The 144,179-nt window shown below is 39.9% G+C and overlaps 2 protein-coding genes across 7 annotated transcripts; one reads left to right on the top strand and one right to left on the bottom strand.

Moving 5' to 3' along the window:
- Positions 1-19,892: 19,892 nt before the first annotated feature.
- Positions 19,893-67,362, bottom strand: DTL (denticleless E3 ubiquitin protein ligase homolog). 3 transcript variants are annotated; one of them, XM_069459437.1, is made up of 15 exons: positions 67,167-67,362; positions 58,732-58,857; positions 58,009-58,107; positions 56,554-56,615; positions 56,344-56,464; positions 50,796-50,861; positions 49,263-49,375; positions 47,873-47,946; positions 46,096-46,199; positions 45,713-45,817; positions 42,667-42,779; positions 36,385-36,474; positions 33,552-33,684; positions 23,850-24,682; positions 19,893-22,022 (listed from the first exon to the last, which is right to left on the bottom strand). In XM_069459437.1, the coding sequence occupies exons 1-15, from the start codon at positions 67,216-67,218 to the stop codon at positions 21,924-21,926; spliced, it is 2,190 nt and encodes a 729-aa protein (XP_069315538.1). In that variant the 5' UTR covers positions 67,219-67,362; the 3' UTR covers positions 19,893-21,923. The 3 variants fall into 3 exon arrangements, with proteins under 3 accessions (XP_069315538.1, XP_069315539.1, XP_069315540.1); XM_069459438.1 differs by lacking the exon at positions 58,732-58,857; XM_069459439.1 differs by lacking the exons at positions 46,096-46,199; positions 58,732-58,857.
- Positions 67,363-67,625: 263 nt separating this feature from the next.
- Positions 67,626-109,968, top strand: INTS7 (integrator complex subunit 7). 4 transcript variants are annotated; one of them, XM_069459290.1, is made up of 20 exons: positions 67,626-67,768; positions 72,580-72,709; positions 73,522-73,668; positions 75,776-75,913; positions 78,681-78,727; positions 79,411-79,610; positions 80,099-80,221; positions 83,747-83,864; positions 88,280-88,414; positions 89,911-90,008; positions 91,054-91,293; positions 93,361-93,498; positions 94,355-94,561; positions 97,596-97,790; positions 98,353-98,456; positions 99,547-99,615; positions 102,885-103,017; positions 105,041-105,139; positions 106,474-106,659; positions 109,278-109,968. In XM_069459290.1, exons 1-20 carry the CDS (start codon positions 67,675-67,677, stop codon positions 109,563-109,565), a joined length of 2,889 nt encoding a protein of 962 aa, XP_069315391.1. In that variant the 5' UTR covers positions 67,626-67,674; the 3' UTR covers positions 109,566-109,968. The 4 variants fall into 4 exon arrangements, with proteins under 4 accessions (XP_069315391.1, XP_069315393.1, XP_069315392.1 ...); XM_069459292.1 differs by having other exon boundaries at positions 105,101-105,139; XM_069459291.1 differs by having other exon boundaries at positions 102,885-102,975.
- Positions 109,969-144,179: the final 34,211 nt, after the last annotated feature.

Below are 144,179 nucleotides of genomic sequence, written 5' to 3' on the forward strand. Positions count from 1 at the left end.
AGCCAGCCCTACTTGTTCACAGGGCGGGGTCTTCCCACTTAACCCTGTTTCCCCAAAGTTTCATGATTAAGACCTGGAGCGAGGGGTGGGGCAGGGGCTTGGCGTGGGGGATGAGGCAGACCAGGCAACTCTGGGCTCAGGAAGGGCAGGGTGGAGCTGGGTGACTCAGTGGCAGGCGGGGGCAGATCCGAGGCGAGTGTCTCCCTGCACATCTGTGCCTGGGCCTGTGCAGGTGCCCTTTGGCAGCGGCAGGGCAAGCAAGGTGACCCATGGCTCGGTCTCTGGTGTTCCAGGCCCAAATCTCAGCATGGCTAGTCACGGTCTCTGCGGCCCTGGCAGAGTCAGTTAATTTTTCAGAGCTTCAGTTTCCCCTTTTGGAACATGGGACCAAAAAGCCGGGTGGGGGTGACAAATGAGAAAACACACTGAACATCGGTCCCCCCCACCTCCCTGTCCTGACGGGCCCTTGGTGTCAGCCAGAGCCTTAAGGGGCCCATGTCGGGCAGGGTCGAGTCACAACGTCAGGGATCCCTTTTGCCTTCCTGGGTTGCTTTCTCCATAAAACAATGTTAAAACTTATGTTTTATGACGGCCTTGGTATAAAGATGAATATAATCCAAGCTGGATTTATCTTATGCTTATAATTATTATACTCATTTTTCTTCTGGTTCTAAAAGAAATTATTTTTGTAGGCCCCTAAAGTTACCACGAGCTCTTAGTACTGCGCTTCCTGTGCCTAAGGGGTAAATCAGCTTGGTGTCAGGCCACGAGCCACTCCTGCAGGCCCCGGTCTTTTCCTTCTTCCTGTATCTCTGAGTCCTGTTGCAATCAAGGTGGTTTAGGCCAGTGAATTCACAAGACGAGGCCTTTTTCCCCTCAGTGAGAGTGTCTGTTGCACATGGCTAGGTCTGGCCATGCCACGTTTCTTTCTCTACCTGGGGGTATTTCCATGGTTATTTTGGTACATCTGCATTTCAGGATATAGCTGCTTTGGAGTGGAGGGATGTAGTGTAAACACCTAAATTATAAAGTCCTTGAAACTTTATTTGTTCATTCAACAAATATCTTTTTGAGTATCTACTAGATGCCAACCACTGTTATAGGAACGGGAGATACAGTGCAATAAACAAAAGACAAAGTCCCTGTTCTTGGGCAGCTTGCTTTCTAGTGGAGGGAGATAGATAGTAAACCCCAAACCGGTGGCAGGTGGTAAGTGCTAAAGCACGGCAAGCGGGGACGGGGGAAGGAGGAGGGTGGTGATAAGGTGGGAGTGGCATTTGCTGTTGTATTCGAGATGGTCTGGAAACATCTCTGTGATAAGGTGGTATTTGAGCAGAGCCCCAAATGACGTGAGCCATGTGGCTACCTGGGAGAAAAGCTTTCCAAGCAGAGGGAAAGGCAAGTGTAAAAAGCCCATGGCCAGAGAATCCTTGGTGTGCTTAAGGAGTGGCGCAGAGGCCCAAGGCTAGAACACGGATGGGGAGGAGGGGTGGCGATGAGGTCACACAGGTGGCCCAGTGCCAGGTCATGTGGGGCTTTGGAGGCTCTTTAGCTCATAGTCTGAATGTGATGAGAGGCCACTAGAGGAATTTGTTAGAGGAGCGACATGATAGGACTTAGCTCTTAACACGATCACTTTGGATGCTTGCTTGGCATAGACAGGGAGCGGCGAGTGCAGAAGCAGGGAAGCCAGTAGGGAGGCTGTAGTGGGTCCCCCGGGAGCATTTATAGGGCTTTGGACCAGAGGGCTAGCAGTAGTGGTGCTGAGAAGTGGTCAGACTGTGGATATGAAGGTAGAGCCAAGAGGATTGCTGGTATGTTAGACGTGAGGAACCAGAGAAAGAGAAAAGGCAAGGAAGACTCCAAGGTTTTGGACTGGACAACTAGAAGAATGGAATTGGCATTTACTGGGATGAGTTTAGGTTTACAGAGGACTCTAAGAGTTTGGCTGTGAACGAGTTAAGTTGGAGATGCTTCCAAGACAGGATTGTCCCAAATTGAGCTGCTGGCCAGGGCTTTGCAGCCTCACATGGACCAGTCTTTGCATGTGGGCTGTCCCCAGTGAGGGGGTGTAGCATTGAGCCAAGGAAGCTGCCCTCAGCTGATGGCATTGCCTAGAGAGGGACACGGCTGTGAGCCATCTATAGTCAACACTCCTGCATGCTGAGTGTCTTAGTCCCTGGGATAAATGCCCAAGAGTGCACTTACTGGGTCCTATGGTAATTGCATCTTTGATTAAAATTAAATTAAATTGCAATTTGATTAAAACCTGCCAAACTGTTTCCAGAATGGCTGTACCATTTTGCACTCCCAGCAGGAATGCATGGCTGGTCCAGTTTCTCCAAATCCTCACCAGCCCTTGATGTTGTCATTATCTTTTACTTCATGTGTAGTGCTATCTCATTATGGCTTTGATTTGTATTTATCCAGTGACTAATGATATTGAACATCTCTTCATGTGCTTATTCGCCGTCTATATATCCTCTTCAGTGAAAAGTCTATTCCTACCTTTTGCCCATTTTCTAATTTGATTGCTTTGTACTGTTGAGTTTTAAGAGTTCTTCATATACTTTAGATTTCGTTGGATATGTGCTTTGCAAATATTTTCCCCCAGTTGTAGCTTTTTACATCCTTTCCACAGGGTCTTTCACAGAGCAAGTTTTTAATTTTGATGAGGTCAAATTTTCCTTTTATGGATCATGCTTTTGGTGTCAAGTTTAAGAATTCTTTGATTAACCTCAGAGCTCAAAGATTTTTTTCTCCTCTGTTTTTTCTAAAAGTTGTATAACTTTACATTTTACATGTACATTGAGTTCATGGAATATGTCTTAATCCCAGTCCTAATAAACTCTTATGTCTTCCAGGGTGAGAAAGGTCCAATGTAATCAACTTGCCAGGAAATGGCAGGATCATCTCCTCAAAGGATGGATCTGTACTGGGGGATAAGTAAGAGCATCTGTTTCTGGTAGGTTGGATATTTGCAGCAGCAATAGCTGCACTAGTCTTTATGGGTGCACTGAAGTGACCAATGACAGAGTCTATCTGACATCAACTGGCTGAGTCATTCTGCTTGTCTGATGCCTGCAGGGCTTTAACCTGTGGTTCGAAGATCTTCACACTTTGTAACAGTGTCTTCATACACACATTCTCTCTCGGAACTTCTTGTCCCTGATGTTTAAATCTTTCGCCTTCCAGACCCCTGACCAACACAGCCAAGCCATACCTATGAATCTCTGTGTATTTTTTTTTTTTTTTATCTCATGCAATTTCTCTTTCATCATCAACGAATGGCAGCTGCATAGAAGCTCTACTGGGAAGATTTCCCTTCACTGTGTCTTTCAGGCTGCCCTGGAATGGGCTGTAATGTGGCACCAGCCCATTTGTGGCTTGACCCCTCCATGAACCAGCCTGGCTTTTCCTTCCTCTATCAGCTGATCACAAGGCACCACCCGTGTGGACACAGGCATGAGCTGAGAGGTGGTAGGTGACAAGGGTGTCTGGCAGCCACATTGCCCTTTCCAACCTGGCCTCAGAGTCAACACAGCTTCACGACCATAATCAACTGGTAGAAGCAGTTAGAATCTTTCTCAGATTAAAGGAAAATGGATTTAGACTCTATCTCTTGATGTGCAAATAGCGAGGTCACAACGTAGCAGAGTATGTGAGCTTGGAACTATCGGGCCATACTGGGAAAATACGACCTGTACAAGGACTCTCTACTCTGGCTGGTCAGAACTTGAATGACTCCGAGCCCTACATGAGCTCTAAGAATGTCAGGACCTACAGTCCCTCAGTAATTGTTCTCTCTCCAGCAGTCGTTCTTTGGCCTGGCCTTGTAGAGTTTCACCCTGTGCATGTACAGATTGGTCTTCAGCCAAAGCCTCATTTATTTTTTTAATATGACGCTCTTTCTGCATGTAGCTCCCTCCTCTTTGGCATTTTATCTAGCAAATTCTAGCTGACTTGGCTTCACCAAATTCCAGTCCATGACCCCTCAACTCAGCAAGACCCCCTGGGCTCTATCTGGAAATTGCCTCCACAACTGCGGGCTCACCTCGTTTCCTTCCTTTGGGGATCACAGTCCTGTACTGCCTTCTTGTCTGTGTCTGGAAATAGTTGTTTCATATCTTTGATCCAATTTTTTAGTTGTTTATGGTAAGAGAGTAATATCTGTATCAGTTACTCCTTCAAGCGTGGAAGCAGAGCTTGAATATATTTTGAAAATAAAGCCAACAGGATTTGATTATGAGTTGAATTTAAGTTGTGAGAAATACAGAGATGTCAAGAATGACTTGAAGTTTCTGGCCTGAAACTGGGAGGGTGGCACTGCCATTACCCGAGGTTTGATCGGATTTGGGGGGGATGAGGGGGTAATGGGGTAGATAAAATTGGAGGTTAGTTTTAATCATGTTACATTTGAGATGCCTCTTGAACACCCAAGTGGGGATGTCAACTTTTCAGTTGGATATACAAGTCGGGAGTTCAGGCTGGAGGTCAGGCTAGAAATATAAAATCAGGAATTATCTGTGTATAGATGGTATTTGAAGCCATGAGTCTTGATGAGATCACTAAGGAAGTGAGTATAAACAGAAAAGAGATAGAAAAGAGAAGGCCAAGGACTGAATGCCAGGGTGCACCAATATTAAAGATTGGGGGAGATGAAGGGGAACCTGGAGTTGTTTGTGCCAACTCCCCCCACCCAATTCTCCCTTATGCCCATGACTCTTCCCCCGCCTGTCTGCTCAGCCAGCCTGCCCTTGAAGTTTTCTTGCACCCATCTCTGCTGACCTGTTCTGGCCTGGGGCTGTCCAACTTTACACCTGACGGGTCAGTTCGAGAGCTGCTCTTGGACCTCAGAAACTTCTCGAGCCCATCCACGTCCTCAGGGTCTTCTGGCGTCATTTAAGTTTCATCTGGCTCCATCAGGACCGACTCTTCTGCCAAAGTATAGGGTGGGAATACAGCAAATGGCCCGTGACTTCCAGAGTGGGCAGTGCCTTGGCCAGAACCCCTTGCCAATCTGCGGTGGTAACTTTTCATGTCGAGAGCTTCAAAGAACAGGAAATACCAGATATCTCACTCTAGACCAAACAGTTTCTTTTGCCTCAGATTCTGTCCTGGACTACGTTGCCGTGTGGTTGCTCAGTAGTTGTCCTCCATGTTACTGACCTCAACAGATCGGTGTACATTCCAGAGAGCTCCAGTCTCCCCATAGTCATTCATTATTGACTGGACAGTGGTAACTAATATTAGCATCATTCATGCAGTCACACTACTAAGGACTGTAGAAGGATGTTTGTTGTGTGTTGTTTTGTTTTTGATAATGTGTTAAGGAACATTTGAGCTTTATGGTAAATAGTACCTGGCACAGTGCCTGACACATAGTGAACATTAAATATATTTTCTGATAAATGAATAGATGAATATGACAGACAGTAAATATTGGCTGCCTCTCTTGGTCTTTAAAAATGGGGATATTTCAGGCCGGGCGCGGTGGCTCACGCCTGTAATCCTAGCACTCTGGGAGGCCGAGGCGGGTGGATCGCTCGAGGTCAGGAGTTCAAGACCAGCCTGAGCAAGAGTGAGACCCCGTCTCTACTAAAAATAGAAAGAAATTATATGGAAAACTAAAATATATATATACAAAAAAAAATTAGCCGGGCATGGTGGCGCATGCCTGTAGTCCCAGCTACTCGGGAGGCTGAGGCAGTAGGATCGCCTGAGCCCAGGAGTCTGAGGTTGCTGTGAGCTAGACTGACGCCACGGCACTCACTCTAGCCCGGGCAACAGAGTGAGACTCCGTCTCAAAAAAAAAAAAAAAAAGGGGATATTTTAATCATGTGCTTTCTTCCATATATAAAGTTGATAATCCTCCTTCACCATTAAAAGACCATTCACTTTGTGTCATGTGGTGTGACTTGGACCCTAGTCCTAATTCTGCCTTTAATTGTCCATATGACCTCCAGTAAATGACTCATATTCTCTGTGCTGCTTTTTTTTTTTTCCTGTTTAATCTGTAAAAGAAGGTTGAACTCAGCATATGTTAAACTTCCTTTCAGGTCTGAACTTTTGAGATTATCCTGTGGTTCTGAGATAAGATCTCCTGTGTGCAAAGCTCACTCAACCACAAAGGAACCAAACCCGCCAGCCTTGTTCCATTAGCATTGTGCTAGCACTGAACGGACCTAGAGTAGATCAAGGCCTCCTTAAACACAGGTCTGTGGAGCCCCCAGGGTCCATCAGTGGGCTTCACAGCGTTTGCAAACTTGCAGCCCCTCCCCACATGCTAATAAGCAACATTTTGTATATAAGTGTTGCGTGACTTTTTCCGGGGCATGTGTCTCTAGATTTTAATGATTCTCAGACATGTGAGTGATCTCCAATAGTTAAGAAATCCTTGAGCTTTTCAGAGGACGAGTGTAGAAACATATATTCCCAATGCTATTGCATTTGATTTAATAAAGAAGTCTCAGTTGTAGCCACAGAAAACCAATGGAATTGGCAATAAATGTCTAAGCATGTTATGCTTTAGACAGTGATTTTGCCCACAGGTGAGTCTGAAACCTTCTTGATGGATGAACAAGAGAAAAGCATCAGAAGCTCCGACTGCGGGACAATAATCTTTAAGCTCAATGGAATTTTACCGATTGGGTTTATCGCAGAAAGGTATGTGTCAGAAAGTCCCTCCAGCGCAATGATGATCACTCCTGATGCAGTGAAGTCCAGATCGTCACAGAGATGGCCTGTGGCCATCAGTGGTTTAGGTCTCAGACTGGCACAGACCAGAGGGAGGCAGGTGAAGCAGGGGTGCCAACCGACAGAGGCAGAGACTTTGGTTCTGGTCACTGCTGTGCTGAAGTTCTTATGATGATTCAGCGCAAACCACTCAATCCTGGTGCATTCCAATTCCTCTCTTTTATAAGGGTGTTTAATATATAAGAAGAAAGAAGTTGAATTCCTAAGAAGAAATCCCAAAGAATTAATAGGACTTACTTTTTAAGAAAAAAGGGGGTTGATACATAGGAAATTAAGATATTAATGGGGACTCGCCTAGAGTCCAGCCTCGGGGGACCTGAATGGCTCTAAAGAAGATCGCAGGTTTAAGGCAACCAGACTTTCGTCTTTGGATCTATCTGTTCAGCAGAAACGAACCCAAAGGCTTGTGGCAGAGGTTCTCAGGGCCAGTCAGCTCGAGGTTCCAGAGCACTGTGCTCACGGGGTCACAAGTGTGACCTTCATGTATATGTGACAAGTAGTGTCACTCTGTGTCCACGTTAGACTGAGCCCTAGCTGTATCCAGGGGAGTCACACATGTGTATCACTGGGCACACATGGGGGCCTGGTGGCCAGGAGAGTGTGGGTGGCACCCCAGCCTTTGTAAGCCAGCTCAAAGCACACTCGAGCTCAAATGACACACCTTGACACCTCAGGTTTGGAGCAGAGTGTTTGTATGTGTTCTGCACGTCATCGTCATTTTATAATAATTTGAAAAGAACAAGTGAGCACGGAAAGAAAACAAGGGAACTTGTTTTCCTAAGGGAAACTGAGGCGGAGGCACTAGCCAGTTGGGATGAGCAGTGGGATTGACTGGGTGGGTCTCCTTCAGGAAGGAAGGACCCAGAACTCCCTGTCTTTACGGAAGCCACAGAGCTCATCTTCCTCACAGGGACAGCCTCTCTGGGCACCTTGGCCAGTGCCTGCAGGGCCAGTGAGCGCCGTTGTCAAATGTCAGACACACGGACCGCAGGGCTGGGCTTTGACCGCAGCTCCCAAAACAAGGTGCCAACCCCTACTTCTCACTGTCCCCTTGCGCCTGCGAGTGGCTGGCACTGCCTTGGGGGCCATTATTCAGCAGTCTGAATGCACCGAAGCAGGAAGCTGCCCTGACTCAGGAGCCCCGTCCCCTCCCGGGCTGGGTCCTGCAGGCCCCAGCTCTGCACTGCGGCGGGCGGCCCAGGTGGGGCGGTGTGGGGACATAGCCCGGCCTCTCACTCCTATCCTGGCAGGGCAGCAATCCAGGACAGCGCATGCTGTGACTGTCCCTGGGCTTTCCAGGTGTCTCTATGCCCCAGGGCTGCACAGCAGGGGCTCACCAGGGACACTCTCCTTGCCTCCTCCGCCCTTTCACACACACCCCTCCACCTTCCATCCTGAATGACAGCCTGGCCTGGCCTGTTCTCCAGGCCCCGTCCTGGTTCTCAGGATCAGAGCAGGCTGGGCTGCGCCGACTTCCTGTGGCTTCTCTACCGTTCCTGGGCACACCACCCCATAATACTGCCGGCTGGTCCTTTAGACTGTTCACCGGTCTCCAGCACGTTCTCTCGCCCTCCTCAGTGCTTAACACCTGCCTTGCAGCTTTCATGGCCGCTTCATCCCCTGCTGCCTGTTTTCCACCCTTCTGATACCCCGGTTTCACTATTTTTTAAAAACCACAATGACACTAAATTCTGCCCAACCTGTCACTTGCTGTGACAAATATACTTTGGCCACGGGCAGCAGAATGGCTCAGATTCTTACAACCCTGCTCTGATCACAAACTGTTTAACCTCTGTCGACCTTTCTGCCTCAGGTATTTCTCCCTCACCTGCGCACCCTTCCCGGAATCTCCTGCTTCCTCCGTATCCAGCCTGGCCCTCGGGTACCCACGGATCCTGCACGCGTCCGCTCTTCCCCGGGCCCTTCCCTGCCGACTTCCCACCTCGGGTCATCCCTACCGCAGTTTTCTTTGGCTCTGCTCCCAGATTGCTGAGCTCAGCTGCAGAGGGACAAGCTCTCTGTGGTGCTGGAGCCCTCGACAAACCACTCCATTGAAACCACACGTGTCTGACTTTCTCTCCCGCTATTTTCTCTTCAAGGTAGGGACCTTAGCACCAGAGCAATTATAAAAAGTTAAAACTTAGTGCACGCCTGGCACTTGTCTAGGCACTCTGCATATAGTAACTCATTTAGTCCTCCAGTGACAACAAAGAAAGTGCTGTTAGTACCTTTCCCATTTTTTGGTGAGGACACTGGGGCTCAGAGAGATTAAGTATTAATAACTTGCGTGAGGTCACAGCGTCAGCAGACGGCAGAGTCAAGGTTGGGGAGTCTGGGTGAGACACCGTGCTATGCCTCATCATGAGAACTCCGTGGAAGGTTTGTCGACTTTGATCAGAGCTCCTGCCGCAGTTCAGAGATCTTTTAAATCATCACTTCTTCCCTCTTAATAGGATGTATGTATATTTCAGTTCTGACTCTTTATAATTTCTGGTCAAATGAGATAAGCAAGCATCGCTTCAGAAGTCCCGGTGGGCATCCAGAGCTCAGGGCATCCTTCCTTTCTCTCCTTTCTTGTGTCTGACTGCGTCAGCTCCCGGACGACCTTGCCCCAGGACCTCACATGCCACAACTGCCCACGTTTACCTGGCTGCACTGGCCCAGGTCCCATTCTCTAGGGACGGAAGACATTGCGGTTCTCGTGATGGTTAAAGTCATTTCCATGTGAACTGGCCTTGGAGGCTGGGACTTAAATCCCTCCTCTGCCACTCACTACCTTCCATGGGCAAATGGTTTAGACTCAGAGGTTTAGTTTCTTTACCTGTAAAATTGGAATAATAATTATAATCCCCTTAGCAGGGTTGTGTTTATTAAAGAGCCTAGCACAGAGCCTGGCTTACAGCAGGCACTCTAAATATTAGATCTTTTTCCTTATTTTGTCCTAACATTCCTCCTTGTCATGCTCTGCAGATGACTTTCTTTTTGGGTGAATTCCCTCAGCTTCCCTTGTATCTCTATCAAAAATTTCTCATCCAGGCCGGGCGCGGTGGCTCACGCCTGTAATCCTAGCACTCTGGGAGGCTGAGATGGGCGGATCGTTTGAGCTCAGGAGTTCGAGACCAGCCTGAGCAAGAGCGAGACCCCATCTCTACTAAAAATAGAAAGAAATTATATGGACAGCTAAAAAATATATATAGAAAAAATTAGCCGGGCATGGTGGTGCATGCCTGTAGTCCCAGCTACTCGGGAGGCTGAGACAGGAGGATCGCTTGAGCTCAGGAGTTTGAGGTTGCTGTGAGCTAGGCTGACGCCACGGCACTCACTCTAGCCCGGGCAACAGAGTGAGACTCTGTCTCAAAAAAAAAAAAAAAAAAAAAATTTCTCATCCACAGTACAACCTTCTGAAAAACGAGTTAGCACTTTTAAGGCAATAGCCTTTGTCAGACCTGTTGTCACAGTAAGTCCACTTCTGGGAATCTATTATGAAGTGGATGGAAAGGCATGTATGTGTCTTCTATGCATAATATTCTATAACATAGTTATAACACATTATATATTTAAAATATCCTCTAAGATTCTGTATTCTGTGTTTGGTTTTGCTTTTATTTGAGACAGGATCTTGTTCTCTTACCCAGGCTGGAGTGCAGTGGTGCGGTAACAGCTCACTGCAGCCTTGAACTCCTGGGCTCAGGTGATCCTCCTGCCTCATCCTCCCAAGTAGCCGGGACTACAGGTGTGCACCATCATGCCCAGCTTTTTTTTTTTTTTTTTTTTTACTTTTTCTAGAGTCAGGGTCCCGCTGTTTTGCTCAGGCTGGTCTTACACTCCTGGCCTCAAGTGATCCTCCCATCTTGGCCTCTCAAAGTGCTGGGATGACAGGTGTGAGCCACCGTGTCCAGCCTATTCTTGTGTTTTCATACACACACAAAGATGTTTGTTGTGAAATCTTTATCCTAGAAAAAATGCAAAGCCTCTTTGTATCTTTGACCATTATTTTTCTTCCTTCCCTCCTGCTTCTGAGAAATAAGTAACCCTTTTCCTCCCTAGTTTCAACTAAAACCATTTTGTAAAATAACTTTTTAAAATTACAAAACTAGTATCTACTCCTTGTAGAAAATCTGGAAAAAAATCACTTGTGATTCCTACCGACTACCACTGCAGCACACATCAGCATATGTGTGCGTATAGAATTCATTTATAACTTTTAAAATAAAAGTAGATATTATACTTCTTATTTTGTAACTTATTTCCTATCTTTTAAAATCAGTACATTATTATTTCTAATAGCCACATGTTAATTTATTTAAACAACATCCTATGAATGTTGGAAACATTTAAGCTGCTTCTGTTTTTTTCAAGGTTACACATAGCACCGTGGTGACTGTGGCCGCATCTCTGGGCTGTCCCTACGTTACTCCTTGCCCACCTCTGTTCCTGATGCCATCCCTCCCGAGCCTCCGTTTCTGGGACCCTGAGTAAGACTTCTCCATCTTTCCCATAGCACAGCCCCGCCTTTGGCCAGCTCCTGCCCGCTGGCCGAGAAGCTTACAAACCCACTCCAGGCGAACCTATCCTTCCAAACCCTCCCCATTCTTCTGACCTGCCCTCTGGCCTCACAGGGAAAGCTGTCCTCCTGCTTAAGGCGAAGTCCCCAGTGCTCTGGCTCTCTTTCCTTTATCCCCACTTCCATGTCTTTAAAACTCCCCTCCTTCCCGCCTCCTTTCTCCTAGCCTGTGGACCACTTAATCTTCCCCAACCCCAAATCCTTTCCTGACCACAACCCTGTCCACTCCTCTCAGCGTCTGTCCTTCTCACTCTTCTCAGCCCCACGCTGTGGAAGCGTCAGTCACACTTGCTGTCTCCTGTTCTCCCTGACGCTGCCCCCGACTCCGATCTTACCTTCTAAATTGTCAGACGGGATTGACATTATTTGTTCTTCATCCTGCCTGGCTTGACTGTTTCACTCCCTGAAACTCTTTGTCCTGGACTTTCTCTCCCTGAGATGGCTCCTCAGTCACTTCCATGAGCTCTTCTTTCTCTGTCACCCCTAACTGCTGGCCTTTTTCTGCGCTAACGGTTCTTAGAGTGTGGTTCCCACACCAGAAGCGTCAGCGTGGCCTGGGAGCTTGTTAGAAAGGCACATTTGTAGCCCCACCTCAGACTTCTGGAATCAAAAACTAGTTGGGTGTTCGCTCAAGTTCAAGAGCCACTGTGCTACCTGGTCTCCCTAGACAGTCTCTTGTATAAATTCCACTGCAACTATTCTTTTCACATCGAATCCTCCTAAAAATTCTATCCACCCAAGACCACTGTCCTGAGCTCCAATGTTATACATACAACTGCCTAATGATCTATCCCACAGGTGTCTACAAGGGAAATAATCTCCCATAATCCGGCCATTTCTACTGCAGCTCATTTCCCTCAAATGACCGCCATCTACCCAGTAGCCGGTGCCAGCATCCTGGGATTCATTCCAGGTTCCTCTCTCATCTACCCATCTACGATGACCCCAGCTTGTGTCCCACCCTACTTGCCTTGCAGCCTCATTTCCCGCCATTCTTTATGTGTCCCCTCTGCTCCAGCCATCGAGGAAAACTAGGATTAGTGTCCCCCGGTTAGGTCACCCTTTCTCCTGTCCTCAAACCTTTGTTCATGCTATTTAGCTATTTCCCTTGCTAGACCGACTAGTCCTTCACTGATCCATCTGGAAAATTTTTTCTTCTCTAGGGCTCAGCTCGAAGTCGGCTTTTACATGCAAACTTGCCGGGTGGCCAGGCTCACTCTGATGTGCTCCCACAGCCCCCAGAGCATGTCTTCTCCAGGGCCCTTATCACTATGTTCTGTCCTGTGTTTGTCAGCCCTGTGGGTCTGGGGCCAACTTCAGGACAGGCCTAAGTGTTGTCTTTGTTTAGTGCAATGTCTGACACCTAGATGTTTAGCAAATAGCTGTTTAATAAAAGACTCCTTCTGTCTTGAAGAAACTCAGTTTTTCATTCACACCCATCTTTCTTCCCTGTCATTCTATCAAAGTAGCTCTTGAGGACAAAGATGTGCCAACTGCCCAATAATTTGGCCTTATTTAAGTTCTCATCTTCATCAACTTCTCTACAGCAATGAAGCACTCACTTTTCAAAACTTTTCTTCCCTGGGCTCCTGAGCTGACACTCTTTGAATGCTCTTTACTTTTTGGTTTGCACTTTTACTGGTTCCTTTTTAAAATTTTTTTTTAATTTTAAAATATTAAGGGCATACAGATGTTTTTGTTTCATGGATACCTTTTATTAATACAATGCTTAACTCGGGGCTCTTAGTATGCCCATCACCCAAATAATGTTCCTTGTACCCAACAGGTAAGTTTTACCTCCATCAAGGGGGCTGCCTTGATTTCCAATGACCTTTACAACTCTTTGTGCCCGTGTGTGCCCATTGATTAGCTGCCAATTATTGGAGAGTACATGTGATGTTTGTTTGTCCATTCCTGAGATACTCAAGTTGCAAACACTAAGGCGAGCGCTATGGTGAGCACAGAGGTGGGTGGTGGTGGTGATATGCTGGTAAACTAGCTCTCCAGGAAAGAAAAGGCCTGATTCGTAGCTTTTACTTATTTCCTGGGTGTAAATACTCTCACCATGACCCGTTCAGGCTACTAACATTTTAATGACAAGCTCACAAAGTTCCTGAATATTTATTTAGTAATTGGCTATTGTGAGTATAAGACAGCTCCAGCATAACACAGAAATGAATGAGACCAGTTGGATATCGAGCAGAGTACAGTCTCGTGGAGGAAATGTAGAAATAATTCCAAGACAAATATGATGAGCACTATTACAGTGTTTAAACAAGGCACTAACGATGAGGCTGAGTGGAAGGAAGCTTAATTAGGAAAATCTCTGAATAGTTCCTATGGGAATCATGGAGGGACGGAACTGCATCTTTAAAAATGAGGACTTCAAAGGTAGGCAAAGGTGGGAAAATTACTCCAGGGAGAGGAAACCTCTAGAACAAAGGCAGGATAGTAAAGTACTTAGGAGAATGGCTAAAGGATCAAGACCACTGGGATGTAAAAAATGTGGGATACCAGAATGGATTCTGCCACTGTATATATAGCTCTGTGACGCTGAGCAAATTGGTTAACTTCCCCAGGCCTGTTTCTTGAAAATAAGAATAATTTTCTAAGGCCCATGTCTGCCTTGATTTGATGGTTGACCTTGGGAAGAGAAAGAAAATACAGGAGTGGAGAAGGACAAAGGAAAAAAATCCATGTGACAAAGAGCTTTAAAAGGCCACCAACTGCTGCAGTGTGGGTCATGCTGCAGGACTCTCCCTCTGTCGGTCTTCCCTGCTGACTTCTGGATAAATCCCAGTTATGAAAATCCCAAACCCCATGTCTGAGCCATAGTATAGTCTGCTGAAGGCACAGTTCTTTTAAACTGAATGACTGTACACTGAATCCTGACAGCATATATAGAGGCAACTTGGTTCATCATTCTGCTTCCAGGGAACAGAGGATTCTCCTTTTTGCTTAAAAAGTACCACGGTCTCACAGGCTCCCCTACTAGTTTATTCCCTTTGAATAACTGTTATTATCGAGTCTACCTAGAACTCCTCCAAGCCCACCTCTTGCTTATCTTCTCTAGGGAACTATATATCTTCATGCCTTTTCAAAAAAAACCTTAAAAACATTGTGAATCATAAAATATATTCAGAAAAATATATAAAACATTCAAGTGAAAGATTGTAGAGCAAACACTCATATAACCACCAACCAGGGCACGAGGCAGAAACTTGCCACAACCTAGGAAATACTCCATGTGTTACTTCCCAGGCACAACCCTCCAGAGCAAACTATTGTTTTAATTTATGGTAATAATCACATTTGTTTTGCCTTTTATCACCTATGCATGTATCCCTCAATACTAGTCAGCATTGCCTGTCTTCTCTTAACACTTGATCTGAATGGAATCATACCGTATAGTCTTCTGTTTCTTGCTTCTTGTGCTCAATATTCTAACCATTCATTCACATTGTCTGTGCAGTTGGTTCATTCTTTTTCATCTCATTGTTATATAATAATGTTTTGTTGCAAATATCTCATAGTTTATCCATTCTACTGTGGATAAACTTTGGATTGTTTCCAGCCTTTGTCTAGTATAAACAATGTTGCTATGAACATCCTTATACATGTGTCCCAGCGCAGGTGAGCTTCTCTAGGGTACAAGGGTTGAATTTTCGGGTCATGTGTTTATCTTCATTCTCTGCTTTCATATTTCTGGGCAAGCCTTTCTCCACTTTTTCTTTTCTAAAGAATTTTAACTTCTTTGCTTTTGTTCCTGTTTTTCTAATTTTCACTTGTGTTTGTCAACCTTCTTGTGTTCCTATAACACATTATCAGCACTGATTCCTGCTTCTAACCTGTATATCCCCTTCCTCCTGTAGTTAAGAATGGTTTCCTCTCTCAAGGAATAATTTTTTTTTATATATTACTCAACCGGGAAATGTGTTTGGAACATTCTGAGAGTTCCAAATGGAAAGCACATATTTGACTGACAGAGGGCCAGGGGCAGGCCTCTTTCTGGGAGATATTATAAAGAACATGGAAATGAGGGTTGTGGGCTTTTGAGTCAGACTTATTCCACAAACCATCATTTGCTGGCTGTGTGTCCATGGGCAAGTTATTTAACTTCTTTATGTTTTAGTTTCCTTATAACAAATGTGGATAATTATGGCCACTTATAGGGCTATTGTATACATTAAATCAAACAATCTGTAACTTTGATTATGAGTTATAAATTTGGTCTTCAGGTAAGGAGAAGAGGAAAGCCAGGCAGCATTCAGCATGCCTTTGGGTTGGACAGTGAGGATACATACCATGAGTTTGTATCCAGTGTTTATACTGAGTCCGAACACTCTATCCACCCCTCTTTGTGGAGTGGCTGGCCAGGGTAGGCATGTGAGATGCTGCTTGTGGCTACAAAACAAACAGTGAAATGAATTGGCCCATTTGGGAATCAAACCCACAACCCTGGCTTCATGCACTACACAAATGAGTTCCGTGGCCAAAATGACATAAAAAAGGAGAAAATAAATGGGATTAGAAATGCTGTCGAAGTAAACAGGAAGGCAAGAGGACACCACAGGATAACTCAAATTAACAAGCTGCTCTACACTGCATCCTCCCTTTGTGCAACTTATCGTACAGAAGAGTTGGCTAGAACAGAAACCATTCCTAATCATGAAAGAAACCGCATTCCGATTGTCCTTATCCTGCAGGCTCTCCATGTACAACTCCAGTCTTTGTCACTTACATTTCTTGGTTTTAGGAGATAGTTTTTCAAACCCTGATACTTAATTAATAGATGAGCACTTCAAGGCAAATACCTCATTACCGAATTAGGGAGTTGAGAAGTGTTTATCACAATCACCCTCAAGTTATTAATGTTCATTTCCTTTTTTTTTTTTTGAGATGGTTTCTCATTATGTTGTCCAGGCTGGCCTTGAACCTCTGGGCTCAAGTAATACTCCTGCCTCGGCCTTCTGAGTAGCTGGGACTAAAGGCACGTGCCATTGCACCCAGCTATTAATGTTCACTTCGACTTATCTTCTAGTCCACCTCTTTGTGAAGACATTGCTTTTTGGACTTGAAGTCTCTTACTCCCTTAAAAAATTGTCTAAATCCAAGAAGACTTTTAGGGAAGCAGCATTTCCAACTTGACATTAATGGTTGGGCTGAATGTTGATCCGTTATAGAGACAACAATGTCCATTGGATTTTATTTTTTTTTAGTTCTTGAACCAGGAGTAAGTTACAGTTACATTTAATAAATCCTATTATGCTTCTTTTCAAATAATTCTTGGAAAATTGTGTTTGAGCATATTGCAGGGAAAAAGGTGAAGAGTGATTATCGAGTGATGTGGTATGACAATATTTGCTAACTCCATGTCAACACAGCAAGGCCAGATGGTTTACTTAGTTTTTTGTTTCAGTAACATTTATCATCTGGTAATATAAGGATAGAGGAAAGGGCTGATTTGTATAATTGCTTTTTGACCCTGACTTCAGAAGTGAACAAGGCTGTTAACAGGAAAAAAAAAAAAAAAAATAAGCCCTTAACATCTTCATTTGAATTGGTAACTTTGGCACAAATCCATGAAGGGGATCCAGGTACCAGGACTATCTGTTTGCAAAGGAGCAGATGCTAACTCCTAATAAGAGCATGCCACATTCTGTAAGTTCCCGTAAATTGGAAACCAGGGTCCCTAATAGCATTAGTGGCAGCATAAATTTGATGCTCACATGCCAACTGAAACTCCAATGTTGGGTTTGTCCAGCAAAATGTCAAGAAAATGTTCATGGCTGGAATTTCGGCACTGACATGACAATTTCAACAAGTATTAATGACATTAAAAAGAGGAGCCCAGGGAAAAAGCTCAAGTGAGAGCAATCTAGTGTCTACATAATACTCCTCCATCAAATGTTTGAGCCTTCTTTTGTAACCTACTACTAAGAGAGCAACATGGCCTGCTTTGAGCTTTACCTCTTATTTGCCTGCTCACTGGCCAGAGAGCTCGATAGCTCAAGTGATGAAGAGCTGGCTCTAAAGACTAGCAGCTGCAGCTTCCTCTCCAAAGGTGATCACGTCTTAAACAATGTAGCAGAGCTGGGGCAGCGGTCAGGAAATGGAAGGGTGGGCTTGGTGTGAGCTAAGGTTTTGGTTTGCTTAAGAGTCCAGGATACAGATTTACAGATTATATCCTCTTTAAACAGAGGCTGCAGTCCACATATGAAATAATCTCTGTAATTTTCACTTGTACCTACTGGGGCAAACTCTTAATCTCAAACACCTGGGGAGCTGGAGCTTTTTCCCCCCTCCACAGGCCTACTTGCTCCTTTTGAAAAGCGCTGGGACTGGGAGGCCCAGGCAATCTTTAAATTTAAAAGAGAAAAAAAAAAAAAAGCTTAGGTGATTCTGATTTAGTTCCTATACGTTTGTAAGACTGTAGCTACAGTGCAAAGGGGACAGGAATGAATTACTTAAACCTTTATATCCATTTATTAAATACAGATAACCTCTGCCTTCCACACCTTATGAGAATAATGTCTAACAGTAACTATTCAATAAACATTAGCTATTTTTTGCCAGGCACTGTCCTGAGAGCTTTACATGTAATAATCACATAATCCCATTTTACAGAGAGGAAACTGATTCACAGACAGGTTAAGTAACTTGCCCAAGGTCACACAGCTAGGGCTTGGATTCAAAGCTAGGCAGTTTGGCCCTGAGATCGTGTTTTCAACCATTGTTTATAACATTGTAAAAACTATAATAAAAAATATGTGTAAAAAGCATTTTACTTTGAGAAATTAAAGATGCTCTAAGCAGCAGCTGAATTAAGTTCCTGCGGGGAAGAGTCTGCAAGTGTTGTGAGCACTTGCTACATCATAGCTGCTCACAAACTTCACTCAAAGGACTTGAAAATCTGGTCTTTGCCAGTTTCTCTCCAAGACTGACTTCAGCCTATTGAAGTGCCATAGATAAAGTGACTCCTTTGACAACTGAAAATAAAGGGAAGAACTCTGCAGACCAGGTGCCTCACACAGGGCTTGCACCCAGGTGATGAGCAAGTAAATGCAGGCTGAATTGAATGCCTTCCAATCAAAGGCATTTTGAAATGTGTTATTCATAGTTCACAAAATGGCTTAAATACAAATTATTTAGAATGTCAAAACAGAAAGGGGCATGTGGCAAGTTAAGGAAATTAAAGAGAAATGGACTATAAATGGAATATTAAACCTTTTAAATTCAAAATAAAGAAGCTGGTTGTATATCCTAGAAATCCTCTTTCCTGGCTTAGCTGGAAAGTGGGAGAGACAAGCTTTTGGGATCAAACAAACCTATTCTTTAATAATATCTTTATGATGTGTATACTTGCTGCAGGCATATGTATCTGAACAAGCTGCTTATAATATGCTCAGGTGATTTTTTTTTAAAGGCTGAATTTCCCTTACATCATTCCTTAACTCCTACACTTTTTAGCATGCACTCAAATGTAGCTCAGAAATAAAACAGGTTTTTCTACCACTTTAGACAACAAAATGGTTACCTTACAATGAATTAGCCTTGTATTCCTGGCATCAGATCTAGTAAAGCATTAAACTTACCTCAAGTCCAACGTGTGTATTCAGCCTGCCTATAACTTCAGCCAATAACTGAAGAGCTGATGTATAATACAGGTTTTTCCATAATCGCCAAGAATTTAATGAGTAACTGGTTAATCTGTAATGTGGCATGATGCAAACTGAGGGCCAAGGATTCCCTGTGAAGCCCTATGTGAGAAGCAGTGAGGTCTACTGACCAGAGTTCATCTGGGCTCACATTCAGCCCTCTAAAGAGTTACAAAGCAGAAACCACCTGTGCTGAATTGCCATAAGGAGGAAATTAACTCAGTTTTTCTAGTACAACATTCTCACTCAGTTTCTTTTGTGACACACATTTGTAAAATGTTGCCCGCACTACCTAATTGTGGAACTGATTCTCTCTGTGAGACTACTTGGCCTTTGCTTTAAGAGCAGTGTGAAAGGAAGTCTGAACCTTTGGGACTAGGAAGAACAGACACAAGAGCAGCCGTGTGTCGGCGATGATAGGCTCTCAAAAAGCATCTGTTGAACCCACACGTGACTTATGTAAGAAAGTGGCCATAGGCTAATTTCAAGCTGGAGGCTAAAGCAACACACACACACACTTAAAAAAGTTGTCTCCAGTCATCCATTTTGCACAAAGTTTTAAAAATGCCTCCTCTACTGGGTGTCCCAAAAGTCTTAGTGTAGTTTTCAGCTATTAAGACTGACCCCACCCCAACCCTTCAACGCAGGGGTAGCCACACATGGTCTTGATTCATCAGTTAAAGGCATGGCCCAGATTAAAAGAGACATTTTAAAGGACTGGTCAACCTTCACAAAAGTAAATTAAGGTCCTGTGTTGAAACAGCCAAAAGGAAACTCTAATTTAGCATTGTAGCAATAATGCTTGGAATGTATTCAAATGGAAAAGTTTGGGCTGGAAACACTTGTTTAGAAAAAGAACCACATCACTCCAACCTCCTTCAACAAGTAATCCACCTTAAACATTCGAGGTCTAACCAAGCAAGATGTATTTCATTAAAACCTTAGGCTTCAACTCGATTATAACCTTGGGAATAAATAAACTTTATTCAATGAACAAACAGAAGGGATTAGGGAGTACTACTATAGTTCTGTTGTGTTGACTGCGTCTAGGTTAAGGCAAAAGCTCAGAAAAGGACATCAGATAAAGTAAAAGGCTTTATTCTTCAGGATCAGCTCAGAGTCTGACACCAACACAGGCAGGGATAATTATTATCTCATTACATGTGACCTGTGGCACCCATTTAAGGTACGGTAGACATGCTACAGCCAGTAGATGCTCGGCAGTTTCTGACAGCCTCATTTACCCCGACTTCACTCAGTAGTGCTGCCAGGTGTGCAAGGACACACACAAGATCATCTACTTTATTGATCCTTTTCGTGGATTTTTTTCCATACTGACTTTTAAAGCGAGAGGGATGGCATTATTTGCAGGTATTGGTCATAACACCTCCCCACGGCCCAACACTCAGCAAACACCAAATATAAGTAGATTTCTTAAATATTCGGTTAAGGCTATGGTGTGCTTGGTTGTGATCACAGCAATTGTATGGCTTTCCTTTATTTATTTTTCTCCCTGGATAAAACCACAGAGAACCCAAGCTTACTTGACCTATGCAGTTTTGGTTGTTACAGCTTAACTTGTAAGATCAAAGGAATTAAAGAGTTTTCATTACGGATACATTTAAAAATCATGACAAAAATAGAAATAGTCTTCACAGTCCCAGGGATATGATAGAACAAATCAAGTTCCGTGATTGCGGGACGGGGACTCTCTTCCAAGTACATAGAAAGTACATAAAGCTGCTTTCCATGAGGTTACAAAGGTGAAGAACATAAAACAATGGTTCATTTCAAGATCACTAATACATCAATTAAGGGGAGGGATGTTTAAAATATTTTGCACATTATTTAGACTCAGGCTGTACACTTTTTGTATTAAATATCTAGAGAAAATTCCATTACTTTTTGGCTCAGGGCTATACTAGAAGGCTATTGCTTTTGATGTATATGAAGAGAAAGCCAAGCTTTATTTTTCAGGTTCTGGACTTTCAGTTCAGAGCTATCTTCTTTTATAAAAATATTAGTAAGAAATCATTACACTTTTCTTAAAATCCGATGACTTGTTTTTAAAAATGTTACAGCACCTAGAGAACTGGGGACTGTACCTGAATTCAAACCCCAGTTTCAGTGTATGACTATTGATTTTATAAAACATCTTCTAGCAAATGGCAAAAATCGTAACCTCCCGTAGGAAGTGATGTTGGGTTGGCAACGTAGTGGATTGCTTGGTGAAAATATGGGGACCTTAAAGCTTATATGGGAGATATATGTGAGGGGAAGAAGATAAATACAGCTTTCTTTTGTTGTTCTCCTAGTTTCTCCAAAGAGTTGACATTTATCGCTGCATTTAAAATAAAGATGACTTTAACTCACACTGTATTTTAACACTGAACTGATATAAATGTACTTATCTGAACATCACATTTTTACACATATTTTAAAAAACCCCACAAAAATGTAGTGAAAAGATTATGTATTTCATATGAAATTATGCTTGTTTGAGGCAGAACAGAACCAGGAGTCTTCAGCAGTGGATTTCTTCAGCCGTCAGCCTTCATAGGTAGGCCTCCTGCTTTGGCTGGTAGATACTTTCCACTGAGCATAGAAAGTTTCAGGATAATTTATGTCTTATTTTTTGCCTCCATGAGGTGGGATGTCATTATTGTAGAGAAGATGCATAATTTAAAAAGTGAAGGCTATTTATTCAAAATGCTACAGAGTGACAAATTTACTTTATGGAATTTAAACAGCATTCATCCTTGGGAAGCTGTGTATACACTACGGTAGCAGCACCAGACTAGGCGCATTTCAGAGTTGAAAGGAGTTTCTTTAAAAATGAAAAGACGGCAGGTTTCTTAAAGACCAGACTTACAGAGTCATTCTGTTGTATTCTTCATCCTGTTTAAGTGGACCAAAGTTCAGTTAACTCACACTCAGATTAGAATCTACAATTCCGTTGAGTGTTCAGGACTACAGAAGTCATCTTGGGACTTTCTATGGAAGTATGTACAGATTTTCCTCATGGAGCTGGGTGTAATGGTGACCTAGAAGAAGAAAGTTTAGATTTCAGAGATCTCCTAAGATAAAGTTCGGCTGTTACCTCAGCAAGTTATTACTAAGGGGTACCTTAAGTTAGGTTGCCTAGAAATTTGATTAGTCAGCCAGCTTTCAGTCCTCAATATTTTAGCAGTAATGTCTCTTTGGCTGTTGTATGGTAAAAAATTTAATAGATGGTATGCAAGGAAGGAAGACAGAGTTTTCATGTGAATAGAAAATATTAACCAGTTAAGCCTCTTACTAGGAACCAGAGGTTATAATAATTACCATCCTCTTTGAAATAAATAAGTCAGCCTCCCCAATTTATAAACAAGATAGGTATTCAAGTAGTGGCTGCTACACTCTTCTGAAGGTCTATATTGTCATATAGATAAAGAAAAACAATTTTTAAAAACTTTAGCTTCAAAGAAATTAAGATCAGCACACTATTCCTATTTTTAAAGCTTTTAAGATTTGCATATTAGTGGAAATAATTTTTCATTGAAATTATTTTTCTGCTAACACAGTTGAGACCAGTCCCCCTGAAAAAAATAGGGATTTTGGTTAGGGGCAAACAACAGTCATAATTTTGAGAAAAGAAAGGAAAGAGTCCTTTTAGCTTTTTCTTCCTTTTTTTTTTTTTTAAATTTTCTGTAGCAAAGTCTTGGTTGGAGTTTGTGTACTAAATAGTCTTTAAAATATTTCTATTAATAGTCTTTTTCTAAAATTATGGGATAGGCCTTCGCAAGAGCAGGACTTGGGGAAATGAACACTTATTAAACTAGAACTGGCCTAAGGTTACCCCAGCCTCTCCCTGGTTAAAAGGGCAGACGTTGCTGATCATGATTCTCGATTGGATTTCATTCATCCTACCACCATCTCCATAACGCAGAACAAGGGCTACAGTGAAGTACAGTGGAAACGTCCTTAGCCCACCTCCCTTAACCTGTAAACAACAGAAGCTTCCTATTCCCTCTGACTGGTGTCCATAGCTCACCCAATGCTTACAGCTACTTCTGCCTCCACCATGGTAATGAGTCATATGCTTTTCAAGGTTCACAGACCTATTTCTGCCAGCAATATCTGTTATTGACATTATCTAATTTAAATATTATGTCAACCAATGAAATATGAGTCCTAAAAAAATAAGTGAAACTACACTGAATGTTTAAAAGAGTAGATTAGATATAGGTGCCAAAAACATTGGTGTGGGCAAGATGACTATAAAAGACTGGGGAGAAGTCATAAAAATCTAGAAGGATTCTGCATTTAAATTGTTTTGTAAGTCTCTAAGTTTTTCACTGTATTTTAAATAATCATAAAATGTAATTACAAACTGGAAATCTACTTCTGGATATTGGCAACTTTCCCATGAACAACAGCTTTATCTATAAAAAGAGGATGGCATACTGTCTAACAGGAGAGGGGAGATATTTTTGAATTTATATCCTAGAGCATGAAGAAGGCATCGGCAAATCAGGCAACAGGGCTGAGGAATATGGACCTTGGCAGGAGGGATTTTAATGGGAGTAAATAGGGTTGCCAGATAAAACAGAGCACGCCCAGTTACATTTGAATTTCAGACAAACAACAAATAATTTTTTTAGTATGAAAAACATTTAGTAAAAATATGTCCCATGCAAAATTTGTCCTGTATTTTTTATATGCTAAATTTGGCAACCCTAGGAATAAATAGATTTACTTTTTTTTTTTTTTAATAAAGCATTCTGTCTTGAGACGAGATCTGTGTCTGGCCCCCTTCAAGTTAGATACAGTATCTTCCCCCCAGCCCCCCTCAAGTTAGGAAATGTATCCTCCCTCTGCTGCCGACTTACCGGGCCTGGTGACGACTTTCCACTCTGTCTCCTGGAATTGGGTGTCTGGGAGGTTGGACTTCGTGGAGATGAATTTTCAGCCTTCCGTTTGGCTGCCATGGCCAACAACCAGTTTTTATTTTCTGGGGAGCTATTCTCTTTACCTACCACTTCGGACCCTTCTCCGCAAGGTCTCAGAGGAAGAGGTAGAGTTCCACAGCTTTCTGAAGTATAGGGACTGATAGGAGAAGGAGGCTCTGAGATACTTGTACTAGCTCCTTCAATCTTACTTGATTTGGTAGGACCTAGAGAGTCCTTACTAAGCTCTTCCTGGTTCCCAGCTAGGCAGCACAGATCCAAATGAAGATTTTCAACTTGGCCATCAAGCTCAGTCACACAGTTGCAACTCTTCACACACTTTTGTTTCACACTCTCTAGACAGCTTGAGTCTAGCCTCCTCTTTACTCTATTTCTAGACTCGGAGCAAGCCTCTGCTTGGGATGACTTCTGGCTCACAGGAATAAGGGCTTTTCTTGGAGACGCGATCTTGGTCTCAGAAGCAGGTGGAGTGATGGGTGGTGACGAGGACGGTGTTCGGGTCACCCAGTTTTTAATTGACATCTTGAAAGATGAGGGTGGCTTGGGAGAGACAGAGGAGACAGAGCCTCTTCTGCTGATGGGAGACCGGGCCTTGGCAGGAGGGGTTTTAATAGAGAATGTGGGAGTATTTGAAGGAAGAGGGAGGTCTCCAGCACACCCTGGAGTGCAAGCTGCGGATGATGGGGAAGAAATGGATGGACTGCTCTTTACCCTGGGGGCTTTGGCAGGAGTACTCTGGCTGCTCGTTACTGTTACTGAAAAAGAAGAGAGGATCGTGAAAATCAGAAGTGAAAACCATAGAAAGTGCCTAAATTCTCATCAAGGAAAATCACAGCTAACTTAATAATTCAAGGGCCAATTTGTAAGTACATTATATAAATCATTTGATTCCTACTACACCCTTTTAGCATTTTCCTTTCCCTTTCCTAACTGCCAGCCTCCCACTAGCCCACTGTAAAACATGTGCTTGTAAAAATCTAGAAAATACATAAAAATATAAAGATTTTAAGACACCCAGGTAGAGCACTTTTAGCATTTTTCTATATTTGTGCATGTGCTATGTATCATACACTTCAAATTTTTTCTACACAAAAATGAGACAACATATATACTATTTAGTAACCTTTTCTTAATCTCAAAAAACTTTTTATTGTATATATTTATGGGGCGCAATGTAATGTTTTGATATATGCATACATTGTGGAATGATTAAATCAAACTAATTAATATATCCATCACCTCACTTTTTTTTTTCTTTTTAAGGACACACCTAAGACAATACCTCACTTATTTTTTTGTGGTGAGAACATTTAAAGTCTACTCTTAGTAATTTTCAAGTACACAGTACTTTACTAACCGTAGTTGCCATTGCTGTACAACAGACCCCAGAACGAATCCCTCCTTTCTATTTGAAACTTTTTACCCTTTGACCGACATCTCCCCACCCCCACCCCCTTGCAATTCCACTCTCTGCTTTTATGAGTTCAACTTTTTAGATTCCACATATAAGTGAGATTATGCAGTATTTGTCTTTCTGTGTCTGGCCTATTTCTCTCAGCATAATGTCCTCCAGGTTCATGTTGTTGCAAATGATAGCATTTCCTTTTTAAAGCCAAATAGTATTCTACTGCGTATCACATACTTTTTATTCATCCATTGATAGATACTTAGGTTGATTCCATACCTTGTCTGTTGTGAATAATGCTGCAGTGAACATGGGAGTGGAGATATCTCTTCCACATACTACTACCATTTCTTTGGAAATATACCCCAGAGTGGAATTGCTGGGTCACATAGTGGTTCTATTTTTAATTTTTTGAGAAACCTCCATACTGTTTTCCATAACAGCTGTACTAACTTACATTCCCACCAACAGTGTACAGAGGGGTTCCCTTTTTTCCATATCCTTTCCAAAACATATTACCTTTTGCCTTTTTGATAAAAGCTATTCTGACAGGTGTGAGGTGATATGTCATTGTGGTTTTCATTTGCATTTCCTTGATTAGTGATGTTGAGCAGTTTTCATGTACCTGTTGGCCATCTATCTGTATGTCTTCTTGTGAGAAATGTCTATTTGGGTCCTTTGTCCATTTTTAATTAGGAATAATGTGCTTCTTAATATATTATGAACATTTCCCACATTAATTCAGATTTATATTATCATTTTTAATAGCTATAAAGTATTATTAGTATGTAAGTATAGTATTCCACAACATATTTATATAACAAACCCTCATTACAGTAAGACAGTTAGGCTGTTGATATTTCAGTTTTATAAGTGATGCTGCCATTAGCATAAGGGGTCTCAGACAGGAACACACAGGTCTAAAACTTACTACGTGAACAAGGCACAATCCTTCATTTCCTTGGACTCACAGTCTTTATCTGTTAAATGGAGATAGTTTTTTATCTCCACAAGAAATAATTCCACAATTTTAGTTCTCAAGTTTATCAGACATCACATGGCTCCCCACCTTATTTTACAAATGACTACTACTTTCCACAAGACAAAGAATGCCAAAGAACGTTCAGAATATCAATGCTTGCTCTCTGTAAAGCAAATCAAACTTAGTAGACAAGACTCTTCTCTATGAGTACTTGTCCCTTTGTTTATACAATAGCAAGTACTTCAGGCAAATTCTTATAAACTTCATGGTTCTTCCATCTCAGGCCCCTCCACCGACAATACTACATTTTCTCATTTTCCTTCTGAGCTTTCTAGATTTCTGAGACAGCGTTCCTGTCTTCAAATAACAAGAAAGGGCACTTATTTATTTCTCAGTCACAAAGTCTTTGAATTGTAACTCTGATATTTGCTTTAGTTTAATTATTAAATTGCATTTATATGCAACTAAATTTAGGATGGGCTGATATAAAAGTGCAATCTCTCTTTTAGCAGGAATAAAGATTTGCAAGTACTAACTTTAGTCAGTTAATTATTCTGTCCTTTTTACTGTGCTTTTCACTACTAAAGCAGTCTTGTCTTGAGACAGAGAAGTCCTACAAATTGGCTTCTGCCTAAACTTTTCTCATCAACCATGTTTAGAACCAGCCAAAGTGATACTGCTCCTTCAATAAAGATCATTATTGAAAACCCCATTTTGCCATATGTGCTATGGAAAGGACTCAGTAACAGGGACCTATCCATGGAGCCTCTGGTTTAAGTTCTCACACTCATGCTCTAGAGCTAGATAACAGTTATTTCAGGAGGAAACGAAGTTTTCATTTGCTGCACTCGTCAGTACAGGTCAACAGTCACCGCACATAGTCATTTTTTCCATTTAAGTGGGTTGAAGTGTACATTTAGGGCAGAAAGTCCTAAAATAGCACAGGTCTTACACTATGCTGATTCTAAGGCAGGAATAGTGGAGAGGGAAGAGCTGGGCCTGGGACAGATTGGGCATCTAGGTTTCTGATACTTGCATGGCACACATTGAAAGTATTTATGAAAGTTCTGCAGGAAATCTGTCTGATGTGTTGGAAAGTTGGGGCATTTCCTCTTCCTTCAGGATGTTATGCTGGAGGAGGGGGCAGACCATCGGGGTCAAAAAGATTTTGTTAACTTTGAAGATTAGCAAAACTTTGGGTCAAATTTAAATTTGTCTTTTAAACAGTAATTAGGTTATAAAAGTAGTGAAATTTCATGGTAAAAAAGTTCAAACAGTACAGAGAGGAAGAAGGTGAAAAGTAAAAATTCTTCTTTTCAATCTTCTGATTTCACTCTTATGTTCCTGTGCATTCCACAAACTTCTATGTACCTATGAGCACATACAAAGGTATAGGTATAGCATACCTTAAAAAAACCTAAAACACGAATGGATTATATTATATATAGGTACATGTTCTGCAACTTGCACTTGTATTTTTTTCTCTGTATCTTTTCATATAAGTCACACATAGATGCTCTGTATTCTTTTTAATAGCTGCACAGTATGCCATTATATTGGCCTATAAATTTAAATATGGCATGCCATGTAGTACTTCATCTGTTTAAGTGGATCAACGCTTCTTGATCCTATGATGGATGAAATCTGAAGATAGGGTAGCATAGACTGGGTTATTGCCCTAAAGACTTCCTGAAAGTCAGTTCCTATGAAGAATTAGAGAGAGTTTACTGATAATCAGTCAACTTGTAGCTTCTTTCTACACAAAGGTTTGCCATCTGGCCTCACCCTACCTTTTTAGTCTTATCACATGCTATGCTACTTTAGAACCCTGTTACAGGAGACCACTCATTGCTTCCTGAGCAAGCTGTGCACTGTCACATCTCTGTCTTTGTTCATGTGGTTTTCTTGCCAAGTCAGCCCCTTCTTTGCCAGGCAAAAATTCTTCTCATGTTTCAAGGCTCTGATGACAGTGTTAACTTCATTGTAAAGCGTTCACAAACTTCTTTCCTCTTCTCCAACAGAGCTTCCCTCTTCCAGAGGAAGTGGGTTCTCAGAGCCCTTTGTTTATACGCTAAGACAAATGTTTGTTTGTTAAATTTCATTACTGCTGAGAAGGATAAGGGTGAGGTTCTAGGAATCAGAAAATGGACTCTATAATTATCCTGCTGACTTGTGAGACTGCAGCAAGCACCTGAAATAGAACAGGTAAGGTTTCCTTCTCTTTAAGGTAAAGATAATCATCATTGTCACTCAGTAATGCCTAAACCAGAGGCTCTCAATCCTGGCTGCATAAAAGACTTACCTGGGGCTTTATAAAAATACAGGTGCTTGGCTTCCACCCCAGACCTACTGAATCACACACAAAGTTAAAAAGCTCCGCAAGTGGTTCTGATGCACAGCCACGATTGAGAACCATTGGCCTCAACAGTGCTATGGGATCTCTGGCTGAAACACAGTGAAAGAATAGTAAGTAACAGAGCAGGTACTGGCTAGGAAAAGTAGGGCAGAGGGAAAAGAGGCTGTGTCTTGGCACTTAAACACTTCCAGTTAATGCATTAAAAGGGCCGGAGAGAAGATATGCAGTCCAGGACAGCAATGAAGGGTTGCAGTGGCAATTAGAAGCTTGAGAAAGCAAAAGAAGATAATTTTCAAAGTAGCAATGTGGTTAGCAGCAGCCAATCTGTGGCTGGAAGCTGGCTTAGAGGATCGAATGGCCAGTGTGTCAACCTTTCGCACTCACATCAGGTTATTGCTCTGCCGTGCTCTTCAGAGTAACCCTAGCATTACCCAGAAATGGAGAAATCTAGGCATAACTCCCAATCTGGTCTCAACTTGAACTTTGCTTTGCTCTCTTAGGTTCTAACAGAGGCAGTGTATTTCCGAGCATGTGCTCTAGAATCAGACTGCAAGGGTTCGAACTCTGGTTCTACTACAACTCCACAGCTGTGTGATCTTAGACAAGTTTAACCTCCTTGACCTTCAGTTTTCAGTTATTTTGGGAATTAAATGAGATAATCCGCCCTAGCTATTTTGCAGAAATTGACAAGCTGATCCTAAAATTTGTATAAAAGAGACCCAGAATAGTCAAAACAATCTTGAAAAAGAAAAAGAAAATTGAAGTTCTCAGACTTCCAGATCTCAAAACCTACTACAAAGCTATAATAATCAAGGCAATGAAAAAAAAAATCAAGGCAATGCAGAACTAGTGTAAGGGCAGACATATAGATCAATGGAATAGAACTGAAAGTCCAGAAATAAACCCTCATATTTATTGTCCATTTATTTTTGGCAAAGGTGCTCAGACAATTCAATGGGATAAAGAATAGTCTCTTTATCCACATGTGAGAAATTAATTTGAATATCTACCTCACACCATACACAAAAATAAACTCAAAATGAGTAACAGACCTAAAACCAAAAAACCTCTAGAAGAAAACATGGGAGTAAATCTTTGTGACCTTGGGATAGGCAATGGTTTCCTTGATAGAACATAGAAAGCACAAATGACAAAAGAAAAAATAGATAAAGTAGACTTCCTCAAAATTATAGTTTTGTGTGTCAAGGGACACCATCAAGAAAGTAAAAAGACAACCCACAGAATAAGAGAAAATATTTGCAAATCATTATATGACAAAGCACTTATGTTCAGAATATATAAAGAATGCTTACAACTCAATAATATGAGACAAATAACCCAATTAAAATATGGGCAAAAGATTTGCATAGACATTTTACCAAAGAAAATACGTAAACAGTCAATAAGCACATGAAAATATGCTCAACATCACTGGCCATCAGGAAAATACAAATCAAACCACAATGGGATACCAATTCACACCCAATAGGATAGGTATAATGAAAAAGACAATAATAAGTCTTGGCAAGTATATGGAGAAATTGGAGCCCTCATTTTGGTGTTGAAAATACTCTAGAATTAGACTGTTAATGACTACACAACTCTAAATATAGTCGACCCTCTGTATCCTGAGTTCCATATCCTCAGTTCCACAACCATGGATTCAATCAATCACAAATGAAAAATATTAAAAAAAAAAAAAAAAGGGGGCAGGCACGGTGGCTCATGCTTGTAATCCTAGCACTTTGGGAGGCTGAGGCAGAAGGATTGCTTGAGGTCAGAAGAGGAGTTTGAGACCAGCCTGAGCAAGAGAGCAAGATCCCATCTCTACAAAAATAGAAAAATTAGCCAGGTGTGGTGGCATGTGCCTGTAGTCCCTGCTACTCGGGAGGCTGGGGCAGGAACATTCCTTGAGTCCACAAGTCTGAGGCTGCAGTGAGCTATGATGAAACCACTGCACTCTAGCTTGGGGAAACAGTGAGACCCTGTCTCAAAAAAACCCAAAACCAAAAATATTGTTGTGTCTGTATTGAACATGTACAGACTTTTTTTTTTGGTCATTATTCCCTAAACAATACAGCATAACAACTATTTACATAGCATTTACATTATATTAGGTATTATAAGTAAGCTAGAGATGATTTAAAGTATACAGAAGGATGTATACAGGTTATATGCAAATACTATGCCATTTTATATAAGGGACTTCAGCATCTGTGGATTTTGGCATCTGCAGGGGGGTCCTGGACCCACGGATATTGAGGGACAACTGTATACTAAAAACCACTGAACTGTATCTTGATATAACCAAAATCATGACCCTGGATGAGGAACATAGGCAGTGCACACGTTTGCTAATGATGAGAAACAGGAAAGACAGCTAAATTCTCATCTCACAAAGGAAAGAAGTCAATAGATAAAGCTGAAAACTGCAAAAAGTAAAGAAATAGAAATGTGCAATATTATTTAAAGGTACAGACATACATATCAAAGAATCAACTGAAAGATTTGAAAGTGGCTTCCTCTGGGAAGGGGAAACTGTAGGGCAGAGTGTCTGGCGACGGCTGTTTATCTTATTCACCCCCGTAGAACTAGTTGACTTATTAAACTGTAACACTAATAAAATAAAAATGGAAAATTTTGAAAGAAAGCAAAAAATAAAAAACAAATAAGGCAGTATCATCAAAGACTTTACAGAAAGTAGACTTAGAACAAAAGACCCCTCTGAAGTCTAGCTCTGCATCTTAGAAGCAACTAAATAAGTCTTTGGAAAGATGAGCATATATCCTCCCTGTCTCACTGTCAACCGCCACTTACCTTAGTCTTTGATGGCTAAAGTAAAATGAATCTTTAAGCTTAAACTTCAAACTTATGACTACATCTATTATAACGTGCTTGAAGATTTTTGCTCTTAGTTCACTGTTACTCTCTTGAACCCGATCCCCGTCAACTTGTGAAGATCCACATATACGATCTTTCCAATACTTTGGTTTCTCAGTTTCTTGACCTTCTACTACAATAACCTTGTCCCTTCATTCACCTAAGCCACTTATTCCTTTACCTTGTTATTGCCAATACCTGGAAGTCTTCCATTATCTTAATTTCAATTATCCCATTCTGTTCACCACCTACGTTCTCAGCACTGTTTAGCACTCCAATTCCAACAATCTTTTATTCCCAGGGGGCCCTCGATCCACTGATAGTACCACTTTTGCACTATCTCTCAGCTCCACTGTGTCCTCACTTCCCTCCTTACCTAAGTTAAATCCTACAGCCAATTATAATTATCCTCTTGCAAGCACCCTCAACTTCACTGCTCACTTCTTCACTTGCTTTGCTAAACCACAACCCTGGTTAAACCCAACTCTCTACCTAGAGTGTATCCATAACTTGCAAAGCAAACACACAACTATACTGAATGCTCACTTGCCTAATCCAAAGGTCAGTTTTTAGGCCTCATCTTATTATATTTGATATGCCAGAAATATCAGATCAAATTCATACCTCTCTTCTCCTTTATTTACTTGGCTTCCAGGACATAATGCTTCCCTACTTTTTCCTCTTACTTCTCTAGTTGTGCCTGCTTAATGGTATTTGTCGCCTCCCCAACCTCTAAACATTGGGGAGCCCCAAGTTTCAGACCCCAGACCTATTCTCTTTTCTATCTACTGCTACCTTCACCTATGTGATTTTGAATCAAATTTACAACCCTAGCCCTGAATTGCAGAATTAAACATCTAAATGCCTCCCTGACATCTCCATCTGGATGTCTAATAATCATGTCAAACAATATATCCAAATGGAACTCCAGCTGTTCCCTCCCAAACCTGCTTCTCCTGCAGGGATTCCTAAGTTAATGAAATGCCATCCTTCTAGATTCTCAAGCAAAAACTTTCAAATCATGATAACTCCATTTTATCCCCACAGCTGATCCCTCAGCATATTCTGTTGGTTTTATCTTATAAATAAATACAGAACTTGATGACTTCTTATCATATCTTCTGTTACTACTCCGTTCCAAGTCACCATCATCACTTCCTGGATTATTTCAATGGCTTTTAAAATTGGTGTCCTGCTTTTACCCTGATCCACTTACAATTTATTCTCAGCACAGGAGCAAGAATGATCAAGTTAAAAGTCAGATCATGATATTCTTCTGCTCAAAACCCTCCAGATCAAAAGGCAAAGTCCCAAAAGAACTTATTTTCTACTGCTATTCTCCTCCCTCTCCTTTGCCCGCTCTGGCCATAGGAGCTACAGGCATGTTGGCCTCCTTGAGGAACGGAAAATATGCCAGGCCTGCCCCTACTTGAGGGCCTCTGCATTTGCTATTTTGTCTGCTTATAAGATTCTTCTCCAAAATATTCACATGGCTTACCACTTCACGTTCTTTACTCAAATGTCATCTCTTTATCGAGGTCTCCTTGGCCATCTAATATAAAATTTCAACAGTACACTTTGCCATTCCCCCTTTCCTGTTTTCCTTTGTTCATAAGCACTTATTTTTATTTGACACAGTACATATTTTACTTCTTTATCTTGTTTATTGCTTCTCATACTAATATGTAAGCTCTATTTACATCTTTGGGATTTTTGATTCTTTTGTTCATTGCTGAATCTTCAGCAACTAAGAGCAGTGCCTACCACATACTGGTTGTTCAGGTAGTATTTGTTGAATGTATCCAGTACTATATTCCAATGTCTTATGTAGATAAACAGAGTAGTGCTCAGGAAATACTTATCAAAAAGAATGAATGCCAAGAAAATGGTACTTTTCTTTAAGCACATACCAAAACAAGATCAAGTCTAGTTTACCACTCTATACTGTAGGACTAAACTAGTCAAACCATAAAAAACTTAGAAAGTGCATGATATCCTTACCTAGGCCGGCTCTTGCTTCTTTTTTCTTCTGAGAGGCCCAACCCACTGTGGAAAGTTTATCTCCTGGTTTTTCCTCTATGCCTCTATTCAAGCGCCATATTTTTAGTGTATTATCATCAGAACAGGTAGCAATCTGAGGAGAGCCAGGAAGGGAGTTAAGAAATTTCAATCAAAGAATTACAACAAAGCAAAAAATAGATGTGTCTTAAGGGCTCGTGACTGGAGAATTATTTTTTTCTGATATAACAGGATACAGAAAATGATGTCTGAAAGATCATGTATTTTCATTCCTTGCTTTCAGGAATCATTCCAGAGTTCCAATGAAGGTGACTCTCTAGTTTCTTCCTTGCATACATTTTGCTGATATGTCATTTGATACCAGTAATTTCTTACCTAAAGTTCTACTATAAAACTAAGCTCATTTCATTTTGTTCTTTCAAGAAGTTAGGCAAGCCATTCTCTTTATCACCATCTATATAAATACAAAACATGTAATTAAGATATCTTTTTTACTTTCGTTCTGTTAAATGATCAGTATATATCACCAGCATTCAATTTCTACAACTATCTTCCGAATACCACATGTTCTGCTGCACTGCTAAAATCCTCTGCAAGATCAGTCTTAGACCATGACTCTAGTAGGTCGTGACAAGTAGAATGGAACCATTCCTTTTGAGATTCTTTTTCAGATAGGTAAAGGAGCAATCTGGGAAAACAACAAATTCACTAGGCTAAAAGGAGTTAAAAATAACCTTTGCCCCTTTAAAAATATCTGACCATTCCTGATCTTGGTCTCAAGCCTTTTATGGCAGAGAAAGTCCTGCTTGAAGAGCTTGTGGCAAATGGCCACTGGTACCAGAACTGTTCCCCAGCATTTGTTTATATAATTTCTCTATTTCAGTCACTAAAGAGAGAGAAAAAAGAATACACGTTCTCTTAAGTCTTGGCCCCCAAGAGACTGGCAGCTTTTTCCTTTCCTTACTGGGAGGCCAAAAGAAGATACACATATTTAACTGCTGAACATGAAATGCTTGGAATCCCATGGTCACGCTATAGTCTACTAATAGTTATTATTTACAGAGCACCTACTATGTTATCTGGTAATTTACATTATCTTATTTAATTCTAACAATATAAAAAGGATTGTACTCAAAATACTCCCATCTGAAAAATGGGGATAAAGTTATTTGCCCAAAGTCACCACAATTAAATGGTAGAGCTAGAATTTAAACCTAGCTTTCTCCTATTCCAAAAGTCAGACTTTTTAAAGAACAACAAGAAAAACCATATTCTACCTCCTTAATTCTAGGCTTGGGATAAAATTATTATTATTACTTTTTCTTTGAGACAGGGTCTCACAATGTCATCTATACTAGAGTGCAGTGGCATCATCATAGCTCACAACAGCCTTAAATTCCTGGGTTCAAGTGATCCTCCCACCTCAGCCTCCCAAGTAGCTGGGACTACAGGTACCCACCACTATGCCTGGCCCCTTTTTTTTTCTTTTAAATAGAGATGTGGTCTCCCTATTTTGCCCAGGCTTGGTGTCAAACTCTTGGCCTCAAGGGATCCTCCCACCTCAGTCTCCCAGAGTACAGGGATTAGAGGAATGAGCCATCATACCTGGCCTGGGACAAAGTTATTTTTAAGAGACTTCTAAAAAGGTGGTCACCAGATTAATATAGTTAAATAGGCCTGCCATTTTCTTTGAGTCTTTTCTTACAGGAAATAAGGATAATTAATATATGATAGTTGAAATGCATAGAGATAAGGATAATATATGATGGTTGAAAAAAGATAAATTAATTGAATATTAAAAATCATTTATCTTAGTAAGTTCCACAAAGAAACAATACTCCATGTTAAAAGCTGATATTTCAGTGGAAATTACAAGGAATCTCAGAGAGAAAAAAAGTAATTGGCATGTAATTATGGGTAATTAATCTTTTTTTTTTTTTTTTTAAATAAAAAGGTCTGCCATGAAGCTGACCACAGAAATGGTAACAGGGATATAAAAATAAAGAGAAATCCACAGCAGTACTGGAAGCTAGTAGGGATGCCATGAATAGACCAGACCATGAGAAGTTTCTGGAAGATAAAAAACAGATGGGAACAAGAGGCAACAAAACCTCAAAACGTCATACATGAAAGGGGAGTCCTCCATAGAAGTGAGATTTCCTGTAGAACCCAGAATAACCCAAAGACCAGAGGCAATGGGAGTTGGGAGAAAGAGTAAATAAAATTTAGGCCATTATTATATGAAATTCATGTTAGTTTGTTTATGTTTCTGGCCTTGCTATATTTTAGGGTTTCTTGTTTCTTTAAGTATCACATAGTATATTCACTATAAAAAAATTAAAAGGTGGGCATACTTTCTTCTTTCCAGAGTGTCTAAAACATTTCACACTTACTTCTTACATGGTTTGGCCATGGATAACATAACATGTTAAGACTTTACAGTAACCACTTTGTCAGCCATATCTGAAAACCCAAATTGGACTGTGAAGAGCATTCAAGATGTTACCTTTAATAAACCACATTGGTAATACTAGAAAATGAAAAAGACTAGTTTTCACCTGAGATTGTTTATTTAGGAAAGAAATGACTCTAGGGAACCAGAAATCCATCCTTATTCCTTACTGCATGATACCATTTCTCTACTGGTAGAGAAAAGCAGAGTATGTATGAGTAATGCTGATACAGATCCTTGATGGCCTCTAGATCTTTTAAATCTCTATTTAAACATAAACATCTACATTACTCAGACTAACCTTGGGCAAACCTACAAAACTGACCTACCTTTTAAGCCAACTATAGAGATTTATTTACAAACCTTTGTGAAGTCGGATGGACACCAGCATACAGACGTGACCTCTTGAGAATGACCCAGTAGCATAGTAGGAGGATGCCAGGGTGTGGAGACCTAGTCCAATCAAAAAGGAACAAGTCAGCAGAACAGCGTTAGGTCTCTCAGATAGAGACTTTGAATCTCCAGCATTGTGCCTTAAAGAGCTTTAGGGCTGTTACCAAAGGCCCCTAGGCTGGCCTAGTTATAGTTCAGAAAAAAGAGTTCCAATGGGCAATGAAGTTTTTCTGTCACTAATCTGAGAAAACACAATAAAAATAGCCAAAATAAGTAAATAAAATATGAGCTTGGACACCAGAACCATTCTTATTTCACCTAGAACTAGGCAGCTATACATATTTAAGACTGGCATTGTCCCTTACTCATTAGCTGGTAAATTTTCTGGAAGGATTAAGTTTAACGGCCAGATAGTAAACTTCAAGTGGACAACTTAGTCCTGCTTTTACTTAGCCTAGATATTTTCAGATCTCTAGTTAGCTACTTCCAGAAACACTAACTGTGAATTAACTGTGAATCCTGAAGCTATCTGAAACATGCTACCAGCTCTCTTGGGACAAGAACAGACTCTTACCTCCAAAAGAAGACTCGCTGACTCTTACCAAAATCCAAAGTTATATCCTTTCATTTTGAGTTGGATAACCTTCATTTTGAAGGAGTATAAGCTATATTTTACATGGTACTTTGGTATCCTTTGTGGGAAAAAATTTTTTCCTCCAAAAGTTTGGTAGTTTGCTTAAAGAAATTTTGAATTTTCAATTAAGTCTCACCACATTTTAGTATATTTTAATGCATGAAGAACGGTCACATTGTGCTGTGCTGCACAGGTGATTAAGAATTGTATTTTCCCACCTTTGGATGCCACCAGTAATATGCATTTGACAGCATCATACAGCTCATTGGAGAGCTGTCAATCCCTTTCACAGGCCATAGGAATTAATCAGCACAATAAGGAGTATAAACTCCCATAACTATTATTAGCACGTGTGTTTGAAAAGAACAAGGAGATTGGGGATGAGAGAAGTTATTCTCTTTTCATTTTCCTGAGGCTCTGAATCATGGCTCATTTGTATGAAGCAAGTGGAGGTGACTCTGGAAAGAATATTTGTGAGAATGACTAAGTAAACTTAATAGATTTCTCAGATTATAATTAAGAGATTTGCCACACTGATTCACAAGGTTATCCAACTCAATTATTACTACTCTTCTCTTGGGTTAAATGGCACACGTGCAATAATTTAAAAAGCAAAAGAAGACAAAGAGCAGAGTCTAATTTGCCCTGCTGAATTAACAGAAAAGGAAGCCTTATCCACATCTACAAAGATCTCACTTACTGCCTACTCCTACAATGCCACAGAGACAATATAACTCATTCTTTCGCAAGGTAACGTATTTTAGAAATGACCTTTAAGATAGTCTCTAACTGTCCCAGTAGTCACAGAAATTCTCCTTCCTCCTCCATTTGGACGACACCCCTCCAAATGGGATTTGGGATGGCGCCAGTCTATTAAGTTTCTCTTCAGTCAAGACCCAAACAGATAGAAGCAAGTTAAAAGGGGGAGGAAATCCTCATGTCCTTTTGAGCATCCCTGGTAAGAAGCCGTTATTCTCCATTGACCAGCTTGCTTGTTGCCCCTAGCTTTTCATTTCATGATATTGCCCCTTCCTCAGTTTCTGTATCATAACACCTAGGAGAACCTGAATGTATACACCAACAATTAAAATCAATTTCAAAAAAAAACCCCAAATACCAATAGAATGAAAGTACATTTTTGCATTTATCTAGAGGATCTCAGAGAAAAAAGAGATCCATCACAAAAACTTTTAACAATTTAATAAGTATTAATAACAATGATAATAAAAGCCAGCATCTGTTGATTGAATACCATAAGCCAGCCACTTTACAAATTATCAAAAGTGGGGAGAAGCTTCCTCAAAAAGTTAAACATAGAATTATATGACCCAACAATTCTACTCTTAGGTATATACCCCCAGGAGAATTGAAAACATATGTTAAAACAAGAACTTTTACACAAATGTTCATAGAAGCTTTATTCATAATGTCAAAAAATGGAAATAATTCAAATGTCCATCAACTGATGAATGGATAAACAAAATATGGTCTACTTATACAACGGAATATTATTCAGCCATAAAAGGAATGAAGTACCAATACATGCTACAATATGAATGAATCTTGATAGCATTATGCTAAGTGAAAGAAGTCAGACACAAAATGCCACATATTGTATGATTCCATTTATATGAAATGTCCAGAATAGGCAAATCCATAGAGACAGTAGGTTATAGCAGTTTTGGGGGGCAAGGAGGAATGGGAGAGTAATAGTTAAACTGAAGAGGATTTCTTTCTGGTGTGATAAATGTTTGGGAATTAGATAGTAGTGACAGTTGCATAACATTGTGATTATACTAAAAATCATTTAATTGTATACTTCATAAACACTTTTTTTTTTTTTTTTTAAGAGATGGGTCTGTGGGGAAATAGTCTCACTCTGGTGAGATCATAGCTTGCTGCAGCTCTTGACCTCCTGGGCTCCTCCATCCTCCCGAGTAGCTGGGACCACAGGCATGTGCCACCATACCCAGCTAATTTATTTTTTGTAGAGACACGGTCTCTCTATGCTGCCCAGGCTGGTCTTGAACTCCTGGGCTCAAACAATCCTCCTCCCAAAGTGCTAGGACTACAGGTGTGAGCCACTGCACCTGGCTGAAATGTATACGTTAAAATGACTAAAATGGTTAATTCTATCTCAATTTTTAAAAGTCGGGGAAAGGGCAAGTTGTGGTCTAAAATGAGAAACTAACATCTAACAAGTTTTTGTGAACTTTTATGTTTTGACAGTTTAGGACTATCCTAGGGTGTAGTACTTGGTGACTAATTCAAAGAAGATTAATTTCCTCCAATGAAACTCAGGTGGCTTTTAAATCCTTTATTTTTATTCAACTAAGTTTTTATTTATTACCATACTTCATTATTATAAAAACACTGTCATAATTACACGATTTCTGTTTTTAAAGCCTCCTTTCAAGTAGGAAGGAGACTATTAATTATAAGATACATTTATACCTATGCATTTTGGGGATGGTCAAACACAGAAGACTGTCCTGTCTTACATATTCTACTTTTTACAGAATAAAGACTTCAAGGCACAAGGAGTCACAAAGTTAAAATTCTCAGAACTAAATGGCTCTAACCATAAAGCATTTTACGTATTTCAACATGTGAAAAAGATCGGCACTTTTCCTCACAAAATCTCCTTACTCTGCCCAGCTGGAAACCAAGTCTAATCTTTATTTCTGCCATGAGATCATTTACACTTCCTAAAGTGTCAGGCTCAACGTTTCGCCAGTCAGCGGTAGAATGACTGTGCCAAATCAGTTTATTTATAACCACTTCAATACTATTTAGTGGCTATATCAGAAAACAGGGAAGAGGGGATGGGGTGGAGGTGGGACAATGGGTAGGAAATTAAAAAGAAAAAAATATAATATTAAATTTTTTTAAGTCTTGGGTATCAATATCAAAGTCTAAATATATTACATCTCCCCTTTGCTGGACAATAGTGAGGATTAAAAGGCCATTCTTTTCTGTCTTAAGATATAAAACTCTCTTCTTCTACTTTGTTTGCTTGTACTCATGGGCTTTTTAGCACAGAAAAAGTTGCAACACTTAAGAAGAGAATTCTGACTTTTTGAATACACAGCAGAGTTATATATAAGACGACCTGGATTCTCACCTTGCATGGAATTGCTATTAAATTATCAACCTTCCTTTTTTTTAATTGTGGAAAAGAGAAACTGAGCCACCTCACTAGGCAAATTCAATTTTAGGAGGTGCAAGCTTGCCAGGCTCTCAAATATCAGAGCCTGTACTCTGGGTTATGTGTGGACAGGCAGGAGAACATCACGTCTGAACCACGTCATTCAACACTGACATGTGACCCAGCCTAGGAATTCAAAAAGGTCACCCATGTATGTGGTGGCCACTGATTGGATGTCTGAAAATGGGTTAGAAACAACAGCCAAGTGTTTCCAAGTATCTTTAGTGTGTACCTTTATTTATTTATTTTTTTAGCATGTATCTTTAAAAGGAGGATGTATGCCCTTACCTTCACTCCCTGAAACAAAATTTTAAAAGGCCTTTGTGCTAGAGAAGAGGAACTTTTAAGAATTGGAAAACTAGGCCGGGCGCGGTGGCTCACGCCTGTAATCCTAGCACTCTGGGAGGCCGAGGTGGGCGGATCGTTTGAGCTCAGGAGTTCGAGACCAGCCTGAGCAAGAGCGAGACCCCATCTCTACTAAAAATAGAAAGAAATTATATGGACAGCTAAAAAAAAATATATATATATAGAAAAAATTAGCCGGGCATGGTGGTGCATGCCTGTAGTCCCAGCTACTCGGGAGGCTGAGACAGTAGGATCGCTTGAGCTCAGGAGTTTGAGGTTGCTGTGAGCTAGGCTGACGCCACGGCACTCACTCTAGCCTGGGCAACAGAGTGAGACTCTGTCTCAAAAAAAAAAAAAAAAAAAAAAAAAAAAGAATTGGAAAACTATACCCCCACCACAATATACATATAATTATATACATAATTATATATAATTTAAAAACTGATCTAAAATTATTTAAACAGAATGATTAATACATAGGTACTTATTTGCATAATTCTTTATTATTCTTTTTGGTATGTCTAAAATTTCAGGGTTTTTTGTTTTTACTTTAAGAAGAAAGAAACTTCCTTCTTTCTGCGGTAGGAATAAAATTCTCTAGTTAAGTTGGGAGCCCAAATAGACAAAGAAATGTAGGTAAGAGAGTGTGGGAAGAAGAAATAAAAAATAAAAAGATAGCAAAATAAGAAGCACAAGACCAAATTTGAAACTCAAAATTTAAAATATAAGACAGAAGCATTAGTGCTAGTGACACACATTGTTAAAGTTTAAAGCTAAAATAAGAAGAATCTTATAGGGAGGAAACTAGGTAAAAACTCTTATCACAAGATGAGGTCTCAAGTATATACTTTATAAGCAAATTTTCATTTAAAAAATACAATAAACAAAAGAAACGTGCTTGTAGGAAAAGGCAAGCCCAACACAAAAGCATCTTGGATAGAACAATATCTCCACCTTGTGACCCATTAGGATAGTGTTACTAAAAGCTTTTAATAAGGCAGTGTTGCGTTTTTGCATCTCTAGGTACCGAAATTACTTTTTCATACTTTCCTCAGGACTGGATGAAATAAAGCTGAAGAATTATGCTTCATATCGAACAAGGTCCACCCCGTCCCAAAACAACATTAACAGTATGACTTCCTAGAGGTTGGCAGGACTAAGAATGATAATAACTTTCTCTTGAAAAGGGATTTAATAATATCAAAACTATGGATCTATGAAGTTTTAGACTTTATGACTTTAAAACCCAAAATATGTATACTATACTGGTGACAGGTACATCAAAAGCCCTGACTTCAGCATCGTACAATTCATCCATGTAACAAAAAAGACTTGTACACCCTATTTTTCTATTGAAATAAAAAAATAAATTTTTTTTTAAAAACTCAAAATATGTGAACGCTGACCAGTTAATTCACCCATGTCAAAAACATTTATGAAGTTACAGGAAAATCTAGAAGATAACTAATTTTTAGCCACAGGTAAACAATGTCTTAATGATCTTTCTCTGAACTCCCAGAACATTTCTGTAATTAATTATTCAATCAAGAGAAATTTTTCAGTGATCAGTAAGTGCTACTTGTGTAACATTTCAGTTTTCTCCATTGGACTTCAAATGGACAGCTTTAAATTTCTCAGCTTATAGTTGTCACTGTAGAATTACTATTACTTAAAAAGCAAAACAATAATTTGTAAATTTGTGTAACAGTAATGGGAAATCTATAAAATAAAAAAATTATTAAATAATGCTATTAAATATATAAAACACTAATAAAGCAAGACAAAGGTTCTCACTACCCTTTTGACTTCTCAATTTCCTGATAATCTGTGAAACAAAGAATATGAATTGTCAATTTCCAACAAACTACAGCCATGAAAGTGTCACATAGTCTGTGACAGTGTGAGGTTTCAGCTATATTAAGAGCCAAAAGAAACATTCACTAAATATCTGATGTATGAAAAGTTAATAGTAAGTATGTATTTACATTAAACTTATCTCATATTAGAAGAAATATTTGCAAAAATATCTCTGTCTCACATTTGTAGAGGAAGTTTGGCAACTTACCTTCCAGATGTAGGCAGCTTCGTCACTTGAGCCACTGATTAAAAACTGGTCATCTGGACTAAGACTGGATTTTATGTAAAAGGTGGAGTTCTGGTGTCCATTGAAGATAGCCACTGCCAGAGGAAAAAACAAATTACTTGGTTCTTGGTATTTCCAGTGTTCAAATGAATACTGATAGCATGCACATTCTAACAAGTTTTATGACTACATTGCCTATTAAAGCAGATGGTTAAGATTTATTCACCAAATAAACGGGAACTGGATTTTGGTAGAAAAATAAAGAAAACCCTTGAAAGGGGCTTTGTATTAGATCTAATCTCATGAACTCAGTCTAAATATTTGGTATGGAAATGGCCATACCAAGAGAAAAAATTGTGATGAAAAACATTTTTAAAGGAAAAGGATATAGCCAATGTCCAATCTTATAGTAAAATGTCTTTATAAGATTCCTTTCTTCTCACCTCAGAGTAGAACTTTTTCCATTGTATAATATATTGCTCTTATTTCCCCTTAGACTTCAAGCCTCTCGAAACTAAATTTCATCTTACTCTTTCCTTACTAGACTTTATAGTGCTTTGAACAGAGTAGATCGCAAACATTTGTTCTATGAATAGGTAAAAATCAGTGAAAAGTATCATATGAATTCTGGTTAAAACTTACTAAAAGCTTATTTGGGATGTGGGAATCTTTTTAATCTAACGCTTTAAATAGGCTGATGGCAGAAGTAGCTAGTGAGGTAAACTACATGTTCGTATGTAAGACACTAGGTTTGGACTTCTCACTATCCATAGCAAAAGGGCAATTAACCCAATCTAGCACAACATGCTCTTGACAGGTTCTTCTATCCTAACGGGACCAAAACCTGAGGCCCCTGGCATAAGAACACTCCTAGGAAATACAAGAGAAAAATCTTTACTGGAGAATTTAAGATACATTTAGGCAGGAAAAAAAAAATCACACTCTTTTAACAGAGAGAGAGAGAGAGAGAGAGAGAGAGAGAGAGGTATTAGTAAGGGACTTAACAGCTTTTCATAAGTTCTCAAAGAAATCTATTCCTTGTTCTAGAATAAAATTGAAGAACTTTGTATTTATAGCTTTTAAGGAAAAAGCCACCATAGCAAATACTACCCATATCAGACATTTTTACTGTGAAAGTGAAGCAGGATATGAATCAATTCAGATATACGTATAATAAACCTGCTATGATAGATAAATCCTTCCAAAATCAACAAGTTCCTTTATTCTGAACACTGCTCCAAAACTGTAATTTTTTATATTCCTCAACTCTAAACTATGAATGAAAAAAATATACATCAAATTTCCCACGATACCTGTAAGTATTTATTGCCCTCTGCTGGTCTAAGGCAGGCTAGTATTAAGTACATTGTAACTGTTTCAAATCTTGCTAAAAATCCTTCTAAAACCTATCTACATTGGCTTTATTTTTATTTATTCATTTATGTAAAAAAACTTCTTTTAGAGATGGGATCTTGCTCTGTCACCCAGGCTGGACAACACTGGATAGCTCAGTGCAGCCTCCAACTCTGGAGCTCAAGTGATCCTCCCACCTCAACCTCCTGGGCAGCCTATATTGGCTTTAATTAGCTCAATTTAATCTTTCTTTCAAGCTCTTAAAGTGCCTGAGAATCATTCTTATGAACATCACTTGTATGGTATAATACTGTAAACGAAAAGTATGGTAGATCAAGTATTGACCCCAAGATTCTTTCTGAAGTTTTGAAAAAGACAAGTAATTACTGGATGTTACACACACATTTGGCTGTCATTCAATTTTTAAGGAACAAATCTATGTATCCATGTATCTACCTATGTATTTATCTATCTGAGCAAATCAAATTATTCTTAGGAGCATAGAAAAAGGTTACTAAATTATTAGCAAAGTGTTTGACGGCAGAGGGACAAACTAAACTCAAGGCCCCTTTCAGTGCCACACTCTAGCAAAAATTATATAGAAAGAGCTCTTGGACAATTGGTAATATAATCAGGATTAGGCTTTATCTTTTGAGGAAAGATTTTGAAAAGTCTATTTTATATCACTAACTAAATAAGTAGTTCTCCAAGTTCTGATTCCATTACGAAAAACAACAAGAGAAGTTATAAAACCTCTCCCCCTTTCCAAATACTCTTGCTCTTGTCTTGTTCAGAGAACACCAGATCTAATCCAAAGCATTGGAAATGTGATTGTGATACCATCATAGATATAAAGTCCGAGTAAGATTGTTGGGGCAATCTTTGGAAACTTCTGTAAGATTCCAGATAAAATGATCTGAGTTCGGTACTATTTTGAGATTTGTTTACCAGTACATCTTACTTTAGTGGGAACTGGGTAGCTCTAGGGATTGCTTATGGAATTCAAAGTATTTTTGACAGATCTGTAGCTGAGGAAAAACCAGACTACTAATATGTAGCTTGCTTATGTAATTGCTAATGTTGTTAAAAATAATGTAACCCACATAATCCTCTTAAAGCATGCAGTTGAGAAACATGTTTCTTTTTAAAAATATTTATTTATTAGTTTTAAGTATCAGATTACATTTTTATATTATTGAGGAAAAAAAAGGTAGAGTTGGGGAAAGCACCTAAAGAGATAAAATGGCCTCTGTCCAACATTACAGAGAAGGACGAGAGAGGCTGGAACTATTTTGGGTGTCTGAAAAATTCAACCCCCTAATTTTAACTGACAGCCCCCAAAGAAGACAAAAGTTGAGCAGAACAACTTTCTCTACCCTACAGCTTATTAAATAGAAAATTGAGGTAACTCTACATATAGGCCAAGGAGCATAATTTCAGGAGACTCACTATTAAAATAAAATTAAGTCATCATAAAGAGCAGGATTCTGTTTACTTATAAAATCATCACAAGGAATATACACTTATGACAATATCACATGAACTAATCAAAGACACCAAAGTTCTCATATGGCTTAATAGGTTTGGTTTAGATGAAAAAAACCCTTAAATTATCACTAACAAAAAAGCCCATATTAGTTTCCTGCTAAGAAAATTTGAATGACTAATATTTTACCTGGAGAAGTCTTCAATCCAGTCATATTGAACATGTAGATGTTGTCATCTGTGCAATTGGCAAATAAAGTAGAGCCAGTGGAATCCAAAATCAGACTTGAGTATCCTGGAAAAAAGGAAACTTTAGTTAGTATGCTCTGATGAAGGTGACGAGATCTGAAGATAGATTATTCCACAAGAAGAATCATCAGAATTCTGATCCCAAAATACATACAAACCAAAAATATTCTGAATTTTTATCTTTTGAATGTCAAAAAGATAAAACCACATATTAGAGTTTCTCTAGTCTATGTTGTTGAAAACCAGCCTAAGTTTTTTTGCTTTTAATTTTAACAAAAATGCACATTTCCCCCCAAAAGTCCTATAGTCTATGCAAAGGCTTACCTAGTTTTCGAGTGCTGCTACCTGGGTACAGGAAAGACTTGGCTGCTATGGGTTCTTGTCGATAAGCAGTATAATTCTTACGCAGATCCCATATTTTAATTATCCTAAAAACCAAGACAAAATACAGTTATTTTGTAGACTTTCTCCCAATCCCAAATAACTTCAATTATGACTTTTAATTTGCCTCCTCTGGTACACTAAGCAGGAACAGTGAGGACATCTCACTGGAAAACAAATTGAACTATCTTATACTATTGTCTCCAATGTCAGATTTATAATTCTGACAGAACGGAAACAGATGTGATTTGACCCAGTAATGGGTTACTGAAGTTTACTCCAAGGGAGCGGAAAAGGAAGATGAAGGTTGAGTGCTGATAGTCATTGTTTCATTGTTTTTAGAAAAAACACTTCCTAAGCCTTTAATATTCTGAATATATCCTTTGACATCATAAGTAGCAAGCTCTGTTCCTATGGTTATGTCTCTACACATAACTCCTTAAGTAATCTAGTCTAAACAATTTTCCTGTGAAATAAAGTATTTTTTCATTTCATCTATTGGTATAATTGTTTTAATCCTTTAGTTCTAGTTTGCAGGCAACTTGAAAACACAAGCTTGGTATCCTTGGAAACAAACAGAATAAGCTTTTGTAGCCATTCACAAACATAACTAATAACCTTTAAATAATTCTTCATTCTTGCCTGAGACTTTGGTTCACAGAAGGGTTTTAGCATCCAGAGGAGACAATGGAAATCCCAGTTTGGTAAACCATGATCTTTCTATTTATTTATTTATTTATTTATTTGAGACAGAGTCTCTCTCTGTTGCCCAGGCTAGAGTGAGTGCCGTGGCGTCAGCCTAGCTCACAGCAACCTCAAACTCCTGAGCTCAAGGGATCCTCCTGTCTCAGCCTCCCGAGTAGCTGGGACTACAGGCATGCGCCACCATGCCCGGCTAATTTTTTCTATATATATTTTTAGTTGTCCATATAATTTCTTTCTATTTTTAGTAGAGATGGGGTCTTGCTCTTGCTCAGGCTGGTCTCGAACTCCTGAGCTCAAACGATCCGCCCACCTCGGCCTCCCAGAGTGCTAGGAATACAGGCGTGAGCCACCACGCCAGCCACCATGATCTTTCAAATTAAAATTTTTAGAGGGAGGGATGTTAAGGAGATAAAATAAGAAGGGAACTTAAAAAGAAAGAGTCCTCATGTGCAAAGAGTTTATATTCTACAAAGCAACCAATCAATAAGCATCACAGACTTATTTGGAAGCCAAAAATTCAGACCAATCATAGATGGCAGGTATGCGAAAGTCATTAGGCCCTCCTATCATCAATCTAGCTGTATTACTCCCAGAAATGACAATTACACGCCCAGAATGAGATTTCCTCTTTTAGGGTATTCTTAAACCTGAAAAGATAAAATCCAAAGTAATAGAAATCTTACTCCTCAAAGTAAGATTCAGTAACTAAACTATATTGTATATAAGGCAAGCAAACTACTCCTCCAGCTTCTTCTCTAAGATAGCAGCAGCAGCTAACACTGCTCCTATGTGCTAGACAATGTGCTGAGCATGACACATGTATTATCTCAATTAGTTCAGCAAATGTCCTAACTAGATACTTTCCAGTGTGATCTGTAGTTCCTTTCCTCAGCTAGGATACTTGCTATGTTGAAAGTTAAAAGTACACACATTCAATTACAATGGGACTAGGTGACTTCCCCATCTTAGCTCATAAAAGAGACATCATCAAAAGAACCAAGAAATAGATTCTTACCCATCCACAGCTCCTGCTGAGACTAATGTATTCTCATCTTGAAAGAGGACCACAGTAACACTCTGCTGGAAATCCTGATAGCACAAGAAAAGAAAAGAAGGAAATTCTATCTCAGATATCACAATCTTCACCATCAAGAGAACAAGGTGCTAAAAAATGGTTCCCCACCCCCAACTCTGAATTAGACTAAATCTTTTCTTTCCAATCATCTTAATCAGATATATATGCTGACCAGGAAGTAATTTTAGCAAGGAAATGACCTAAACATCATTAAGTTATAGCATATAGTGTTAGTACTTTAACCTGTACTCAAGAAACCAATTGGTGACTAAAAGATTTTACTTATCTGAGCCCACTGGGTCTACTTAGAAGCAGCCCTACAAATAAGCTATGTACATCCTTAGGTAACTCATTGAACTTTTCTGTGCCTATTTCATTTACAAAATGTTGCTGTCCATCCAGATTATAATATAGGAGTCTAAAGAATTATGGATGAAAGTTTGTTACATGCTCTGAAAAAGTTAAAGGGGCTCAATGGAGTTTGACCTCCTACTTGCTGTAACCTAACAAGTTATCTTAGCTCAGAACTTGATTAGATGTCTGAAATGTTGCTCATTTTAACTTCATCTGGCCTCCACAGATGAAGATGAAACTGTTTCCATTCATGTCTGTGTCCTGTTCATGGTATGTAGTTTTAAGTCTTAATGTTTTAGCAAGCATACTTCCTCCAAAATATTAACTTGGGTCCTACAAACAAGAAACATTAGAAAAATTAACACACTAAAATGAGATTAATGGCAATTTCTTTTAAAGGAAAAAGATGTATTATGGGCATTGTTTGAGCTTTGACTATAAGCTACTAGAGTGGTACTATGTTCTACCCAAGTGTTTCTCAATATATTTAATAATATTTTGCCAAATGTTTAAAAACTGTACCAAAAACTCACATCTTTTCTGTAGTTTGTATTATGAAAACAATGGATTCCTTCTTTATAGAAAACTATATCATAGTACTTAATATGCTTCTTCAAACTACTCCTCCCCCACTTTTCCTAATGAATCACATCACATTATAGGAATGTGTGTGTGTGTGTATATATATATGTACATATAGAACGAGAGAGAGAGAGCGTGATATCTCTAGGGATGAAACTTGAGAATCAGGAAGCTGAATTTTTAACATGCTCTCCAGGTAACACCAAAGCACACTGGAGTTTGAGAACCACTACTGTAGGTACTGAGTAAGCAACAAACCACTGATATCAAAAGTAAATGAAAATTCTCATTCACCTAATCGATAACTCCCATTTTATGGTCAACAAATTCCCTAAAATGATATTCCACCCTGTTGTTAAGATCTACACACATGTACATCTCTGTAAAACCTTACCACAGAAGGAGCAAGTCCTTTTGAATTCTGTTTCTTCTTGGGTTTTGAAGGGGTTTGCTTGTCTGAGGTATTATGAGCTCCACTGATTTGATTCACTTGCCTGTAAAACCCGTCTGAAAGATATTCCAAGGAAATTGATTTAGGCTTCAAAACTCTGATCTCATGCTGTATAAGACCTTAATATTAAGTAATTTTTGACCAGATTAGTGAAATTAGAAACAAGAAGAGCCAGCTGCACTGTATTTCTTATGGTAAGATTATAATGTATAAAAAATAAGTACACAGATCTTTACAGCAGTTTTATTCATAATTGCCAAAACTTGGAAGCAACCAACATGCTCTTCAGCAAGTGAATGGATAAACTGTGGCACATCCAGACAATGGAAGATTATTTAGTGCTAAAAAGAAATGAGCTTGATAAAGCCATAAAAAGACATGGAGGAAACTTAAATGAGTATTACCAAGTGAAAGAAACCAGTTGAAAAGGCCACATACTGTATGACTACAACTATATGACATTCTGAAAAAGGCAAAAACATGGGGACAGTGAAAAGGTCAGTAGTTTCCAGGGATTAGTGGGGAGGTAGGGATGAGTAAGTGGAGCACAAAGGATTTTTAGTGCAGTAAAACTATTCTGTATGATACTACAATGGTGGATACATGTCATTATATGTTTGTCAATATCTATATAATATATAACACCAAGAGTGAACCTTAATGTAAACTATAAACTGTGGGTGATAATGATGTGTCAATGTAGGTTCATCAACTGTTAACAAATGTACCACTTGGGTGTACAGGATATTGTCAGTTCGGGAGGCTGTGCATGTGTGGGGCAGCAGGTATACGGGAACCCTCTCTGCTCAGTTTTTCTGTGAGCCTAAAACAACTCTATAAAATAAAGTCTACTAAAATTTTTTAAAAATAATTTATTTGTGTATTTCACAATAGCTAGATGAGAAGAATTGCAACGGTCCCAATACAAAGGAAAGATAAATGTTTGAGGTGATGGATATTTCAATTACCCTGATTTGATCATCACACATTGTATACACGCATCAAAATATCACATGTACCCTAAAAATATGTACAACTATGATATAGCAATAAAAAAATACACATTAAAAAATTTTTTTTCCTAAATAAGTTAATTAATTAGAAGTAAACAGGGAGATGATCACCACTTTTGCTTAATGGCACCATGAGACAGCATGAGCTATGTTTAATCTAATTCTTTAAAACCAAAAAAATTTAAAAAATACTTACTAGTGAGTCTGTTATTAATATTTTTAATTCCATCAATAATGTAGGTAAATGGCATTATAATTCAGAAGACAATATGAGGTAAATATGTGAGTGTAATACTTGCAGTGAGAACTAAGATCCTGAGAACTGGAACAGTGAGCAGAAATGCCGAATTATGAGCAATTGCCCCCTAGTGGTAATCAGATGAAATCACCAACACTTTCACTCAAAATAATTTAAGTATGGGGTGATCCCACATCTGTCAAAATTAAAACAGAACTAGACTACCTTTTTTGTTGCACCTGGTGTCCCAGACCATAATGTTGCCATCTCTTCCACCTGTACAGAACACAGCTGCAAGGAAATAAATAGTTTATCAAGAGGTTAACAAAACCAGACATTAACACATATATTTCAATTTAAATTTCCAGAGTATCTCTTATGTGCTAGGTACCGTATCTGGCACTGGAGATTAAAAATTTAAAAACATATGGCTCAATAACAAATAGAGAAACCAGCTATGAGGAGAAGAGATTACAAAGTGCTCAAGATGCTTATGCTGAACAAAAACTTTATAGAATCATCCCTCTATAATTTCTTAAAACCACATAAAATACTTTATACAGTATAGTAAAAATGATAAACAAGCATTAGCCAAAACATACTGAGTGCTTACTATCCTAAGTGCTAGGTACTATTCTACATGCTTTACATAAATTATCTCAATCCTTGCTATCAACTTTATTAGGTAGGTGTTATTCTCCCCATTTTACATACAGATGACAAAACTAAGGCACAGAGAGGCTAAGTAACTCGCAAAGGTATTCTAGGCAGTGTGAATCCAGAGCCTATACTCCAAACCTCTAAGCTGCATTGTTTTAGCATAAATATATGAGCCAAATCTATATGAAATTTGTGAAAGGGTAAGTTATCTCTGGGGATAGGAGGAGGGCATTGGATTGGAGAAGGGAATATAGGAGAACTTTATTCTTTAAAATTAAGCCAAAAAAAAAAAAAAAAAACCACCACTCTGCTGCTTATATGAAAGAGTGAGCACTTAAACTGATCCACCTGCATTAGCTATAAACTGGACAAAACACAAAAACAACTACCCGAGGACTCTGTGGAGACTTGAACAAAAAAACATGCAATTTTCGGAGGGGAGTCAACACCTTTAGTAAATGATTGCCCCTGGGTAAGTTACTGGAGCTTGTTGTGGTTCTATGTTGAGGGCAGCAACAGCTGCAGCATTAATACCAGGCAGCTAAAATTTATATCAATAGAAAAATCTACTATCTCTTAAGCCAGAGGAACCAGGAAAAGAAGACTGGGAAGAACAAGAGCTGTCAGAGAGTGACGGAGTAGGGGGATCCTGATGACAGCCAAAAGAAAGGAACCTCTAATTTTGTGTTTAAACTCAGTCCAAGTCTCTAGCTGGCCCAAAAACCATATGTGCAAGAGAAAACCGCAAGCAGCTTTCGACTGAGGCTTAAACTAAAGAAATGAATTGAGATACGACCCACTACCCTACTGTAGGTGTGATAGTCCGCAATTGAGTCTAAAGGAGTTAACTGCCTATTAAACAGAGACATTAACTCTTTTCTAAGCAATATAACAGAATCCAGAACCCCATATACCATTCCCAATGCCCAAGGTATAATCTTAGTTGACATGCAAAGAGCCTGGAAAATTATTCTCAAGGGAAAAGAAATCAACAGAAGCCAACCTCAAAATAATCCAGATGTTGATTTATCAAAGTTGTAAAGCAAATTAAAACTATGTCAGATGAGGGAAATATACACTTGTGATCAATGAAAAGACAATAAATCTCAGCAGAAAAACAAAATTTATTAAAAAACAAATGGAAATTTTAGTACTAAAAAACACAACATGTGAAATGACAAAAATTCACTGGATAGGCTTAAAAACAGAAAGGAGAGAATAGAGGAAGTTACCTTGAATACAGATCAATAGAAATCATTCCATTTGAAGAAGAGAAAATTAAGATTGAATATTATGCTAAGTGAAAGAAACCAGTTACAGAAGACCATATATTGCATCATTCCATTTATATGCATGTGTAAAACAGGCAAATCTATAGAGATAGAAATTAGTCCAGTAGTTATATAGGATTGGGGGAAATGGGTGAAAAGTACTCCTAATGGACTCAAATATCTTTTGGGGGCTGATGATGGGTAAACTTTATAGTATGTTCATTGTATCTTAAATTTAAGAAAATTTAAGAAAACAGAACCTCAAGGACTTATGAGATAATTTTGAAAGGTCAAATACGAGTAATTAAAAAAAATATAAATACATATGAGTAATTCAACTACCAGAAGAAGGTGAGGGGAAGGAATATAAATGAATTAGGCAGAAAAATAAGAAATGGTAGGAAATTTCCCAACTCAGTGAAACATAAATTTACAAATTCAAACAGCTCAGAAAGCTTCAAACAGGATAACTTTGAAGTGAACCCTGACTGTACACACCATAGTCAAACTGCTAGAAACCAAAGAGAGAAAATCGTGAAAGCAGTCAGGAAAAACATATATACAGGGAAATGACTTGAATGATCACAGAATTCTCAATGAAAACCATGGATGACAATGGAATAACATCTTCAGGTAATGAAAAAAAAAAAAAAGCTGTCAACCCAGAATTTTATATACAACAAAAATATCCACGAATGGTGATGAAATAATAACATTTTCAGATAAAGGAAAATAAAGGTAATTTATTTACCACCAGACTTGCACTAGAAGAAATGTTAAGGGAAGTTCTTCAGGGAAATGATACCAGAGGAAAGGATAAAGGTGGTATTGCTGGAGAGGGGGGTGGATTATGAGTTCAGTTTTGGATATGTTGAATCTGAGGTGCTTACAGAGAGGTTAAGGCTAGAAATATAGACCTAGGTCAATGCAAACAGAGTGAAAAACAAAACAAAACAAAACAAAACTGGTATGGATGAAACTGTTCAAGAAGAAGGTATAGAATATAGACTGAAAGAAAAAAAGGCCACACACCAAATCCTGGGCCTTGCCAACACTTTAAGCTAGGTAAAGAAGTGTGATACACGCAAGCAACTATGAAGGAATAAACAGAAAGACAATGAGAACCAGAAGGGAGTGGTATCACAAATTCAAAGGAAGAAAAAAAATTTTGTGAAATTTTATAAATGCCCAGAAGTATCAAATATTATACAAGTAGAAGAAAAGGCCTGAAAAGTTTCATGGTTTCTGACAATTAGATAATTAACAGCCTTAGCAAGGGTGATTTCAGGAAGAGCTAGATGTGGAAAATAGATTGAACCAAGTTGAGATGAAGAAATTTAGCCAGCTTTTGATTACTCTTAAGAAACTTAAAGGAGATAGGAAATACGAAAGGATAACAGCTAAAAAGAGAACACAGGGTTAAGACGTTTTGGGGGATAGGCCACAGACATTTTTGAGTCTTTCCTAAGGAGAAATAGCCAATAAAGAGGGAGAGCTTGAAGATACAGTAACTGTGTGGATACAATGGCATAAAGTCTTAGGGGAAGACCAAGAATGTTTCTCAACCTTAGCTGCACGTTGGAATCCCTTGAGGAGCTTTAAAAAGAATAAATACTTGGCCCACCTCCCAGAGATTCTTATTTCGTTGATATTTTGAAAAACCTCTTCAGGTGACTAATGTACAGTCAGCATTGAGAACCAGTGACCTAGGAGGAAGGGGTGGCCTTAAACTGAAGAATGAATAATGAGAAAAAGGTGCAAATATACGTAAGTTTGTGGTAGAGGAAACAGAAATAAATTTCTAATCAATTTTAATTATCTACTAGAGGTTCTTAAGAATATTTGTGTCCTGCCCATGTAGGGCTGAAAGAACTGGACCAATGATCTTTTCAACCATGCTACCTACAGAAAAACCCACAAAACACTAAGCATTTATATGGTTCTTAATTTTTTTAATGCATTCATATCTCACCTCATTTTTATGCTTATGGCATTTTTGTGAGCTACACAGAATAGATACTAATCTCACTAGATTAGGAACTGAAGGCCCAGGGAGGCAAAAATGACGTTGCCCAAGAGTCCAGAATACAACACAGGGCTTCTCTGTATGGCTGTAAAAGTGTGCCCAACAAGAGGCATATGGCTTGAAGGAGTGAGTGGGGCTAAAATCTAGTCTGTTTCACCAATCAAACCATGGGGCCTTGGGGGCAACATCCAACCAGACTAATTCACACTAGGGCACCTATGGACTACTGAAAGCCATGATAAAAGCCACTTGCCCCAATTTCTAACCCAATGTTTTTTCTACTGGACCACATTGATATAGATTGATTTATACGCACAGAGCTTTAAAAATTAAAAAAAGGGACCAAAAGATATGGTGTTCTCCATTTCTATTACCCTTTAAATTTTCATAATCTTAAATTACTTTTATAAACTCAGAGTCAACACTGACACAGAAGTATAGAAAACTAGAACACAAGCATACCTAACTTTATAATTAGAAGGGTCAATGAAAGTTACTCAGAGATCAAAAATCACACCACATATTTCCTCTTCAAGGTTCCAGTCTCAACAGCAACCACAGTAGATTAAAACTGACTTTCTTAAAAGTCCAAACCACCTCAACAACTCAGTTTAATATTCCCGAGTGCTCAGGTGAATAAATGTAAATATTCCTTTTTAAAATGATATTTTTTAATGATAAAGGAAATTGTAATATTTATTTCTATTACTTTTGAGATTAGAGTCAGATTAATTCAAAGACTTTTTTGAGATAAATGTTTATTGGTTTATTTTTAAAAGTTTATTTGGTGAGAAACAAATGGGGCAAAGAGAAGAATCAGACAAAAAACTAGAAATGAAGAGCTCATTCAGACACCCCTGCTAAGTTTTCCCCTAGCTGCTATAGTAATGTTCTGAGTTATATCACTCTTTATTTTTTATTTATTTATTTATTTATTTTTGAGACACAGTCTCGCTCTGTTGCCCAGGCTAGAGTGAGTGCCGTGGCATCAGCCTAGCTCACAGCAACCTCAAACTCCTGAGCTCAAGGGATCCTCCTGCCTCAGCCTCCCGAGTAGCTGGGACTACAGGCATGCACCACCATGCCCGGCTAATTTTTTCTATATATATTTTTAGCTGTCCATATAATTTCTTTCTATTTTTAGTAGAGATGGGGTCTCGCTCTTGCTCAGGCTGGTCTCGAACTCCTGAGCTCAAATGATCCGCCCACCTCGGCCTCCCAGAGTGCTAGGATTACAGGCGTGAGCCACCACGCCCGGCCTATATCACTCTTTAAATCTTCCTTTTCCACCATAATGGTAAAATAAATATAGGAAAATATATTGTGAGTGAATAATAGTTAAGAACATACTAGGAAATTGGGCCATTTAAACTAATTACATAAATTTTTAGGTAGAGAACCATGTTCAGTTTTTCAGGTTTCTTACCAGCCTCACACCCCATTTAGATTTTACAACTAGAGTTAAAGTAACTCTATCTTACAGAGTTAACGAGTACCCAGCACAAGGTTTTAACTTCAATGAACAATCAAAGTTGAATAGAGGTATTGCAGCTGTTTATAAATTTTTACTTTATCTGCAAGGTTATAGAAAAATATTCCCTGAACACTCTTGACTTTCAGGGAGAAGCTGGAGATAATGTCCATAGAATGGGCCCAAAACCAACTTAATTTCATTAAGATTTTCAGTCACATTAGAATTTCAATCGTCTGTATAGGTAAAGTAGCAACTCTGACAGGGGAAAGGACAGAAACAATTACAGTTTCATTTCTCTACCATAAAGAAGGTTAAGAAGAAAGAGGATAACTACCAACCAACCTTTCTCAAACTTAGAAAAGGCAACCGACTTGAGGCTGCACTGATGACCTTTGCACGTTCCAATCAGCTCACCAGCTTTTACATCCCAAAATTTGGCTGTTTGATCACCTGCTGCTGTAACCTTTCAAAAATAAGGTAGCACAGTTTAATAAATAAAGCAACCCTTTACCAGTTATTTACCCAGATCCCAATGAAATAAAAGTCACTTACAAGTTTGAGTTCACCAGGGACCCAGGCCAGGTCAAAGACAGCATTACAGTGAGCCATCCATTCTAAACAAAGAAAATGGTAAATGAAATGTCTAGACTGTGTTCTCTAGTAGCCATATCAACAGCAGTTTAAATGCTTTGAAAGCTGTAAAGATCAGCGGTCCATGGGCCGAGAATTTGTAGACTCATAGACATTACACATTCCCTTCATCACCACATTTGAGAACTACCATCTGATGTTAAATTCCTTTCCATGATTTGACTGGTAATGTATTCTTTAAAATGAAATCTTTCTGAAACAGTTTCCAGTTCAAAAATCTTCATGATGCTCTCTAGAGTCTAAAATACTTTAGCTGGACAAAGTCCTACATGTGTTGGTCTTTGTTGCAAGGCTCATCTCTCACTGTTCTCCATGTATCTTATTCCAACCAAACTGGATCACTCCCTATTTTCTTATTATATCCTTATCTCTAGGGCTTTGCTAATGCTTTTCCCTCCACCTGAAGAGTCTTCTTTCATCTCCATTGATCTAAATATCACACTCCAACTCAAATGCCCTACTTTTCATAAAAAATTTTCCTAGCCTTCTTTACTACATGAGAGCTTTCTTTGATACTTGTGGAGTTTTCTTTGTATTTCTACATCAGTTATAGTCTTTGCTTTATTTTAGTTATCTCAACACTTAACTGACTAGTTCCCAATGATCAGTTCTTAAGGTCAGCAGAACTTGGCTTTACAGATGGAAGATGCTACGTCAATATAAATATTTTAAAGCAATGCTTCCCCAACCACATTAAGTGTAAAAGATTTAACTTTTTAAAAGAAATATTTTTAATCCTACAGTGTATTTTTTTTAACTTTTAGTAAAGGCATTGTCATAGTTAACAGTTATTGGCAGATAGGCAGTCCACCATTTACATTTAACCTGGTCCCTAAAAAGAAAAGTGCACATAATTGGGAATGTGCTATAGTTTGGATGTTTGTTCCTCCAAATCTCATGTTGAAATTTCATCCCCAATGTTGGAGGTGGGGCCTAATGGGAGGTGTTTGGGTCATGGGGATGGACCCCTCATGAATAAATTAATGTCCTTACTGGGGTGGGAGTGTGTTCTTACTCTATTAGTTCATTCAAGACAAGAGCTGCTTATTAAAAGAGCCTGACACCACCCTGCCCCTCTTTTTCTTTCTCTCCTGTCATGTGATCTCTGTACACGTGGGCTCCCCTTCACCTTCTGCCATGAGTGGGGGCAGTCTGAGGCCCTCACCAGATGCCCAATCTTCCAGTCAGCAGAATCATGAGGCAAATAAATCTTCCTTTTTCTTTATAAATTACCCAGTCTCAGATATTCCTTTATGGCAACATAAAACAGACGAAGAATGTATTTAAATAAAAATTTACTGGAGAATCTGTCAATTAAAAATAATCTTAAAACAAAAATTATAGACCTGTACTCACCTTTGAAGCACTTCTTTCTGTAAATTTGTGATTCTGTGTTATATAATCTAACAAAGCCTTCTTCATTGGCAACTGCTAGTATATGTTCCATATTGGGAGCTAAATAAGAAATGAAGAATAGAATATATAGAATAACACGAAAATTTTTAAGCTCACTCAAAACCACCAAAATTATCTTCAGATAATCTCTTATTTAGAGAAGGGCTAAATCAGGGGTAGTCCTCAACCAAAAGAAGGGTGGTACTGGTGATACAGGCCACCAGCAGGCTGAGTCTATCGATTTTAAATTTCCTTTTCACAACCTTTCACCTTCCCTTTCTTAATCCATTAGGAATAGGGAGGGACAAGTACTTCCATTTCTGCTCATATATTACCCTCTTAGTCACAGGAAGAGATACTAATATATTCAGCCAGAACAAAACGGGTATTTACTGGGTAAAACAGTTTTCATAGTGGCTGAACCTTTGCAACCCTTTCCTTATCAGTTCAAAAAAGATGGTGCTATGATAGTCCAATGCTACAGAGGAAATATACAATTATGCGAATTATGCATACAGATTAAGAAAGGTCTATTTTATAAATCAGAAGAGAACAGTTATCCGAAAAACTCCAACATCTACCTAAGTTACTTTTCTTTGAAAGGAAGACACCCAGTATATTTTCCCTCTAAGTGTGAAATGGATCACTTCTGTCCAAGCCTAGCCTAGATAGTAATTCTCTTACCAGAAGAGAAGGTGCATCCAAAAGGAGGAACTGGGACTCCTGTTTCTCCATAAGAAGTGTGCTCATCATTATTGCTGCACTGATAACCAGTGAGAAGGGACTGTAGAGGGTACTGCGAAGACCATCCTAAAACAAGACAATTCCTTACAGAATTCCCATATAGCATCACATTTCAGCATTTTTAACAAATGCAGAGGTAAATATTTGTTCTTAAAAAGTTTTAGATATTTAATGTAGATCCATTCACAATCTATGGTCCTGATATTTTCTTAAGGGGTCCTAAGGAAAAAATGAAAGAACACTCCCAGCTTCTAATGATGAATAGCTTTGGGCTTATCATCTTTGTTGAAGGAGGTGGGGCTGACCATCTTAAATGGAGACTCTTGCTAGTACATTAAGATTGCAAGAAACAAGTGGCTTTTGTACATTAAGAAAGATTTTACTCCTTCTCCCACCAAAGAGGCAACCACAGAAGCATTACCATTAAAACTACCATTCCCTTCAACTAAAATTTTTTAATCTTGTTGGAGTTTCTATATCAACATTACTGTAAATTCTTAAGTTACTAGCAAAATCCAGTGGTCAAAGAGTTAAAACAGGCCGGGCGCGGTGGCTCACGCCTGTAATCCTAGCACTCTGGGAGGCCGAGGCGGGTGGATTGCTCAAGGTCAGGAAGTTCGAGACCAGCCTGAGCAAGAGCGAGACCCCATCTCTACTAAAAATAGAAAGAAATTATATGGACAACTAAAAATATATATATAGAAAAATTAGCCGGGCATGGTGGTGCATGCCTGTAGTCCCAGCTACTCGGGAGGCTGAGGCAGGAGGATCTCTTGAGCCCAGGAGTTTGAGGTTGCTGTGAGCTAGGCTGACGCCAAGGCACTCACTCTAGCCTGGGCAACAAAGTGAGACTCTGTCTCAAAAATAAATAAATAAATAAATAAATAAAGAGTTAAAACAAATAATATATGTCAATGCACCTGATATAGCCAGTAACATATTCACTAAATATTAAGTTTACTTCCTTTTTCCTTCATGGTGTTGAAATTCTAGGATTCTAAAATGTCAATAGTATCTTAAAGTATAGATACTTTAAGATATCTATAGTATCTTAAAGATTGTAGTTTCTTAAAGTATATTAGAGTAATTTTAAACCAAAGCGTTAATATACCTACCCCTAGAAGACATTCAGTTAGCCCTGGGTAGTAATTATAGGGTCATGGAGGAGGTCTTGAAAGATGAGTAAATTTTCACTGAATTTAGAACAGAGAATAGGAAATTAAGGGTGAAGGGAAAGTTTATTCTGCGTGGGTCAGAGACCTAATGTGCACTATGGTCCTAAATAGTAAGTCATCTTCAGAAATTTGTTTTTATCACATTGATATGTAGGTCAACACATTTTAAATATATATAAAAAAGTTCATTCAACAAAAAATTACTGAAAACCAAATTTTCATTAAACATTGGAGGAAACAATGAGTTTGTAATCTACTGAGAGCTGTCTAAATAATTAACAAACTCACATTTTAAGGGACTTTGAATTCTCACTTTTCATCAAAACTACTGTTTGGAGACGATGTCTTAGCCTGACATAACCTCAGACAAATCTAGTTTTGGAGGTTCACAGAGATAACATGAGGAATGAATAGATAGGAGGCAAAGAAATTTAATCCAGATTTAGTAACTACTTCTAGGGGCATTATCTCATAATTTCAATGTCAGATATCATTGTAAACAAAATGTTACAGACCACCAAAAGAGGAATGCAGTAATTATGTTGAGTTTACAAATATTCATCTACAGCTGTGGTTCCCAACCCCCAGCCCCTCGCCCACACAGCAGGAGTTGAACAGCAGCCAGCCAACGAAGCTGCTTCTGCATTTACAGCCAGCCCTCCCTATATCTTGCATCACTTAAGCTCCTCTGCCTGTCAGATCAGTGGTGGCATTCTAACTGGAGCCTGCACCCAAACCCTACTGTAAACTGTGCATGGGACGGATCTAGGTGGCACTCCTTATGAGAATCTAATGCCTGATGACCTGAGATGGAGCTGAGTTGGTGATGCTAGTGCTAGGGAGCGCTGCAAATACAGATTATCATTAACAGAGAGGTCTGACTGCACAATAAATGTAATGCTCTTGAATCATCCTGAAATGATGATTCCACACCCTGGTCTGTGGAAAAACTGTCTTTCATGAAACTGGTCCTTGGTGCCAAAAAGGTTGAGGACTGCTGATCTACAGAATAAGTCTAAAACCAAAAGTCTCTGTTCTAATGTTATGTAAATGTACACCTGTGGTTTGAAATTTTTAAAAAAGTCTAATGACTGCAACTTATAAATTCAAAAGAAATCTTTAACAACCAGATAATATGCTTTGCAAAACCTAATTTTTTGCAATTAAACGGTGACTTTTCAACTCTGCCTCATTGCCTACATCTAACATCCAAACACTGATGAATGGTTAGTGACGGATCCCTGCCTACCCCTCCAATTCTGCAGTCTCTGTAACAAATACTTCATTGATGAGCCACCTTAAGCTACTTTTGTATCCTTATTGTGCTATGAATATGAACCTATGTCCTGAACATCAACCTGTAATGCTTTCCTCCACAACACATTTGGAAAAGCCCATTATTACCTCAATGTATAACTTGCGGCCCTAAGGTTACACACAAATTTTCCAAGCCAGTATACAAAGACATGAGAGTTTTCAGAGAATCAATTTCCAGATACAGTAGTCCCCCTTTATCAACAGTTTTGCTTTCTACGGTTTCAGTTACCTGTGGTCAACTGTGTTCTGAAAATACTAAATGGAAAATACCAGAAACAAACAATTCATGAATTTTAAATTGCCATTTTGAGTACCAGGAAAATCTCACACTGTCTCACTCCATCCTGCCTGGGAATGTGATTTACCCCTTTGTCCAGAGTATCCATGCTGTATACGCTTCCTGCCCTTTTGTCATCCGCCATATAGTCAGAAGGTCAATAGTTGTCTAACATTATGTCATGGTGCCGTATGCCTACGTCATTCTCCTCACTTCATCCCACCACATGGGCACTGTATCATCCTACATCATCATAAGGGTAAGGACAATACAATAAGATATTTTGAGAGAGAGACAGACCATATTCATATAACTTTTATTATAGTATGTTGTATTATAGTACAATTATGACAATATACTATAATTAGGCACTCTTACTATGCCTAAATTATAAAGTAAACCTTATCATAGGTATGTGTATGTACAGGAAAAAAGCATATATAAGGTTCTATACACATTGGGGGTTTGAGGCACACAATGGGGGTCTTGGAACATATCCCCTGAGGATAAGGAGGTACTAATGTACTCAACTTCCATAGACAGTCATGTGCCACAAACATTTTGGTCATCAAAGGACTACATATGATGGTGGTCCCATAAGATTATAATGCAGCTGAAAAATTCCCATCACCTAGTGACAGCTTGATGATCCTGACCCTGGGTAGGCATAGGCTAATGTGCGTATTTGTGTCTTAGTCTTTAACAAAAAAGCTTAAAAAATTTAAATTAAAAAATTGAAAATAGATAAAAGCTTATAAAGATATAAAGAAGAAATATTTTTGTATAGCTGTCTTATACAATGTCTTTATATTTTAAGCTAAGTGTTATTATAAAAAAGTTAAAAAAAATTAAGACATTTATAAATGTAAAAAAAGTTATAATAAGCTAAGGTTAATTTATTGAAGAAAAAAATTTTAATAAATTTAGCCTAAATGTACAATGTTTGTAAAGTCTGTAGTAGTGTATAGTAATATCCTAGGCCTTCACATTCACTCACCACTCACTCAAGGACTCACCTAGAGCAACTCCCAGTCCCACAAGCTCCCTGTGCAGTAAGTGCCCTATACAGGTGTATCATTTTTTATCTTTTATGCCATATTTTAACTGTATTTTTTTCTATGTTGAGATATGTTTAGATACACAAATACTTATCATTGTGTTACAGTTGCCTGCAGAACTCAGTACATGAGGTATAGGTTTGTAGCCTAGGAACAACAGGCTATATCATATAGCCTAATGTGTACCATTTAGGTTGTGTAAGTACACCCTATGATGTCTGCACAATTTCTCAGAATGTATCTCTATCATTAAGGGATACACTACTGTATATGCATTTCTAAAACTGATCTACGAAACTGATCTGTCTAAGAAGGTTGAGACACATCTTTTCCCCTCCCCTTTCATCACTTCCAGTTTACAAAGGAAAGCTGTTCCCATGTCCTAATCTCAATCTTCCCACTGATCCAAAGTATAAAAACTCTCGGGTATCAATTAAATATTTTTAAATAAAAAGTTTCTAGGCCGGGCGCGGTGGCTCACGCCTGTAATCCTAGCACTCTGGGAGGCCGAGGTGGGCGGATCGTTTGAGCTCAGGAGTTCGAGACCAGCCTGAGCAAGAGCGAGACCCCACCTCTACTAAAAATAGAAAGAAATTATATGGACAGCTAAAAAAATATATATAGAAAAAATTAGCCGGGCATGGTGGCGCATGCCTGTAGTCCCAGCTACTCGGGAGGCTGAGACAGGAGGATCGCTTGAGCTCAGGAGTTTGAGGTTGCTGTGAGCTAGGCTGACGCCACGGCACTCACTCTAGCCTGGGCAACAGAGTGAGACTCTGTCTCAAAAAAAAAAAAAGTTTCTGGAACCTCAACTAAGAGATAATTGGATAATTCCTTTAATAAAGGCACCATACACACCCAAATTCATCTCTTTAAAAGTTGTACTTTCAATAAAATTTTACTTTTTGCTTAACTATTTATTGAAATTAGTGGTCTATAGTGTTTTTATCAATTGTATACTACTAATAACTGTAATGATAATTCAATCCAGAAGAAAGTTTTAACAATTGGAGTCTTATAATGATAGAAAATAGCAATACGAATATATTCTTTGATGCAGAAAGGATAAAAGAACTTTTCAAGCATAAAATTAAATTACATTAGGAAAAATTCTGTGGGAGAAATGAAATAAAAATAAGGTCAAGAAGAAAAAGCAAGTATGTAGAATGTCCAGCAGTCAAGAGTTTGTTCTTATTTTTTAAAAACATGGATGACGTGATTATCCAAACACTATTATATTCACATTCTATTAGAAAAGAATGATTGTAGCATTTTTAAAATGTCAATATTCATGATATAACCCCAAAATTATATTCTTTGCGTCTGTTAAAAATTATGATAAATACTTTTAGATACTAATTTAAAAATACACAGAAAAGTAAATAATCAGATTTCCATTTTATTTTTTTTAGAAACAGTCTCACTCTGTCGCCCAGGCTGGAGTGCAGTGGCCCCATTATAGCTCACGGTATCTTTGAATTTCTGGGCTCAAGTGGTCCTCCTGCCTCAGCCTTCCCAGTAACTGGGACTACAGGCACATGTCATCACATTTTAAACATTAAAAAAAAAAGTTTTAATTTTTTTGTAGAAACAGAGATTCACTATGTTGCCCAGACTGCTCTCCAACTCCTGGCCTCAAGCAATGCTCCCACCTTGGCTTCCCAAAGTGCTGAGATTACAGGTGTGAGCCACTGTGCCTGGCCAGATTTCCATTTTAAAAAGATCATTGGCAGCAGTGTGGAAAATAAACTGGAGAGAGAGAAACTAAGAGGCCATTTGGGAGACTTGTTACGTAGCCCAGACAAGAAGGTAATAGGGCCAAACCTAGGGAAATGGAATAGTCAGAACAGAACAAGTCCAAGAGGCAGAATCAGAGGGGATGAAGAGGAGAGGATGGATTCTAGAGATCTTAAGGAAACTTTTTGTATGTGGAATAGTGAGGAAGATGAAGGAGTCTTTTTGATTGACTCTAGGTTTCTGCTAGGAATACTGGTTTAATATAATGGGGCCACTCCCTAAAACAGGCAATATACCAGGTTTTGGGGAAAAGTGAGTTCAGTTTTGGGCATGAGTTTGACATGCTTATGGGACTAAAGGTGAAGACCAACCACAGCTTTTATAAAAAATGGACCTAAAGTACAGCAGGTCCTTGAATAAGATCATTTCATTGAATGTCATTTTGTTAAACTATTGATGAGAAAATCAATTCCTGGTTATGGCCAGTCTCTGTCGAGTTTGCATGTTCTCCCCATGTCTGTGTGGGTTTTTTCCTGGTACTCTGGTTTCCTCTCACATCCCATAGATGGGCATGTTAGGTTCCTTGGCGTGTCTACATGATCCCAGTGTGAGTGCTGGTTATGTGTGTGAGCGCTCCCTGTGATGGGATGGCATACTGTCTAGGGCTGGCTCCTGCCTTGCACCCTAAGCTGCCAGGATAGGCTCTGGGCACCCACGACCCAGAACTGGAATAAGGGTATCAGAAAATGAACGAGTAAATACAAATAAGTGTAAAACAAAAATTCATAAAGTATACAATAATCATACAAATGCACAAAATAAACAATGTGGTACAAAAGGGTTCAGCAAGCTGCCGTATCTGTGATTGCTTTTGAACTGTGTGCTGGTAGGAGGTGCTCCTTACAATTTTTCCCTTTGCAAACATTTATTCCTTGATTTAACCCATCACCACTACAACCATTGTCACTCATTCATTCACCAAAACTGGAATAAACAATTATCTTACTTGTTTTTAACAATCTTTCTTAAATGTATGTATGGTTCACATTTATTTCAATGTTTAATATTAGAAGTGTTTTGGGTCTTTATTTAGAAGGTTGGTGGTGTTTTTGCGACCAGAAATATGTCATTGGAACTTAACTCTTATTTATAACAATTAGTCTGTGGTTGTAAAATTAGTTTTATTATACATTGTTCTGTTGTTTTGTTTAAAGTAGCAGTTTCCAAGAACCTATCACCAATGTTAAGGGAGCACTTACTGTACAGGAAATGGAAGGTTGTAGGTAGTAGTGGAAGAAGCCCTGATTATGGCTATGATCATCCTTGAGAGTAGGTAGAAGAAAAGGGGCCAAGGATGGAACGCTAACATTGAGGGGAAGTGAGAAGATGGTAATTTAGATTTCAGTGGGAAACATATAATAATGAATGAATTTCAGTGCCTATTGCATAATAATGAATATTTGTGAATAGAGGAGGGGGGGGAAGTAGACAGATGGAATGGAGAACTGGGAGAAAATCTGTCACAAAATAGAAGCTGAACAGCTTCCCCCAGGACACACAAATAGTAAGGAGTACAGCTGTTAATTAAAACCCAGGCAGTTTAACTCCTAAGACAAAGCTCTCAACCAGTACTGTGCATACTGCCACTCATGACACAGAAGGCAGAGAATTTACTCAGGCAAAGTCCTAGGGTAGACAGAAAGAGGAGCATTTGTAGGGAGTATAATAACAAAATTATCTAACAGGGAAGTAAGGATGGTATGAAGTTTTAGATTAGGAGCAGGAAGTTGAGGGACTACTCCTCCGTCTCCTTCTTCAACATCCTTTTCCTAGACCTACTCCTTAAATATAAAAATTCCCTGCTCTTTTGTTTTGTTTTCCATGTGGTTTCATTGGGAAGAAGGATCTCTGGATATAGGCGACCTTTAAATGAGTAAGATTTCATTTCTGCCCAAGGTTAGTCCGGGTAGTTAACTCCTTTATCAGAAACTTATCAAAAAGTTTCAAACCTACACTCAAATCTCTTAACTGCCAATGTTTTAACACAGGAACATAAGGAACTGTAGAAAATAAATTGGATTTCTACATACTAACATGGGAATATGTCCGATTTATACCATTAAAGTGAAAAACAAAACATTTTGATCCCATTTCTGAAAATAATAGATATTACCTCTGGCATCAAAAAAACAACTGGAATAATATACTTCTATCTATTAACAGTGGTCATTTCTGGGGGATATGGTTATGGGCATCCTTCACTCTATAATCTAGAATTTTTATGACCATGTAGTCATGTGGGGGGGAGGAGATTTTGACCCTGCAAGAAACAGATGTCCTGTCTTCTCTGCTTGACCGAGTTCCTTAACAGCGGTCATATTCGCTGGCGTATCACAGCAAACAGTAGGGCTCATTAAGGTTCTACAACAAACGAATGAATTAATCAAATATGAGTCTCGATGATCTCACATAACTGTTGAGAGAAACAGAGCAACACACACACACAAATGCATGCCATTTCCAGCTAACGCGCAGTATAGACATGAGCTGTAACGGGCTTCGGAGGCCAGTTAAGTCAGCGTCCTTCCTTTCTTCGGCCTACACTACGAGTTAAAAAGCCCGATTACGATCAAAAGTGTCCCGAAGGAAAGAAAGTATAGCTTTCTTCAGCAGTTCACTAATTCACTGTTCCGCTGTGAGAACTCGGCGGCTGGGAAACAGAATTGGAGTCGGCCGTGGTCGGAGGCGGCGTGTGTTTGGGGGGGAGGTGAATCCCGCCAGCCACGAGCAGCGGTTGGGACCGTTACTCACCACTCCTCGGGACGCCAAGCTGGGGCTGGCGGAGCACCGAACTGAAGAGCATCTGGGCCAGAGGAAAAAGCTCAGCGGAGAAAAAAAGCCGTGGAAATGCCCCCAAGACCCGCAGAAATCGTAACTTCCACCCCTTACACCACGACTCGTTATTGCCTCCAACTCCCGCCACTGTAAGCCCCGGCCGCCAAACTCCGCGCCAAACTGATGTCACGCTCCCTGATTGGCTCCCGGCGCGGCGTCCGGGCGCTTTAGAGTCACTTCCCCTTTCATGTCCCCGCCTCCTTTTCTCCCAGCCGCGGGAACCTAGCGTCCAAGAGCTCCCTGAGCGCCTGCGCGGGGGGCCGCAGAAGGGCTGGCGAACCGCGGGGTGATCAGGGCGCATGCGTAACACGGCTTGACAGCGCGCGGAGGAAAAAATCCGCGAGAAGGCGGCGGGGGAAGATGGCGGTTCTGGGGCCCAGTTTGCAATCTTTCTGATTAGGCTAGACGAGTAACTGTTCGGGTCATGGCATCAAACTCAACTAAGTCTTTCCTAGCAGATGCCGGCTATGGAGAACAGGAACTGGATGCTAACTCTGCCCTTATGGAACTGGACAAAGGTATTCAAAAGAGCGGGCTGCGCGGGCGAATCGCGTGCTGGGGGAAGTAGCGCCACCAGGTGGTGGTCGCCTCGGGAGAGGCTCGGAAAGCGCATGCGCTTAGCTTCGGTGGGCGGGGAGTGCTTGTGCTGTTGCTGGGGCTTGGGCTTTGGCCGCTGCGAGAGATTGCAAAGATAATTGCAGGAAAATTCAGGATTGCCGGATTGGCCATGCACCAGCTGAACAAGTGGGAACTCTAGTGAGAGGCCCGTTTTGACCATTTGAGGGCACAATCTCCTGCTTTCCAAGCAGTGAAAGCGGCTGGCAGATTTCTAAAAATCCTGCATTGAAATTGTGGAATTATTTTTGAGTCCGTTCATTTGAGACCAGGTCTTCATCAAGAGTGTTGAATAACATTCTTGCACCGACTTTATAGCGACTCATTTCATTTCCATAGCTCTCTTACCTGCGGGTTACAAGGCAGGTTAAATACGACCAAGACCATATGCAAAGCATGGCCCCTGCTCATTCTCTGCAGACAAGTTCCATGAGTTGTGTTTTCTTAGAGAGGGCAGCTTCGTGTAGACAGAGCTTTGGGGTCACACTGAGTTAAATTACAGTTCCGTTAATTTTGTGATTATGCAAGTTACCTAACTTCACCTAGCCTCGACTTACTGTCTGCAAAGCGAGTACCGTACCACTAAACTGGGAAAATTGTTGTATTAAGAGAGATACTGGTATGCAAAAGAAGCGTTTACCTTCCTTCTAATATATGGATTTGGGAGGCAAAGCAGAAATTTGTCGGTAAAAAACTCGAGTATTAATGTGAAACTTCTGTTTCAGTGTGCCTTGAAATTTTTGTTGTATGGGAGAAACATTTTGTCAAGTGATATATACGTAAATCTTGATTAACCATAGCCAATGTATAATGTATGGAGAACTGGATTAGAAGTTAGAAGGATCTGTCTTTATGTCCACTTTGAACCATTTCCCAGCTTTCTGACTTGGACATGTCTATTAACTTTTTGGGGACTCTCTGGTTCTTTAACCTATAAATATTTTTAGTGGGTTTGTCTAGATAAGAGTTTCTCAGACTTTTTAAAAAGCTTTTACCTTCTTTGATCAACATAAAAATGTCACAATACTCCAATGGGGTAGTCCTTTGGTTGAGTCACAGTATCTTAATGCATCCCCATCAGCCAAGATAATGATATTGAGCTTTTCTTTCTCTTACCAAATCATAGGCTTTTTCTCCTCTGAATTATAAAACTGTGATATTAAATGTATTTTTTAAACACTGCATAATCTTTTCCTCCCCATTGTGATACATTCCTTCCTTATTCCCCAGTGAGAGTTGCAGGTCTGGATAAAATCTAATATCCCTAAGCGGACATTTTCTTTTCTTTTCTTTTTCATCTAAAGTATGATCATACTACCTGGACATTTTCTACCACTCTGGTCCAGCTGAGTTTGTCCCATGCTGACAGTAGGATAGTGGTTGTAGAACAGGGATCAGGATGGGGCATTAAAGAAAAATCTAAAATTGTTTAATTCCTAAAATTTTGCAATTATAAGAAAAAAACCACAGTTTTTCCTTTTTAGAGAAAAGTTGAAATGGAAATATTTCATATCTGTAAGAAATAAATCTAGTGTCAAGCCTAGATACAAAGTAAGTGGTCATGTTCAATCCTAGCAATACCCTGGGTATTTTACAGATGGGTCTTAGGTTTGGAAAGATAATTTGTACAAGACAGGAACAAAACTCTTATTCTTTTTCACCTTACCATCCAATACCTTTTAAATCTGTTAGAAAATTAGATTATAGAAATAGCCAGTTTCATTTAGAATATTGTTTAATATTTTAAATATTGATTCATTTCATCTTTTACCTATTAAAGTATTTCTGTTTTGTGAGCCAAATGTCATAGAGTCAGAAGGCTATAAATTCCAACTTTCTTCTAGTTCCAAAACTTCTAGACCAGAGTTTCCCAAAGTGTACTCCAAGGAATACTGTTTCTGAAGTATTTTAATAGGAGTTTCTCCTCTCACCCTCCCGCCATATGCACTCAGACACGTGAGTTATTTGATCAGGCTTTGTACTGGGGATATAGCAGTTAATGAAACAAAACAAAGCTCCTGCCCTCATAGAGCTTTTATTCTAGACAGAGGAAACAGACAAGAATAAGCAAATATAGTAAGCATGTGACGGTGATACATATTATAAAGAAAAATGAAGCATGTGAAGGGGGCTGGAGAAAACTGGTGTGGGGCCGTAACTGGTTTGTTATTTTATAAAGGATAGTCAAGAAAGCCCTCACTGATCAAGTGGAGGAACAACTGCAAAGGCCCTGGGGTGGAAGCCTTCTTTGCATGCTGTATCTGGAGACAGTAATAGGCAGTGAGGATAGAAGGATAATCAGAGGCCAGTTCATGTAGGGCAGTGCAAGCCTTGGAAAAGATTGGCTTTAATTCTGTATGAGATAGGAAGCCATGGAGGATTTTCATTAGATGGTGACATGCTCTGACTTGCCTTTGAAAAGGACCAGTCTGGCTACTGTGTTGAGAATAGACTGAAAGGAGGGCCAGGAACAGAAGTAGGGAGACCAGTGAGAAGGCAATTATTTAATATAATAATCCCTGGAAAAGAACACAGTGGCTTGGACCAGGGTGGTGATGGTGAAAATGTGTGTAGCGCTGAGATTCTGGGTGTATATTGAAGGTAAAGCCAACAAGATTTGCCAGTGGATTGAATGAGGATGTGAGAGTGAGTGGTCAAGAAAACTTAGAGGTTTTTGGTCTCGGCTACTGGAAGGATGTATGTTTTGCCATTTAGCAAGAGTGTGAAAATCCAATCAGTTTGAGACAAGTTAAATTTGAGATGTCTCTTAGACATCCAAATGCAGATACGTAGGCAATTAGGTATAAGATGTGACCCTTGAACTCTAGTCTAAAGAAGTATTTGTGGCACTGATGTCCTTTGAAACACACTTGGGAAATGCTGCTGTTTATAACCTGTGATATATTTATAACCTCTTGCATTTTGTTCTGAGCCTTTTGAGTAAGCATGGCAGTAAGCTGATTGTTTCTGATGTCTATAGGAACAAATATGGATGTTATTTTGAAGCTGACTCGATTCCATTCCTTCAGGATGTAGTTAGTAACAGGAAAATAACCATTCATATGATGGCCTTTCATTCATTCAACGAATGTTTACTGACCACCTGCATTGTATTAGGCGCTGTACTCAGACTTGGTGAACAATACAGCCTTAAGGAGCTTGTGCACATGTGAGTAGAGAGATGGGGCTAGATCAAATATGGCTGGCTTTGTTGGTCAGGACAAGAAGTTGGATTTTATGCAGGGTGCAATGGGAAGACGTAGAAAGTATAAGCTGATAGCCATGCTGACTAAGCTTCTGTGAAGACAGCATATATAAGCAAGTTAAGTGTCATAATCAAATATGTTACAACTTACATTTATCTGACACATCTCTTGATGTAGATAATTATTACTATACACAATTGGCATTATAAAGGACACATCTCACACAAATTACTCTAATGTAACTTTTTAACTAATATAACGTCATTCTCTAAACATTTTTAAAATTTTTCTCCCATACTTTATTTGTATATATTCATGGGGTACGAGTGCAATTTTGCCACATTGATATATTGCATTTTGGTGAAGTCAGGGCCTGTAGTGCATATATCACTGAAGCAACCCACGAAGTAACCTCCCATCGTCCACCACCCTCCACCCCTCCGAGTCTCCATTGTCCACCCATTGTCCATCGTTCCACACTCTGCTTCCATGTGTACACATTATTTAGCTCCCACTTGTAAGTGGGAACCTGTAGTGTTTGTCATTCTGTGTTCTGTGTCCGAGTTGTTTCACTTAAGATAATGGCCTCCAGTTCCATCCGTGTTGCTGCAAAAGACATGATTTCATCTTTTTTTTTTACAGCTGAATAGTAGTCCTTTATGTAAAGCTTATGCAACATCTCCTTCACGCTGGGAGAAGAGGAGTCTCTCTTAAATGACATCACTCAGCCTATATACTTTGTGGGAGGTTGGCCTTTGAAAGGATGAGGTGAAAGCAATGGGGAGGAGAAAGTGGTGACTCTCAATTCCCTTTCTTGAAACTGGTGCATGGGGAATGGAGGAAATGTAGGGCGTGGAGTTGCTACTAGAGGTGCTGGTAAACTTAATGCTTTGTGGATACCTAGTTTTTCTAGAATCACGTGTTAAAAAGATTATACTTTCCACAGTGAATTATGTTGGTACCTTTGTTAGATTGTTGATTTGAGAACTGTCTTCTTTCCTAATAGAAACATTCAATGTTACAGATGTTCCTTGAAGCACTACTCTAGTTGCATCCCATAGATTGTACTTTCATTTTCATTCAGTTCAAAATAGTTTTCTAATTTTCCTTATTTCTTCTTCACCTATGGATTATTTAAAAGTGCATTGTTTAGATATTTTTCTCTTACGATTTCTAATTTAATTCCATGTATTTAGAGAACATACATTGTATGATTTCCATCCTTTTAAATTTGTTGAGGTTTATTTTATGGCCTTAAATATTTTTAATCAAATCTTAACCTTTTAAAAAATTGTTTCATTTTCATTATTATCTATCTAAAAATGGCAGTTGCCAAATTACTGCTTTTTATACCATTTTTATTTTTAAAAGAATAATCACGTACAGTTGTACTTTACCTAATTGTTAAGAATGATTGTTGCTTTACTGTGTAATCAGTTGGTGTTTGCTATTTTTGCTTTGTAGCCACAAATTTGTAAGCTGCTCTCCCCTCTCTATACTTCTCATAGGTCTAAGATCTGGCAAACTTGGTGAACAATGTGAAGCAGTTGTTCGCTTTCCCAGACTTTTTCAGAAGTATCCATTCCCTATTCTCATCAATTCTGCATTCCTGAAGTTAGCTGATGTTTTCAGAGTTGGGTAAGTCTTTTTGAAGCCTCATTGTCCTTAAGGACTTTGTTCAGGTTTCTTTGTTTTATATTGTGGTCTTTTTCTTTTTGCCTTTTAGGACTTCTCCATGGTTAGTTACTATGTTAGTGGATACACATGACTATACAGAGCACTCTAATGTGAGATTTAATGACATTTTAAACAAAAATGAAGCGTATAATTTTAGAGAATACTTCTTTGGGCAACAAGATAAAATTAAGACAACCTTAATATATTACTGTATGTTTCCGAAAAATCTGTGGCTTTGTATAGGGTTGTTTTGAGAAGTTTCTGATTTAATTTAATAACTTACAACATGAGATGCATGGCTGTGAAGTACCTGAAATATGTAAGCACTGAATGAATGCCCATTTCCTTTTTTCTCTCCCTATTGTTCCCTCTCCTACCTCTTTTTACCATTCTCCTGCACTCATATGCTCATATATATACAAAGTCAGACTTGAGAAAGAAAAGAAGTTGTAGAATTCGCCCAAGACAAGAGAAGGACCATGATCTCCTGGCCTTGGATTTGATGATTTGAGGAGATTTATTTCTCCAGGGCTTTTCCTTGTGTCCCCACCATTTCGGTGTCTTGCAGCAGGACTGCAGGCATAGCTAACTGCTTATGCTTAACGTCTACCTAATGCACAAACTTTAGGTAACTCTTTTAGTGGTGAGACAAATAATAAGATTGAAAAACATTAGCCTGTCACTAACGTTTAATATCATTAGTGTTGCTTTGGTTCCTAATTAAATATTACTTTCTAAAGTGGCCTAATTTATTTTATCTCTGGTTTTCCTAGAAACAATTTCCTGAGACTGTGTGTTCTTAAAGTTACCCAACAAAGTGAGAAGCATTTGGAGAAGATTCTAAATGTGGATGAGTTTGTGAAGCGGATTTTCTCTGTGATTCATAGTAATGATCCTGTGGCAAGAGCCATCACACTCCGGTAGATGGTTTTGCTATAATGATTCACTAGAAGATGATTTGAGTTGTAATTATGTACAAAAAAGCAATATATTTACTTTTTTCATTTTGAATATTAAGGAGTTGTTTTTGGTTTTTTGACTAAGATTCGATGCAAAGTATGATAACCATCCCAATCTCTAAGTGCTTTTTAGTTAGCATCTACAGTACTGTTTTGGTTGTAAACTGTTGTCTAACTTGTGTTTGAAACATTTCTCTATGTAGGTGGGCGTTCTGATCAAATAACTTGGTGGATCTTAATATAGCTTAGGCTCAGCTCGTTTTGAACTTTTACCTTCCTAACCTTGTTCTTACTGTCTCCTGTCAATTTTCCATATTCTCCCTTGGGTATGTGGTCATTTTTGTATGTGATAATTTACATTTGAACTCACTGGAGAACACCAGATATAACCATTGTAGTGTAGTTTCTTTAGCGTTTCCTTTTCTTTCTTGGCATTCCTTAAAAAATTCATTTTGTTAGAATTTCATTTTGTAAGCCTTATACCCAGCTTGGACCATATTCTCTTTTTAGCTTTGCCATTTATAGAATCATATGTATAATTTTTGGATTTGTTTTGAAATTTACTTGCCTAAATTATAGGGTTCATTTCTGACTTACCCTACCCAGACAGTTCTCTCGTTAACCAGGAAGTCTAGAATGTCCCTTCTTCCCTGAGTTTCCTTTTTTCTACGTAAGGAATCAGTTCTTCTTTCTTGTTCAGAATTAAGTACTTTTGTCATTCTTCTTCCTTTTGAGTGACAAAATCGTGAACATCATGGGATATTTTAAAGTCAGTTAATTGATTTTTATCTTTTAAAAGCTATAATCAACAGAACGGAATTTAAATTTAAGATGTTTTTATCCTCTGCTTCAGTAAATTAACCTATAGGAATTTTTCAATAAATCTCTTTTAAAAGATGGTGAATATATGTGTGCAGATGATTATAGTATCATTTTTGTAAAATGAAAAATTGGAAAAATCATGTCTATCAAAATAGAAATAGTTATGTCTTTGTATTAATTCATTTTTGTCAGTTAATACCAATATATATGTTGATATATGCTCAGAAAAAGATCTGGGGGAGCATATACTGTTAATAGTGATTATTTTTGGCCAGAGTCACTGAGTTATGGACCACAAGAGACCTTTCCATATGGTTTTGTAATGTTTGAATTGTTTTCCACAAATTTTAAATGCATTTTAATATACTTAGCCCCAAGCTAAACATGTCATTTTAAAATGTGTTTGTTGACAAATCATACTTTTTCTTACAAAATGAAAGTAATAAAATATATAGAGTGTGTCATTTGTTTAATGACCTGTCACATTGGAAAGTTTACTTAAGATGTTGACTTTGAAGAAGGTTGTCATTGTGGGAACATTGTAGATTTTGTTTATTGTGATGTTTTGCAGGTTTCTAAAATCTATGTCATTCTGCTGGGAGGATATTTCAAGCTGTACTTTCTGTAATTTACAAACAATAGTTTTTTTCCTTTTCTTTAAATTTATAATTTCATTATAAGTGCACTATATTTTCCAAACTGTACCTTCCTCAATGTTGCAGATTCTGGTATGGGCCCCAGGGACATCCTGTACCTCTGTTCTCTTGATGTTGAGGACAGATTTAAAAATCATTGTACCAGTGTTTACTGATGTGGAAAAAGATTGTGGGAAGTCGTACTTTTTTTTGACTTAGTGGGTCTGCTTAATAGAAAACACGTATCCTTAATGCTTTGCAAAAATGAACTTCTTTATGTAACATTGGAAAGTTGATATTTCAGTGCTTTAATAATTTAGAAGTTTCTTTTCTGGGCCCCATTTGGTACTTGGGATGTATTTCAAGATGATTTTTAAAATCTCTGCTTGTGTTAGGTAAGCCATTTTAATTTTCTGACATATTGAAGTATGTAAAAGTATTCAGAATTTGAGTCACTGCTTGATACCTTAAAGTTATGCTTTATAAACCTGAGATTTATAGAATTACCCACAAACTTTTGTTTTGGTAATCTAGCTTTGCTTTGCCCCTTCTTTTTCCTGACCTTGAGTTTAATGTATTTCCATTCTTCCTGTGTTTCTCTGCTTCTGTAGGATGTTGGGAAGTCTGGCATCCATAATTCCCGAGAGGAAGAATGCTCACCACAGTATTCGTCAGAGTTTGGATTCCCATGATAATGTAGAAGTCGAAGCTGCTGTTTTTGCTGCTGCAAACTTCTCTGCACAGTCAAAGTAAGCATGAGCCTTTTAGTAATTTGGCTTCCCAAGAAAAGTCTTTGAAGGAATAACTGATCAATGCATTAATATATAAACACTAAGGGATACAGGAAAATGCAAATGGCAAAGTGTATTTTCCAAGAAGGTTTATATCATATTGGAGAAAGAAGACTTCAATACATAAAATGGAAAATTTAAGTACAAATGTTGGCATTACTTATAAATGAAATGAGTTTCCAGAAGGACAGAGTCAGTGTAGATTAAAGTAGTTGGGGAAGCTTTGTCCACCGAGGAGCCTTTCCCAAACATATGTTTGTAATACGGGCAGTCCCCGGGTTACGGATGGACGGTCTGCCTTACAGTGTTTCGTACTTACAAACGGACACTCAAGCCTCCCCATAAGGATTATTTATAATTAAATAATAATTAAGGAACTGGCTTCTTCCACACATATAAACAAACCGGCATGGCATAGGTGGTTTGTTGATGCAGCATCTTGGCCTGAGTGGCGAGTCTCATTGTCATACAGTCGCTTATGCACAGCGTCACTTCCGCCTGCACTGTTTTATTGGATTTTGTGAGTCTGTGTTTACCCTTATGACCATACCTTCAAAATGAAAATCCACTACAAGTCCAGGTGAGCCTGCAGCAAAGAGAAATGTGATTACAAGGGAAACTAAAGTAGAAATAATTAAGGGTACAATACTTAGCTTAAAACGCAAATACATTGTACGGCTATACAAAAATATTTTTCTTTTTTTTTTTTTTTGAGACAGGTTCTCACGTTGTCACCCAGGCTGGAGTGCAGTAGTATGTCCATAGCTTACTGCAGCCTCAGACACCTGGGCTCAACCAATCCTCCTGCCTCAGCCTCTCAAGTAGCTTGGACTACAGGCACATGCCACCACGCTCAGCTAATTTTTTTTTTAATGTTTTATAGAGATAGGATCTTGCTGTGTTGCCCAGGCTGTCTTCCTGCCTTGGCCTCCCGAAGTGCCTGGATTATAGGTGTGAGCTACTACACCCAGCCCAAAACTATTTTCTTTCTTCATATCTTTATTTGCTAAGCTTTTATCTATTTTTAAATTCCTTTTTTTTTTTTTTAACTTTTTAAACTTTGTTGTTAAAAACTAAGGCACAATCACACACATTAGCCTTGACCTACACAAGGACAGGATCATCAAAATGTCACTGGGCAAGAGGAATTTTTCAGCTCCATTATAATCTTAGGAGACTAACATTATATATGTGGTCCATCATTGACTGAAATGTCATTATTCAGCACATGACTGTACTTTTATTGAATAGTTACACCTAGTGAATACTTATCATCTGATTACCACTGTCAACGTATCAGTGCTTTATAATCTGTCAGGTTAAATATGTACTTCCAGTGGTTCCAAAAATAGTTTTTTAGTTTCTAAATTTGGATGATAAATTTGTAATTTAGTGATAAATTTTATGTATAAGCATCACTCTTCAGTTTATCTCTTGTGTTATTATCAGAGCTAATTTTATTTCAGCTGTGGAATTTCTACTGTCTTAGAAAATGATTAAGACTAACAGCAAGATTCTTCACTTACGGAATTGATGATTAATAAAATACCATGCTTCAATACGATATACTTGTAATTTGTGATATTAAAAAACACTAAATTAGTCCAACAGGAAAGCCTGAAGGACCTATCTAAATACAGGAGTGTGAAATTAACAAAATTTATATTTTTGAGATCAGTGTTTACCTCTTCCCTCAGAAATAATGACCTTTTCTGAGATCACATTATCTCAGTCAGTACTGAGGGATTTTTGTCTTAGTATCTCGTATCAATTCTGTATTCTAAACAAATCAGAGTAAACTGGCCAAATAAGACCCTAGGAATTTATTTAGTCATATTCTTCCCCTGTGTACTACTGTAACCACATCTGCCTGGTTCTAAGCAAGGTTAAGATTTTATGTTCTTAGAGCTAGGCCCTGGGTCACAAAGCAGGAGGTGCAGGCCCAGATGCCTCAGCGGTCAGGCAAGCATGTCGGTGAGAGCGGTGTCCTCTAGTGGCAACTGCGGTGAACTGACGAGCACTCGTTCCATCTGAGAGTGCCCCATGGCACCGGCCTATCGGTGACAGTGCGGGGATGTATGCCCAGTGTTGTCAGGTGTCATTTTTTAGGGGGTGGAGAGGGGACTGAAAAATCAGATTATCTTGTTTAGTTTCACCGTATTTAAATGTTGACATTAAGAGTTTTTAAAATACTCTTAAAAGAAAGAATTTTAAAAATACTATCCGAAAAAAAATCTGCAGATTCCTAGTTTGAATTTTATCGGCCCTAAAGGCCTGAAACAGATTTTTAAATTTTGGGTTGTTATAAAAAGTTTTTATGCGGTTAGTGAAGAAGTGCATATCTACCATGTCCAGACACTATTCTGAGCGCCAGGACTACAGAGGTGAAAAAGATCAGGCTCTGTTGTTTTGTAAATACAAAGTAATTTCAGATACTAGTTAGTGTTATAAAGAAAATAAAACAATATTGTGATAATGGCCTGAGCGAGCTGCTTTAGAACAGTGTTAGCATAAGCCCATTTGGCGGTTGGAGTTTTTGTTTCAGTTGTGTTCAGATGGTAAGTGGTGCCCCCACCTCTGGCACCTGACCTTTGGAATATTAGTTATGATTTGGAGGATTGCATTTCTCCTGTGCTAATTGTGCTTTATTTCATTTAAGTCCTTAGAAAACATAAGCATGTGTCATTCTTTGGTTTTAAACTTCTTGTGTTCTCTCTTTTCAAAGGGATTTTGCTATAGGAATCTGTAACAAAATCAGTGAAATGATTCAAGGTATGTATGAGTTATTTAGTATTATGAAGTGACTAACTGGGATTTTTATTTATAATAATTGCTAACATTGTTACTTGCTATGTGCTAGTCACTATCCATTCAAATATTTGTAATAAATATTTATAATATTTATGAAGTTCTTCTGTATACCAAAACAGTTCTATATACAAAACAAAGTCTTCGCCCTCACGTAACCTATATGCTAGTCAGGGTGGGGTGTTCAAAGGACTTCAGAACTATTGTACACATAGTCTGTTCATATCCTGATCCTGATTTAGTTGTTGAAGGAAATAACTAAAATTATAAATATAATCAAACTGTAGACATCAAAGGTGTCTGTATGTATACATGTGTGGAGGGACAGTTTTTTAATATTTTTAAAAATATTAAGGAGCACTATAATATTTTTCATATAAGAAAAACATGAGTTTGTTTTCCACTGAGCTTCTTAGAGGTATTTTTTACTATCTGTGTAATTTTATAATCACTGAAAAGTTAATATTAAATACTTTTGAAAAAAACTATTGAACTTACTGATTAGTTACAGTATAATTTAATGTTATAAACATACTATTAGTATACTGTGCTTTTAATTGAACATTTTGCTAATTGAATTAGACCTTTTAAATCTGAAACATTAAGAGTGATGATCAGAAATCTCTGAGAATTCTTTTTGTGTCTAGGTTTAGCTACGCCAGTAGACTTGAAGCTGAAATTGATCCCCATTCTACAGCACATGCACCATGATGCGATCCTGGCTTCCAGCGCTCGTCAGCTTTTGCAACAGCTGGTCACATCCTATCCTTCCACCAAAATGGTGATTGTTTCTTTGCACACTTTCACTCTGCTTGCAGCTTCATCTTTGGTTGATACTCCCAAGCAGGTAATTTCAATTTTCTTTAAACTGCCTTTTCTTCAGTAAACTTGCATATTAGACATATGATAAAAAATAAGGAAGTAGCCCATAAGTTTTGATGACATTAAGGTCCCTTTCTCTGATAAAGATCAGTTTAATTTCTTTTCACTTGCTTTTTTCTTCTCTATGTTTACTTTACTGATTCTTGGAAGCCCTTGAGAGAAATGAAGTGTTGGGGGATACTGGCTGGGTACAAAGTTGGCAGTAAGAAAAACAAAGGATTGAGTATCTGTTATAAATGCCAAGTCCTATGCTAAAACCTTACAAGTTAAATGGTAGTATTTTACACACGCAGAGAAAGGCCCAAACGTGGGCACATAGCTGTTCAGTGACAGGGCTATGATTTGAAATGAGTCCTGTCTCAAATTTATAAGTTTCACTAAACTACACTGCATCTCTGATACTAATAATTTCAGTTACAATATTGTTCATGGAGTGACTTATTTTCTATATAGATTCAGCTTCTGTTGCAGTATTTGAAGAATGACCCCAGGAAAGCAGTAAAGAGACTTGCTATTCAAGATCTGAAATTGCTTGCCAATAAAACACCACATACTTGGAGTAGGGAGAACATTCAGGTGTGTAGAACTTTGAACATTAATATTTTACATAGATAATATAACATTGTAATAGAGTAAATTGTCTTGCCTTGTATTTTTATATTGTCTTTGTCATCTCATAAATGATTGAGTATGAAAAACTTTTCTAAGAGTGTTGTTGATGTTTGTGGCAGAAATTATTTTATAAGTGGCAAAATAAATACATAAAACTATCTTTCAATGTTTATGTTTGCCTCTCAGTTTCTTGTTAATTTTCCCATAGCAGCACTGAAGCTAATTGAGAAGCCTTGTTTATTTTATTCCTGTCTTCCTCAGTCAATTTAGGGAGAACAATTTAGGTACTATGATTTGTATTGGAGATGGGTAACTTGGCAAAGCATATTTCTCCTTATGGAAAGCAAAAGACATTCTTAACTTTTCTTTTGTAAACACAAGAGCAGATCTCTCTCTCTTTAGACTTTTAACGTAGCATCTTTTATACCATGTCTTAGGTTAAATTAATGTTTTATATTAATTTTTTCTCAAAACAGAACCATATTTGTTTACCCGTTACCAATAACAGATACACTATTTTGTAAATAATGCTATTTAAAGCGAAATGGAAGAGCGTTAGAATTTGACCTTTATCTTCGTGGATTTTATTTTTATCTCTTAGCACGTCATCATGGCTCCAGCATAAGAAAAATCTTTGAATTTCAGATTATGAAAACTAAGCGTCTGTGTTTTTCTGTTTGTTTGCAGTTTTCTAACCATGTTTTAATATACTGTATTATGATTTGATAGTTACAAATATCCCAAGAGATAAGGGTACTTGTTAAATCTGCATTTAATAAGCAATTAGGATTCAGAGAGACTTAATATGCTTAAGAGAGCTTCTTAAGAGAACTTAATTAAGACTTTAATTAAGAGAGCTTCTGTCCTCTGATCTTTTGTCCTAGTGCTTTTTCTACTAAACAATACTGTCTTTCCAAGAAGAGAACGTGCTCAGTCACTTTAGTCATTTTAGAGAATTCATGCACAGAACCAAACTCAGTTATTTAGAAAGATCAGTGAGAAGCACTGCATTACTCCTTGTCATTTTTTTCTTATTGTGAGCTAGATCACACAGACAGAAATGCAAAATGTATTTAATAGTTGAAGTAATTTTAAGTGAAAATCCGTCTAGCCACCATCCCAGTAGAAACAGAACATTGCGGGGTCACAGAACCCTGAAGGTGGCCCTCCCTCTCGTGGTCCTTCCTGATTAGAACTTCACATTTCCCAAAGGAAACCACTGCTTTGACTTTCGTGATAATCATTTCTTTGCTCTTCATAATAGTTTTGCCAAAAAAACAGAAAAAATAGTTTTGCCATCTATGTATGTCTCCCTAAAGAATATTGTTTAGTTTTGTTTTTGCTTCTTTTATTGAACGTTATTCTGGTGAGATTCATCCAAGTAGTTGCATGTTTTTTCCCTTTAATTGCTATAGACTATTCCATTGTGTGGATGGACCACAGTTTATTTGCTCTTGATGGGTTATTTCCAACATGGGGCTGTTATAAAGAATGCTGCTATGAGCATTCTTCTCTTTATCTCCTGGGTACACATATGCAAGAGATTCTCTAGAGTGTATAGGAATGAAATTTCTGACTTACAGAATATGTATGTTTTCAGCTTTACTAGATAATGTCGAACTGTTTTCCAAAGTGATTGAACCAATTTACATTCCTGTTGTGCATGAGAGTGTCCATTGATCCATCTACTTGCCGAGACATAGAATTATCAGACTTAAATTTTTGCCAGTTTAGAAGTGGTAGTTTTTATTTGTAATTCCTTGATTACTAAAAAATATTGAACATCTTTTTAATATGTTTATTGACCATTTGGATTTCTTCTTTTATGCCATGACTATTCAAGTCTCTTGCCTATTTTTCTGTTGATTTGTAGTTATTTTTTTATATCTTTTGACTACTCATACTTCATTGGTCCTTGGCAATTCTATATAAATTTCAAAATCAGCTGGTCAAGTCCACCAAAAAAACCTTGACAGTTTGACTGGGACTGCATTGAATATAAAGATCAGTTTGTGAGAAATTGATATCTTTACAATATTAAGTCTTCCAGTGCATGAACATGTTAAATCTTTCTGCTTATTTAGGTCTCTTGCCTTAGTTTATTTTGTCTGATGTTAATATAGCTACTTCAGCTTTCTCCTGGATGTATTTACATGGTAGATTGTTTGCTATCTTTTTACTTTCAATCTTTATATATCTTTATGTTTCAGATATCTCTTATAAACTGTATTTAATTGGATTATTTTTAATCTAGCCTGGTAGTGTGTAATTTTCAAATGGAGCATTTGGTTCATTTGTATTTACTGTGATTTATTATGCATTAGAGTTTAAATTTGCCATCTTATTTTATGCTTTCCGTATGTTTCCCCAGTTTTTTATCTCTCTTTGGGAGAGGGGGGCTGCTTTCTATATTGATTGTTTATAATATCTCACCATTCCTTTTCTTCTGAATAGTCTCGAAGTTTGCAGTATTTTAATATTCTTTTTAGTTGTTATTCTAGAAATGAAAACAACCATAATTATTCTTGTCAAAGTCTAAAGTTAATTCTGCTACAGGGACCTTAGAACACACTTGAACTCCATTTACATCATATTGAACTTTTATGTATTGTCATGTATTTTAATTCTATCTTTTAATCTTTTCCTTTATAGTACAATGGAGACATAGAAAATTTAGACATGTTATGTCTCTGACATAATACTTCCAAACATAACATTTTTCTTTAAATATTATACACCACTTTTTACTGTGCTTTTCTGGAACACATCCCTGGTGACCAGTCCCATTCCAGAGTAGAGAAAAATCCCCTGTTTAGGGACCGACCCAGAAAATAGTAATTCGGGCCAGGGGCTCTGGTTGAACAGTGAGCTAAGCCAGCGTAGAGAGAGAAATTCAGACCAAATACTGAAAGAAGGCAGTGGTGGTAAGTGCGAAAGGGGACTCCATTTGAAGAGATAGTTTTTCCTTTTTTTGATGTGAAAAATAGTCCTGGTAAGAATAATTTTGTAATAGGGAACGTCCTTGAAACAGAAACTTGAAGCAGATTTCATCAGTGAAACGTGATTGATGTGCTTTCTCTGGGGAACTTCGTGATTTGCATTTTACATTTGCAGAAAAATTGGGAGGGTAGTACAGAGTGCTCTACATACCCCACACCATTTCACCTATTGTTGACATTTTACATTATTTAATAGGATGGTAATTTTGTTTTAAATGAACCAGTATTGGTACATTGTTATGATTAACCAAAGTTTTATACTTTCTCCAGGTTTCTTTAGTTTTTTACCCAATGTCCTCTTTTTGTGCCAGGATACCATATTACACCTAGTTATTATGTCTCCTTAGGGTCCCCAAGGAGTTTGACAGTTTGACTTACATTTTTTAACATGGAAAAAAGACCTGAAGATATAATTTTTATAAAATCTAAATGCAGTAGACAGTTTAGAAGATGTTTTAACTTCTGTGTTCATTTCTCTTCTGTATCTCAGGCACTCTGTGAATGTGCCCTCCAGATTCCTCACGACAGCTTAAAACTAGGGATGTTGTCTGTGCTTTCCACACTGTCAGGGACCATTGCCATCAAACACTACTTCAGCATAGCTCCAGGTAAGGAAGAGGCAGGAGATACCATGTGGATAATGTGCTAATTCCTTTATCTATGTTTACGTTCCAAATATTTCTTCTATAAAGCTTTAAAATCAGGGAAGGTTTCAAAATCTCATACTCCATTATTTGCTAGTGATATATTTGAAAATAATTTCTTAACCAATGTCTATGATAATAAAGTCTTGCATCCTTGATCTTAACTCAGGAATATTATTTTTCTAGATTTGTCCTTTTTTTTTTTGAATTATATGTGGGTGAAACAATATTTTTGAGGATGCCTAAAATAGCTGGTTTGCTTTTGTGTATCTGACTCAAAGTGCCCTTTGAATGTAAGTACATTTCAAAGGCCAAGTGGTGGTGAATTTTGAAAGCAAATGTCATATGTTTCCTTGTAGGTACACATTAGCTCTCTGGAAAATAATTAAAATAAAACTTTACCCCAGTTCAATAATGTTTTCCTAGTTGCCTATTCAAGAAGATTAACTCTAAAATGCCTTCATTAATGCCCAGCGATGAGCTTGCTTGCCTGACGGACTTAAGGCTAAAGTTTTTTGTTGTTTCATTTTAATGCAAGTTTTATGGAATCTATTGCTTCCTTTTCTAGTCAGTTAATTTGAATTGAATGAATTAAAGAACTATTATATACATTTATTTGTCCTTTTTATGGCTGAATAGCCTGTGAACTAACTTGCTGAATGAAGGGAATTCCCTGCCATATCAGTCTTAACAGGAAGCTGAATAGACCTAATGATCTTTTGCCATGCCTCCCCTCCAGCTAGCACGCAGACATGTGGCCTGGACTCAACTGATCATTTCCATGCCACTGACTGAATTGGGAGCCAGTGACAACAAGGAAGTGGAGATGTGGGAGATTCTGGCCTGGTGATATAGCAAGGACCACAGCAACGTCCACTTTCCAGTATACACTGTAGCAGTGGATGTTTGCCATGTCTGGTACCTGTAACAGCAGTGTAAGCTGTGGCATCAAATAATCAGTAACAATGGCTGCATTGTCTTCACTGGACTAATTCCATCCATGACTTTTTGGGCTGTGATCTTTTTTTTTTTTTTTTTGAGACAGAGTCTCACTCTGTTGCCCAGGCTAGAGTGAGTGCCGTGGCGTCAGCCTAGCTCACAGCAACCTCAAACTCCTGAGCTCAAGCGATCCTCCTGTCTCAGCCTCCCGAGTAGCTGGGACTACAGGCATGCACCACCATGCCCGGCTAATTTTTTCTATATATATTTTTAGCTGTCCATATGATTTCTTTCTATTTTTTTTTAGTAGAGATGGGGTCTCGCTCTTGCTCAGGCTGGTCTCGAACTCCTGAGCTCAAACGATCCGCCCACCTCGGCCTCCCAGAGTGCTAGGATTACAGGCGTGAGCCACCGCGCCCGGCCTGGGCTGTGATCTTGGTTGCTCTCTGGCCTTGCCTTTTTCCTGCTTCTTTGCTGACCTTAGTTTTGCAGACTTTCCATTAATTCTGTGAAGTACTCCATTAGTTATCTATTACTATATAACAAAGCACCCCAAAACTTAGCAGTTTAAAACCATGACCTTTTTATTTGCTCTAATTCTGCAAATCAGCAATTTTTACTGAGCTCACCTGGGGCCATTCATATGACTACAGTCATCTGCAGCCTTGACCATGACTTGATGATCTAAGATGGCCTCATTCACAGGATAAAAGTTGAAATGCATCTTAGTCCTCATCCATGTGACTCTCGGTGGGCTACTTTCGGCTTGTTTACCTCATGTTCTTAGGGTGCTAGCTGCAACCAAAAGAAAGCAGGCCACCAACACAGCAGCACTTTTCAATCTTTTGCTTGTGTCGTGTTTTCTAATGTCTTATTGGCCAGAGTAAGCTACATGGCCAGGTCCAGCTAGGTGGAGAAATAAACACCTCTTGATTTGAAGAATTGGAAAATCACATGGCAAAGGTGCATGCCTACAAGGGATGGGAGAGATTATCACAGCCTTCTTTATAAGCAATCTGCCATATACCCAGTGTGCTTTCTGTGGATTCTTTTTCTGCATAAATCAGCCAGTCCGTTTTTTAGCTTGACTGATATTATTTTGAAAGAGCTGCAGTAGACAAAGATTTAATCATAGCTTTTAACATAAGAGCATTCCCATACAAATAGCCTTTTAAGTGCAGCAGATGCAAGGAAGTTTGTAAGTATTGAAACTGAGATACTCAAAGGTTTGACAGTATGTCCAAAGTCACATACGGAGTGCCTGCGCCTAAGCCTGAACCCGAGGGTTCTGACTCAGAATTCTTTTTTTATATCAAACTGACTTAGATGCACGATGACTTTCTTTTTCTTTATTTTTTAATTCCAAAGACATTTATAAGCATTATGTCAGGTTATAATATCCAAGCACTTTACAAGCTAGATATTTGTCCTTTATTGGTTTGTTCAATTATAGTTTTTATATATATGGATTTAAGCACAAGGCTTACTTAAATAGACTAATATTCATTAAAAATAAAAGGCAAGGATTTTCCAAAGTTAGCTTATTTCCATAGATAATAGTAAATGTTTAAGTGTATTTCCATTGATTAGATTTTTTTCCAGTGTAACCAGAAGTAGTTTATAAAACAGACTTAATTAGTATGTCTAAATTATCACTAACAAATTGGCTCTTAAATATATAAGATGTTCAATATCACATATATCTAAGGAAAATGTAAATTAACAACACTGAAATAATTTTAATCCATCAGAATGGCAGTGATTCAGAAGTTTGATAAACATGCTGTGTCCACAAGGGTGTGGGTAAACAGCCACTCTCATTTATTGCTGGTGTAAATATAAATTATTAAACCTCTGCATAGGTGATTTGGAAGTACTCATTAAATTACAGCTGACCCAGAAATTCCACTTCTAGGAATTTATCCTGCTTATATATTCACACATTGACAAATGACATATGTATAAGATTATTCACAGCATCATTCTATGCAATAGCAAAATATTGTCCATCAGTAGAGGATGTACTAGCCTAAAAAGGTCCATCAATATGGAACTCATTAAAGAATTATGAGACATCACCGCAGTAAAAATCAATGCAGTTTATTAAAAAGAATATACGGCATGGAACACACTCTATGATATATTTAAAGGAAAGTAAAGCAAGGTACAGAACAGTGTGTGAAAAAAGAAAAAGAAAGAAAGGGATTCGGGATAATTTTTTTCTTCTTTGGATTTTTCTGTTTTTTCCAAGTTTTCTATGGTGCATCTTGAGAAGAAGAAAGCAACTTATAAAACATGTTCGTAAATGTATAGATGAGTTACATTGTTCACATCACATGGATGAGAAAAAAAATGGAAAAAATATGAATACAATTCTCACTGTTTTGAAAAAACAAACATATAGTTTCATTTTTCTAATGCATTGCCTGTCTTAAAAACACAGGTTTTCACCTAAGCTTGTGGTTTTATGGTAAACCAGAAATCAATAAAGCGACCGCATGCGCCACACTGCCTGGGATAGTCTTGGTTTGTGTCTGTCGGAATCATTATTGATAGGGTCCCTTCAGCCTCAAAAAAATACGGTTACCCTATGAGAGACAAGGTTGAAGTTGACAGGAATCATGGAAAATTAAGCAGAGGAAAGGAAGACAGGAATGAGAGACTCTTCTGAAAGATTGAACAAGCTTTGATCTCCTTATTCTTCTTGAAGCTCTACTATAAATTAAAATATCGTAACGCAAGGTTTAACCTTACAAAATTTCAAATGTGAATTTAAAAAATTGATGCAAAATGTAGCATAGAACTTAAGGTATAAAGCACAAGAGTAGTCTACAACCAACAAGTTTTATAACCTTGATGGCAAGGTACTTAAAATCTTGGGGCTTTGATTTCTTCTGTAAAAATAGAGTGTTGAATCAGATGATCCCCAAATCCTTTCCAGCTCTAAAATTATGAATTCTTACATAAACCTTTTGAGGTATAAATGTATGCCAGCAATTTGAGGTGGGAAAAAAGCAAACTTAAAGGTTTTATTTCTCTTTTCTCTCCTCTCTTGAAGGTATGTTTGTATCTGACAAGAGGCCTATGATGACATCCATTTTAATCAGAATACAGTTGAACTCCCGGGATACAATCTATAGTTGTTTTGGTTTTTGTACTGTTTTTTTCGTCAGTATATCTTAATATTTTTATGGGAAAGTCCTATATTGATTTTAGATCATAGTCATTACAAAACTAGTGGTACATACGTTTTCTAAGCACCTTGACTGGGGAAGAGAAATGGTGATATATATTGATGATGGAGTCAAAGTAGGACATTTTGTTAAAGTTTATTGTTAGAGATTTCCTCATAAAACTAAGAAAATTGAACCTTTAAGCTGAACTGCTTTTGAACTGTTTGAATGAATTACAGTCTGTACTGCTTCTCTCTGCTTGTTTAGGAAATGTGAGTTCTTCCCCCAGATCCTCTGATTTAGTCAAATTAGCCCAGGAGTGCTGTTACCATAATAACAGGGGTATTGCAGCTCATGGAGTGAGAGTCCTAACTAATATCACTGTCTCTTGTCAAGATAAAGGTAAGCATGATCAGGACTGATACTAGATGTAAATTTTTTATTAGAGCTTGGACAGAATTCTGTTTGGTTTTGTAATCCCTGATTATTTTTAGCCTGTGTGCATTGATCCACAAATTGCCTCCTTCCGAACTGTTCTTAGAGCAAGCTTTCTCAAGGCTACTTAATCCTTGTGAAAAATAATAAAAGTATGAGGACAGGACCTTGGGAGTGGGATTATGGAATTGAAAGGTTTTATGGGACATTGCCCATTTCCTCCACTGCTTACCTGTGCTCGTGTAGTGTTTTGGACAGGGATTACTTAGGACTCTACCCCTATGGTGTAAGGCAATGGGTTCATGTATACAGAACCTAGAAAACCTCCTATCAGGGGACTTCAGTAACAAGTCCTTTCACCTAGAGGCAAGTGAATTAACAGAGCAATGCGAGTTAAATTTTCACAAACTTATCTCTAGATATATGTAACATTGAACTGATTTGCATAATCAAGGGGGACATGTATAGAAAGTAATGGTACATGTTTTATTGTGTAACCTAACATCTTTTGACCTAAAGACTTGAAAAATTTCTTGCCTGTGTTTAAGAACAGGAAATGCATTTTGGACATTCCATCTGTTTCAGGGCTTATTTTGATCTTTATTAAGGATCACAAGCTCAGCAGTTCCTCTTATCCCAACTAGCCTTCAGCACTGCTTGTTCCTAGTACCTATTTTTTTCTAGCACTCTGACCTTTACTAGCCTTTATGTTGTTTTCCAAGCTCCTGCACTAACTCAGGAAACGTTTCTATAAGTTGTATGTTGATTCTGCTTTGAATAATTAAACCTGTTTTAGTTTTGGCACAGTAAAGAGTATTTTCTGCCATGTAACAAAGAAACTGCTATACGTTCTCAAAGCTGACATGTGTTAACCTAAATACAGTTAACTAATACATTCAGAACTTTCTAGGCCCTCCAGAGAAAACTTAGCCCTATGGCAGTGAAAAGATGCTCTAGTACTGCTGTTATATAAGACATCTGAGGGTATCATTCTTTATGATCAGACTTAAAACATTAAGATTATGTAGGGTCCTTATTACTTCTTAAAAGTGGTTCAGCTTTCATTGGAAGCTAAAAACTGTTATGTTCTAGGTGAAAATGGACCTACATTAATATATGATTAGGGAGATTAGCACTTACTGCATAGTTTGCCGTTCTTAGTATTTTCCTTAGCTAAGCTGATGACCCTATTTCTGTTTTGTTTTATTTATAGCTTTGTGGCTATAGCTCTTGATTTAATGTGTATATTTTTATAATCTTCAATAAAGTGGTAGAAATGAAGTCTGAAGATAAGCCTTTACATTTTAGAAGTAATGCCACATGTACTTTTTAAAGGAGGGTTAGCTTTATGCATTTAAGTGTTTTCTATATCTTAGCCTCCTTAATGTTTTTTCTTCTGCGCACGCGTGTGTGTGTTTAATCTCCTCTACTTGACCCCATAAAACTTGGTGTTTTTCTTCTAGATCTTTTAGCACTGGAACAAGATGCTGTCTTTGGCCTGGAATCCCTTCTGGTACTTTGTAGTCAAGATGATAGTCCAGGTGCTCAAGCTACATTAAAGGTGAAAACTTCACTCATTTTAATATAATGTCTGCTTTCATTGTTTAAACTAGGGTTAGCAATCTTTCTGTCGAGGGTCAGATAGTATTTTAAATTTTGCATCCTCCCCACCCCCGCCCCCATTCATGGAAAAATTGTCTTCCATGAAACCGGTCCCTGTTGCCAAAAAGTTTGGGGACAACTGACTTATGCATCTGTTTAAAACTGCAAACTCCCCAACACCCCCCCCCCCCAAAAAGTTAATTTATTAAGTTTGGGATGGGTAGGGCCCAAGAATCTATATTTTAATTACCATTCTGGGATATGCTGGCATAGATAGTACACAAACCACACTTTAGAAACAGTTCTTGAAAAATAATCAAAAATACCCTAATGGTGACATTTAGTTTGGCATATATTTGCCTCTTTAGCATTATTCCTTAGAATTTTCATCTTGTCTTTTTTAAGTCTAGATTGAAATGAGTGATTGATGTACAGTTCTGATTTGTTATTTTAAACATGGCGCCCTTCACAAACTCTAATGTGCAAGATTCAATACATCAAGTGCTTCTTTTTTTTTTTTTTTTTTTTTGAGACAGAGTCTCACTTTGTTGCCCAGGCTAGAGTGAGTGCCGTGGCGTCAGCCTAGCTCACAGCAACCTCAAATTCCTGGGCTCAAGCGATCCTCCTGCCTCAGCCTCCCGAGTAGCTGGGACTACAGGCATGCGCCACCATGCCCGGCTAATTTTTCTATATATATATATATTTTTAGTTGTCCATATAATTTCTTTCTATTTTTAGTAGAGACGGGGTCTCGCTCTTGCTCAGGCTGGTCTCGAACTCCTGACCTTGAGCGATCCACCCGCCTCGGCCTCCCAGAGTGCTAGGATTACAGGCGTGAGCCACCGCGCCGGCCTCATCAAGTGCTTCTTACGAAGAAAAATGTTATGCCTACAAAAAAAGCCACACCTTTGATTTTTCCCAGTAACTTTTACAAAGTTCTTCTATTTAAGCCTTCACTTAATACCTTCAAAGTGTAATTAGTCCGTTTTCTTTTTGGTGTGCAGATGGCTCTAAATTGCATGGTGAAGTTGGCCAAGGGCAGGCCGCATCTTAGCCAGTCAGTGGTTGAAACCTTGTTGACTCAGTTGCACAGTGCTCAGGATGCTGCCCGGATCCTGATGTGCCACTGCCTGGCTGCCATTGCCATGCAGCTGCCAGTGCTGGGCGATGGGATGCTTGGTGACCTCATGGAGCTCTACAAGGTGATCGGACGATCAGCCACAGACAAGCAACAAGAACTACTGGTAAAAAGCCACTTTTTCAATCTCCTTTGGATGACTAGGATGTGGTCTAGTGGGAATTACTTTAAAAAGTCAACACTGCTATTTGACTTTACTTTCAAAGCAAAACAAATAGGGTAAAGTAATTATATAAGACCAAGAGCACACTGAAGTCAAAATAGAATTGGCAATGTGAGCTTTTTAGTGTGTTCACTTTTGATTTAGAATGTGTTTTGTTCTGACCTAAAACTGCTTTTTAAGTCCTGTCAGATTAGCTTAGTATAGACAAAGCCTTCAATCTAATGTTTTTCATTTATTATGTAGGACAAAATGAAAATTGGGGTTTTTTTCCTCTCTTACACAAAGCAAATAAATAATGAACTAATCCCTATTTTGTACTTCAGAAAATATAAGTTTAAAACCTAATGAAAATAATAACCATAAATTAGCCCAAATTCCTGTTGTCCATTCTAGGACCTCTTTAGCTATTTAGGATTCAATTTAGACTTTTGTAGACTCTTGGGGTCAGGAAAGGTGGATGCTTAGAAAGAAACAGAAGCAACGGAAGCTATAAAATGTGTAGTTGTATGTTCTCCAAGGCTGAGAGTAGGCTACAGTCTAAATAATCATAAATTAAAGAAAGCTATGAGGTTGCCATTCTGTATTGTTTCTATTCATCTGAATCTAGAGCTTGGGAAAAAGCATAATGAAATGACTTATTCGAGTCTGTTTTGTATGTAATCCTCCAGAAGGCATTGTGTAAAAGATTGACCCATCTCATCAGCTGCTGTCTGAAAAGGTTACTCTGATAACCAAATTGCTGTGGTCATGGGAATGACTTCATATAGTTATCACAATGTGTATGCATCTTGGTGTGATTTAATATTGGGTTTTTGTTTGTTTGTTTGAGACAGGTTCTAGCTCTGTCGCCTCGGCTAGAGTACAGTGGTGTCATTGTACTCACCGCAACCTTAAACTCCTGGGCTAAAGAGATCCTCTTGTCTCAGCCTTCTCAGTAGCTGGAACTACAGGTGTGCACCATGACACCCAGATAATTTTTCCAGCTAATTTCTCTATTTTTAGTAAAGACAGGATCTTATTCTTGCTCAGGCTGGTCTCAGACTCCTGAGCTCAAGCAGTCCTCCCGGCTCAGCCTCCCAGAGTGCTAGGATTATAGGTATGAGCTACCATACCCAGCCTAGCATTGGTATATTAAAAGGCAGCCATTTTTTTTTTTTATTGAAGTGACATTTTGAACTAATGTTTCTTATCTCTTTTTTGTGAGTACTACTTTGATGTAATTTTTAATGAAACAAAATTTTAAAAAATCTAGGGAATAATACAATGAAAACTCTGGCATCTAACACCTAGCTTAAGAAAAAGGTATTAAATATTACCAGGCTGGGAGTGGTGGCTCACACCTGTAATCCTGGCACTTTGGGAGATCAAGGTGGGAGGATCGCTTGAGGCCAGGAGTTTGAGACCAGCCTGGGCCACATAGCAAGACCCTGTCTATAAAAAAAAAAAAAACAACTTAAAAATAAAAAGTATTACCAATGTAGTTGAAGTCCCCTGTGTTCCTCCCTTTTAGCATCTCCTCCCTTCTCTCAGATGTAACCACTATCCTGAATTTGGTATTTACCATTCCCATGGATGTTATTCTTTTACTACCTACGTATATATTCCTAAGTAATATGCAGTATTATTTTACATGTTTTTAACTTTATGTAAATGTGTCATACTACATGCAGTCTTTTGCATTTTGCACATTTTTCCCTATTTTGTTGATCATCTATATTCATAAGTACATCTCTAGTTTATCCATTTTACTGATATATAGTAAAATTGCATAATTATATAATTTATCCATATTTATGGACATTGCTTCTAATTATTTGCTATTATAAACAATGCTCTGAGTAAATAGAATAAATTATTTAATGACTTCAAAATGAAATATTAAATGTCAATGGAAGACATTTTCTTCTTTTTAAATGGGCTCTAATTAGTTTTTCTCCCTTTTGGGTAAGTTATCTATGCCATTGGGTAAAATTACATGATTTTCTTGGTTTTCTTCTTGCCCAATGTTAGGTGAGCTTGGCTACTGTGATTTTTGTGGCGAGTCAGAAGGCATTGTCTGCTGAAGTAAAGGCGGTGATTAAGCAACAGCTTGAAAGTGTCTCCAACGGGTGGACTGTGTACCGTATTGCCAGACAGGCTTCCAGGATGGTATGTGTCGCCCTTCTCAGCGAACTGGGTTGGTGGAAATGTCAGGGTCATATACCTTAGGTTGTATGATGATTGGTCATAGTCAAAACTAGAATAAAGGTGGAAGTACTTTTTACTCATGGGTTCTAAAGATGATGAAGGAAAGGCCCTGATTTTTAACTTTTCTCATAAAAGAATGGTGCATATGTTGTTGGTTTTTATCAGTGTTAGGAGGATGTTAGAATCTGAGCTTTCTGGCTGTAGGTTGTTAGAGAGGAAGGAAATACAGACCTTGGTTAGTACAGAAATCCTTTAGGGATAAGTCCGGAGAACAAACTCAGAGAAGCATGACTCTAGGTGATTGAAACGCATGTTTTGATTGCACACTGTTTCTCAGATTTTCCACTGTTTCTCAAATAGGGGAGGAACATTGCAGAACACTGAGCGTCCCGGGCTCCAGGCATTAAATGGCGTTCACATTCCCCCCAGCAGCTCCCCCTTTCCCCTGGGGTTTTCCTCACCCCACTCAGTAGCTCATCCCGAATGACATACATTGAGTATTTATACTTTCTATATTTTGAACTAAAATTCCATTTCTTTTTTCTTTGGAACTGTTTGAGTAAAGAACGTTAAGCATTATGTTACATAAAAGCAGCTCAGCATATATCCTCTGAGGAAGTATTTAGACTGAGTCTCAAAAAATTATGTAATATGAGGAACAATTGTTCATACTCACCCAAGGTTTGGGTTTGTCTTTTAGCTGCTGCATCAACTCTTTCAAATGTACGAACCTCACCATGTGCCCCTTCTATTTCTTTTTTTCTTTGCTTTTGTTTTTTTTTGTTTTTTTTTTTTTTTTTCCTTTTTCTTTTTTTAGGGAAATCATGACATGGCCAGAGAGCTTTATCAGAGTTTGCTGACTCAGGTTGCCTCAGAACACTTCTACTTCTGGCTGAACAGTTTGAAGGAGTTCTCACATGCAGAACAGTGTCTGACCGGGTTGCAAGAGGAGAATTATAGTTCAGCACTTTCTTGCATTGCTGAGTCTTTAAAATTCTATCACAAAGGCATTGCTTCCTTAACAGTAAGTCCTCTTCATTCTCCCTTGGTGATAATGACTTATGTGAGAATTCTCTCCCTTTTCTTTTTGGGTTATCCTATTTTAACTACTTCAAGAAACCTGCTGATGTGTATACTTAGCGGTATCAAAGTAATAAATAGGTCATGGAAATAAACCCTTAATTCTTCCCCCTTTTTAACATTCATAGATTGATGTAAACTTATCATTTTGTCTTTATAAAGTACTGGGTACCACATGTGAAGAAGATTGCTGAATCCATGCAGAAAGGATAAGTGGTGTGGAGATAGGATCTTCCCTCTCCAGACTCTTACTAGTAAGATCCCAACCTGGGTCAACACCACCATCAAACATAAACCCCTGGCCTCATCCCATACCTGGCAGCTACTTACTAAGTAACTAGAGTTTTCTGCTTTATAGATAATGAAAAAATTACTGAGGATTCTAATATCCCACTTTGTACCCTTCTGTGATATCCTCCTACTCCAAATCAACAGTCAGCTAGCTACAGTTTCTGTTTGCTCTGCCAAGGAAATGAAAGGTTTGCAGAGAAGGCAGACCCTTAACACATCTTATGTTTCCTTGAATTTCATTATATTCCTAAGTAAGAACCTGTGCCCTAAAATGAGCATGTTCTCTGATGCTTTCAAACAGATGATTTTAATATTTTGTTCCATTTTCCCTCCCTTATTCTTAGCAGGAGGGATGGTTTAATCTAGTTCTCTATTGCTTTAGGCTTGTCTTATTCTTCTAAAAACTGACCTTATATGCCGGGCATGGTGGCTCACTCCTGTAATCCTAGCACTCTGGGAGGCCGAGGCAGGTGGATCATTTGAGCTCAGGAGTTCGAGACCAGCCTGAGCAAGAGCGAGACCCTGTCTCTACTAAAAATAGAAAGAAATGATTTGGACAGCTAAAAATATATATTAAAAAAATTAGCCGGGCATGGTGACACATGCCTGTAGTCCCAGCTACTTGGGAGGCTGAGGCAGGAGGATCGCTTGAGCCCAGGAGTTTGAGGTTGCTGTGAGCTAGGCTGACGCCACGGCATTCTAGCCTGAGCAACAGAGTGAGATTCTGTCTCAAAAAAAACAAAACAAAACAAAAAAAACTGACCTCATACTAAATGAAATAAGCCAGTCACAGAAAACATACACTGTATGATTCCACTTACATGAAATATCTAAAATAGTCAAATTCATAGAAACAAAGTAGAATGGTGGTTGCCACTGGGTTGGGCATGGAGGAAAAGGGGAGCTATTGTTTAATGAGTGTAGAGTTTCAGTTCTACAAGATGAAAAAGTTTTGGAGATTTCTTTCACAACAATGTGATGAGTTTATCGGATAGCTTTTTTTTTTTTTTCCACCTGCATTGGTTTCTTTAGCTACTCCATTTAGAAAATAGGATAAGTACCACAAATCAGAAATTCAGTGAAGTAGCATTATTAGCATGTTTAACACAAATTTAACTCTATGTTTAGCAAAAAAAAAAAAAAAAAAAAAAAAAGGCTATTTAAGTAGTGGGGACGGTTCTCCTAGCCTTCCTTCTTAATGAGCTTATACCCCGGAGTGAGGATTAGAAGAGAACTCTGAGTTTACTGTTCCTTCTTCTGGCTGTGTTGAACTAACTGGAAATAATCTCTTCCTGAGGAATTTTTAGGAGTAATTTTGATTATACATAATGTTTGCTTTACTTGCTGACATTAGAACACAACTTCTATTTAAGCTTTAGCCCCAGTGGAAACCAAAGGAAATTATACTCTTTTTCATTGGCATTATTCATACTTCTATAGTCTAAATTTTATTTCCTGTACATCTCCCATCTCTCTTAGAAAATATTACCTTTTAAAGTCTTTGACCTTTATGACAAATCTGTCTTTTCTGTGTTCTTTTTGAAGTTATATACCATATCTAACATTGCTTTCCTTCACTATTGCATGGTCCAAGATGGCAGTCACTTTCAAGGTTATCATCTTATGTCATCAATCAAGTATTTCTTGTTAGTCAGAAATAAATCCAGAGGAGAGCATATCTCGCTCGTTATAACTACACCTTGCTTCTCTTTCAGTTTTATAATGCATGTTAGAACAATGCTGCCAGTATTTTTTGTCTGGTAAGATGGTCTGTACTGTATTTATATATAACAGTATTATATACAACGACTCTTAATCCTATTCCTTCTAAAGTTGCTGACAAACAGTAAATTAAAAATAGTAAGTAGCAGCTTAAGGGGTAGAGCAAGTGGGGGAATCTGTCCTCATAAAAACAAATCAGATCTCATCTAAGAAATTTTCCTCCTTGCCCCCAACTTTTTTTTTTTTTTTTTTTTTTTTTGTTGAGACAGAGTCTCACTTTGTTGCCCAGGCTAGAGTGAGTGCCGTGGCGTCAGCTTAGCTCACAGCAACCTCAGACTCCTCGGCTTAAGCGATCCTACTGCCTCAGCCTCCCGAGTAGCTGGGACTACAGGCATGCGCCACTATGCCCGGCTAATTTTTTCTATATAGATTTTTAGTTGTCCATATAATGTCGTTCTATTTTTAGTAGAGACGGGGTCTCGCTCAGGCTGGTCTCGAACTCCTGACCTTGAGCAATCCACCCGCCTCGGCCTCCCAGAGTGCTAGGATTACAGGCGTGAGCCACCGCGCCCGGCCTTTGCCCCCAACTTTTAAAGATACTGTTAATGATTGCAATGATGGGAATTTCAGATTAGAAAGGTAGGAAGGTGATAAGGCGATTTGGGGGAATGGTAATTCCCTTAAAGCATCCCTTATGTGGTATCTTATTGACGATGATCTAGCCAACCCACATATTATAGAGTCTTTGTCAATGTAGGAAATAAGGAACCTGTGAATACTGATAAAACATGCCTCGGAGCTGATACTCATAAGTTTTTCTAATATTACATAATTCCCCTTATGATTTAGGTGTTTATCCATCAATGTTAGAACTATTGCTCTTGTGCACACTGTAGCAAATACTGAGTACTACCCTACTTCGTTGTTATGTTTACTTTTTCTTAAATATCTCTTTTTTTTTCCAGGCTGCTAGTACACCATTGAATCCTTTAAGTTTTCAGTGTGAATTTGTAAAACTCAGGATTGACCTTCTGCAAGCCTTCTGTCAGCTGATCTGTACTTGCAACAGCCTAAAAACAAGCCCCCCACCTGCAATTGCCACAACGATTGCCATGACCTTAGGAAATGACCTTCAGAGGTGTGGTCGCATCTCCAATCAGGCATGTCTTAACTTTATTTTAAGTGTACTTTTTATTTCTACTTTACAGGTTTTGAAGTTAGTTTTGAGATGAAAAGTTGTGAAATTTAAAATCAGTGATTTGACTGAGACATAAGCATCAAATGTTTATTAACTCATCTGTGTTGCCAAAAATAGGCTGATGTGTTATTAGAACGATCAAGTGATTGATGATGTGATGTCATCTCAATGGGTGCAACAAATTTATATAAAGAGAAAGGACATACGTTTTAAAGAAACTTAAGAATGTTTTAAGCTGTATTAATTATTTTAGTGGAACTTGAAGAAGATAAAATACAAATTCTTTTGTTTCTATATATTGTATATTAATTATTATGATCTTATAAACATCTTTGGTTTCATTTGCCATTTTTGTTGATTTTATATAACAAAGGTTATGAAAGTGAATAGAATGACAATGAATTCTTTATTTTTTGAATTTTCTTGTGTGAAGATGACTTTTTTATGTTTTGATTTTTATGTTCTTTATACAATAATGATAGCATGTTTGTTTGTCATAATTGATACTGTTTTCTTCTTTATAGATGAAACAGTCCATGGAAGAATTTCGAAGCCTTGCTTCCCGATACGGGGATCTTTACCAGGCATCTTTTGATGCTGACTCAGCAACTTTGAGGAATGTAGAACTGTATCCTAAGCTTACCCCAGTATTATTTGTTCTTTGGAAGTATTCTTTTAAATGTAGACTAAATACTTCAGATAAGCTTAACTACAAAAATATATATTAGATAAGCCTACAAATTTATTATAATTAATAATTTCCCCTTTGAAATTAATTAGTATAAGCAGAATGGTTTTACTTTTTAACTTGAACCCGGTTTTTTAAAAAATATGATGATTCAGGTGGTTTTCTCCACCTCCAGGAAAGAGCATCCAAACCTGTATCTTACCAGTGATGCATACCTTGTGCTCTTGTGAGCTATAACCTACAAAACGTTATATTTTCCCACCAGAGAACATTTTGCTTCCCCTCATCCTTCTTTCTTCATGGCTAACAACTCTAGGTCTCATCACCTTTATTAATTCTGTTCAGTATTTTAGTCATCACTTTTGTTCCCTAAGCCCTCTCTGAGTTCACTGTATTTGCTTTTTAGCAACTTCTAATTATTTTTGGAAGGAGGGAAGAGAAATTATTTTTAAGTTGTAGACTTACCAATCAGTAGTTGTTAGCATTTTGGTTTACTGATTGAAACCTAATGAAAGGTATGGACCCTCTGCCCTACAAAATAGGTTTATGCACACACACCCACAATTTATACAACTTCAGTGGGATTAACAGACCCCTTGAGCCCCAGATTAAGAACCTCTGGGATAAAAGTTCTACACACCATTGGTTTTGGTTTTTTGTTTTTAACTTCTATCAGTGAAGCCTTTTATTGATTACTTGTTTGTCTCGAACTGTTGTGAAGAACCCCTATATCTAAGACAGATTAAAAACAGAGATGCTGTGATTGAATCACAGGCCTGTTTCTTGGGTCCCCCTTCCTACATCAGACAGCCTCATAAGTACCCTTCTAGGAAAAGACTTTGAGAATCACTGTTGTAGACAATGTGTAGCCCTTAAAAGGAAAAAATAGAGCCCCAGATGATTTGAGTTAATAATATTATCATTACCTTCACTAAAAATATGATTGCCCTCTTGACTCATTTATTATTCAGATAATGTAAATATATAGTGGAAATCTCTATTTTCATGTGTAACCTTAACATTAATCCAGACAGCAACAGAGCTGTTTACTGATATCTCATGCAATAGAAGCCCTGATTTTGGATCCAGAATCAGCAAGGTAACTCTAATAATAGTTTCCATTACAAAACACTTCCAAATATGTTATCTTACCTAATCATCACGATACTGTTTTAGAAGAGATATTGGAGAAGAAAAAGAGGAAGAATTCTTTCAGCATTTGCCCAGGGTCACATAACTAGTGACAAAAACGTAGATTTTCTGACTTCCTTGTCTGCTTACCTCCTGCCTCCTATTTTTAAAACGTTGACTTAGAAAAATAACTGGGAAGGAATTCTTTGAATATTCACCATTTCTTCTTATATAGTATAACTAAACATTTTTGAAAAATTGAATTAATGATATAATTAAGCTTGTACTGGACATTTTTATTCTTTGGCTTCCTGAGCCAAAATAGTCCTGGTTTTGCTTTATTAAAAATTTCCCCCTCCCCCAATAACTAATTAATTATTCAAAATTAGTGTTTTTTATTAAAAAATGATACATTATTTTTCCCCATTATGGTATTCTGTTTCAGAATATGTGTTTTCACTGTCTATAATTTCAATCTAGTAAGGCCTGAGATTCCAAGATCACTTTACTCAAAGAGGAGATTAGAAATAAACAACTAGATATCTATATAGGAAAAAACATCTTGACTGTACCTCACTCCATACACAAAAATTCCAGATGTATCGTGGACCAAAATGTAAAGCTCCAAACTTTGTAGAAGACTGCATTGGAGAAACTCTTCATGACCTTGAAGTTGGGAAAGATTTCTTAGGGCATCAACAGCAGTTGCCATGAGAGCAAAATTTGAATTGGATTTAAATTTTTAAACTTCTGCTCTTTGTAAGATGTCGTTAAGAAAATGAACAGACAAGTTAGACAGGAAGAAAATATTCTCAAACATATTCTATCAAAATACTTGTATGAAGAATATATTCAGAATACTGTACAATTTAAGACAAGCCAATTTTTTAAAAATTGTTGAGAGATTTGAACAGGCACTTCAAGAAAGAACATATGCTAATATCCAACAGGCACATGGAAAGATACTTAACATCATTAGTCATCAGAGAAATGCTAATTAAATCAATGAGGTACTGCACCCACTGCAACAGCTAAGATCAAAAAGACCTTCACTACCAAATGGTGAGGATGTGGAGGGGCTTAAATTGATATATCGTTGGAAATGCAAAATGATACAGCCATTTTGGAAAACTGTTCAGAGTGTCTTAAAAGTTAAATGTACAGTTATTTATGACCACCAGTTCTGTTCCTACATATTTACCCAAAAGAATTGAAAATACATTTCCACGAAGACTTCTACAGAAATGTTCATAGCAGCTTTATTCATAACAAAAATGGGAAAAATCCAATGTCTCTCTACAGGCTAAAGGATAAGTAAATTGTATATCCATACAATGGAATATTACTCGGCAATAAAGATGAATGGCCTATTGATCATCCAACAGGACATGTGAAAACCATGGATGCCTCTCAGAAATGGGCTGTGAAAGAAGCCAGTAGAGAAAATCAGTGAAAGCAAAAGCTGGTTCTTTGAAAGGATTAATACAATTGATAAAACTAGCTATTCTGAGCAAGAAAAAGAAAGCAAGTTATTAATATTGGAAGTAAAGTTAGGGTATCAGTACAAATCCTATAGACATTTAAAGCATAATAAGAAAATAATAACTTTGTGCCAATAAATTTGCTAATTTAGGTGAACAGGACAAATTCAAATATTCTTTATGAATGTGGGCATAAAAAATTTTAACAGAACATAAACAAATTGAATCTAGCAATACAGAAAAGGATAATACATTAAGACTAAGTAGGGTTTATCCCAGGAATGCTAGGTTGGTTTAACATTAGAAAATCAATCTATGTAATTCACCACATTGCAAAATAGGGAAAAACTAAAGTAGGAGGACTTAACTACTGATTTCAAGACTGACTTTAAAGCTACAGTAATTAAGACAGTGTGATACTGGGTTAAGGGTAGAATGGAGAGTCCAGAAATAGACACTGGTGTGGTCACTTGATTTTTGTCAAAGATGCCAAGATAACTCAATGAGAGGAAAAGAGTCTTTTCAATAGGTTGTGCTAGAACAACTAAATATACAGGAGGAAAAAAGAATACTGACTCTACCTCACAGCATACACAAAAGAGTATGTATTGTATGACTTTACTTACACAAACTATTAGGAAGAATAAATCTCGTTTATAGAAATAAAAGCCAGAAATGGAATTTTTTATTAGCAGATTATTTATTTGTATGGTTGTCCATAAAGTCCATCATAAAAAGGAGCTTCACTTCTTGTCTTATTGCAACTTAAGATACAGTACAGAGGAGGGAACAGAGCGTTGGAGCCAGGCAGACCACGAATCCCTAATCACTCACTCCTAGCTCTGTGAATTTATTTCCTCTCCCTGAGCCACATACGCACAAACTGTAGGTAGATAATTATGCCTTTTTCTTAGAGTGGTTGTGAAGATTAAATGAAATACCCTGTGTAAAGTACATCGCTGAAGCGCCTTGCACTTCCTAGGCATTAAAGTGATACTAGGGAATAGTAAGAGTGGCATTATGCCCAGCGGATTTAAATTACCTACATTGCATTGTCAAAAGTTTAATTAGAATGCAAGAGAAAAGAATGCCTTCTTTTCTCACTTACAATATTTTCAGAAATGTTGGGGGATTTGAAGCAGTAGAAGGAAAAGGAAGAACTCTAGGTTAAAGTTTTCCCAGCATGCTTTGTATACTAGCTTTTTCCTGAACATTCCTGTCTGTGCATTTCACCTCCATGCTTTAGGTTCATGCGATTTCCCCAGCCATGAATGCCCCTGTACTTTCCATCTCTCCAAATCTTATTCATCCTAGTGATTTATTCAAGACCATTCTCTTCTATGACATTCCTCATCTCCATCCGTAGTCTGATCTATTGTTTATATATCTTTATTAGTAATTTGGCACTTACCTGCTGGCTTGGTTGATAGTTACCTTTTCAAATGTCTTATGTCTCTTTCACCTCATGTCAGCAACAAGGTTTAAACACTGTCATTGTTTCCTAACAACCAAAGTGGTTAAGAATCACATAACTTGAAAGTCAGATCTGGGTTTGAATTCTGGCTTGCCGCTTACTAGTAACATGACTACAGGCAAATTACTTAACCTTTCCAAGCCTCAGTTTCCTCATCTGTACATGAAAATAACTTTACTATTTTAAAAATTAAATGAGAATCTGTGGAAAGTGCCTGAAATTGTTTAGGCATTAAAGTAGTTACTATTTTGATTGCTTAATTGATGCTGATCTTTATTTCAGTTTCCAGGAATATGGAACTATGGCTGCAGCCCATGCTGATAGTGAATACGAGAGAAGAATGATGTCTGTATATAACCATGTCTTGGAGGAGGTGGAATCACTCAATCGGAAATATACTCCTGTTTCTTATATGGCAAGTGGCATTTTGTTTTATTGAGCTTTTTTAATGTGGAAGTGGGTTTTTTTCCTCATCTCTAGTACTTAACTGTGTGTGAGCTCAACAAGTTAACCCCTCTGTGTCCATTTCCTTATCTATGAAACAGGGTTACTACAGTACCTACCTCATAGCACTGTGGTGGGGATTAAATGAGATAACCCATGAACACACTTAGCACATCTGTAACTGCTGCCTGGCCACATGACCATATAAAATCTCTACCAGAATGCAGAGGAAACTTTTCTTTTTTAACAATGTAACTGAAGTTGCAATAGTTCTCAACCCTGGCTACACATTAGAATCACTTTGGGAGCTTTTTAAAAAATACACCAATATCCAGGCCCTACCCCAGACTAGTTAACTCAGAATCGCTGGAATTGAGGCCCGGGCATTCGTACTTTTAAACACTTCCGGGTGATTTTATCATGCTGCCATGGTTGAAAATGACTGGCCAACTGGAACAGAAAGACCTGGGCTTGTAGTCTGACTAGCAGTAAATCAGTTCCTGCCAGATGGTGGCATTAATGTCTTTTAGTTTACTTTTCAGCCTTTAGCCTGCTGAGTCTCTGCTGCCTATGGCACCCTCAAGCACTGACTTTTTATTAAATCTGCTCCCTGACTTCCCAGTCACAGGCCAGACCGACACACTCTCATGCAGATTTTCTCCTCCCTCTCTGACCATTGCCCAGTGTCTCAGATCAGACTGTCAGAACAGAATACCATAGACTGGGTGGTTTAAACAACAGACATTTATTTCTCACAGTTCTGGAGGCAGGGAAGTCCAGATTCAAGGCGCCAGCCCATTCAGTTCCTGGTGAGGGCTCTCTTCCTGGCCTTGATGATAGCCACCTTCTGGCGGGTCTTCATATGGTGGCGGGGGTGCGGTGGGGAGGAGTTCTAGTCTCTCTTGCCCTTCTTTAAGGACATGACCTCCGCACATACCACCATATTGGGGGTTAGGGCTTCAACATATGAATTTTAGGGGAACACAGACATTTAGTCCATAATACCTGATCTTTGAACTTTACACTTTGGAGAGTTTCTCTTCCCCTGCTCACACATTAGATGCTGACATTCCCTGTAGCTGTTTCCTGGCTTCTGCTCTTCTCGTTCTGTACCCTCAACCCTTACCAAGTATTTAGAGTGAATTGGCAGGATGTGTCCTTAAAGAGTTAGATTAGATTTAACTAATTTCAAATTAGATGGGTAATTTCCTTGACACACTGCTTTCCATGTCAAATTCCCAGTAGTAGTTGCTGAAGTGACACTGAGATTGGTTGCTTAGGGAGATTGTAAAGACTGTCTTTGAAGGAAGTACATCTCTGTGAGATAGTGATTATCTTCGTATCCCTCTAAACTCCACCGTAAGAAATCAAATAGATGCTAAACAGTAACTTCATTCTGATGGAGTTGAATCACTGAATGTAATGAAGAGAATGGGAAGTTTCTGTCCAGGAGACTCAGTGTAGAGAAAATAGCCCTAGGCTCTTATGGAGAAGGTGTCTTCCATATGCGTTTTCCAGACAGATAAGGAGGGGTAGGGAATCTCAGGCAGAGACATGTTCAAAAGCAGAGATGTGAAATAACATGGTGTCTTTGAGAACAGCTGTATTGCTGCAGTGTAATGTACAGACTGGGGATTAGAGGTGAGAGTAGAGAGGTGGGCAGAGGCCAGACCACTAAGGCTTCGAACACAGTATTAAGGAGTTTGGACTTTATCCTAAATTTGCAGATTGCTTGGCCTTAAAGGATGTAGATATTCTCTTTTCTGTCATTTTTTATTGAATATACTTGAAAATAAAGTAAAATCTGTAGTTGTACTTCTTGGCATGAAAGATTTGGTAGATAAGCACCGCTCCTTCATGTTGTGCTATTTCCCAATTGGTATGTACATGTGTAGTAATCTATATGAGCATCTGTAGCTTTAAACTGAATGTACCATTTGTTGATGAAATTGAAAATTTATTACCATTTGATTTCATTTCTTTTCTTCCCCCAGCACACAGCGTGCCTCTGCAATGCCATCATTGCTTTGCTGAAAGTTCCCCTTTCATTTCAGAGATATTTTTTCCAGAAACTGCAGTCTACCAGCATCAAGGTAATGTAGGAAGAATGCTAAGGTTAATCTAGGTTTAAAAACCATCTTTTGAAGATTAAGTGGTACATAATCACACTTTAGTGTCTTACCTTTGGTTTTGATAAAACCTTACAGCCTTTAGTTACAAGCCTTTCCTCCCTTTATCAAGTGATTTTGTGAAGGGAATGGGATTTGTGAGTTAAAACTCTCTCCCTTTTTAACTGTCAGTGCCAAATGCTATGAGACAGGCTTTTGGTTAACTGGACTCTGTCACTTGTCCCTTACCTCCAGGAATAAGTTAATGGGTTTTATCCTACTAGCCTACAAGGATCTTGAGCTGAGTCTTTGTGTGATCAGCCTATTCAGACCCAACCTAGAATGAATCAGGTCCAGTAAAACATCACCAGTCCTACCTCCAAAGCACTTGTGCCTTTGAATAACAAGTTTTGAGGGGCTGGCCAGTGAATAGAATTAGTATTTTGAAGTGTTTAAGCCACCCAGAATTCAAAAACTATTTTTGATTCAAAAAATGAAATTATTGGAAAAGAGGAAAATTGTCATTTCTGAGAGATTTCTTGGATCATCCCTATCAGTTAATGTCTTCAGTGAACTTTTGCATCCATTCAGATGCTTTTAGTTATAATTAACAGAGCATTCCATTTCAGAATTTCCTGAATAATAAGGAACTTGATTATCTAGATAAGAAGTCCTAAGGTAGAATGTCTCCGGGGTTGGTTAGTGTAGTAGCTCAACAACATTATCAAAAAGACTCGTTTCTTCCATCTTCTCATTTAGCAAGACTTGAGCTTTCTGTAATTGATGTGTATTCGAAATTTTTCATACTTTTTTAAAAAAATTGCTCTAATGAGAGGTTTAAAATGTCATTTGGTTCATTTGTGGATATTGACTTTTTTATACCATGGTGACTTCCTTGTGGAGGTAATTGTAGAAGTTCATTTATATTTGAATTTAGTCTATTTAAAATTACCTAAGACCAAAGAGACCAGCAGCTGGACGTGAAAATTTACATAGTGTATTTCCCTACTAGGAAGTGGATCACTGTTAAAGAAATACCCCACCAGAGAAACTAGAACAGTGCCTTTGCTATTCTGTAATTCTCTGTTACCCTCAAACAGAACTGAGATTTGAGACGAAAAACACAGTGGTATTTTAAAGGAGGCATTAGGACTTTAAAGGCATGTCTGCCTGGTTGGCCCACCATGGTTGGGGGTGCAGAGGTAGGGGGTGCACACATGCGAATGTGTTAGCCTGTAACCAGTGATTAGCACACACGTGTTCATCAGAAGGAAGCTCGCTCTTGGTTGTTGGCATTTATTTGAACGTTGGCATTCCAGCTGGCTCTGTCACCATCCCCCCGGAACCCTGCAGAGCCCATCGCTGTCCAGAATAACCAGCAGCTGGCGCTAAAAGTAGAGGGAGTGGTTCAGCACGGATCTAAACCTGGACTCTTCCGCAAGATTCAGTCTGTCTGTCTGAATGTTTCCTCCACGCTGCAGAGTAAATCTGGACAAGACTACAAGGTAATTCAGAGAAGAGGCAGAATTGTGATACAAATTTTATGCACTCATTGATGGGAAATTTCCAGTGTTTTTTGTGGTTAAGCAGATTGCAATTACACCTCCAACACGATCAGATGGACAGAAATTAACAGCACATCTTGAGGTTTGAGGGGGCTAATAAACAACACTTCTCTTTTCCCTGCCTGAATCAGTTAATAGACAAAGCATCCAGGCAACAGATATCAAAATATGAGTTCTATTACTGTTAAGCTGTGGGAAACCTAACTCAGGTGGCTGGCAGCAAGGACTTCGCAACCTTAGACCTCCAAATTGAATTTTCCTACCCAGCATCAGCCAGTACATATGAGAGCCTGCCTCGGTAACATGTATGGCAGGGAGGAGTACTCTGATGCCCAAAGAAGGCAAAGAGAAGGTACTTATCTTCCCATGCCTAGTTCCCACCATAAAACTTACCAATCAGTAAGACTCACCTCCTCCCCTGGAGGCCAGTACTGCTCATCTAATGAAAGGTCCCTCCCCATGGAGGGAAACATCAGGAGTAGAGTGTGTCTCCCTAGCCCACCCAAACCCTCCCCCCAAAAGCATACTTCTGTTTATTTTTCTCTATCTTAAATAAATGTTAGCATTTTTAAAAATGTATATAGCATTAATATATAGCGGTCAGATAAAGTACAATCTTGCCTTAAGAGTGTAACCCTAGAGATTTGGTACTTTGAGAAGTTATGAGGTAGGTAAGCAGTAACCAAAATCAAGCTTATGTTAGTAGCCAGAGCTAAGATGCTGAATCTGTGCCCATGAAATACCAATGTTCTAAATACAGAATGTTCCTTTCTTTAGATGTCTCTTTCTAATTCCCTGGTGGTTTAGCCACAGTAAATCGAGCAAGAACAAGTCCATAATTGTATTAGCAGACTTGTTCAGACACCCAGATTGGTTGTGTCCGGGTTTGTTGTGGCATGTTTGAACTGAGGTCCCATAGCAAGGAAGGGGTTATCAATGAAGGTATAAAAAGAGCATTTAATTCTCTTCAGATGTCTTAGGTTAAAAAGCCAAGGGAAGGTCTGGTTTAGGCTGTCACTACTTTCTTTACTGTGGCAGTCTGTCCACTCCCTGATAAGGCTCAGCCTTCATTCTCTGTTTTTCCTCTCCTTTGACTTCTGTGACACAAAACATGGCACCTTGTACCACTCAGTAAGTATTTTGTGAATGGTGAAAAGAACAATTTACTGTATTTACAATATAGCTGTTACGGTTGGGTGATCTCTGCTGTCACAGAAGGTTGTGATGAGAATTTACGTAGTTAATTTATCCCCTTCTGCAGCTCGCTCATCACTTTGAATTTGAAACAATAACTATGATTCTCTTTGTTTCTTGTATATAATTTCTGCTGTTAAGAAAAAAGCATTTAAACCTAGAAGCACCGGCCTTCTGCTTGTTGACTTACCTCTCAAGGGGCATTGATTAAAGTCAGAAGCTGATACAATAAGCTGTGTAGTACATGATTGTAATATTTCTCACAGTGAGTTTGCAACTTGAAATGCAGCCTTTCGGGATGACCATTTTGCCTGTGCTTACTTCTGGTCCTTTTAAGGAAATTCTTTGGTAGGCATATTCTTTAGGGAAATAAAAACCCTACAAAAGCTGAAAGTGAGGGGGGAAAAGTATCTATACTATAAATAATTCTAAGATATAACACTGGTTGATGACTTCAGTTCACTAATGTTACAGATAAATATCTCTGGAACATTGACCTCATGATAACTGCTCATTGAGACACAAAGCAGAAGGGCACGTTTATATAATTAATTATACTACAGAAACACACGTAAACATAGAGCAATCTGGTCAAATATCCATTAAGATTTCCTTTATTTGCATTCTCAGAATAAGTCTTTCTTACCGTGTTTCATCTTGCATACAAGTAAGAGTACACCAGCAGATTGTATTCTAGTCTTTGAAGGACAAAGGCCTAAGTGTCTGGCTAAATAAATGAAAGAGCCCATAAATGTGTTTTATAAAATACCATACTACCAATCTGAACAAGACACTGATTATTAAGTGAGCAGTGTACAAGTTCTGAAGTTAATTTGGTAAAGGAGTAGGAGCCATTACATTACTTAAGTAATACAAAATCAGACTAACTAGGAGAGAAAAACCTAACTTAAATTGACATAGTGTTACGTTCTTTTTCAACCTCTCAGATTTTAAACTCCTGGAACAGGTGGTTTCATCCTGTTTCTTCAGAATATCTCATCACAGACTAAAAAAAGATAGGGATTTGGAGATGGGGTCAGGTAAGCAAGGAAGAGAGGCCAGCATGTAACGGGGTTGAAAAAGGCTCTGGAAGCTCATCCTCCTGAAGGACAGTGTCACTTAATAATAGCTCAGAGTGCAGGCTCTGGAGTTAGCCTGCAGAGTTCAGATTCCAACTCCACCACTCGTTAGCTATGGAGAATTTACTTAACCTCTCTGCCTCAGCCGCCTCATCTATGAAACAGGGGTGATAGTAGTACTTATCTCTTGGTTGTTTCCAAGGACTAAATAAGCTCTTAAAACAGGGCCTGGCTAACCGCTGAATAAATGTCAGCTATCGTTGTTATTTAACAATTTCATTCCAGATACCCATTGACAATATGACCAATGAGATGGAGCAGAGGGTTGAACCTCATAATGACTACTTCAGTACTCAGTTTCTGTTGAACTTCGCTATCCTTGGAACACACAACATCACAGTGGAATCTTCAGTGAAAGATGCCAATGGCATCGTATGGAAGACTGGTCCCAGAACTACCATATTTGTAAAATCTCTGGAAGATCCTTATTCCCAGCAAATTCGCCTACAACAGCAGCAAGCGCAGCAACCATTACAACAGCAGCAACAACGAAATGCCTACACACGGTTTTGACCTTGTGATGATGCACTACAGACTTCAAAGGGATTGATCAAACTGGCAGAGTTTCCTTTTTCATAGGGGTTAAATATGAAAGTTATGTGGAGTCCATTTATCGTTACATTGATTTCTGTAATATGATATTTTGGAAAATGGGTTTTTTTCCCTTAAAAATTTAGTTTGAAAATGAAAAATAATTGGGTTCCTAGCCAGCCAGCAAGACTTTTTTTCTTGTTCCTTCTTAAACCAAATTCCTTTTTTTTTTTTTTTTTTTGAGACAGAGTCTCGCTTTGTTGCCCGGGCTAGAGTGAGTACCATGGCATCAGCCTAGCTCACAGCAACCTCAAACTCCTGGGCTTAAGCGATCCTACTGTCTCAGCCTCCTGAGTGGCTGGGACTACAGGCATGCGCCACCATGCCTGGCTAATTTTTTTTTTTGTATATATACATTTTAGTTGGCCAGATAATTTCTTTCTATTTTTTTAGTAGAGATGGGGTCTCACTCTTGCTCAGGCTGGTCTCAAACTCCTGACCTCGAGCGATCCACCCGCCTCGGCCTCCCAGAGTGCTAGGATTACAGGCGTGAGCCACCGCGCCGGGCTTAAACCAAATTCTTTATCTCATACTTAACATTTTCATTGTTTTGTTATTGTTTTTTCTTTTGCTGAGCTTTTTCCTTTCTTTCAAGATAAGTCATATATTGAGATCATTGAATTAGTAAGTTTGACTGCTTCTCTTCCAAAATACACCGTCTGCTCTCTGACACAGGCCTGGAATTCTGAGCTAGGCATTGGGAAGTTCTGATCAGTTGGTGCAAGGTTTATCCGTGGTAGTAGAAAATGAGTCCTTCTAGAGATGGATTTGAAAGTGTCCCCTGCAGAATCCAGTCTCCTGGATTATGAGAACCTACAGTCTAGCAGGATTGAAACATCCTGTTGTATTATATCGGCCACTTATCTGTCTCTTTCTGTGCTAAAGCAATTTTAATTTATTGTTTTAGTATTTAATTGACCCAAAGAACAGCTAGCAATTACATAGAAAAATTGGAGATTAATTTGGGGTTTTTTTTAATATGTGTGTGACTGTGTATAATACAGACATTTTACATTATTTCTAAAAGTTAAACCACATTTAATATCTTAATGTTTTAAGTTGGGGGGGCAGATCTTTTCCTTTGACTGGTTTGGTTTTTACTTGATGAGTTATATAATGTTAGAAAGAGCAGTCTCTTTATAACACAATCTCAATTAGTTGGGATGCTCAGGGAATAGACTTTTCTGGAAAGCCAGAAAACCCCTTTTTTTCCTATTTTAATACTGGTTGAAGACCATTACAAAATAGAATGTACTTTCTCATCTTAACAGAGTATACTAGATACAACTTAACTGTTCCTTAATTGGGGATCATTCAGTGCTTCAAGGTCATGATTCTTAACATTAGGGATCATAGGGCTGCAGATATTGATGATATAGGCAATTGGGTTGGATATAGTTCATAAGATGAAGCAGGGTACATTCCCTGGAATTTCCTTTTTAAATAAATCTCCCAATTTCTTTGCTTGTGTTTCGCCTTTTTCTCTTCAAAGTCAACATTGATTCAAAGGAAAATGGAGACAGTTAAAGAATGAGGGTCTTTTTGCTTGTCATGTGGCCTCTGAGAGTGAGAAGTGATCGGCGACTTGGGTCTCTCCAAGACCGTGTGCCTTCGTGAGCTGTTGCCCCAGCACAGCACCTTGTACTGCTAACAGCCAGAACTTCGTTGTAAAACATGCACAAATGTATGGTGTCCACCGTGAATGACATCCTTTTAGACACAGCCCAGTTGTATACAGTGTACAACCTGTATGGTCATGTCAGCATCTGGGAACATACGCCTTGGGGAAAACTGCCAGAGTGGTGTGCAGGACTCCTCATCCTTTTACCAGATGTGGAAAGAGCTGAACCAGAAAGCCTGGGTTCTACTCTTAGCTCTGATCAATGAGCTTTGTGACCTGGGGCAAGTCACGTTACCTTTGTAGACCTTAGTTTGTCTGTAAAATGATTGAATTAAACTAGATTTCTAGACTCTAGCCTAGAGTTTTAGTATCAGGTGACTGAAAAACTAAAGACAAAAAAAGGCATCTGGGGGGAAATCTTTTTAATTTTTTTCTAATTAAGTGGCTGTTTTGGGGATTAAATTTTACAATGTGGGTGTCAAGTTCCTGGTACTATTTCAAGGTAGAATTATCCAAAAAAGAAGCAAATCTTGGAACCCACCAATTCTCTTTGAGACCTTCTCAAATTTTATTAATATGTTCTTTAAAAATGGCCTTTAATAGCTGTAATTATGGTTTTTGGTTTGGTGTACTATGTGCCTCTGGCACAAACTTGGAAAGAAATTATTAAAATAAAAACAAACCCAAATAGTTTGGAGTATGAAAATATTAATAGCTCTATGAAGCAAAAAAGACTTTTATTTCAGTATGTCTATTAGGTCCAGGATTAGAATTCTGATTTTATGTTTGGTATAGTATCTACCTCATTTTTCGCACCAGCTGTTGAAGAGTTACTTGTGCTGGGGGGAAAACCGTGTTTATAATTTCAGCACGACACTAACGAATGAAAAAAAAAATACTCAAGGAAAGATGCAGAAAAGAAAGATATGCATACTAATCATGAAGTGAGCATGTTTCCTGCATTTAGAAATGTGAACAGTAAAGGGCACTGGCTGGTTGAGTCTAGAAAGGCCTCGATTTCGGTTAACCGCGGTCAACTGCAGTATGACAATATTATATACAATAAGATATTTGAGAAAGAGACCACATTCACTTAACTTTTATTACAGCATATTATAATTGTTCCATTTTGTCAGTTATATTGATAATCTCTTACTATGCCTATTTTATAAATTAAACTTTGGCATAGGTACGTATGTATAGGAAAAAAACAATCTATGTAGGGTTCAGCACTATCCATGGTCTCAGGCATCCACCAGGGTAGAACGTGTCCCCCACTGATAAGGGAGACTCCTGTATAGCCTGGTGACTGAGCACAGTTCGGAGCCACACTGCCCAGGTTCAAATCTTAGCTCTACCTTTGTGACAAGCTACTTAATTCTCTCTATGCCTCAATTTCCTCATTCCTAAAGTAGAGAAACATCATAGTGCTTCATGGAGTAGGTGTGAGAATTAAATGAATTAATATAGAGTTTTATGTTAAGCACTTAGAACATACCCGGCACATAGTAAATTTATATATGTGTTTGCTATTATTATCACTACTGTTATTATCCTCCTTAGTATTTTTCACAGTGTTAGATGAGTTCTTAGTCTTAGCATTTTATTTCTTCAAAATAAAAATCACCTTTCTCTGCTACTGAACACATTTAAGCTATCTTACCTCCTATTCATTTTGGATACATTGAGTAATGTTGACCCAAACAAAATGGAATTTCTGTCTACTACATTGATGTGAATTATTGAATTAAAATATTTAACAGCATACACACAAAGAAAATGTATTCCAGCTTAAACTAAGAGATCTTCTGGCAAGATCTTTCTAGCTCAAACCAACCAGGGGGCAGGTAATTTGCACCTGGAAGACAAAAATCACTTTTCACATAAGATACTGTTCAGAGAAGGACAACCAAACCAGATCCTCAGACTAGGGTCCCAGAGATGTCAGTTTAAATCCTATTTACAAGACTCACCTGTCGTCAGCCCTTAGATAGGTCACTTGCTCAACAGAATATTGAGAATGAGATGACCTGCCGCTTGGTATGTATAGCATAAGCAATGCTAGCCAACAGAACTTTCTGTGATGATGGGAATGTTCTAAACCTGCACTATCCAGTACAGCCACTAGCCACATGTAGCTATTGAGGACTTAAATAATGGCTAGTGTGACTGAGAGGCTGAATCTTTTATCTACTTTAAATTCACTTAAATAGTCTCAGGTTGCTACTACCTATAGAATTGGACGGTACAGATAGAAATGAAGAAATGAAAAGATTATTGCCTTAAGACCTAGATAACCCTTAAGGAGGGTTAGGTAAGGGAGTCTACATTGGCATTCTTTGACCCACTAGAAGTTCCACGTGGAAGAGTAAGTGGATGACAAGGAAGGTATTTAGCGTTTACATGTTTGCTTTGCTTCTGGTAATACAATGCTGTACAATACAGTACTATGTTGCTCAACCCAACCTGATTCTTTCCACAATGCTGCCTGGGGCTTAGCCTTTACCGGTCATATAGACATTAAAAGTATGATGGGATATACTGAGAAGTCCAGAAGTCTGATGAATTAGCTTAGATTTCCTACCAGTAGCACGCCAGCAGGAAGTTATGGTCTTCCTTTCAATTTCTTGCCCAAGAACACAAGACCTTTAACACCATGGGCTGTATATTTTATTGGCTCTGCTGAAGCCAGTCCCTTACCCTGTGGTATCTCCAAGTCTGAAGTACTATGAGCAATTTAATTATGAATTCTAATTAGGATTTAAGCAGAGCATGTTGTGTTGTTTTCCTTTTTAAGTAACATACGAAGACCTGGAGTCATTCGTTTCCACATTCTAATGAAAAATGCTAAATTTACTTTTTTCAAATCTACAGGCACAAAACATTTTGCAGTCTGTTTTTTTTTTTTCTTTATCCTTCTGCTTACTTGATACTCTCTCCCAGAGCAATTCTTTCCTGCACAGTCAAGTTCGTTGTGCAAGAAATAATTGTCCTCTTTTATTATTTAGGTCTGGTTAAAGATTGAAACTTGGCTGAGTAAGTTCGAGAAATGTCTCACAGATCATGTCTGCAAGTCTAGCCTTTGTATAGTGAAACTTAGTGGGCAAACTAAGACTAAAAATATTTTTTTGCAGATTTTGTTTTTAGTAAAATTATAAAAGTGGAGTAATACAAAATGCATTAGAACAGTCAGAAAAAATGAGTATCTCAAATACCCACCAAAGTCAGGACGTTTTAAGGAAAATCAGGTGGTATGCAGAGAAGAAATACTCTCTAACTCAACTTTCTTTGGTTTCCTTGGAGATTTTTCATTTGTGGGTTTTGATGAAGCTTGTTTGTGGCAACGACTCAAAAGTGTTTAAAGTAGAACATTGGGGCAAATAAAATAGAGCTAAAATAGACTAAGGAATTACGAGAAGAGACCAGTGTCTAGTTGTGTTTCTCAAGAGCAAGGAAAGTGAAACCAGGCTCTGCTGCCTGCAGCCTCCCGCCAGCCCCACGGGAAGCAGTGGAGCTGAGGACGCTTTCTGTGTGTCATCTCACCCTGGCGGCGTGGAATTGTAGTGAGGGGAGCAGAGTGATGACGAATTGGTAACACTTGTGTCCCAGCCTTTGCTTGGCCTTCGCACCCCACGCACCAGCAAGAGCAGATGTGGTGAGGAGGGTCACAGGGGAGGCAGATGAGAGGACTACCCTAGAAATGGGGGACAGGGACACTCGCCGTGAGCCCAGTACATTGCCAGGCCTGAGCTGGGGGGTGGGAGATTCGAAAGGAGACCGACAGGGAGAACCCTCCAGCAACTTTGTATTCACGTTTGACAGAAAAAGACCCATTTTTAGAGAATGTGCAGAGGGCTTTGTAAAAGCAATTGACAAAGCACAAAAGAGTGCCGTTTCTGAAACTTGAGAGCATTGCCTTACGTGTAGCAGTCGGAGAGGATCTTAAGCAAAGAGAAAACTGGCCATCGTTTGGCATTTTCTCCTTTTGCAGTGTTTGTAATGCACATGCCCTGCTTGACGTAATCGAAGACAGTTGGGTACTTACTACTTGCAGGCCAAAGAGGGACAAAAGAGCATTTGGGAAAAAAAGATATATCCCTAAAGTGTAAAGTAAATATTTAACCTCAAGGAGGTAGGCGTTTACACTCAAAAATTAAATATCTCATGTTGCAGACACTACTGCTGCCTCTGGCCAGGCTGCTGGATGACTCAAACCCCTCAATGTTACATTTCAAGGTACTAAAGCATTAGGGAGAAATAACTATAATCACAGAATCACTTAAGCAACATCAGATCCGTCTACTCAGTGGTTCCTGTCCCCCGGGACGCGCAAAAGCATATTAACCCTGGCTAGAATTGTTCTTTCTCAGCAAGTGAGCATATCTGGAATCTCTCCTTGAGGGCTCTTCACACAGGAGAGGACCCACGAATCTGTCCTAAGTACTATTAATAATTCCCCCTGCTACCCGTGCCCAAGTAGCTGGCCAAGAGCAGCTGATGGAAAGAGCACTTTTTCTTCATCCTGAACACCAAAGGTAATTCAGCTGACATCACAGGATGCTGCGGCTTAGTCAGCAACATTTGTCTGGGCAGGAGTTTGTGAACTTGGACAGATTTCCTAGATATGCCAACGGCATGGCCAGCAAGGGCACGAACAATTCGGAGAACCAGTACCTTTGATTCATTCAGCGATGTTTGTTGAACACACACGGTACAGCAGGCACTGGGAATACAGTGATTGACAAGCTCCTTGGGCTCAGAGCTACGCCACTCCCTCATTTTTGCGGAGGCCACAGGAGGGAGGGTAACGAGAAACCCACTCTGGCCTTGACTGTGCTGGGTGAGCCTGAGCTTCCTGGGGCGGTTGATCAAGTTCTGGGGTGAAAGGGGAAAGTAATGGGTTTGGACAGGACTAATTCAGGTCAGAGTTGCTGCTGTTCCCTGTGCAGCCCTTCAGAAAAGCTCATTCAGGCCGGCTGCGGTGGCTCACGCCTGTAATCCTAGCACTCTGGGAGGCCAAGGTGGGTGGATCGTTTGAGCTCAGGAGTTCCAGAGACCAGCCTGAACAAGAGCGGGACCCCGTCTCTAGTAAAAATAGAAAAAAATTATATGGACAACTAAAAATATATACAGAAAAAATCAGCCGGGCATGGTGGAGCATGCCTGTAGTCCCAGCTACTCGGGAGGCTGAGGCAGAAGGATCACTTGAGCCCAGGAGTTTGAGGTTGCTGTGAGCTAGGCTGACGCCACGGCACTCTAGCCTGGGCAACAGAATGAAACTGTCTCAAAAAAGAAAAGAAAAGAAAAGCTCATTCAGCCCATGTCCTCTCCTTTGGTATTTAACCGTCTTCATAATTCAGTAAGTTTTTCCTTATATCCAGCTACACCACTCACGGCAATCTTAAACCTGATTTCAGTTCTCTGTGTTTGAGGAAGATGGAAAACTCCCACAAAAGCTCAGTCGGGGGAAACAGTTCCCATGAGAATGCGGTCTCCCCGACCCCAGCTATTCTGCACTGAAACCCCCATCCACCCCTCCGGACGCCGCAGAAACACTCGCCCCGATTCCTCCAACCAAACATGGTCCTTTGTGTCCCTCCGTGACCGGTACCGTGCTGTGTACCGTCAACTGCCTGACCCTTAGGGTTGGCTTAAATGCGGACAAGTAGTGCCTGATGTTACCATGTCCTGTTAATGGCAACAAACAGCTCCCGCCACTGTCCCGCCCCACCACCCGTCAGCTTCCTGGCTATTCTCTGAGTCTGTTTCTTTTCATAACATCTCTTTGAGCCTTGGCTTCCTCGTCTGTGAAATGGGGCTAATAACTCCCCTGTTGAAGAGTCGTGAAGATTAAATGCGACAGGCCGGGCGCGGTGGCTCACGCCTGTAATCCCAGCACTCTGGGAGGCCGAGGTGGGCGGATCGTTTGAGCTCAGGAGTTCGAGACCAGCCTGAGCAAGAGCGAGACCCCATCTCTACTAAAAATAGAAAGAAATTATATGGACAGCTAAAATATATATATAGAAAAAATCAGCCGGGCATGGTGGTGCATGCCTGTAGTCCCAGCTACTCGGGAGGCTGAGACAGGAGGATCGCTTGAGCCCAGGAGTTTGAGGTTGCTGTGAGCTAGGCTGACGCCACGGCACTCACTCTAGCCTGGGCAACAGAGTGAGACTCTGTCTCAAAAAAAAAAAAAAAAAAAGATTAAATGCGACAACTCGCACAAAGCCTGGTGCTTGGCAGAGGCCTTCCTCCTCGGTGGCCCGGAGAGCAGTTGGGAAAGACGTTTCAGCCTTACAAAACTGACACTTCGGGTCACCTCTACCTTAGAGAAGGATGACGTTCCAGGTCATTTGAGGACCTAGAAATGACTCAAAGTTCTTAGACTCAAGAGGAATTTATTCCTTTCTCTTAGGAGGAGAGTTTTTCCAGCCCTTGGGCTTCCCTGTCGGCACAAGTCTTGAGCCCTGGGTGGGGGGCCAGGAAGAAATGGGAGAAACGTCACCAGCACAGTGAGCCAGCCCAGGCTGCCTGTCATTCTTTCTGAGTCTTATTTGGTCGACCGCAAAATAAATGGGCTTGTACACAAAGTGAATTGGTGCCAGCAGATCTATTGCGCGTAAGCCCCGTGATTCAATGGAGGCTGAATACCACACTGATCAGAACTCTTTCCCTACCGACGAGGTTTTGGAGAGTTTGCCATCCCTCCCAAACACAGAACACACAGCAAGGAGAACTTAACATTGCAGTAAGAAGTTTAGGCTGAGTATAAAGAAGAACTTAGTGAACTGTGAAAATAATTGTCTCCTGAAAGAAGGAGGCGTGCAGGCTGTGCGAGAGGGCCTGACAACAGGGGGTCCAGCCAGCCACAGGGATATATTTGTCAAGAGCCCTCTGCAGGCAGAGGACGGACTCCGGGACCTCCGGACTGCATTGCATCAGCAAGATCCCAGGGAGGCTGCAGCTGACTGCCCCCAGTCGAGGGCTTTGCCTGGGAGCTGGGGTGAGGCCGGCTTCCCACCAAACACATGCTCTCTAGACTGCAGATATAAATAGCCCCTGTGTGACGCTTTCTGTCCTTAGAGCGGGTGCCTCCAGCCACTGCCCAGAATGGGACAGAGGGAACGGGAGAAGGGTGCACAGAGCAGAAGTGTTGGGGGTGTGGTGGGGTGGGGCCAGGGCTGATGGCTTAGAAGAGAGTGATGGCGAAAATGCTGTTTTCTGTCACCTCCCAAGTATGTGTCTCTGCGTGTCCTTATGAGGTAGGTGTCCCACTTTTGGGGAAGGGGGCGGGGGGCTGTCCGCACAGTGTTCTGTTCCCACGGCCTTCATCCTGGTCCACAGGATGGAGCCTCGTTGTGTCTCCCTGGAATGCTGCTCTCACCTCCTGTTTCTCTGCCACTAGTTTCAGCATCCTCCAAGTGAGCTTAACTCAGCCTTGCTTCCCAGTTCACTCCTTCGCTAAAAAACTTTTATACCCGTGGGTTCTGGATACAGCCAAATTCTTGAGTCTGTCATTGAAGACCCTCCACGATGAGACGCTGGCCTGCAGCCTGGCTTAACCTCCTGACACCCTCTGTATATCCCAGACTGCAGTGCAACTAGCTTCCGGGGCACTCCGTGAGCGCCGTTGCACATTCTTACCTTCGTGGCTTCGCTCCTATTTTCCCTCCACCTGAGTACTCTCCTCCCCACCGTCGCTGAAAACCTGTCCATCCTGCCATGCTGTTTCTGCAGCCAGCACGGCACTCCGTGTCCCCTGCAGCCCGAATCACATTCCGTCCCGTGCAGGATGTGCGGTCAGGCTGCCTGGCCCTCAGGTCACCGTCAGTGGGGACAAATGGTGGCTAATGTTACTGTACCCTGTCGACGGGAGCAAAGGGCTCCCGCCATGATCCCACGTCCTCCCTCAGCTCCCTGGCTGTTCTCTGGCCTCCAGCCCGGTTCTCATCCCAGCTGGGAGCAGCGCTGACTGCTCGGCCGCTGGCCAGGCCCCACGTCCACTGGGAGACGGAGGCGTAAAGCCACCCTGCCTGGGAGCTCCGAGCTCCCGTCAGCGTAAAGGCCAGAGCAGGACCCGCTGGCATCACAGAGGCCAGTGTGGTCCCTGAGTGCCACTGAGGCTCTGATTGGAGGGCTGAGCTGGGAGGGAGTGGGCAGTGACTAAAGCTTACAAGAAACTTAAAAAAAAAAAAAAAAAGTGCTTATCTATCTCTTTCCCCATAGTCATTCTCACCCTCCTCCGGCAACAGCCTCCTCTTGGTCAGAATTTAGAATATGTAGTTGCCGCGGATGATCTGGGTTTGTTTCTGTCCAGGCTCTTCCCGGTCCTCCCTCCCTCCCTCCCTCCTTCCCTTTCTCTCTCTGTCCTCATCTTCCTTTTTCACAAGTGCCTATTACGTGCCAGGCACTCATGCATGTATGCAGCAGATACAGAGTCCCTGCCTTCAGGAAGCTTCCACATGTTGGGCTGGTCAGGGAGCACCCACGGTGCCAAGGTCTAACTGAAGTGGCAAAGTGCACCGAGGGAGACTTGATAAGGACATGCATTGTTATTCCCATAGTCTGAGGAGGTGTGTAAAGCCCAGAAGACCCTGTGGAAGGTGGAGTGAGCAAGGGAGACACCAGGAAAGAGAAGGGCAAGGAAGCGGGAGGTGGCTTCGGTTTCTCATCACGTCCATCCAGCCTGACTCCAGGGCCAGCTGTGAGCCGATTCCTAAAGCTCAAATCTGACGCCTTCGCTCCTGTATCAGTCACCTATTAGGTTGCCCGGCAGCTCGTGTTTTCCATTCATACTCCTACCCCCGAGTGCTGTCATCTACAGCTTCTGCAACAAGCCTTGGGCCACAGGACCCTCCTCTGGCTGGCTGGACCTGTGACAGGTAACCTTGGAAGCCATCCAAGGCCATGCTTTCTGCTCCACAGATAGCAAAAGAAGGCCCGGCTGAGCTCCTGCCCAAGGTGCCCCGAGCTGCCTTTGTGTCCTCATAATGCACAGAAATATTCATCTTTGAGCTTTTCTTTTGGGCCCTCCCCAGTATGAGATCTTGCTATAGTCAGATTTATCATCCACAATGCACTGAGGGGAGGTGGATGGTTAAAGTCATAAGGCAAAGACAAAAAAAAAAAAAGAAACCCTTCAGTCCTTTTACTATCCAGAATAAGATATTGAGAATAGAAAAGGATAGGTTTTGGCTATAAAAATAGACAAGAAAGAGAACAGTGGGATGACCATGCCACTTTCGGCGTGCTGACTATCCCATTGCCCTCTGAGCCCCAGTATGTCTGTTGCAGGCCCCTGGGCCTTTGCATGTGCTGGGCTCTCAGTGTGCACTGCGCTCCTCCCCTAAGCTCTGCACAGCAAACTCCGCCCATTTCTTACGATTTACCCAGGTTTAAAGTCTTCCTATCCAGGAAGTGGAGGGTCCTCCTCTCAGAGAAGAAGGAAGCGTTCCCTGAAAGCCCCCCAGAGCTGGGTGCTGCCCTACCCAGCTGTTCGACTCTCTGGTAAAGCACTCCGCTTCTTAGAGCTTTGTAACTTCCTGCTTCCGTGTCTGTCTCCTCTTCTAGGCTGTAAACATCCGAAGGGAGGGATTGGGAGTTCATCTTTGCCTTCCTGGTGTTCACCATGGCACCTGGCACACAGCAGGCAGGCAAGAAAGTTTAATTACCTAAATGTAGAATTCATTATCAAATGGCCTAGACGTCACACAGTTTCTGGTTCTAGGTGCCCGACACCTGATTGTAAACACAAGAGCTATTGCCCAGCCAGTTCCTGGGCATGGCTAGTACTCAGTCCTCCACTCAGTAGCAGGCACCCCTAGCTGTACGGCCAAGGAGGGCTTGTTGCAATGCGCTCATGCAGCCGGATAATCCTGTGGTCACTGCTAGATAAGCAGTGTCACCTGGGCCCTGAAGCTTGGCTGCTTTGTGGCTGAGGTGAAGGTTTGTCACCCCTGTCCCTGGGCTTCCGTTTCTCCATCTGTCCTGAGGTTGTGGATCCTAATTAGAAAGCTCTTAGAGATTCCTGAAAGGACTGGTATTGTTCTGCAGTACAAAGGGTATTATGTCACGGTGGTATAAGAGCACAGCAAATAATGTGAACGAGGAAATAATAAGGGCAGTTATTCCCCAAAGCACATTGATTTAAACCACAAAAGCTCCTTGGAACAGAGCTCTAGGATTGTAAAAGCCTAAGCAATCAGCAACCCCTGTGGGAGGGGAGCCCATGCCAGGCGACTGCTGGAGAGTTGATGTGATTATTCTTGGCAGGGCAGTTTTCTCCCTCAGGTGTTCTCACTTTGGTGAAATTTCCCTGTTGTAATGAGCCAGCATACCCGCTGGGTTCTAGGGAGGAAGGACCATTATTAATAGTTCCATATCTTTTGCATAAGAAGCAAAGAATTGGCCTTGGCACAGCTCAATTCACTTTCCCTGCTCTGTGTGATACAAACAGATCTCCAGATGAGGGAAAGTCCATCACCACTTTGGCTTCTATTAATAAAATCTGCATAGCAGAAACATCATCTGGGTCACGCCTTGACCCAGCCATTGCTACCTCTGGTCAGCAACTTGGGAAAACCGCCTGGATGCTCCATGAATGTGGAAAATAAAAAGTCACCTTAACAAATACATCATCCTACAGTAGAAAAAGCATGTTTAAGCCTGGCTTTGACAACAGAAAGAAGAGAATTTGTAATAAAAAGAATGATGATTCTAATTGCACAAAAATTTTCATTTAAAACTTGAAATGGCAAAAAGCACTATAAACCAAACTATAAGATAGAAAGAATAAGTTGTAGGAAATGTATTTGCAACATTCACAATAGATACAAGAGTAATATCTCTAATATACAAAGTTGTTTAAAAATCATTAAGTGCTGGGCTTGGTGGCTCACACCTGTAATCCTAGCACTCTGGGAGGCTCACTTTGGAAGGCTGAGGCGGAGGAATTGCTTGAAGTCAGGAGTTCAAGATCAGCCTGGGCAACAGCGAGACTCTGTCTCTACAAAAAATACAAAAATTATCTGGGTGTGGTGGTGCACCCCTGTAGTCCCGGCTACTTGGGAGGCTGAGGCAGGAGGATCCCTTGAGCCTAAGAGTTTGAGGTTGCTGTGAGCTGTAATGACGCCACTGCAATTCTAGCCGGGGTAACAGAGCAAGACCCTGTCTCAAAAAAAAAAAAAAAAAAAAAAATCCTTGAGAAAAAGACCAGGAACCCAACAGAAAAATGGACTGAGGACACAGAGAATCTGCAAAAGAAAGAATGCAAATGGCAATGAGCAGCTTTGTAAAAAGAGCAATACTGTAGCCAGAGTGCGGTGGCACATACTTGTAGTTCTAGCTACTCTGGAGGCTGGAGCAGGAAGATCGCATGAGCCCAGGAGCTTGAGAAGGGCAGCCGGGCTCAGCGATGCGTCCAGAATGGCAGCCCCTGACTGCCCCCTATGTCCCTCCTAACTGCGTCTAAGACACAACTCACAGTATCCGCCGTGGGGTCCCAGAAGGGGCACAGCCCCAGAGTTGGGGACATGAGGCAATGAGGGAGGACAAAGGGCACCACAAAGAGGTAGGGAAGGAGGTCAGGATAAGGCAGAAATGGGACATGTTCCACAGGAATTTCCCTCTCATCTTTTTTGTTTTCACTTTTTTTTTTTTTTTTAAAGCACAAGCATTTACCTAGTGGCTGCCTGATTCCTAAATCATAACATAATATCTATCTATCTATTTATTTATTTAGAGACAGGGTCTTGCTCTTGTTCAGGCTGATCTCGAACTCAAGCAATCCTCCTGCCTTGGCCTCCCAGAGTGTTAGGATTACAGGCCTGAGCCACCATGCCCGGCCCATAACATAATATCTAGAGATAAGGAAAGATAGGTGATTAAATTTGAGAATCTATTTAATATTGTTTACCCTAGAAACATACAAATTAACTATTTTTGTCAGTTTAGTCAATCAAACCTATTTCAACTATGTTGGTGTTCAGCCAGTGCCCAGGGAGGTCAGGGATTGGTTAGGCCCATGGGAAATACAAAGGTGAGTAAAGCACATGGTCACCCTCCACGGGCCCACACATGGGCTTCTAGAAATGTCTGAAATATGAAATAAAATGCAAGTATTATGACACCACAGACATGCAGAGAGCAACAGGGAAAAAGACTAATTCACCTCCAGATGCTGTATATTTCTTCCTGAGGAAGAGCAAGCTTTCTAATTCCATCAGAGTGTGTGTGTGTGTGTGTGTGTGTGTGTGTTTTACTAGAGCATCTAGTTACTAGAGCAAAAGTACCCCATGGTGCACTTTTCCATGTTGTACTGGCCCCAGGAAGGGCAATGACTGGGGCTGATCTAGAGCTGTGGTGGAAGGTAATGGGGACTTCCCCTCCAGGGGGCTACCGTAGTGGGCCTGCCTCCCCGCAAAACTCCCTTTCTTTGTGCCTCTACGTCCAAATTCCTAGGAGCGGGAATCTGGTCGATCCAATCTGGGCAGGTCGCAGCACAAACATGGCTGCCTGGAGCCAACTAGGGGGCTGTGTGTCTCAGAAGGGGCAGGGGAGGTTGAACTGTCCCCAGACAAGAGCAGCTGAGAGAAAACCCACTGCAGTTCTGAAGTATGTACGATCCTTTCTTATAAGTGTGTCTTTAGGTCACTAAAATGTGACAAGCAGAAGGCACGGAAGTAACGAATGATTGCCTTCACATTTTACATTGTGTGGTAGATTCCATTTGCTTACCTCTTTCTGCAGTAAAAAGCATCATGTGATCATTCACTGTTAGGTTATAATACGTCTGACTGCCAAGTCACTTGCCTTTTCAGATAAGGCGTGCTCCCTTTTTATTAGGTACCATTAGGACGTGAGCCGTATGCGATGCTCAGTCACCGCTCACTGAGCAGCAGCTACATGCCTGATAAGGGTTGCTACGAGGTTGCTACGAGGTTGCTTTGCTTGGGGCACCCGCCATCTAAGGCGGGAGTCCACGATAGACAGCAGCAAAGTGACATGAGCCATGGGAAATTAAAATCCTTCTTTTAACTACTTGCCTGTGATAGAGATGAAATGCAAGGACTATCTGCTTCCAAACAGACAATCCTTCTTAACGGGGACCAAGCATAGTCGGCCACGGCAGCAGCAGGCACCATAGCAAATATTCATTGCAAGTCTGCAGTGCCCTCATTACACCGTTAGGGGCATCAGAGAGAAAGGGAAAGTCTACATCCTAACCTTGGGAAGGAGCTGACAGTCTCATGGAAGAGACAGGCACATGTGTGGGTGGCAGAATTTCCACCTAGGAGGACTTAGGGGCTTCATTGGGGTGGGAAGGGGCAGACTTGGGAACCCGGACTTTGCCTGAACCAGGAAAACACCAGCTGTTTATGACAAGAAGGAGACACGTGTGTGGGATAGGGTGCCGACAGAGGTTAAGAGAGGTTGGCTGAGACCCCCAACCCTGCTCTTGAAATCAGCACCAGCCATAGATAAAAATACATTAGACATATATGAAATAAACATTTAAACATGCAAATGGGAATCAGGGAACATAGCCTTGGGAACCAGCTTTGCCGCTAACTACCTGGAGCAAGTCATTCTCCTCTCTGGGTGGCAGTCAGGGCTCTGCTGTCCTGCTCCTGCACTCCGGGAGGTTCTGAGGACACACGTAAGGTGGGTGTGATGCGCAGCAGAACCAAATAAACCTGGTCAAACCAACCTCAGGTAGAGGCCACTGCTCACTCGGTTTACCTGATGAGGACACTCGGCCTTGATCTCCATGGCCTGGCAGAATCCACCCAGCCCAAATGACCAGAGGGGCTATACACGTGGGGAATGTATGTAGACAACAAAAGGAGGGGGTAAGAATTACTAAGTCTGCATGACAAAGAGAATTGCACTGTTTAATCATAAATTTATCCAACCGACCACTGATATGATATGATATCTGACATGATATATAATCTGATTGTACTCATTGTATTAACTTTCAATTCCCTTCTTACCAGGAAACTGGAAAAAACTCTTAAGCATGACTGAGAGATGGGTGTAGAGAGATGGGTACAGGGTTGTGCATGGAAAGAGAACAGAGGTCAGGATTACTCCGAAGGGTCTGGCATCCCAAATCTGCCACTTACCAATTGGGCAACTTGAGTCATACCACTTGGGATCACTGGACTTCAGTTCCCTCATGTATAAAGTCGAGAGAGCCTCATATTTGTAAGGATTAAATATTAACACAGACATAAAGTGTGTAGCGCATACTATTTTAGGTTGGTGCAAAAGTAACTGTGGTTTTAGCAGTGTTGGAATTTGCTGTTTGATATTGAAATACATTCTTAAATAAATGTGATTGTGTTATATATCATCTTAATGCACATTTCTCACTTTTTTTTTTTTTTTTTGCTAATGACTTATTACTTGCTGCTTATTTTATATTTATTTTAGACTAGGGAAATGATGTTAGACAAAAAGCAAATTCAAGTGACTTTCTTATTCGAGTTCGAAATGGGTTGTAAAGCAGCAAAGACAACTCGCAACATCAACAACACATTTGGCCCAGGAACTGCTAACGAACGTACAGTGCAGTGGTGGCTCAAGTTTTGCAAAGGAGATGAGAGCCTTGAAGATGAGGAGCGCAGTGATCTGGCCATTAGAAGCTGACAACGACCAATTGAGAGCAATCATCGAAGCTGATCCTCTTAGGACTACACGAGAAGTTGTGAAGTTGCTGAAGAACTCAACGTAGACCATTCTATGGTCATTCAGCATTTGAAGCAAATTGGAAAGGTGAAAAACCTTGATAAATGAATGCCTCATGAGCTGACCAAAAATCAAAAAAAAAATCATTGAAATGTTTCCTCTTCTTGTACGTAACAACAAACCATTTCTCAATCGGATCGTGATTCGTGATGTGCGATGAAAAGTGGATTTTGTTCAACAACCGGCAATGACCAGCTCAGTGGCTGGACTGAGAAGAAGCTCCAAAGCACTTCCCAAAGCCAAACTTGCACCCCAAAAAAGGTCACGGTCACTGTTTGGTGGTCTGCTGCCGGTCTGATCCACTACAGCTTTCTGAATCCCAGTGAAACCATCACGTCTGAGAAGTCTGCCCCTCAAATTGATGAGATGCACTGAAAACTGCAACGCCTGCAGCCGGCGTTGGTCAACAGATAGGGCCCCATTCTTCTCCACACAACGCCCCACTGCGCATCGCACGACCAACACTTCAAAAGTTGAAGGAATTGGGCTACGAAGTTTTGCCGCTTCCGCCATATTCACCTGACCTCTCGCCAACCATTACCACTTCTTCAAGCAGCTTGATGACTTTTTGCAGGGAAAACACTTCCACAACCAGCAGGATGCAGAAAATGCTCTCCAAGAGTGCGTTGAATCTTGAAGCACAGATTTTTACGCTACAGGAATAAACAAACTTCTCGTTGGCAACAATGTGTGGATTGTAATAGTTCCTATTTTGATTAATAAAGAAGTGTTTGAGCCTAGTTATAATGATTTAAAATCCATGGTCCAAGGCCGGGCGTGGTGGCTCACTCCTGTAATCCTAGCACTCTGGGAGGCCGAGGCGGGTGGATCGCTCGAGGTCAGGAGTTCAAGACCAGCCTGAGCAAGAGTGAGACCCTGTCTCTACTAAAAATAGAAAGAAATTATATGGACAACTAAAATATATACACAAAAAATTAGCCGGGCATGGTGGCGCATGCCTGTAGTCCCAGCTGCTCGGGAGGCTGAGGCAGTAGGATCGCTTAAGCCCAGGAGTTTGAGGTTGCTGTGAGCTAGGCTGACGCCACGGCACTCACTCTAGCCCGGGCAACAGAGTGAGACTCTGTCTCAAAAAATAAATAAATAAATAAATAAAATCCATGGTCCAAAACCACAATTACTTTTGTACCAACCTTAGTAGATGCCATATAACAGTAACTGCTTGCTTGATTCTTGTTTGTAATAAATTTTTCTTCCTCTTCCATGTTTTGAGTTCTTCCAGTCCTCACCTGGCTATACTATGCTATTCATGTCCCCTGTCAACCTGGGCAACAATGTCTTTTTAAAATTTAGGGTGCCTCATTCTACATGAAGAAAATTCTGCTGTTAGGCACTCATCCTAACTCTTGGACAGAGGCCCGAGTCACCATTCCCAGCACTGGCCTGCAGAGATGGGACAGTATAGTATATGGCCATGGGGTCCCAGCTAAGTGACGGGTCAAGAGAAGCCAGGGGGTTAGATGGAGACCAACAAGGGTCTGCTTCCCTATTTAGGGGTAACCTGTAAGGTTACTGCCAAGCCTAAGACAAAATGATTTAAAAATCCTTCTCTGTTTATTTCATTGATCCAGACAGACCAGCCAAAGTCTAGAGAGGCCATCTGACTTACATTGAGCAATGGCTGTGCTGGGATCAGTAGCACTGGCCTTTGAGCCGTCATCAGAGAGCTGGAAGAGACTTTGAACCCCTCAAGAACAGAGCCAGCTCCCAGGGAAACTTCAAACCTATGTATGTAGCATTTAACAGGCCAAAAACAACCAAAGAAAAAACCCCACCAGGTTAATTTTTAAAATATTTCTTGATAATTTTCAACTCAAATAGTTTTCACTATAGTTAATTCATTTAATAAAATATTTGTTTGGCATCTACTCCAGGCAGCACACAGTGCCCATTGTGTTGTCTTTGAGGGCATTTGTTTCCTAATCAAGAGTGGGAAGCTCTGGGCAGGCTGTCCCGACATGTGCCTGAGCTGGGGGCCAGCCTGTGCTCAATCTTCACGCTGCCCACCAGGCACAGGCTTGTGACTGGGAAAGCAGAGCAGGAAATAGTGTAATGTGACCCAGGCTGAGGTTGGGGAGAAGCGTAGCTGGCGACTGCAAATAGCACAGTGATGAAGGTGAGCAGAGACAGCATCGGACCTTCCCACGGACACAGGGAGGAGAGGAGCAAAGATGGGGGTGTAGTGACCACACAGCAGGGGCCCACGGAGAGAGGAGGAGGGGGCATGGGCGGGAAGCAAAGGACGCAGCAGAGAGCTTCGTGGTCAGGGCCGACCCAATACCTCTTGCATTAGTCAGGGCTCACCCATGGAAGCAGAACCACTATGAGCATTGTGGAATAAGGAATTCTTTGTAAGAATCAGATCTTGCACAACTGGGGGAGGAGCTGGGGAAGTAAAAGTCTGAAAGGGAGAGTTGAAGGATTACAGGAAAGTTGCTGATCACCCGGGCATGAGGGAATAAGGTGGAGCTTACAGAAAGCAAGACAGGTCTGGCTGCTGGCGGGGGCCCTTCTTTGGAAGGATGCGGACTCTTTGCGGCTACTCGCTGTGGGAGTTCACAGCAAAGCATCCGGGGGGAGGCGTGGGGTCACTGCTGGCCTGCAGGGCCGGCAATCGCAGAGCAGGGAGGGAAGGTGAGGACCAACAGGAGCAGCTGCATCTCAACCTCTGTCTCTCACCACCTGTAACAACAGTGACCTTCAGCGCACGGGGGGAGGGGGGGGTGAGCTGCTTCCCTCCCGCCTCTCACATCTCAGGTAACTTGTGGCCAACTCTAACCCTGAGCCATCCAGGGGAGGGGGTTCTGGGAAATGCAGTTCCCGGGATGACAAAGGGGACGCGAGAACAATCCAACTATGATCAAGGAAAGACAGGAACAGACTCGGTTCTTCGACACATAGACCCTCAATTTTTTTTTTTATTTTTATTTTTTTTTTTTTGAGACAGAGTCTCACTCTGTTGCCCAGGCTAGAGTGAGTGCCGTGGCGTCAGCCTAGCTCACAGCAACCTCAAACTCCTGGGCTCAAAGGATCCTCCTGCCTCAGCCTCTCGAGTAGCTGGGACTACAGGCATGGGCCACTATGCCCGGCTGATTTTTTCTGTATATATTTTTAGTTGACCAGCTAATTTCTTTCTGTTTTTTTTAGTAGAGACAGGGTCTCGCTCTTGCTCAGGCTGGTCTCGAACTCCAGAGCTCAAACGATCCACCGGCCTCGGCTTCCTGGAATGCTAGGATTACAGGCATGAGCCACCACACCTGGCCTAGGCCCCCAAATTTTTGACAATTAAAAAAAATGTACGGTTGAGAGGAAAATCACAAAAATACTCTTTCCTGTCTCCATCTCTGTCTCTCACTGTTGCATTTCTTCGTCCTTCTGGGTGGTGGCCTCATCTTCCCAGGCTTCTCATGTGGCAGCTCTGGGGTCGGTCACATTTACACAGCTCCTCGACCAGAAAGAAAAGATAGTTTTCCCCACAAATTTTATCTAGAAAAATCCATGATTATCTTTCCTTCTTTCCTCCCTCCCTCCCTCGCTCCCTTTCTTCCTTCCTTCTTTCCTTTTTTCTTTTCATTTCTTTCTTTCTTTTTTTTTTTAAATTAATCCTTGGATGAATTCCCAGGTCAATCATTGTGCCCAGGTGAGCAGGATGTTATTGCGGTCACATGCCCGCGCTGTGGCCCAAGAACACGGGGGTGGGATTCTTTGACCAGCAGTGTTCCCAGAACCATACGGAGGAAGAAAGGAACAGTTCCCCCACGGAAGGAAGTTCTGTCCCCAGCTGGGCTGGGCTGACAAAAGTAACAGCTGTCTACCTTGGTGTCCCATGGACGGAATGAAAAGTTCCTTAAATTCCTTCTTCTCATTCTTACCCATTTCCTTCAATGCTATGGTCTCCGCAGCAAGTTTCAGATAACACTCTACTGGTATTTTAAAGAAAGCTGCCACAAACAAGCAAATGCTTTGTAAAGGGTGATGATCAGTGATAATAATCATCTTAGAGACCTAGACAGATTAAGCAATTTGCTCAAGGCTGCTCAATTATTAAAGAGGAGAACTAGGACTCTCACTGAATATCTGCAGGGAATAAATTAACAGTCCGATTTACACAGCACTCTGGAGACTTGGGCTACTATGAATCCATCTGATCCATGGCCTGATCAGATTGTTTTCCTGGACCATAAAGAACAGACTGGGGCCAGAGTGATTACTCAGAGGTTAAAGAATAAAAGATGTTACTCGGAATCTGACTTCAGCATGTAGGCAGAGATGATTCATGGAGTGCGTGTGTGTGTGTGTGTGTGTGTGTGTGTGCGCGCGCGCCTGTGTTTAGACAAGAAAAATAGCATCACTGAAGCAATATACATCTTTCTAGGAAGAGAAAAGGGACCTGAGATTAGGGTTTGGGGTGCCCTGGAAAGGGCAGGCAATGTAACTGCTCTTTCAATTGGCCCTTAGTTATCTACTCTAAAGAGAGTTTACAATGTGCACATAATCTAAGACCTTTTCTTAGCTAACAGAGTAATTTATTTCTCCTCTCCTGTTTGTCTTTTATACTTTGTCAGTGGTTTCCACATTTGACTGTGCATCAACGTCACCTGTGGAGCTTAAAGATAAAAGCATCCAGACACGAGGCCCCATCCTACCCCTACATCCCATTTCAAGCTCCATGGAAGGGTCTAGTACACAGGCAGGGCAGAAACTATTTCCTCATGCCGCAAAGTGCTTTCCGTCTCGCAGAGAGATTTTGTGTGCTTAAAATGACAATTTATCACTTCTCATGATTCTGTATTGTTCTGCATCACTTGGTACTGAGTAGGGGTCTGGGACCGCTGCAAGGTCCAAAAGGACCTTACTCGCCTGGTTAATATTTGGTTCGTTCTCAGTTACACGCTTCAGCACCTCCGTGTGGGCCGCTGCACGTGGCTGGCCAGGCTTCCTCCCCTGGCGGTCGGGTTCCAGGGACAGTCTTCCAGGTGACGAAGGCAGGAGCTGAGATCCTTCAAGGCCCAGCCTTGGAAGTGATCTAATGTCACTTCTACTACGTTCTGTCGGTTCACACAAGTCCCTGGCCCAGGCCAGATACACGGGGAGTGGAAGTAGACCCCACCTTTCCATGAGAAGAGTGATGAAAAATCAGTATCATCTTTAATCTATCACAGATATTCGATCCCACCTTCATAAGAGAGAGAGTTTATTCATAGAAAATGTGGTAACAGAGGGAAGGTCCTGGGGGGGGCGGGAAGAGATTTTCTGTCTCTTTAAAACTTCCCCCACTCTTTTTGGGACCTGCAGCCTGGCTCGCATCCCTGAAGCAGGTTATGTCCTTTGTTAAAAGAGAGAACACACAGGTGGTAGCAGCCCAGCAGGCAGAGTTCACAGGCTTTGTCTTGGGCGGAGATGGGATGATTAGAGCAGTTAAGCATAATAGCCTAGAGCTGAGGGGCCCTCCCTTTACGAGCTCTGTATTTCTGCCTATGTTCAGGAAATTTGGGTTTTGAGACAAGAAGATCTACTATTTTTCCTCATTTGCCGACAAAAGTAATAAATAATCTTTTTCTTTCTTTTCAACTACTTGTCCTCGTTCTTCTGATTTGGCCTCGCTGAGCTTTCGGTAACAATGTCTGGAAGAATATATATCAAACTGTTAATAGTTATCTTGACGAGATCAGGTTACAATATGGTTGTTACTCTCTTCTTTATCCTTGCATGTTGTCCTTTCTCCTCCCCCTGAATTTTCCATAATGAATGTGTGTTACATTTATAATAAGAAAAAGTAATTTCCATATTTTGAAAAAAAGTCTGAAGATTTAAAAACGTAATATGAGCCAAAATTGTGATAGTTCTACCAAAAATAAAGGAAAAAGAAAACTAGTTGAAATTTACAAAGCATTACTATTACTAAAACCACAGCAGCTAGGTCTAGAACAAAGACGGTCCCACTCCCACCCCCTCACCTCGCAGACCGTGCTGGCAAGTCGTGCTGGAGCCTGAGCTCTGAGATTGGCAAAGGGAAATGTGACACATCAGACAAACTATGTCTTGTGGAGAAGGACTTAAGGACACTTGGGAGAAAGAGAAGGAGACAGGGGGGACGTGACATAATGAACGTGGCCCTCACTCGGTGTGGGGGAAGAGATACCAAGGGGAAGAGGCATTAGTTCTGGTCCTACAGAATTAGGGACATTGAATGACAATGACACAGAAGCAGGTTTCAGATTTTCATACAAAGAAGAACTCTCTAAATCGTAAAAGAACAAAGCTCCAGTGAACCTCCCAGGAAAGCTACAAGCTCCTTGTTCAATTGGAAACCAGATGCTCACGTCTTGGGGGTCGTGGAGAGCAGAAGCTCACGCTGGGCAGGTGCCTGGCCTAGAAGACCTACCAAATCCCTTCCAAATCCAGGTTGTGTCACCGCAGGCTTACGTGGGAGTAGAAATAAGATACCTGGTCATTTATTTAGGAAGCTGAATATCTTATCCTGGCTAAAGGCAGTGACCTGAAATAAATGAGTTCTTAAGATTCCTTTTATGGATTTATAAATGGAAATTGCCCTTCCTGTAAAAATACGATGAATCAACAAATATTATCAGGCAGACACTAGACGCACAGCAATGAGTGTTCATGAAGGGCTCAGTCCACAGTGTTACAGTTTGAGAGGAAAGTCACATAATCACCTTATAAACTTGTCATTCCTAAGTATAGTCCTCTAGATGAGTACCTTTGGGGGTGGCCCAAAGAGTAAAGGATTGATTGGTAATAGCAAAGAAAGCTTGAGGGGGGACGTGGGGGGTGGGAGTTTTAAGCTGTAACCAAGAGATGGCCACGGCAAAGAAGAGAAGCCTTACCCCACATCTCCACGTGACGTGAGCAGCTCTGGCAGAGAGAAGAAGGCATGTGCCAGGCTCCTGAGTTAGGCCTTCTTGAAAACAGATCGCATTACATCTTTATTAGCTAATATAAAATCACCTCCATTTACCGAGGGCCTGTTCAAATAGCAGTTGCTTTGCATATATCAACTCATCAAATCAGTTCAATAACCAGCTGAAGCAGTGACTGTCATCTCCTGGGAACCAAGAGTCCAGACACTGGAAGAAAGAACTATGGTTGACGTCTTCGCCCACTTTCTGGTCCTGTTTCTGGTCCTTCCTGGGCTTTGAGACCTTCCTGCCCACCAGTAAAGAGACAGCCCTGTATCTTCACAGTAAAGGGATCCTCTTTGCTTATGGTAGCACCAGTGTTTACGGCTTGCAACCCATACGAACCAATAGATCTTACTAATAACAGTGTTTTGTCCATCTGTTAAATAAGGAGCCGGTCTTCCAACTCCCATTTGCCTACCTGCGGGGTCCATCTGCGAGGACCTCCTGGCTCCTTTTGGTCTTCAGATGGGCAGTTTTTAGGGCAACATTTTTAAAGAGGAATTCTGGAGGGACAGCTCTTTGCCTCCGCAAGGTGGTCCCTGTGCCGATTAGGTGTCCCCAGCCTGAAAGCCAGCTGCTTGATGAGGGCAGGGGCTGACCAGCAGCAGCCAGACTGGTCCATGCAGCTCCGTAGTTCACACCTCCATCGTCAAATTCTCCCCAGAGCAGCGCGCACCTTTCCTAGAACGTCGTTGCTTTCTAGGTTTTACGGCATGACGTCGGAGCAGTTCCTTTGGGAGCTTGGGTCCCTAAGGCTTTGGCAGATGTCCGGGTACCGCCTCCCACCCTCACCTCCTGCCCCCTCAGACCTTGGTCCTGCTCTCCACACACCCACTGGTCAAGACCGTCACTCCTGCCACCACTTGTCACAAGCCTCCTCCTAGCCTCTGCCCGAGACCCCGCACCTGGTTGGCATCACCCTGAACCTGGTACCTGTGTCTCTGATAGCCCTGATGACACATCGCTGCTTCTACTCGTTTAGCTGCCTCCCTCCCACTTCTAGCCGAGCGCCCCCACGGCAAGGTCCCCACCCTGTTGGTTTTGTGTCTCTAGTCCCTATCGCAGTGGGGGGGGGGGCACATAGTTGGTGCTTAACAAATGTGTGTGGAGGGAATGAATGAATAAATTCATGATTGACCAAACTCATTTCTTTCCCAGATTCATTTCATTCATTGTCCCTTCACGTTGACATACTAAATACGCTATTTTCCTTCACTAATGTTTCTTTTAGGGTAATTTTGTCTTGCCTGTTTTTCCCTCGTGCACCTGAAAGACTGTAAAACAAAGGCCTTCCTCCACTCTCCTTCTCATAGCTAGCACAAGGCTTTGCATTCAACTGGTGTCAACTCATGGGTTTGTGTGTGAGTGGCCTGTGTGTTTTGTGTTTGTTTTTGTTTTACAAAGCTCAAAATAATAACCTTCTATTCTTTGTCAGAGAATTTCTCAGACAGCAATTTTTTTCCCCATCCTGACCCCTTCTTCCTCTCCTTGTGGCTGGTCACACTTTGACAGTGGACATAGTTCAACATGAGCCTTTAGATTCAACAGGAGAGTGACCTTTGGCTTAGGCAACCCAGACGGGAATGTACTCAAACATCCAGAAACAGAGACATCTGTTTGATTTCCTGATTTGAACTTAGGGAAATCCATACTGCACTGTCTGATTTGCCTGAACAGAACAAACAAGAACTCAAGTGGCTGCTGGGAGATCACCCCTGTCCCCAGCAGTCAGGCAGCAGGTGCACACATGCAATGGGTGAGCTCCCTGGGAGGGGGGCACACATACTCTGCCTTTGCCCGCCCCGCCCCTACTGCTGCAGCTCTTACAGGCTGTTTCCTTCCCGCTTTCAGGCAGAGATCCTGGCTATAAGGGCTACCTGATGAGGCTATGGAGGAGAGAGGGGAGAGAGGAAGAGAGCCAGCTAGGAGAGGTCTTCATGGGCAGGAAGAAGGCTCTTGTGGGGGTTATAAAGGTTGTCACCACCTCATGGTATTCAGGGCACCGTGCCCCAGTGGGGGCACCCAGCATGTTACCAGGCAACACTGGATGCTTCGTCCCTGCTGGGCTCTCTGGGCAGCAGTAACTCCCTCTGCCTTCCTGGAACACATCACCTTCTTTTAGGTGTGAACTAAAATAAAATTTTAAGGCTCAACCCCCCACCAGATGACTAAATGGACCCCCTCGTGGCCAAAGGAATGTCCTAAAACTAAATTGCCTGCCAGGAGGAAGGAGGTCAGACATGCCTTATCATGCCCCACCCCCTTCGTGGGGACATCCTTTGTAACCCATTAACAGGCCTAAGGGTATTCAAGACAGACCTACAGGTCCTCAATTTACGCAACAAATATATGTCTGGTGGCCTATCTCTGATAAACAGCTCCTATGTTAAAACATTCCAAGCCTTTAGACAAAGCTTCATGTCTTTAACCAATTACAAGTCAAAGAATCTTTAAACCCACCTACAACCTGTAAGCTCCCCTCCCCGCTCCCCCCTTCAAGATGGCCCACCTTTTTGGGCCAAACCAATATATGCCTCCCATGTATTGATTTATGACTTTACCTGTAACCCCTGTCTCCCTGAAATGTATAAAATCAAACTATAACCCAGCCACAGCGAGTCCACTTGCTCAAGGCTTTTTGGGCATGGCTCCAGGTCGTGGTCCTCAAATGTGGCTCAATGTAAATCTCTTTAAAATTATTTTAGAGTTTGGCTTTTTTTTTCTGTTGACATAGGGGAGCCAGGACAGCTCCCTGAGAGGAATAAACATGCTGAAAGGGAATTCACAGGAGGAGAATTGACATTTTGCTGTCTACTTTATGCCAGGCACTGTGCTAGGATTTTCTTCTTTTATATTTTTTAATTTAAGAGCATAGCCATGAAATTTTATATATTTTAAATTAGAAATAATGGGCCCTGCACAATTAATTTCCTCTTCCCACATCAGCCTTGCTAGAAATTGTTTGAGATCTCAATTCTCCACTGTTTCAGCAAGATGTTGTGAAATTGATGGAATATTATTCAGGCTTTAAAAAGCAGGAAATCCTACCATTTGCAACAACACAGATGAACCTGGAGGACATTATGTTAACTGAAACAAGCCAGACATGGGAAGACAAATACTGCATGATCTCATTTATGTGTGGACTCTAAAAAAAGTTGAACTTATAGAAACAGAGGGTATAAGAGTGGTTCCAGAGGTTGGGCCATGGGAGAAATGGAGAAATATTGGTCAAATGATACTAACTTGTAGTTGCAAGATGAATAAGTTCTGGAGATCTAAAGTATGGCAAAGTGAGTATAGTTAATAATGATGTATACTTGAAATTTGTTAAGAGAGTAGATCTTATGTATTCTAACCACACACACCCAAAGGTAACTATGTGAGTGATGGATATGTTTATTAGCCTAGATGTGGCAATTATTTCACAATGTATATGTATATTAAAACATCACATTGTACATTGTGAATATATACCATAAGGATGTGGTTTTTTTGTTTTTTTGTTTTGAGACAGAGTCTCTGTGGCAATGGCATCACCTTAGCTCACAGCAACCTCAAACTCCTGGGCTCAAGTGATCCCCTTGCCTCAGCCTCCAAGTAGCTGAGACTACAGGCATGTGCCACCATGCCCAGCTAATTTTTCTATTTTTAGTAGAGACGGGGCCTCGCTCTTGCTCAGGCTGGTCTCAAACTCCTGACCTTGAGCAATCCTCCCGCCTCGGCCTCCTAGAGTGCTAGGACTACAGGCATGAACCACCACACCCGGCCAATTTTTCTAATTTTTAAATCGACAAGTTATAGTTGTATATATTTATGGGAGCACTATGTGATGTTATGATTTATGAATACTCTGTGGAATAATTACATCAGGCTACTTAATCATTCATCACATCAAATACTTATTTTTTTGTGCTGAGATTACTTGAAATTTACTCTCTTAGCAGTTTTGAAACCATCCTATACAACATGGTGAGACTCCATCTCTACAAAAAATTTAAAAATTAGCTGGGGCCGGGCGCGGTGGCTCACGCCTGTAATCCTAGCACTCTGGGAGGCCGAGGTGGGCGGATCGTTTGAGCTCAGGAGTTCAAGACCAGCCTGAGCAAGAGCGAGACCCCATCTCTACTAAAAATAGAAAGAAATTATATGGACAGCTAAAAATATATATAGAAAAAATTAGCCGGGCATGGTGGCACATGCCTGTAGTCCCAGCTACTCGGGAGGCTGAGGCAGTAGGATTGCTTGAGCCCAGGAGTTTGAGGTTGCTGTGAGTTAGGCTGACGCCATGGCACTCACTCTAGCCTGGGCAACAAAGTGAGACTCTGTCTCAAAAAAAAAAATAAAATAAAATAAAAATTAGCTGGGTGTGGTGGTGTGAACCTGTAGTCCTAGCTACTCAGGAGGCTGAGGCAAGAGGATTGCTTGAGCCCAAAAGTTTGAGGCTGCAGTGAGCAATGATTGCAGCACGGCACTCCAGCCTGGACAACAGAACGAGACTCTGTCTCAAAAAAAAAAAAAAAAGGCACTTCCATCATTTGCAAAATAATGGACAAACCTGGAGGACATTATGTTAAGTAAAATAATCCAGGCACACAGGCAAAGAAAGATAAATATTGCATGATCTCACTTATATATGGAATGTAAAAAAGTCAGACTCATGGAAACATAGAGTAAAATGGTGGTTACCGTAGGCTGGGGGTACAGGGGATTGGGAAGATGTTGTTTAAAGGACACAAATTTCAGTTAGACAGCAGGAATAAATGCAAGAGATCTATTGTACATCATGGGACTACAGTCTATAACAATATTGCGTATACTTGAAAATTGAAAAAATAAAGAAAAATAAATATTACTCACTGACAATAAAACTCTTAATAATCCACATCCAGAGCTGAAAAAATAATTAACAGAAAACTTGTTAGAAATTATACCATTTCATAGTGTGGGACTTTGCAACTCAAATTTGGTATTTGAAGACTTAATAACAATAACTCACCCCAAAATGTGATTTGTAGACAGTTTATTGATTAGATTAGAATGATTCCAAAGTTATCACCAGGAAGTAATACACTTAAAACTTCAAGAAAGCATGCTGAAATAACTACAATTGCAATGGAACAGGTGGCAGTCCAAAGTCCGGAGAGAGGAGAGTCAGTGAGTTAAGATTTGTCAGTGTTCACTGAGAAATTTCCAAGAGAGATGGACTGGACAGACATGGACATTCCTATCACTTCAGGAAGCTCTGTATCAGTTTTTGAAAATGATAACTTAGTCCTACCAGAAACCTCAAGCTCAAATGAGGAGAGAGGCTGATGGGAACTTGTATGGGGAAGATTGCTAAGCTAATGGAGAAGCTCTGCAAGGAAGATCCGGAGAGCTAGAAAAAGACTGTACCAGAATCACGGGCTCATTCAACCCAGTCACCACCTACTGAATGCCTGCCATGTGGCAGTTACTGGGGTGGATACAAAGTTGAAGATAGGATCCCTTTATCAGTTAGGACTCTTCATGTTGCAAGTTAGAACTTGGCTCCAACTTAATAGCAATTCTTTCAGCTCTTCTAAATGGAAGATCGGCGGTTGGACACGCTTCAGGGTTGGATTCATTCAGTAGCTTCTGGGTCATCTCCCCTCTGTGTACTGGTTCAATCTTCAGACTGGCCTCCCTCATTGTGCCAAAACAGCTCTTCTCTTTTATAAAAGAGAGGAAAAGTTCTTATGAAGGTTCACTTTTTTTTTTTTTAAGAGACAGGGTCTCGCTCTGTTGTCCAGGCTCGAGTGCAGTGGTGTGATCATAGATCACTATAACCTCAAATTCCTGGGTTCAAGCAATCTTCCTGCTTCAGCCTCCCAAGCAGCTGGGACTACAGGTGTGTGCCACCAAGTGCAGCTAATTTTTAAAATTTTTTGTGTAGAGATAGATGTTGCTCAGGCTGGTTTCTAACTCCTGGTCTCAAGTGATCCTTCAGCCTCCCAAACTGCTGGGATTACAGGTGTGAGACACTTGTTTTTCATTGGTCCCAAACTGGGTCACATGATCTTTCCAAAACCACTCCCTTGTGGCCAGAGAAATGTCATTTTGTTGATTGGTTCAAAAACCCAGGTGAAAACCACTTGCCTTGGCAAGCAGCTTGGGATTACCTGTAGGCAATGGAAACTCACCTCTGGAACTAAGGCGTGGGGCCATCTTTCCCCAAAGCTAATAGGCCAGAGAGTAAACACTAAGTGAAAATTGGGATCCTATCAGGGAATGGCGGAAAGGGTGCTGTGCCATCTTCCAATCAGTATCCATTACGGTCTCAGTCTGCAAGAAGCTTTCAGTTTAGAGTGGAAGACAGGGTTGTAATTTACTCTTAATGAAAAAGTGATATGAGAGATACAAAGTGCTCCTAAGAGACTAGAGGAGAAGGCCATTTATAGCACCTGAGGGATCAAGGAGCTGGGCCATGGCAGATGCATTTTTAAAAGATACAAAAGTAGAAGTGCATTCTAGGCTAAGGGAGCAACATGAACCTTCACTGGGATCCAGAGCAGAGGGAGGGAAGTGATAGTTTCGAGAAAGTAGGGAATAAGTTAGATTTGTAGTAATACTGAAACATCCAGGTGAAACTATCTGGAGAAAATTATTTGGGAGCAGACAGAACCGGAGAGGTAGTGTTGGAAGTCATCAGCATAAGAGAAATAAACTATTATTAAACACCATCTATGTGCCAGACTTGTTCTAAGCATTTTATTTCTTTTAATTCTCACAATCCAGTACAGATACTCCTGTCTTAATTTTACTCAAAAGGAAACTGACCCTCAAAATGTAACATACCAAGGCCATCCTGCTGGTCAAGGGGTGAGTAGGATTCAAACCCAGATAGTCTAGCATCTGGGTGCTGGAACTATGAACATGGCCAAGGTTACTCAGGAATGGAAGAAAACATGTTTCCAGTCTTTATCTCCAAAATTCAGCAATCCTCACTTCATGTGAATGCTTTGACTTTTTATTAATATATTTGTTCAAAATTGCTTTGTTGTCCTAGCTCTTTTTTTCCCCCTATATCACCTGGGATCTTTTTGGCTAAAAGTAACTAGAAACATTGATTCAACAAGCCACACAGGAAGGAAAAATACCACTTCATAAAATAAGAAGTCCCAAAGTGGGCAGCTCTAGGGTTGATTAATTCAGTGACTCAGTGTCATCAAGAACTCTGGTTCTTTCCTTCCATTCTGCACCTTCAGCATGTCAGTTAGGCCCTTAAACTAACTCTCCTGATAGATAAAAGATAGCTGCCAGAGTTCAAGTCAACACATCAATCCCACTGCTGGGTATTTACCCAAAAGAATAAAAGACATTCTATAAAAAAAGACACCTGCACTTGAATTTTTATAGCAGCACAATTCACAATTGCAAAGATGCAGAAACAACCCAAGTGCCCATTAATACATGAGTGGATTAATACAATGTGGTATACACACACGCACACACACACACCATAGAGTACTACTCAGCCATAAAAAATGTGAACGGATAACTCTTGTGTTAACCTGGATGGAACTGGAGCCCATTCTTCTAAACGAAGTATCACAAGAATGGAAAGACAAACACCACATGTACTCGCCATTAAATTAGAACTAATTGATCAACACTTATGTGCACATATGGAACATTCATTGGAAATCAAGCAGGTTGTGGGGGGAGGAAGGGAGTGGGTAAATTTATACCTAAGGGGTGATGGGGGATGGGCACACATAACTTTGACTCAAATGGTACAAAAGTAATTTATGTAACCAAAATCAGTGTTTGAAATTTCACTATCAGGTACAATGAACACTGTCCAGGGGACAGGAACACTGAAAGCCCTTCCGCTTTACACAGGGTATCTGTGTAACAAAAACATTTTTACCCCCTTAATATTTTGAAATACAAATTTAAAAATTAAAAAAAAAAACTTTACCAAAAAATTCAATATTAAATCACTTTTTTCCCTAATCCACACTCAACCATTTTCTTACAAGAATTATTTAACCTACCTGTACCTCAGTTTTCTTATCGGTCAAATGGAGATAATAATTGCACCCACTTCTGAACAAAGACACTTTGATGTCAATCAGTGTTTCTAAATTTTCTTTTTTTCATTATCATGCCTCCCCAGGGAGCTTTTTTAGACAACTTTTTCCCTAATCACCCTCCCTATGAAATTTTAATATTGTAGATACATTGTATATCTGTTCATGTACTCTATGCATGTTTGTGTTTTACACATGAAAGAGTAAAATTCTCCCCAGACCAATCTTATGCCCTTTGGGGGAAATATCCATTGAGAATTTATGATCTAGATGGAAATTTAGCAGACATGTGGGTTGCCAACCCAATGTCCTTATCACCAAACCTCTCATCTTGTCCCCATAATATTCTGAAATATTAGTTCTCACTTGTCACAGTCGTGCAAGACTGTAAAAATGGCCATGCAAGCTGAAACCACGCAAAGCAATCTTAATAATCAGCTGGGAAAATTACAATTGTTCCATGATCTTTAAGAATTCTGTTAAAACATTAAAAATTCTCTTTCTTACCTTCCGTCATAAAAATGTATAGAGAAATGGAAAAAAATGGTAAAACCAATATTTACTTAGTATATTGTAATTTGGAACATTAGAAACATTGAAAATAAAAGTATTTTATTTCTTCCTAAAAAACGAATCCAGAGTAGTTTGAATAGTGCTTGCTCTCTCATTGTTGAACGTACAATGTGGAGCAGGCATCTTTTTTGTGCCTTGGGGTATTGTCACACTCTTGAGTTTGAATCAGCATCCAACATTGTATCCTTTGTGCTTTCAATGTTGTGAAACATCTCTAAGAGTGCCTTTAATGTCAAGTTGTTTTTTTTTCCCCAATGTCACCTCCTCTAGGACCTCTTCATCCTTTTCCTCAAAACCACTTTCCCCATTTATACCAATGTGTCGCCCTCACAGCTCTGGCTGCAAACACAGAGTCTTCAATGTGGCAGTGTCGACATTCCACGGTGCAGTAATTTCTTCAATGATTCTATTTACATTTGGCTTGAATTTTGCTTCCAATGTTATCATTTTTCATTTGTTTGGTGTATTTTTATATATTTTTTGGCCAGTTTCGTCTTTCAATTCTCCATTTTTGGAAAATATCCTGCAGGTTTATCACCAGGGGACAAAGAAGGAACACAACACATGCTTCCTGTCTGTGTGTGAAACGAACAACAGATGGGCGGTGACCAATCACCAACCGACAGACTCTGAAAGAAGCGATGAGACTGACCACTGGTCACCATGTGCATCTGTTATTTACACAGGGATACACGGACTGAAGAGCCAGCAGCCAAATTTGTGCTTTCTGCAATTACTCACGTTAATATACCGTGGTGGCTGAAATTTGAAATGTGTTGGGGGGTGACTGGTGTTTGTTTAACTAAATCATGGCAACTAAAATCCATGCATATTAGAGCCATGCAAATCGAGGACCATCTGTACAGTTGTTCCTTGTATCTGTGAGGGATTGGTTCTAGAACCCAGCAGAGACCAAAATCCACAGACGATCAAGTCCCTAATAGAAAATGGCTCACATTTGCATATAATGTGTGACATCCTCTTTACAACATCTCTAGATTACTCATAATACCTAATACAATGTAAATGCTATGTAAATAGTTGTTATACTTGATTGTTTAGGGAATAATGACAAGAACAAGAAGTCTGTATATGTTCAGTAGAAAGCAATTTTTAAAAAAATATTTTTAATCCACAGTTGGCTTGTTGAATCCACAGGTGCAGACTCCAAGGATATGGAACCCACAGACACAAGGGGCCCACTGTATGTACAAAGTAGGCAAATTAATATAATAAATTCCCATTTATCCAACAGCTGGCTTTAACCATTATCAACTCATGGCCAGTCTTGTTTCTGGAACACCACTCTCCCCACTCTCCCCTTCCTGTGTTATTTCGAAGCAAATCCCTGACATCTCATCATTTCATATAGCAGTATCCTTATATGTAATTCAAAATGGGGAATTGAACTCTTGTCAAATCCCAGGTTCTGAGCTCCTAAGAATGATACTCCCCAGCTTCCTGGGGAAGGCCCTAGACCCGGAGAAATGGAATGGCACATGAACAGGTATTTGCTCCTTTCATCCTGACAACATCCCTGAGAAGTATTATTGACTTCATCTTTTTTAGATGAGGAAACTGAGGCACAGACGGCCTAATGACTTGTCCAAGATCACACAGTTAGTCGTTGAGTCAGTCTTTAAATGCAGATCTCCTGATTCCACATCACATTCTCCTTTCTGTACATCACAACTGCATGGAAGGGGGTCCTTAACCGTCATTGACTTTCTCCTGTGCCCAACCTCCTGCTCCACTTGGCCCCCAGCCAGGGCCAAGAGCTTAGGGAACCATGTTCTATTTCCTTCTCTGCACCTCCAGTCTTATTGGAATATGCTTTCAATGGAAAAAACAAACAAACAAACAAAACAAGGACTCAGTGCAAATCCTTGCCTAGTGTTGACTACTCCCAATCCTGAGGGACACAGTGCCTACTGGCATTGAATTCACTGTCAGGGTCACACTTGTGACACTCCTGAAGGTGGCCTTTGCCACTGACTCAGAGATAAGCCCCAGGGAGGAGGTTACTGGGTTAAAACCCGGTATGCCCCCATCTATTCCTTAACTGGGCCTGGGTTAAAGACTGTCTGCTCCTTGCTCACATACCTCAGCTCTGGACTGTGGCCTCCCTGTGCTGAAGTTCTGGCCAGGACAGAATACTGCCTGGAGGGGTCTGAGACAGTGAAAACAGCAGAGGAGAGAAGGGAAGTGGGAGAAGAGGAGGGTGAGGGTACAGAGTGAGGAGGAGGAGCAAGAGAGAAGAAATCCTGCCTGTCAATCTATTGGCACCTCTCTGAATGCTGCCATCACCTAATGGGACTTCTGTGTCCCAGCTCATGATCCCTCAAACACTAAGAGAATGGGCCTCATAATGGCTTTTCAGTGGTCTCTTTTCTTTCTTTTCTACTACAGCTTTCTGGGTTCCCTGTGAATCTTCCTTCTATTCCAGAACAAAGGCACATTTTCTCTCCTGCTCCTAGAGGGAGTCAAGAGGGGCAGGGCATTTTCAGTCCCCTTTGGCTAGAATTTCCCAACAGTCTCAGAAGTGACTCTGGGTGTGGCTGGAACAAAGATATTTAAGGAAGAAGATAGGAGG

This window comes from Eulemur rufifrons, chromosome 27 (genome assembly GCF_041146395.1).
Source record: "Eulemur rufifrons isolate Redbay chromosome 27, OSU_ERuf_1, whole genome shotgun sequence".
Lineage (NCBI taxonomy): Eukaryota > Metazoa > Chordata > Mammalia > Primates > Lemuridae > Eulemur > Eulemur rufifrons.

Bases quoted from the DNA above. Each gene is read 5' to 3' on its own strand.
- DTL (XM_069459437.1), bottom strand. From the start codon at position 67,218: ATGCTCTTCAGTTCGGTGCTCCGCCAGCCCCAGCTTGGCGTCCCGAGG. The intron at 42,780-45,712 runs GTAAAATATTAG...TTCCTCTGGCAG, and splicing joins TGGATTGAAGACTTCTCCAG to TGGCTATCTTCAATGGACAC. The intron at 24,683-33,551 runs GTAAGGATATCA...CTTCTTTTTCAG, and splicing joins AGAAGCAAGAGCCGGCCTAG to TAACAGTAACGAGCAGCCAG.
- INTS7 (XM_069459290.1), top strand. From the start codon at position 67,675: ATGGCATCAAACTCAACTAAGTCTTTCCTAGCAGATGCCGGCTATGGA. The intron at 72,710-73,521 runs GTAAGTCTTTTT...TGGTTTTCCTAG, and splicing joins GCTGATGTTTTCAGAGTTGG to AAACAATTTCCTGAGACTGT. The intron at 99,616-102,884 runs GTAACTCTAATA...TCTTTATTTCAG, and splicing joins TTGGATCCAGAATCAGCAAG to TTTCCAGGAATATGGAACTA.